Source organism: Pituophis catenifer, unplaced genomic scaffold (genome assembly GCF_029215685.1).
Source record: "Pituophis catenifer annectens isolate HBS135680 unplaced genomic scaffold, rPitCat1.0.hap2 SCAF_7, whole genome shotgun sequence".
Lineage (NCBI taxonomy): Eukaryota > Metazoa > Chordata > Lepidosauria > Squamata > Colubridae > Pituophis > Pituophis catenifer.
In genome coordinates this window covers 3053897-3193577 of record NW_027256887.1, presented here as the reverse complement: position 1 = coordinate 3193577, position 139681 = coordinate 3053897, and the positions used below count along the sequence as shown (strand labels likewise).

General features: G+C 42.4%; 1 protein-coding gene across 1 annotated transcript; it reads right to left on the bottom strand.

Moving 5' to 3' along the window:
* Window positions 1–32716: 32716 nt before the first annotated feature.
* Window positions 32717–110275, bottom strand: HGF (hepatocyte growth factor). Its single transcript, XM_070947050.1, has 18 exons — window positions 110209–110275; window positions 89630–89792; window positions 86774–86886; window positions 84896–85010; window positions 82642–82784; window positions 81270–81390; window positions 74854–74972; window positions 68829–69003; window positions 55460–55587; window positions 51611–51713; window positions 46359–46498; window positions 44518–44556; window positions 42934–43030; window positions 41137–41214; window positions 38074–38217; window positions 35395–35501; window positions 33938–34083; window positions 32717–33154 (listed from the first exon to the last, which is right to left on the bottom strand). Exons 1-18 carry the CDS (start codon window positions 110273–110275, stop codon window positions 32987–32989), a joined length of 2166 nt encoding a protein of 721 aa, XP_070803151.1. The 3' UTR covers window positions 32717–32986.
* Between the last annotated feature and the right edge of the window lie 29406 nt (window positions 110276–139681).

Below are 139681 nucleotides of genomic sequence, written 5' to 3'. Positions count from 1 at the left end.
AATCCTTTCTGCAGTTGCAGGAAGCTTCCACACCCATTTGCACTACTCAGGTGACTCGGAGGGCGCAGATAAACCTCCAAGCAGTCTCAATGACTCTCAGAAAGAGTACTAACAACCAGAGGACTGCAAAGAAATCCAGAAATCCTTCAATCCTCCGCCATTCAGTCAGAACTGAAGAAGCTTCTTGAATGAGAAGTGAAACGTCTTCAAGGAACAACAAAGGAAGTCCAGTTGCTTTTTGAAAAAGGACCTTTGGGACAACCATGTCCTGGATGACTGAGAATCTCCGTAGACAATTCAGGGATATAACGGGTCAATTTCCATGTTGGAAAGTATTTCCTTCAGTTCTGAAAATTTAACGTAGCAACGAACCTGACAATCTGTATACATTTTGTGCTTTCTTTTTTAACTTCACTAACAGGTAGAGAAACAGATTGGGATGAATTTAAAAATTCAGAGAGAAATCAACAAATGAGCCAAAACATTGACACCTTCACCCACTTCTCTGCATATATAGAATCATGACATTAAAAATCTTTTTCAATTTTGTTTTCGCATTAAAAATTACATTTTTAAAAAATATGTAATTTGGTTTGTCAGCCTTGATTTTTTTTCTTTTTTCTTTTTGTTTTGTTTTGAAAGAAAAAAGTTAACATATGTGTATAGAATAGAGCATGGTACTCCACATTTATCTATTTTGGCTTGCTTTGGGTACACAGGTTTTGTAACTACTTTCCCTGACAGAATGCATTTTTATAGACTTTAAAAGATTTTGCAAACTTTCCCCCAATGTGTTTTTTTTTTTAAAATGTCAGAGCTAAGGCACTGCAAAATTTCAAGAAAGCAAATTCTGAATATTAAACAAATTCTACGTTTTGAACTAAGCATTAGTGCAAGAGATGCAGAATTAGGTAAGAAGTCATCTCCAAGGGTAAGAGATCCTTTGCAGGAATGATAAGAAAGAAAAAAAGAAAGAGAGAGAGAGAGCAGAAGAAGGAAGGAAGAGAGAAAGAGAGAGAGAGAGAGAGAGAAAGGAAGGAAGGAAGGAAGGAAAGAGGGAGGAAAGGAAGAAAGAGAGAGAGAAAGAAAGAAAGAGAGAAAGAGAGAGAAAGAAAGAGAGAGAAAGGAAGGAAGGAAGGGAGAAAGAGAAAGAAAGAAAGAAAGAAAGAGAGAGAGAGGGAGGGAGGGAGAGAAAGAAAGGGAGAGAGAAAGAGAGAAAGGAAGGAAGAAAGAGAAAGAGTGAGAAAGAAAGAAAGAAAGAAAAGAAAGAAAGAAAGAAAGAAAGAAAGAAAGAAAGAAAGAATTTCTGATTTTTATTTCTTTTCACCAGTCAGGATAAAATTAGCAGCATTTTTAGGCATTTTACCTGTTCTGTTTGGAATCTGTACCCTGAATTTTTGTACATATCTCCAGTGCCGCTGAAGGGTAACGCTTGATATAGTAGATGAACCAAGCAGCAACCCACAAATGCTTACTTTAAAATAAATCTGTTAGATGTCGAGACTGCCAGACTTCTGAAAAATAACATGGCATTTTTGTTCCTTGTCATTCCCTGTTTCCCTTTCCTTCCTCCAGCTCTCTCTGTGCTTTATTTATGCTACTTTAATTCAGCATGAATTTATTTTTTTGTTCCTGTTGGGATTTTTTTTCTCCCAGGTATTTCTTCAATATCAAAATGATGGAAGGCAAGGCAAGAAAGAATCGGTGGAAACTAATCAAAAGAGAAAAAACAACCTGGAACCAAGGAGAATTTTCCTGAAATTGAGAAACATTAATCAGTGGAACGGTTTGCCTTCAGAAGCTGTGGGTGCTCCATCACTGATCCTTCCTTCCTTCCTTCCTTCCTTCCTTCCTTCCTTCCTTCCTTCCTTCCTTCCTTCCTTCCTTCTCCATCACTGGAGCTAGCTTGCTTGCTTGCTTCCTTCCCTCCCTCCCTCCTTTCCTTCTCCAACACTGGAGGTTTTCAAGAAGAGATTGGAGAACCATTTGTCTGAAATGGCATAGAGTCTCCTGCCCAAGCAGGAGGTTGGACTAGAAGACCTCCAAGGTCCCTTCCAACTCTATTATCCTGTTAATTGTTTTAGAATAATTCAGTGTCCATCTGCTTCATTACATTCAGCACTTGGTTCCTACCCTAAACCCACTTCACTGCAATCAGGGGACATCTCTCTCCTTAGATGGCCACAGTCCAGCACATGGGTGGGATCAGTGACGGTGAGTCACCCGTTGTGTCTGATTCTTCTTTTGGAATCTCCCAGAGGCCTCCATGAGCAACAAGGCTGACGATCCATGGCTCCTTGAGGCAGAAACCATGGGAAATGAGTAATAGTGCAAAATGCAATGTATACGATGCTCAGCCCTCACAAGGGCTTCCGAATAATATAAAAATAATAAGAGAATAACAGAATTGGAAAGCACCTTGGAGGTCTTCCAGTCCCACCTCCTTCCCACCCCACTCTGGGGCCAGCCAGAGGTGGCATTTGCCGGTTCTCCGAACTACTCAAAATTTCCGCTACGGGTTCTCCAGAACCTGTCAGAACCTGCTGGATTTTACCCCTGCTCACTCTCCATATTCAACTACATACATCTCTTTATTGAAGCAAATTTGTACAACCTTATATATAAAATCCCACCGACCAATTCGTTCTCACAGGGAGGGACTACTCAGGGTACCGTCAGTCAAATTATGTCGACTGGCGACTCCCCCAGGGGGAGGGCCTTCTCTGTGGGGGCTCCAACCCTTTGGAATGAACTGCCCCCGGAGATACGGAATATCCCTGATCTCCGTGCTTTCCGCCGTGCCCTCAAGACCCTGATGTTCCAACAGGCGGGGCTAAACATACGAACATGTGAATGATTTTTTTTTTTTTTTTTTTAAACAAACTTTATTCATATTTAAAAAAAAGACATTTAAAACAATTATAAGAAAAACTGAACAAGTTTTTCTTAATCAAACACACAAATTACAAGTACATATACTATACATATATAGTGCTCAATTTCCTCTATCAACTACTTTCTAATGTTATATATACATATATATATATACACACAGTGACTATATTTCCTTCTATATCTCTCTGACAGTGCAGTTGTTTATTTACATTGATTTCTCCTAACTTTCATCTCTAAGCATTCCCTCTCTCTGACTTATCCACTGGTACCAGCTATTCCATATTTTAAAATAATTTGAATCTTCCTTATCCTGTAATTTTAGGGTTAATTTATCCATCTCTGCGCATACATAGATTTTCTGTATTACTTCCTGATCAGTTGGCAAACGGTCAATTTTCCAGAGTTGTGCCAATGCTAATCTTGCCGCTGTTATAATATGGAGTATTAGGTATTTTATGTCCTTCCTAATATTTTTATTGATCATGCCGAGTAAAAAGACTTCAGGTGTTAATTCAATTTCGTGATTTGTTATTTCTATTATCCATGTTTTTATTTTGTTCCAATATTTTTTGATTTTTGGGCAAAGCCACCAAGCATGGTAAAAAGTTCCCTGTGCTTTTTTACATTTCCAGCAAACCGGGTTCACATTTGGATACATTTTTGCTAACCTTGCGGGTGGCAGATACCATCGGTACCACATTTTATAATGATTTTCTTTGTATGGTACCGATTTTGTCATTCTATAATTATCTTCCCAAGCTCTTTCCCAATCTTCTAATTGTATATTATGCCCTATGTTCCTCGCCCAGGCTACCATCTGCCCTTTGACCAACTCTTCTGCCAGATCGAATTCGAGTAAATATTTGTAAATTTTTGAGATTAGCTTCCCTTCTTTTGATTCTAATAGTTTGTCTAATTGATTTTGTTTTAAATCTATTCCTTCTTTCTCTTGGTCTTTTCTGTATCTTACTTTTATTTGCGAGTAGGGCCACCAGTCTATTTCCATTCCTTGTTCTTTAAGCTCTTCCCTAGTTTTCAAATTCCCCTGAACATCTACTATTTCCCTATATTTTAGAATCTTTTGTTTTGATAATATGTTGGGGTGAGTTATTGCTTCTATAGACGATAGCCAGCCAGGAATTTTCATGTAGTGTTTTTGTTTAATTTGTAGCCATGTGTTAATTAAGGATCTCCTGATTGTAAATGTGATCTAATTCTGGGTTTTATTTAATTGACCAAACTAGGTAATAATTTTAATTAGCAATTTTATAATGTTTGTGTGTCTATATTTTTCTTGACTGTACACCGCCTTGAGTCCTACGGGAGAAAGGCGGTATAGAAATATAATAAATAAATAAATAAATAAATAAATAAATAAATAAATAAATAAATAAATAAATAAAATATGAATTGTAGTTGTTATAAGGAAAACTTTGATGGAAATGTTGGAACCAGAAAAGTCGTACCATGTTCAATGTTTTTAAACTGTATATTTAATAAAAAAAACTTTTTTAATAATAATAATAATAAGAAGTTTTGGGTGCTCCATCACTGAAGATTTTCAAGAAGAGAACCCTAACCGCCATGGCCCATTCGTCGCAGCCCATTCGCTGCCAGCACAGCCCATTCGCCATGGCCATTCACCACCACCCATTTGCCACAGCCTGTTTGCCACTGCCGTGGCCCATTCATTGTTGCCTGTTTGCCGCTTCCGGAGCCCTTTGTCGCTGCCCGTTTGCCGCAGCCGATCCCCGCCACCTGGAACCGGCTGAAAATGTGACACATGGTGGCCAGAAATGTGACACGCGGAAGCCGGAAACAGCCAAAGGGTGGCAGCCAGTGGGTGGGCGGGGCTTTGGCAACATTCAGTGTATAAGACGCATCACAATTTTCACCCACTTTTAGGGGGCGAAAAGTACAGTAATGTATGTGAGCCATATATTCTTGACCAGCTGTGGCTTGCAGGTGGCCTTCAAGGACAGCCCCGTGTAGAATGAATTGTGGAGTGCAGAGTAGGTGTTATGGCCCATCAGCAGCCTGTGCAGATTGTAGCTGATTCCGACAGCGAGGAGGCTGGTGTGGTGCTGCGCCAGCAGCCTGTGCAGCTGGCACTCGAGTCGGACAGTGAGGAGGCTGGAGAAGATGTGGTGCCAGAGGCAGGGATTCAGCCAGGGCCTTCAGAACCTCCAGAAGCTCCTTTGAGTGAAGAGGACGAAGAGGAGGAGCCTCTTCTCAATGCACGGGCGTGCAGAGCTGCCAAAAGACAGGAGTGGCTCCTCAGGAGGAGGTCTCCTCGAGAATAAGGCTTAGGGCTAATTAGCCACTCCCTTAGCCTATTTAAGGAGGAATGCCGCTTGCAGCAAACTGTAGGGAACAACTTTAGTTCACTCTCCTCCGCATGTGGATTCTCTGCACAATTGTTTCTGGACTTTCTGCCAACTCTAGTAAGACTGTGATTACCTTATCTTAGAATTCTGGTAGGCTGTTAAGAAAGTTTATTAACAGCCTTTGGTTGATAAAGACTGAGTTATTTGAGTAAAATAAGCTTTGTATAGAGTTTGTGTGTGCTGCGTTCTTTGGGGTCCATAGCTGGGGCAGAATAGTAGGCATGAAATTCCAATCTCCTCCACATTCTTGGTAGTGTTCCTGAGCCATTTTGCAATATGCCATCCATTGTGACTCACGCCCTCCTCACAACAACTATGGCATTCAATCACCAAGACGTTGCCTAAAAACCTGTTTGAATGGGAAAGAGTTAAAGCATCTGAAGCCCCCCCCTTATCTATACAGTACGTTTGAATCACTATGTATGTGCCTGAATCACCCATCCTGTTCGGTGGCTATTTAATGCCTAAAAATAGAATTTCAGTTCTGGGATCATTACTGCTCATTCTGTTCGGGTCTTCCTGTTTTGAGAAGTCTAAAGTTAAAAGTTAAGCTTTCCTGAAGTGGAATTTTGAACTTTTACTCACAGTCAGGAATACCATATTATCAATGTCAATGTCAGTATTCTGATGCTGCCATAAAAAGACGAGGCTTGACTTTTCACCTACTTATTTTCTCTGTAGATAATATCCCCTAGGAGATGGGACGGGAGGGGGGAACATTCCTGTGGGGTGAGGTCAGAAGCTGGGGAGACTGACGTGGAAGATGGCCAATGAGAAGATGAGAATTGGGGAACTGAAAGGGAAGGGTTTGGGGGTCAGAGGGTTAGTATCGGCTACGACGAAGTCGGGGCCAGATCTGTCGTACTCAATAAATGGAATATTTCAGCAAAGATTAATTGTTTGGGAGTGCAATTTATTTGAGATGACATCGAAACCTGACAGACAATTTATTTTCCAAAGCACCAGAAGGTGAGACAAGAAAGAATGGATGGAAACGACTCAAGGAGAGAAGCAACCTAGAACTAAGGAGAAACTTCCTAACAGTGAGGACAATTAACCCGTGGAACAGCTTGCCACCAGAAGTTATGGGTGCTTCATCACTGGAGGTTTTTAAGAAGAGACCGGACAGCCACTTGTCTTGAATGGTATATGGTCTCCTGCTTGAGTAAGGAGTTGGACGAGAAGACCTCCAAGATTCCTTCCAGCTCTATTCTGATTGATTGAATGTTTCTTTTCATGCTTGAACAATATAGGAACAAAATACTGCAAGCAGGGAAACAAAATATCCTGAATATCCCCCCCTCCAAAAAAAATAAGATTTAAATGCTTGCAAAAGTAACATTTAAGGAGTTTATCTAAATATATTTCAGTAATCTTCAAGAGAGAGAGAGAGAATTTTTTAAAATTAATTTTTAGTAGTTCCGTCCAACAAGGTATTTATATAGATGGAGGTCATTTATTTGGAATTACTCCGTTGATAGGTAAAGTATCGAGGAAAAGCAATTTGAATAAAATGATCATTAACTAAAGGATATTTCAGGTTTCTTCGCAATTGTATAAATTTGTCATCGGTGCTATTTCCCTCACTGTAAATACCACTTACGGAAAGAAAAATATACTTTTGTTTTCCATTGTTTTACCAAATCTGGCAGATAATCATTAATAGCGAAACGATTTCTTATGTTGCACAGCTTAGGAAAATAATTATCTGCACTAGAATTATTAACTAAAGGTAAATAAATATCGTCTTCTAATTTCATTTTTTTAAAAAAATCAACCAAGCTATGTTACTTGATGGATATCAGCCCCAGAGATATTAATATGTGCCAGTTTAATTACAATCCTCCCATATAGTCTAGAAAGATTTATAAGGATGAATTTTGAAGAAAGTATATTTAGGTCTGTGAATGATTACCATAACTTTTTGATAAGTCATCAAAATGGATCGAAAGAAAATGTGTATAAAAAAGGGGAGAAAACACATCTAAAATGACTCACCAAGATAAATTTTCCTTTTTCTGATGCTTTTTTACAAGACACTGAAGACACTGCATTTGATAAAGCTGCATTTTTTAGACGTTTTTCTAATTTTCTTTATTTTAGATTTTTATTTTATTTTATTTTAATACAAACAATCCATCTTTCGTTAAACAATGTGTCCTCTGGATACAAATGTCTTGGGCAATAACAATTAAAATTTACAGCCATATTCATTGTTTAGGATCCAGTTATTTACGAGACCACCTTCTGCCTCCGATAACCTCCCACCGGCCAACACGCTCCCACAGAGAGGGTCTCCTCAGGGTGCCGTCTGTCAGGCAATGTCGGCTGGCGACCCCCCGGGGAAGAGCCTTCTCTGTGGGGGCACCCGCCCTCTGGAATGAGCTGCCCCCAGGGATACGACTAATCCCGGATCTCCGGACCTTCCGCCGGGCCCTGAAGACGTTTTTATTTCAGCAAGCCGGGCTGGGTTAAAAATTTTTAATTGGTGAATTTTATGGGTAACGGGGTTTTAAATTGGAGAAGCCTAAGATAATTTAATTCTGTTTTAATGTATTTTAATATTTGTATTGTGTGTTTTTAATTTTGGCTGTTCACCGCCCCGAGTCCTTCGGGAGAGGGGGCGGTATAAAAATTTAATAAATAAATAAATAAATAAATAAATAAAATTTATCTATTCTTAACTTAATATTAATATACATTGCATGTCTAATACTGTAACAATTCTCTTCTTAATTTATTTCTATATTTCACTAATCTACTTTTATTTCTAACTTTCATATTTATTCTCTAGCCATCGGTAAAATAATTCCCATGCATTATCATATTCAATTTGTTCCTTCTCTTTAATTGCAAGTGTTAATCTATTCATTTCTGCACATTCTAATATTTTCCTAATCACATTCTCATCTGTAGGAATCTCTTCACTTTTCCACTTTTGTGCAAATGCAATCCTAGCTGCAGTTATTACATGGATAATCAAATACATTCTCTTTACTATAAGTTTCTGGTAAAATCCCAGGACATTCTTCTAATTTTCGAGGAAGTGATTAAACATCAGGTTCTTCCAATGTAATTACAAAAACATTAATGTTCTTGAAGGGGTAAGATCTCATAAACTTTGGAAACAACGGTGCCACATGCTTCATTCAAAACCATGCACGATCTAAAGATCTGGCCACGGTTTTACTTCTATCAAGTTTTTGCCAAGTATACGTAGAGCTTCTACGTCTGATTTACTTCGGCCATGTCACATGTGCAAATTCATTGGAGAACAGCTTATGAATATCTTCATAAGCGTCTTAAGTGAAGAAATAGAAGGGGAACTTATCAAATTTGCAGATGATACTAAGCTGGCAGGAATAGCCAGCTGGATCTTAACAGACTTGAACACTGGGCCCTAGCTAACAAAATGAAATTCAGTGTAGAGAAAAGTAAAGTCTTACACTTGGGCAAGAAAAAACAAAGACATATAGATTGGGAGTAACCAAGCTTAATAGCAGTAACTGTGAGAGAGATCTTGGAGTCTTAGTGGACAACCAAATAAATATGAGCCAGCCGTGTGCAGCGGCAGCCAAAAAAGCCAATGCAATCCTAAATTGCATTAATAGAGGGATACAATCAAGATCAAGTGAGGTACTAATACCACTCTATAAAGCCTTAGTAAGGCCACACCTAGAATCCTGCATCCAGTTTTGGTCGCCACGCTATATAAAAGATGTTGAGACTCTAGAAAGAGTGCAGAGAAGAGCAACCAAGATGATTAAAGGACTGGAGGCTAAAACATATGAAGAACGGTTGCAGGAACTGGGCATGTCTAGCCTAGTGAAGAGAAGGACTAGGGGAGACATGATAGCAGTCTTCCAATATTTGAGGGGCTGCCCCAGAGAGGAGAAAGGGGTCAAGCTATTTTCCAAAGCACCCGAAGGCCAGTCAATGAATAATGGATGGAAACTGAACAAGGAGAGATTCAACTTGGAAATATGGAGAAATTTTCTGAGAGTGAGAACAATCAACTCACAGAACAGAAGTTGTGGGAGCTTCATCACTGGAAGCTTTCAAGAAGAGACCAGACTGCCATCTGTCAGAAATGGTGTAAGGTCTCGTATTAGTTGAAGTCTTTTGAATGTTGCCTCCACTGCATAGTTATTCAGCCAACATGAAATAAGGCTAAGCAAGTGAAAATCCTCCAAGGTGAACAAAATTCAAATGAAAAAAGGAATTTTGGAAGCTTAACGTGTTGGAGAACAATGGCACGACAATTCAATTCCCTTCTCATTGTTTATTTACTTGTTTTTTTATTGGTTGTACCACAGACAATACTGTATTTTTTGGAGTATAAAATGCTCCGGACTATAAAATGCACCTACGTTTTTGGGGGAGGAAAACAAGAAAAAAATATCTGCCTCTGCCTTCCAGAAATTTACCTCGTTGCAGCAAGCAGCAAACAGCCATTCATTTTCATTTTCAGCACAGTCTGATTAGCACGAGAAAAAAAAATCTGCCTCCGAGAAATTTGCCTGCTTGCAGCAAACAGCGGAGGCCCGCGCGACATTAGGCAATGAGAATCCCTGCAGCCTGAAACAGCTGAGAGTCGGGAGGCCGATCCAACCGACAATCAGCTGCTTGTGCTAATCAGGCTGTGCTGAAGCTGAAACAGGCTGTTTGCTGCTTGTTGCAAGGAGGTAAATTGCTGGGAGGGAGAGGCCAAAGGGTGGGAGCCGGCGGGTGGGTGGGGCTACGTTCAGTATATAAGACACACCCAAATTTTCACCCTCTTTTAGGGGGGAGGAAAGTACGTCTTATACTCAGAAAATTACGGTAATTTTGGATCATCCCATGTGGTCTTAAAAAGCAAAGTAAACTCCGTGATCTAGAAAGCTTGCCCAAAAATGTATTCTTTCAATATAAAAACCGATTATCGCACCAGATTGACTCAAAAACTCCCCTTTTTCTTTTTCTTTTCTCTTTCTCTTGGGCTGTCTTTCAAGGGGAAAAAAAATCTGGCTGCCTTTATGTGAAAATAAGCTAAAGCTGCATCCCAAATTGCATCAGATTGGATCCAATTTACAACTGTGGATAAAACCCTGTCATTTGAACATAACATTTTTGGGCTGAAAACCCTCGGCTGAATAATTACATTTCTATTTGCCACCGTGGAGCCCTTGAGGAATCTGTAAACAGTATTAAGTTTCTTCTTAATACAGTTATATCATCTCGTGTCATTTCCTTTTTTAAGGCTGTACATTAAATTCGATTTATATTATTTAGGTCAGTCGGTGCCATCTGCATGGGGTGATCAATGATCTTTTTTTTCCTTAAAAAAAGTGACAAACACAAGAACTAAGAAATGTAACATTGAAATTTTTCTTTTCTTTTCTTTTCTTTTCTTTTTTTGGTTTTCCATCTTCTTCTTTTTTTTATTCAACAATTTTTTAAAAAAACAAACAAAAACAGATATTTACATCTTCTTCTTTTCAACATCTTCGCATCTGTAATCCATATTTATACGTTTTCTCTTTCTTATCTTGATATATCTTTTACACATATATTTCTAGTATATCATATATATACCATTATAATATGTTCTATTGTTCTAATTATTTTATTTACATTTGACATAAACATGTACCTAATTTCCTTTCCACAATTTTTATATCTTCCCATTTATTTCTATATTTCTCCACCTAATTTAACCATTATTTAGTCTTCCTTTGTCCCCCCCTTTTTTTTCTCCTTTTCCTCCAACCATTTATACCATTTCTCCCAGACTAAGTAATATTCTGTTTCATCTTTTTCTTGTATCTCCTTCGTGAGCTTATCCATTTCTGCACACTCCATGATTTTTCTAATCACATTGTCTTCTGATGGTATGTCATTGTTTTTCCAGTTTTGGGCAAAACACTATGCTGCTGTAATTATGTGAATGATTAAGTATCTTATTTCTTTTTCATATGACCCAGTAATTATTCCCAATAGGAAAGTTTCTGGCCTCATTTCTATTTGTTGATTTATAATTTCTTCTATTTGTGTTTTAATTATTTGCCAAAATTGTTTTGCCTTATAGCAATACCACCACATGTGATAATATGTTCCTTTTTGGTGTTTACATTTCCAACATAATGGAGAGTTATTTGGAAACATCTTTTTCATTTCATACTACAGGTAGTTCTTGATGGATGTCCATTCATTTAGCAAATGTTTGAAGTTACAACGGCCCTTTAAAAAAGTGGTTTACGATCCCATGGTCACATGATCAAAATTCAGGTCCTTCAACCCTGAGCTACAAATATTCTCTTCTGCCAGTATGGTAAGGACATGATCATCAAATGCTTCAGAAATTTGTGAGAAATTTGCATCCAGGCAAACCTCATCCAAGAAGTACTGATAATATTACCTGGTTGAGTAATGAAACATTTGCAGAAAAATAATCAAGGTCAGAGAGCACCCTCAGATCCTAAAAATTAGTGTATGTGGTCTGTTGTAATACAAGTGGTGGCCACAAGATGGCATCAAAGACATACAGGAAACTCTCACTCTATCCTAACATCCAATAGTATAGGTCATTCAGGTTTTTGCAGCCGAGATTTGTAGACCTAGCTAAGAGATGGGCAGTGATAATGTCCTAGAATGGGACTGTCAAACTCCTGACCCATAGGCCGGATGTTTCACACACTAGCCACGCCCATGCCCGGTTTAGTGAAGGGGGGGAAAGTCCCGGTACGTCACATAACACCACCATGACGACGCGAGTTTGACACCCATGTTCTAGAATGAGACCGCAAAAGTTGAGTGCGGTCCTTTCCTTCCTTAAATCAGGTGGAATAGCTGGAGGGCAAAGGAAATTATGTTTTAAACAAAAAGAAACAAGAGCGACAAAAGGCACTCAAAACCAATTTAAAACATGTGGTTTTGTGGGCAATTTCTGCAGCTGCTCTTCAATTTCCAAGCAAACAACAAGAATTCAAGAGTGTGCACTGCTGCCAGCCACCACAATCGATTTTAGCTTTTCTTGATTTTATATCTTTACTTTTAAATTTGTTTGACTGAAGTCCGTTTGTGCTGATAACTGCAGTGGCTGGGAACTGTTTTGAGAAGTTTCTTCAGGAATCAACGTTGGTTGTTGGGTCCCAAAGCGCTCCCCGATCCTAGCAAGGATTTACGGGGTGCCTGCTTAGAGATGTGAGCCAGATTCTGATGTGGGAAACAACCAGAGTGAAACATTGGAATAATAATAAAGAAAAAAATAACCTAGAAGGCTAGACAGGGGGAAAAAAAATAGCTTCATCTCTTTTGATTCTAATAAAAGTTTGTAACAGTACCCTTTCCCCTTGCAGTTAATGAACGTAGCTTTTTTTCCAGTCGTAAAATATGTCTTCATAATCTCATTTTGAGTTGGCAAGAGGAACAGAGGGGGAAAAAAAAAGAGATAACATTGTTCCACCAGGACTTAGCTGTTATCCCTGCCATCATAAATAAGGAACATTATTATTAGAATTATATAACTTGTCAAATGTAAGTATGATGAATATTATTTTATTTGTATTAAAATGTGATTAGAAAGAGGCTATTGTTCAAATATAACTGTGACGTAACTAATAATTAGAAAAGGGATAAACAAGGGAAGATTATAATTTAATATAAATCTGTGTACTGCTATTAGACCTACATAAGCTCGTTAAACATAATAAATATGATTATTAATATTTTATTTGTAGCCAAAGGAGTAACACCTAGAATACGGAGAGTGGTATAAAAAAATAACATACTGAAATAGTGAATAATCAAGGAATGAAAGATTATAATTTAACAACATATATTACTGAAATTCTTTAAGATGGTCAACTGTATTAAATATGAAAAATATTGTTCTATTTGTAGTAAAATGTAAGACTCCCCGGTATCACACTGTTCACACAATGACATGTTTGTAAATAAATAAATAAATAAAAACTTTGAAAAAATAAAATAAAAAAAATAATGAAGTAACAGAGCTTCTGGTGGGCCATTAGATTTTTTTTTAACGATAAGCCTCATAGAGTTGATGGTTTAATCAATGGCGGATTTGTGAGCGCACCCAAAGCTATAAACTAGGATTTTTTTTTACATGTATGTACAATCGGTGAAAAACATTCTCAGACAGCTTTTATGTCATATCTGTTCTTTTTTTTAGGGAACGTAGCTGGTTTTGAAAGCTGCCTTAGGCCTCGTTAAATCATATTCCAGACACCACGGAGCATCTTAAACAAACTTACATTGTGGTTTCCATCCTCCAACAGCTGTTTTGGGGGTTTTAACTGTTCGTGCGGACATGGGAAGAGTGGAGGAAAAAGAGAAATTTTCACCAAATAGAACAAAGGCCATTTGCTCTGAAGGATGAGCTCAGAATAGGAAAGTTTGGATTAGATTAGATGCCAGTTTGCCTGCTTCGTAGAGAAAGATTACATCTAATAGTAAACAACTCCCCTGAGGTAATAAAAAAGCTGAATTTTACGGTATGCTTTCAAAAGCATTTTTAAAAATGTTTACAAAATTTGCTTTTATTAGGCTTGCGTGGCCAGCCTTAACAGAATGATTAGCAGCATACAGTGGATCAGATGGCTATTTAAAATCCGCTGATGAAAAGAAGAGGTATTATTTATTTAGTGTATGGCATATCAGACTAGCAATGAGAGTGGTGCGGTGGCCTAGAGGTGGAGCTTTCGCCTCACAATCAGGAGGCTGTGAGTTCAATCCTAGGCAGAGGCAGATATTCTCTCTCTGAGCACAATGAGAATAAATCTGCTGAACAAAACTCCGCATTGGCGACAGGAAGGGCATTCGGCCATTAAGCAAATTTGCTAGCTCCATTCAGTTGCCCACACTCCACCCTGCAAGGGTCATTAATAGAAAAAATGGGATGCAGTGGCTCAGTGGCTAAGATGCCGAGCTTGTCGATCGAAAGGTCGGCAGTTCAGTGGTTCGAATCCCTAGCACCACCTAATGGAGTGAGCTCCCGTTCCTTGTCCCAGCTTCTGCCAACCTAGCAGTTCGAAAGCACATAAAAATGCAAGTAGAAAAATAGGGACCACCTTTGGTGGGAAGGGAACAGCGTTCCGTGCGCCTTTGGCGTTGAGTCATGCCGGCCACATGACCACAGAGACGTCTTTGGACAGCGCTGGCTCTTCGGCTTTGAAACGGAGATGAGCACCGCCCCCTAGAGTCGGGAACGACTAGCACATATGTGCGAGGGGAATCTTTACCTTTAATAGAAAAAAATATCAGAATAGTAATGCTTGTTAAGAGTTCACCTAGATTAGGAAACCATAACAAAATATAAACGTTAAAAAGATTTATGTTCAAATACCAATGTCTAGACTAGGGGTCCCCAAACTTGGCAGCTTTAAGACTTGTGGACTTCAACTCCCAGAATTCTCCAGCCAGCTATGCTGGTTGGAGAATTTGGGAGGGTTTTTTTTTGTTTTTTTTTTTTGCTTTAATTTATATGCCGCCCTTCTCCGGAGACTCAGGGCGGCTTACAATGCGTTAAGCAATAGCCTTCATCCTTTTGTATATTTATGCAAAGTCAGCTTATTGCCCCCACAATCTGGGTCCTCATTTCACCTACCTTTGAAAGGATGGAAGGCTGAGTCAACCTTGAGCCTGGCGAGATTCGAACTTGCAGTAATTGCAAGCAGCAGATATTAATAACAGTGCTTTAGTCCACTGTACTACAGGCTCTTTAAGACTTGTGGAGTTGAAGTCCACAAATCTTAAAGCTGCCAAGTTTGAAGACCATCTAACCACTGAAGCACAGTATCATTTATATATTTTTTTAAAAACACATCAGATACTGGACCAGTATATGCCCTCAGATTATAGTCGGGCACAATGTAATAGAGGTCCCAATTTAATTCTAGAGGGTAAGGCATGTATCTCTGTATTCACCCAAGACAAGGAACTGTCCCACAACTAAACAAGGCAGATTATGAGCCCTTTCCAATTGAACCTCATTTTTGTTTTTATTTTCAAATTGAGAGCAAATCGTCTAATCCAGTTTGGCCAGACGCCTACTTCATTTTAGCTGTGATCCCTACCATTGCCAAGATGGTACTTAACTCTAATCTGATTCTATAACTCTAACTAATCCATGATTTGGTAAATCAGACAGAGAGTAAAAGAAGGCATACAGATAGCCCTTGATTTATGGCCACAAGGGTGCCTAAAACTTCTGTCGCTAAGCGGGGGGAGATGTTAAATTAAATTAAATTAAATTAATTTCCAATTTATATACCGCCCTTCTCCCTGAGGACTCAGGGCGGTGTACAGCCAAGATAAAAAACATAGAATACAAATATTAAAACATTTAAAATATATATAAATTTTGGCCCGAAGTTAAGAATCACAAACTAATTAAAAGAATTTAAAAATTTGTTCTAAGCCAACCCGGCTTGCTGAAAAAGATAGGTTTTCAGGGAACGACGGAAGGCATTGAGGTCCTGGATTCTTCTTATCTCCGGGGGGCAACTGATTCCAGAGGGTGGGAGCCCCCACAGAGAAGGCCCTCCCCCTGGGGGCCACCAGCCTACATTGTTTGGCTGATGGCACCCCGAGGAGGCCCTCTCTGTGGGAGCGCACGGGTCGATGGGAGGTCGTCGGTAGCAGCAAGCGGTCTCGGAGATAGCTAGGCCCTATGCCATGGAGCGCTTTAAAGGTGGTAACCAACACCTTGAAGCGCACCCGGAAGACCACCGGGAGCCAGTGCAGCTCGCGCAGGAGCGGTGTTACATGGGAGCGCCATGTTGCTCCCATCACTACCCGCGCTGCTGCATTCTGGACCAGCTGGAGCCTCCGGGTGCTCTTCAAGGGGAGCCCCATGTGAGTTTTGCCACCTTTCTCGCCACAATGGTTATATGAATCACTGCAGTCATTTAGCGAGGAATACACTTGTTGTGGGAATCTGGCTTCCCCATTGACCGTGTTTGTCAGTAACCCCAGAATAGTGCGATTGTCATAATTATGAACCAGTTGCCAAGTTTGTCTGAATTTTGATAATGGAATAAGAGAGTTGGAAGGGACCTTGGAGATCTTCTAGTCCAACCTCCCACTCAGGCAGGAAAGCCTATCCCATTTCAGACAAATGGCTGTCCAATCGCTTCTTAAAACCTCCAGTGATGGATGGATGGATGTTGGAAGGAAGGAAGGAAGGAAGGAAGGAAGGAAGGAAGGAAGGAAGGAAGGAAGGAAGGAAGGAAGGAGGGAGGGAGATCCTATACCATTTGAGACAAATAGCTGTCCAGTTTCTTCTTAAAAGCATTGTCCGAAGATGTCTCCGTGGTCATGTGGCTGGCATGACTAAATGCCAAAGGTGCATGGAACACTGTTACCTTCCCACCAAAGGTGGTCCCTATTTTTCTGGTATTGGAGCACCCACAACTTCCAGAGGCAAGCTGTTCCACTGGTTAATTGTCCTCATTGTCAGGAAGTTTCTCAAATATAATATAATAAGATAATAGAGTAGAGTAGAGTAGAGTAGAGTAGAGTAGAGTAGAGTAGAGTAGAGTAGAGTAGAGTAGAGTAGAGTAGAGTAGAATAGAGTAGAGTGAGAAGGAGGAGGAAGAGGAGGAGGAGGAGGAGGAGGAGGAGGAGGAGGAGGAGGAGGAGGAGAAGAAGAAGAAGAAGAAGAAGAAGAAGAAGAAGAAGAAGAAGAAGAAGAAGAAGAAGAAGAAGAAGAAGAAGAAGAAGAAGAAGAAGAAGAAGAAGAAGAAGAAGAAGAACTGGAAGGGACACCTTGGAGGTCTTCTAGTCCAACCCCCTGCTCAGGCAAGAGACCCTCTACTGTTTCAGACAAATGGTTGTCCAATCTCTTCCAGTGATGGAGCACCCGCAGCCTCTGAAGGCAAACCTTCATCACGGGGAATGATGCAACGGTTGTAAGTGTGAAAAACAGTCATAACTCGCTTTCTTCAGTGTCTCGTTGTAACTTTGAATGGCCAATAAATGAATGTAAATCGAGGACTACCTGTACAGGCAGTTACTGACCACGAATAAATAGATTAAAGCCGTTACCTACCATCGGCTCTAAAACCTTGCCATGCTCTTGAAGGCTACCTCCCTAGTCGCCAATCATCCTTTTCCAGAGCATATTTTAATCGCAAAACCTTGAAGGGAGACCACTATTTATTCCAAAACTGTCCCGAGCCAGCTTACAGAAACTTGTGTTTAACAACTGAATTAGTGCCACGAGACCCTCAGAGCAGTTTGATAAAAGACACACTGGAGTGCTAGCTGTCTTTGAACTGAAACAGAACTCGGATGATGAGTTTTAAGCCTGGGATTCTCATTACCGTAATCACACATGACCTCCCTGCAGCACAGACACACAAACACACACACACACACGGAGAGGTGTATATTATACGCACTGAAGGTTTGCTTTCTTTGTGTGAAGGCCGACAAACCGCTCCAGCTACGATTTACCGAAAAATTAAAAATTAAAAAGGAGACCATGTAGACAGACGTCGTGCATGTTATTTTCTAGGGACCGGTCTAGTGGATTCCTTAATTTTTCTACCCTGTTTCCCCCAAAATAAGACATCCCCTGATAATAAGCCCAATCGGGCTTTTGAACGCATGGCAATAAGGCCAAGCACTTATTTCAGGGTTCAAAAAAAATATAAGACAGGGTCTTATTTTTGGGGAAACTAAGGTAGATAGATAGATGATAGATAGATAGATAGATAGATAGATAGATAGATAGATAGATAGATAGATAGACAGACAGACAGACAGAAAGACAGACAGACAGACAGACAGACAGACAGACAGACAGACAGACGGAAAGACAGACAGACAGATAGACAGATACCCTGTTTCCCCCAAAATAAGACATCCCCTGATAATAAGCCCAATCGGGCTTTTGAGCGCATGGCAATAAGGCCAAGCGCTTATTTCAGGGCTCAAAAAAATATAAGACAGGGTCTTATTTTCGGGGAAACATGGTAAAACGTACTTTTTCTCAAAAGATTAAGAGCCCCAGTGGCTCAGTGGTTAGAAGGCAGTCCTGCAGACTATTTCTGCTGACTGCTGGCTGCATGCAATTTGCCAGTTCGAATCTCACCAGGCTCAAGGTTGACTCAGACTTCCATCCTTCCGAGGTCAGTAAAATGGGGACCCAGATTCATTATCATCATCCTCTTCTTATGATCCCATAATCCAGGGGTGCTATTCAGCAGGTTCTGGCAGGTGGGAACAGAGATTTTGCGATATCCTTCCCCCCAGGAGTGGGGAGGGAATGGGGATTTTGCAGTATCCTTCCCCTGGAGTGGGGTGGGAATGGAGATTTTGCAATATCCTTCCCCTGGAGTGGGGTGGGAATGGAGATTTTGCAGTATCCTTCCCCTGCCACGCCCACCAAGCCATGCCCACCAAGCCACATCCACAGAACCGTTAGTAAAAAAAAATTGAATTCCACCACTGCCATAATCGCGGGGTGGAGTCTCGGCACCTGAATGAAGCCGAGTGTTTACTGGCCATATGCCCTTCCTGTTGCCAGTACGGAGTTTTGTTCAGCAGATATATTCTCATCATGCCCAAAGAGAGAAATATCTGCTCTAGCTAGGATCGAATTCACAGCCTCCTGATTGTGACCGAGAGCTCTATCTCCAGGCCACTGCACCACTCAAAATGAGGACCCGGGTTGTTGGGGGCCATATGCTGACTTTGTAAACCACTTAGAGATGGCTGTAAAGAACTGTAAAGCAGTAGATAAGTCCAAGTGCTATTGCAGTTATGGAGCTTGATCAATCAGAATAGAAGTGGAAGGGACCTCGGAGGTCTTCTAGACCAGAGTTTCCCAATGTTTCCAGCTTTGCAGAACGGTGAGGAAGGGGAGGAGATGGTTTGACCAAGCAAATTTTTGCCTCATTTTGTGACCTTTCTTGCCACCGTTGTTCAGTGAATCACTACAGTTGATAGTAACTCGGTTGTTAAGCGAATCTGACTTCCCCATGGACTTTGCTTGTCAGAAACATTGCAAAAGAGGGATCAGGGACATAGCAACGGTCATAAGTAAGAACCCATTGCCAAGCATCTGAATTTTGATCGCATGACCGTGGAGATGCTATCAAGGTCATAAGTGTGAAAAATGGTCACAAGTCACTTTCTTTCAGTTCATTGTACCTTGTTTCCCCGTGAATAAGACCCAATCAGAAAATAAGCCCTAGCATGATTTTTCAGGATGCTCATAATATAAGCCCTACCCCCAAAAAAATAAGGCCCAGTTAAGATTGTCAGCAGACGGAGGCATTTAATACTGCATTTCCCCCCAAATAAGACCCAACTGGAAAATAAGCCCTAATGCAACTTTTGGAGCAAAAAATAATATAAGACCCGGTCTTATTTTGGGGGAAACATGTTGGTGTTCTCTACAAGAATCTGAGCTACTAACGGTCAAAGCAAATTGGCAGCAAATAAAAATCAATGGAATTAAGGGGGAAGGAGGGGAGTTGGGAGGTGAGAAGAGAAGAGAAGAGGAGCCTGGATAGCTGGATAGCTGGATAGCTCAGCAGACTAATGCATTGTAATTTAACTCCAGCTGTCTGCAATTAGTAAGTTCGAATCTTGCCAGGCTCAAGGTTGACTCAGCCTTCCATCCTTTCTAAGGTAGGTAAATTGAGGACCCAGTTTGTGGGGGCAATAAACTGACTTTGTAAAAATATACAAAAGTATGAAGGCTATTGCTTAATGCATTATAAGCCGCCCTGAGTCTCCGGAGAAGGGTGGCATATAAATCAAATTAAAAAAAAGAAAAAAAAAAGAAAAGAAGAATGGGAAAAGGAGAGGAAGAAAGAATGGGGAAAGAAGAGTAGGAGAGAGGGTAAGAAAGGGAGGAAGAAGAGAGGAGAGGGGAAAGAGAGGAAGTAGAAAAGGGAAGGAGAGGAGGAAGGAGGAAAGTAGAAAGAGAGAGAAGGGAAGAAGAAAAGGGAAGGTTGTATTAAAACAAAGGAAGGAAATGGTAAAAGAGCAGACCCGAACAACTAATTAGCAAATGGATAAAGAATAAGATGAATGAATAATGATTAATGATGGATGAAAGACTGTACATTTAAATATGTTGATGAAAAATAAAAATAAAAAAACTTTTTTCCAAAAAAAAAAAATCAATGGAATTCAAGGAGGACTTAGATCTCTTGTGGGCGCGAAGAGACTTAAAACTGATGAAACATTTGACCCCTCCCTCAGCCTGATCTTCTCCTACATCTTTATTTTAAACCTGGATTGTTTCTGCTTCTCCTTTCATTGACTTTTGGGTTCGGTATTATACCAGGCTTTTCCTACCAGAAATTTCCACATCACAGGAGGCTCCGAAGCACATGTTGTGGCTCCGTTGCCTGAGCCTGGGCTATCGACAGATGCAGACTCTGAGAGTGAGGAAGAGGAGTTGGCAAGGCCTCCCTCTCCAGGACCCTCCTGTCTGGCAATGCCTCTGGAGGACACCGAAGGCCAAAAGATAGGCTCAGAGCCAAGCATGTCCCCACAGCCACAGGTGAACAGCGACGAAGAAGATAAGTGCTGGCTGGATCCGCGACAGAGGCGCAGGGAGAAGCCTGCACAGCAGAGGGGAAGGCATGTCAGAGATTAGCTGAGTCACTGGACCACACCCCACAGGGTATAAATGTGGGTGTGGTGGCCGGTTCAGTTTGTGACGAGCAAAAACTAGAACTAATCCATGATTTCTGCGTTACTGGACTTTGCCTGCTTTATCGGACTGCATTTGGATTAATCCTTGTATTGTTGAAAACTCTGCTTGTTTTATCGGAATGCTGGCAGTCTAATCTTTGTTTTGTGTGAGTAAAGTCTGAATTGGCAGCTAGCCACTGGGTTGCTGCCAGCTTTATTTTCAAAGAATTTTGTCGTGTGGCTTATTAACTCCGGGCCGTCTGTGGGGGTGCGTGAGTGGAACGGGGACAGAACAGCACAGCTGGCTGATGCCTGAACTGCCAGCTACTATTTCTCTCTTCTAATCATCCCAAGTAATTTGCAAGAAGGATTTAGGACATTGCATACTACAATGAGATTTTCTCATCTTCCCACTCATAATTACTTTCTCCCGAAGGAGTATTGTGGATAAAAAAAGATCAGGGCTTATTAGGCCCCCCATTTATGGGTTAGGTGCAGACCGACACAATTTAAACTAGTTAGCGCGAAAGAAAGAAAAAAACATGCTAATGTTGTATATGTCAAAATAAACTTAATGAAGCTAATCCCACGTGGGCAAGGTTTTCAGATCCTCAGATTGACTTTGGAGTAAGCATCGCTTTGATTTTCCAAGAGTTTGATTTGCATGTTATTATTTTTTTTAATTGTTGTAGGTCATTATATAAAAAAATAAAAAATAAATGGAATGGAATTTCAAAACTAGTTTATTTTTCTGTGCTTTTGCTGTTCTAAGCCACCCGGAAGAATCGTAACCCAAAAACCCTAACCCTTAATCAATAAAATTAAACAATCACCAGGATTATAATAGAATAGAATAACAGAGTTGGAAGGGACCTTGGAGGTCTTCTAGTCCAACCCCTTGCCTAGGCAGGAAACCCTACACCACTTCAGACAAATGGTTATCCAACATCTTCTTAAAAACTTCCAGTGTTGGAGCATTCACAACTTCTGGAGGCAAGTTGTTCCACTGATTAATTGTTCTGACCGACAGAAATTTCTCCTTAGTTCTAGGTTGCTTCTCTCCTTGATTCGTTTCCACCCATTGCTTCTTTTCCTGCCCTCAGGGGCTTTGGAGAATCTCCCGGCGCTGGTACCTGGCCTTGCACCCCTGCAGGTCTTCCCTCTGCTTGGAAAGCTTATGGTCCTAGTCCTCAGTGAGCTGCTTCTGCTGAGCCTCCTTCTCAGTCAGATCCAATTTGAACTGAGCTGTTTTGCCAACTCTTTCTCCTGGTGGCTGCTTAGCTCCAACAACTGCTTCCTGTTGGGGCCCTAAGGAGCCCAGATGGGGAGGGGAGGGGAGGGGTGAGTAGAAGCTGATGAGGTGCCCCTCAATGCAACTGACATCGAGTTGGCCACAGCCATGGCCACCCGGTCACATGACCACCTAGCCACGCCCACCCAGCTGGTCATTAGGCAGATCATATTAGTGGTTCGCGGGATTTAAAATTATGAATTTAGTGGTCCCTGAGGTCCGAAAGGTTGGTGACCCCTGCCTTATAGCATCATCTTGAGGGAAGAAGTTGAGAAAGTTTATGTCCAGGAGGTGAGGACTCTGTAGATATTTTCACAGCGCTCTTTCTGGCCCGTGCAATATACAGGACGGAAGGCTGGTTGCAATTGTTTTTTTCTTTTTCCCCCTGCAGTCCTAAACTATCCGTTGAAGTCCGTGTCTGTCTCCTTTAGTTGCTGTGCCAAACCAGACAGTTGTAGAGGTGCAAACGGCAGACTTTTGAATCGTCTTTAAAATAAAAAAAGGAGGTGATTTAACTTTAAACAAAAGGAAAACAGGCCGGTACCAAGGCATTGAGACAAAACAGCTAGCATGCGAGATGCCAAACTCTGTTGAATTGGCAAGCGTTGGCAGAGGAGAGAGATACGTAGCCAACGAAACTTGGCTGGCAAGCAATCTCTCGACAACAAATGGCCATCGTGGAAGCCTCAAAGAGTCTACGCACAAGCTCTGGTCAAAGGCTGCACATGGATTTTATAAAATCTACCACCTGGCTCTCACATTACCATAAGTGCTTATGGAATAAACATGAGAAACCAGGCGGTGTGCCAGCCCGAGACAGGTTTCCACCATATAAAACAGGGCAGCCCTCTGGGGGGAAAAAAAAGAACAAGAAGAAGAACTTCAGCTTTTAAATGGTTTTACTGGAGATGGATAAATTTGTTCAATTTGCTTCTGCGTCATAGGACCATTGAAGGATGTGGTGGGGCAGTCTTAAGCGGCTGGCCTTTTTCCCCAGCGGCGTGAAAAACACACATTCAGCGTGAAGCAGAAAATAATTTTACGGGGAGAATCGGTGGGTAACGCCCTTAGAAAACAGGAGGCAGGCATCAAAAGTGCTTCAATGCCAGGTTTTCAAAATCCCAACGTTACAGGGTTCTGTTGTGCGGGAGATTATCACACTGTAAAAGCACGCGGCGACATGAAAGGATTGTTCCACGTTTTTTTCCCAAATGACTTGCTATCGTGTTCCCCTTCTAGCATCACGTTTCTCGTTCTCTTGTAATATTTTTACCTGTCCAATTTAAACAGCCTGGCTCTTCATACTTGATAAAAAATATTCTAGGTTGAACAGTAAAAAAAAAAAAAATTGGTGCCAGATAGATGATAGATAGATAGATAGATAGATAGATAGATAGATAGATAGATAGATGATGGATGGAGACAGGGAGGGAGGGAGAGAGGGAGAGAGAGAGAGGGAGGGAGGGAGGTATAGGGATAAGGATAGGGATAGATGATAGACAGAGAAAGAGAGACAGACAGACAGACAGATAGACAGACAGAGACAGACAAGGAGGGAGGGAGGGAGAGAGGGGGGTATAGGGATAGGGATAGATGATAGACAGAGAGAGAGAGAGAGAGAGAGACAGGGAGGGAGGGAGGGAGGGAGGTATAGGGATAAGGATAGGAATAGTAGGTAGATAGATAGATAGATAGATAGATAGATAGATAGATAGATAGATAGGTAGGTAGGTAGGTAGGTAGGTAGGTAGGTAGGCAGGCAGGCAGGCAGGCAGGCAGGCAGGCAGGCAGACAGACAGACAGATGGACAGGGAGACGGACAGGGAGACGGAGGGAGGGAGGGAGAGGGGATATAGGGATAGATAGATAGATAGATAGATAGATAGATAGATAGATAGATAATGGATGGAGACAGGGAGAGAGGGAGAGAGGGGGAGAGAGAGAGGGAGGGAGGTATAGGGATAAGGATAGGGATAGATGATAGACAGAGAGAGAGAGAGAGAGACAGAGAGGGAGAGAGAGGGGGGATATAGGGATAGGGATAGATGATAGACAGACAGACAGACAGACAGACAGAGACAGACAGACAGGGAGGGAGGGAGGTATAGGGATAAGGATAGGAATGATAGATAGATAGATAGATAGATAGATAGATAGATAGATAGATAGATAGATAGATAGATAGATAGAGATGGAATGAGATGGAGATGGAGATAGATAGATAGATAGATAGATAGATAGATAGATAGATAGATAGATAGATAGATAGATAGATAGATAGATAGATAGATAGAGATGGAATGAGATGGAGATGGAGATAGATAGATAGATAGATAGATAGATAGATAGATAGATAGATAGATAGATAGATAGATGATGGATGGACAGAGAGGGAGAGGGAAATTATTATATATATATTGAAAGAGGGATCAAAGAGGCCACCTACACTAATATTGAACAGCCCTCTCTCAACAGAGGGGGAAGGATACGACACGCCCTATCTCCTGTTTACAAGCACAGTCCTTTCAGCAGTTCCAAGAAGGCTCCACACCAGATGGCTACAAGGAACGTAAATCCTCCCATCCTCCACCATTCAGTCAGAACTGAAGAAGCTTCTTGGATGAGAAGCGAAAGGTCTTCAAGGAAGAAAAAAAAAAAAACTCCAGTTGCCACCAAAAGTTTTGGATGAACGTGGGATTAACATTCTGCTTTATCGTCCCTTCCTACTCCTTTTTATGGGTTTTTTTTCCCCTTCACATTTGTGGGAACTATATATATTTGTATATTTACTCTGTAGATGGATCTATAAATATCACCCATATGTACATACATTGTAGGAGGACATGCAGAACTTGGGAGTTAAATGAAAGATCAGCCTTGAATTCTTTCTCAACACACTGCCTTTTTGTGACAAAGTAGCTGGATACCCATGCTCCACTACGAAACTAGTCTTGGGATTAGGATTGGGCTTGAAAAATCGACACTTACAGCTTGAAAATTAATGAGTAGTTATGCTCAGCCTCTCCTTTCCCCTTCTCTCTCTCAGGCTTACCCCATAAAAGCCTCTCCTCTCCTCTTCCCCTTCAGGCTGGCCCCATCGATCCTCTTCTATCCCCTTCTTTCCCTCAGGCTTGCCCCACAGAGGCCTCTCCTATCTTATCCCCTTCTCTCCCTCAGTCTAACTCCTTAGATTCAGAGTGTTTTTCAGGTGTGGAGGGGGAGTAGAATGTCTAAACTCCTAGCCGGCAGGCTGGATGAGTCATGTGTTGACCACACCCACGCCCAAGTGGCAGTTGGAACAGAGTTCTTTTCAGGTGAGGAGAGGGAGTAGATCGTCTAACTCTTTAGTATCAGAACATATTAATAATATAAGAAATATTAATGATCTGATGGTCATTTCGAAAAATCCTTTCTTAGTGAGCACCTAGAAGGCAAGAGGAACATACGTTGACAAATTTCAAGTTTGTAGGCTTTACGGTTCTGGAGATTTCGTGATGATGCGTGAGTGGTATTTCGCTTTTATATATATAGATAAAGAATATATCCAATTTTTTTTTCATAAAATATTTTATTAATTATAATCATCGAGATACAAAAATAGCAACTTTCAGGGCTAAGGGATGCCTTTACTTACAGAATTATTATAAAGTCAGAACCGTAGTTTTATTACACTTCTAAATAACAACAATCAACAATCAGTTTCTATTGGAAAGAGACTATTATTTACAGCACTACAAAAAATGGAGTCACGGTGAATCATCATAATTTTTCAAGAATGAAGATTCTTTTCTCGGATGGGCCAACATTCACAAATTATTAGTCATCCATCTTTTTTTTCTTAATATGGCAAAATATATATGAACTGAACCTTACCTAAGCACCTACTCTAATTCCTAAGCTAACAAAAGTCCATTTTTTTTTTTTAACCTCAAATGACAGTACAAGTCTTTTAAAAATAATTTCTCTCCATCTCTGGTGTCTAAACATTACCCAAAGAGGTTAGGTAGTAGCGATTAACCGGGGTGGGAATTAAATGATTTTTCTTTCAAACAAATCAAACTTGAAAACAATTTCTGCAGGGCAGGTTCCGTCCTCAAGACACATCAAATCCATTTCACGCCAGGAATTATCACTTGGACCCTGAACAAGATGTTCTGCGCAGTCCTTCCAATAAACCCAGGTTTGCATGTTGGTTGGTACAATGGATGGCTACAGTTTTCTGTACCGGGGAATAAGCGGCGAATTGCCTTTTTGTAGGAAGATCTTCCATCCATGTATGACCCCCCAAAAAATGAGTGTTTTCAAATGTTCTCCTAGGCATCATCATCATCATCATCATCATCAACTTCATTTAACGAACCCCATGATCCCTTGCGGAGATGGAGTCTGGGCAACTGAATGGAGCTAGCAGAGTGTTTTAATGGCCGGATGCCTTTCTTGTCACCGGTGCGGAGTTTTGTTCAGCAGATATATTCCCAGTGTACTCAGAGAGAGAAATATCTGCCTCGACCTAGGATCGAACTCACAGCCTCCTGATTGTGAGGGGAGAGCTCCACTTATAGGCCACCGCACTACTCCGAATGTTCTCCTAGGCATAACGTGTTCTAATTAACAGTCCTTGCAGGAGGCAACAGAATCATGGATGCTACAGCAAACACGGACACGAATCAATGAAGTATCATCGTTTTCCTGTTTCTTTTGTTTTTCGGCATTGTCGCTTCCAAATAATAGGAGTCAGGAAGAATAAAGAGGCCTGTTTTTATGTCATCTCTTCTCACTTAGTTTGCCCAGGAGGACAAAGTAAGGGGATTGATTGTTTGATTGATTGATTGATTGATTTTATATGCCGCCTCTCTCCGAAGACTCAGGGTGGGATGCTTTAGGAATCCACCAAGAAAAGCAGAGAGGTCCAGGTTGAGAAGATGGCCTGTCTTATCGTCCCCACTGATCTTTCATGAACTCCAGGGTAACCGCTCGGCAGAAGAGAGAAGATTCCCTCCAAGAAGCCTCAAGAAGTTGCTGATGGATAGAAAGAAAGAGTAGCATGGACAGGAGACACAATGAAAGATGATGCTACTTTTGCAAGGTAGACAATGGACTGTTCGGGTTGGTTTATCTCAGTGGTGGAATGTAAAATTTGTTACTACCAGTTCTGTGGGGGTGGCTTGATGGGGGGAGGGTAATATGACTGAGTAGGTGTGGCCAACTTTTTTTTTTTTTTAACTTTAAAACCATTTTTCGGCTGAAGAGGTTGTAAAAAAAATGCTTTTAAAGCCTCTGATGATCCCAGCTGACTTGCCTGATCGGAAGAAGCTTTTTTTTTTTAAAGCCTCTGACGATCCCAGCTGACTTGCCTGATTGGCAGAGGCTTTTTTTTTCCTTTTAAAAACTTTTTTTCTATAACCTCTTCAGCCGAAGAGGTTGTAGAAAAAATGCTTTTAAAAGCTTCTGATGATCCCAGCTGAGCCGCGCGATCATCAGAGGCTTTTTTTTTTTTTTACTTTTAAAAGCATTTTTTCGGCCAAAGAGGTTGTAGAAAAAATGCTTTTAAAAATTAAAAAAAAAAAAAGCCTCAGCTGGGATCATCAGAAGCTTTTAAAAGCATTTTTTTCTGCAAACTCTTCAGCCAAAGAGGTGGTAAAAAAAATGCTTTTAAAAGCCTCTGATGATCCCAGCTGAGCCGCGCGATCATCAGAGTTTTTTTTTTTTTTTTTTTTTTTTTTTACTTTTAAAAGCATTTTTTCGGCCAAAGTGGTTGTAGAAAAAATGCTTTTAAAAATTAAAAAAAAAAAGCCTCAGCTGGGATCATCAGAAGCTTTTAAAAGCATTTTTTTTCTGCAAACTCTTCAACCAAAGAGGTGGTAAAAAAAATGCTTTTAAAAGCCTCTGATGATCCCAGCTGAGCCGCGCGATCATCAGAGGCTTTTTTTTTTTTTTTTTTACTTTTAAAAGCATTTTTTCAGCCAAAGAGGTTGTAGAAAAAATGCTTTAAAAAAAATTAAAAAAAGCCTCTGATGATTGCGCGGCTCAGCTGGGCAATGGTGGGGGGGGGCAAGGATTTTTGCAGCCTCCATCACTACCGGATCAGGCGATCCGGTCCGAACCGGGAGCATTTCACCCCTGGTTTATCTCCAGGAGCTGCTGGCTCTTCTGGCAAAGAGCTTCTGAAAGGGAGGACAGATTCAAAGTGATTTCACGACGTGACTCTGAATAACAGAGTCTTTGACTTACATCCATTCGCTTAGTGTGACCATTCACTGAAAAAAGATACTTGCTCTTACGACCGTTGCATATCTCCAGGGTCATGTCATCAAAACTGAGATGCTTGGCCACTGGCATGTACTTTTGATGGCATCAAAATCAGGAGCCTGGATAGCTCTGCAGACAAGGCACTGTAATTTAACACCAGCTGTCTGCAATTAAAGTAAGTTCGAATCTTACCAGGCTCAAGGTTGACTCAGCCTTCCATCCTTTCTAAGGTGGGTAAAATGAGGACCCAGTTTGTGGGGGCAATAAGCTGACTTTGTATAAATATACAAAAGTATGAAGGCTATTGCTTAGCGCATTGTAAGCCGCCCTGAGTCTCCGGAGAAGGGCGGCATATAAATCAAATTAAAAAAAAAAAAATTCAGACGCTTGGCCACTGGCATATACTTATGATGGGGGTCATGTGATCGTCAACTGCGACACCTCCAGCTGACTTCTTGGACAATCAGCATCGAAGCTGGATTTGCTTAACGACCACATGATTCACTTAACAACAGAAGTGTTTCTTTTAACCACCATGGCCAAAAAAAACCCAAAAAACAGAGAAGACCCAACTGCCTGCCACAAAATTTCTAATACCAACTGTGGTCATAAATTGAGGCATGCCTGTAACTGTTTAAATTAAAAAAAGGGAGAATTAAATTCAAAAAAGGGGAAAACACCGAGGGGATGCATGAATTCTATCAGTAATCTGTAATTTGCAGGAATTAAGCATCATTCTTCTTTTTCTTTCTTCTTTTTCTTTCTTTTTCTCTTCTTTTTTCTTTCTTCTTTCCTTTTTCTTTTTCTTCCTTTTTTTTTCTTTTTTCTTTCTTTTCTTTCTTCTTTCTCTTTCTTTCTTTCCCTTCTTCTTCTTCTTCCTCCTCCTCCTTTCTCTTCCTCCTTCTCTTCTTTCCTTCTTGATCTTCTTTCTTTCTTCGCCTCCTCCTCCTCCTCCTCCTCTTCCTCCATCTCTACCATGTCTCAAGAACACACCACAGATTGTGAGGTTAGTGAATTGTCTAGAACAAACTGGATTCATGTCTGCATAGGATTCCAATATGAGGTGAATGTTTTGAACATTTCTGGGCCTCGGCTGCCTTAACTGAGAAAATTCAGAACAATCTATGCATCTCAGATTAATCTTTCACCATAATTATGTCTCTTTCTTTGTGTTTGTGTGTGTGTGTTTGTGTGTGTGTGTACAAACACAATCCCTGTGATCTCAAGGACACACATTACATTTCTCCACATGACAGTATATTAGATCATCAATGAATTCCAGCAGAAATTTTACAAGTAATCAGATCTATAAATTCATTGTAAAGAGACTCAACTCATCGCAAATGTCCCAAGAAGTCTTACACAATATATAATAATACCCCTATACATATTTTATATATAAATTCATATTGTCTTCTGCCCCGCAGAAGCTTATAATATTTCAGAATATTTTTTTTTTATTACACCGAGCAGAAAGGCCTGCATACATAATACAAAATGCCTGCACATATTACGGAGAATACATAAACCTTGGGGGAAAAAAAAAAAAGCAAAACGAATTACATTTATAGTGTCATGAATATTCTTTTCATGTACATCATACAAATATATACAATTTGAAGAAGGAATAGGGAAGCTGAGAGGGAAAACGTTTGCAAAATATCTTACAGTGTGGAAAAGCGACAGTCATTTAATCCAAGCTTTAAAAAAACACCTGACCAAAGCAAAATTTAGATTTTGTATCTTGTATCGGATTATATTCTGGTTCAGAGCTGGAAAACGTTAAATTTACAACTAAGGATTTGGAAACATGACTTTCATTAATCCGTACCTCATTTTGCATTGGAGGTATTTTAATTCTCATAAAATTCTGAATATGCCACCACATCATTAATTGCAAGTCCTTTGAACAAAAGGCCAGCAGAAATACACAGAAGCCTGATAGAGCTCATTGGTTGATATTTGTTCTTCCTGTTCTGAGATTAAGAAGCTAATATAATAGCGCATCCATTTAACTAGGAAGTTAAGCGTAATAGGAACTGAACTGAAAATGATGAAACGCTTCACACATTACATTTAGACGTGCATACTTAAAACGTTATTTAAAATGTGAATGCAAGAACGACATGTTGCAAAATCCATGTATTATACAGAGAGTTGCACAAGAAGGTTAGCGATGACTCTCAATATACAACTGAGAGAACAGGAGTTTGTTTCTACACAATAAACATTTGTGTGCTTCTAAAATCTGAAAACAGTGAAATCAGTAAAATCTGAAATCAGGACAGTGATTGCAAACGGAAGTAAACACGCTGAAGAAAACACATCGCGGCTCTTTCAGACCGTAACGTGGATGGTTTTTTTTAAATTGCTTTAAAAAAAAACACACACACACAAGCTAGTATCTGACAGTTCATTAGATGAGAATCCTCACCTTTAAATCTTGAAAAAACCCGAAACGTTTAAATCTTGAAAAACTAAAGGTGGAAAGTGCAAAGGTTCGTGTAGCATACGATTACATCTTTTTGGAAAGGATTGACTGTGGATTTACCGATAAAATGTACTCTCACGTTTATAAAATCAGAATCAAAGACCAGAATCTTGGAGGTTGAAGGAATGCTAATTCTAAATAAAGAATAAATTGTAGTAGGATCCTTGCCTTAATCTGGACCCTTAAACTCAAATCAAAGAACATCAATCCAGGAGGAACTGATTTCTAAATTCTCATTTTAAAAAAAGATCACGGTATTTTATTTTTTAGTAGATTAAAATGATCTGTTCCATGATGGCTTTTGTTGGGAACATGAATATGAATTAAAGTTTTTGTTTTTTTTAAGCTTAGGACAAGCATTCACGATCTGCTGGAATTTTAAAGGAAACAGCCGATCAGGGCTATTGATGCAGTCTCCATTTCTATGAGATATTTTGAATTTCTATGCCCAATATTATGTCACGGGATGATCGGCTGTTTAGAAAACTAGAAAGCTGGCTTTTTCTCCAACCCCAAATCCTAGGTCCGTGATGGTGAACACGTGGCACGTGGAGACATATCGGTGGGCATGTGAGCTCAGCTCTGGCACACATGCGTGTGCTGGCCAGCTGATTTTTGGGCCATCTGGGCCCACCAGAAGCTGGCAGATGGGCTGTTTCTGGCCTCCAGATGGTGGGGAAGACTGTTTTAGCCCTCCCCAGGGTCCTAGAAAGACTCTGGAGCCTGGGAAGGGCAAAAAATGGGCCTACCAGGCCATTATGTGCCAAAAACGGGGAGGGGGGGAGTATGTGGAGGTGCACGCAGGGGGAGGGGCACATAGAATTAATGGTGTGGGCATACATGCACGCAACCCCCCCATGCACCCCCTGCTTTTGGCACATGATGGCAAAAAGGTTAGCCTAGGTCTATACTCAAATTTAGAACTTTGTGTGGAAGACTGTTAAAATAGGAAGGAGTGTAGGAACGAAGGAGTGAACAAACTAATAATATCTTACAGCCAAAAATGGCTAGAGAAAGTGGTGGAACCATTTAGAAAGCAAAGGTGTTTAGAAAGTTTAAGTTCTAGAGGAGAAGAAGCAGGAGCTGGATTTAAAAAGAAATGGGGTGGAGTGAAATTTGTAGGTCCGGAACAATAAGACCAATTTGGCTTAAAGGAAACACTATGATTGGTCTCCAAACAAATCCTTTAGATTTCTTTGGAGACCTCACTGGATCTCACAAGCCTCACTAGATGTTTGTCATTTTCCACCTTACTTCCTAACAGTGATTCTTCATCTCTATGTGTCATTGCAATCAGCGAAGAAGGAAATGGCCTCCAGAGTGAAAATGACCTTGGACATAGAGAGCTAGTAGAACTCATTATTGGATCGTCACCCAACCCATGTTGGTATCCATTTATGGACTCTTCCAGAAAAAAAACCTGACATTCTCTTGATTGGGATAGCTTTCGCTATCACAGTGGAATGGACTTCGTGAATGAATTGCTCAATGGGGTCGTACATCCAGAAAGCCATTGATAAAGGAATGAAAACACAATGAAACAATATAAGGGATGACATTGTCTCTGACTTATGCATGTGTTTCATGGCGTCTTAAAGATGAATTCAGAGCTGGGTGTAGAATATACTGCAAATTTCAGAGGGGTGTTTATGCCTATTAACAAAGCTCTCCTAACCAGCAGCCTAGAAGAAGAAGAAGAAAACCGGGCTATGTATAAAGAATTTGCATTTTTCCAGCCACCGAGTTAGCAGATTTGCTTTCCTATTCAAGTATATTCAGGAAATAAGTCACTGCATTTTTCCTTACCCCACACGCAACGTAGCCAGAAGCAGAACGGGACAGGAAGAGCCACAAACATCTGTCAAACTTGACTACTATCAAGTTAATCTTTGATGGACGACAATTTTTTCCCCCCAGAAAAGTCCACTTTTTCTCTATCGCAATGCAATGTCCCACTTTCCTCCAGTATCCCTAGAACTGGCTCCCCCTCCCCCACTTGGTAGGGTTCTTCGGCTATGACCTGTATGTCATTAAGATCTTGTGTATCCATTTAGAGTAGTAAGCCACCTTGACGAAAATCCCGGGTCGTTTGGGAACTGCACATCCTCGTCCGGGAATAATCACTCCCATTACTATCTTGATTCTATTCTGTTCACAGACCAGTGGGCCACCGTAATCCCGCTAGAAAGAGAAAAAACAGAAAAATCACATCAATGTGTTTATGGAAAAGAGATTAAGATGAGAAAAGCTCATTGTAAAACAAGGAAGGACTTGCCTGTTGTATGTATAACACTAGCATAAGAATGCTAGATGTCAAATTAATCTTGATAGGCACTCTACCGCTACTCTACTCTACTCTACTCTACTCTACTCTACTCTACTCTACTCTACTCTACTCTACTCTACTCTACTCTACTCCACTCCACTCCACTCCACTCCACTCCACTCCACTCCACTCCACTCTCCACTCCACTCCACATTTTCTTTATTCTCTTCTTCTCTTCTCTTCTCTTCTCTTCTCTTCTCTTCTCTTCTCTTCTCTTCTCTTCTCTTCGCTTCGCTTCGCTTCGCTTCTCTTCGCCTCGCCTCTCCTCTCCTCTCCTCTCCTCTCCTCTCCTCTCCTCTCCTCTCCTCTCCTCTCCTCTCCTCTCCTCTCTCTTCCCTTCCCTTCCCTTCCCTTCCACTCTACTTATATGTATATTCTCATAGATTCATAGGATTAGAGGTAATATGATAGTAATGTTCCAATATTTAAGGGGTTACCACAAAGAAGAGGGAGCCAACCTATTCTCCAAAGCACCAGAAAGCAGAACAAGAAGCAATGGGTGGAAACTAATCCAGGAGAGAAGCAATTTAGAACTAAGGAGAAATTTCCTAACAGTTAGAACAATTAATCAGTGGAACGGTTTGCCTTCAGAAGTTGTGAATGCTCCAACACTGGAGGCTTTTAAGAAGAAATTGTACCTCACAAGTTCCACTGCCGATGCTCTCGGCTCGCGCACACATTTCTGATTCCTTCAGGACTACGTTTCCTCCAAAATCTTGACTGCAGCGTTCGTTCCCCATAATGATCATATTCGCTTCCTGAAGTTGCCCGTCAAAATTTCTTGCTGAAATTGTGAAGAGAAATAACTGTTCTTTACTCCATCTCATTGGTTGATTGATTTGGGGTTATCAAAGTCTTAGTAACCACATAGAAAGAATTTAGCCATGATGATCTATCAACACCCCCAAAAGATAATACATTCTCTTAAGCACTCCCTACGACAGGACAGGACAGGACAGGACAGGACAGGACAGGACAGGACAGGACAGGACAGGACAGGACAAGACAAGACAAGACAAGACAAGACAAGACAAGACAAGACAAGACAAGACAAGACAAGACAAGACAAGACAAGACAAGACAAGACAAGACAAGACAAGACAAGACAAGACAAGACAAGACAAGACAAGACAAGACTTCTATTGTCATTTATTTACTGTAAGCGCACTGGCCCACATTAAAAATGAAATTCTGTTGCCTGCTCTCAAAATAAAGTATATATCTAACCATACACATACATAACACACATACAGTATATACATGCTATACATACACAGAGCCCTACACCCATACACACACACACACACACACACACACACACACACACACACACACACACATATTAACCACTGTCCATCTTGAATACATGGCAGAAACTGTTGTGGTCCACCAGCAGCCTGTGGAGCTGGCAGCAGAGTCAGACAGTGAGGAGGCTGGGGAGGAACATGGGTCAGTCCTGGAGTCTGGAGAAGGCCCGGATGAGGGCTCTGCATCGGAGGCAGAGATGGGGCCAGGGCCATCTGCGAGTTATGTGCGGACTCTGGAGCCTCCAGAGTAAGACATCAGAGAAGCAGAGGAACAGGAGGAGCCTGTTCCTAGTGCGCGCATGCGCAGAGCTGCCAGAAGGCAAGAACAGTTAAAACAAAAGGGACAACTCAGGAGTAAGGCCTGGAGATGATTGGCCTCTTCCATAAGGCTTAAAAGAGGAGCAAAGGCACCTGAGCCCTTTGTAGGAAAGCAATGTTGTTAATTCTGTTCCCAGTCGACATCTCTGTTTGATTCTGGACTCTGTATGACTTTGCCAAGTAGGTCTTTGGCAGCGTGTCAAGGGACTCAGCTGTGAATGAACATAATTCACAGCTGTTGCAATAAAAGAGGTTTTTGGGACTACTCATGTGTTTAAATGACTAGGTCACAACAGAAAGAGAAAACTTGAGTGTTTTGGAAGTGAATGCTATATGGAACCAAACTGTGGCTTGAATCTGCTTCGGATACCACGAAACCCCCCTCCCAGAAGGTAACAAGGAAAACAGGCCGTGAAAAGGATTTGGGATGTGTGTGGGGGGGTGTTCTGTTCCAAACTTGAATTACTTACTTCCTGTGTGTCCCCATCCATAAACACTGCACGTGGTCCCATCTGGAATGGTGCAACCAGAAATGGGCAGACGGATAATAGCTACAGCATTATTGCTTACCGCAGGTCTAAAAAAAGGAGAACATGGACATTTGTAAGAATAAGTAGGTAAATTGAACACATCTTTTCGAAGAAGTTAGATTCTTATGATTCATTGAATAGTCAGCCAGATGTTAAGACTGGATTTGGCATTTTCATCCACTTATCGAGTTCTTCCCAAGGACCTGGGAAATGCAGATGTGGATGTTACTGTTGTGGCCCGCCAGCGGCCTGCGCAGATTGTGGCTGATCCCAACAATGAGGAGGCTGGTGTGGTGTTGTGCCAGCAGCCTGCGCAGCCGGCACTCGCGTCAGACAGCGAGGAGGCCGAAGAGGATGTGGTGCCAGAGGCAGAGACTCAGCCAGGGCCTTCAGAACCTCCAGAGGCTCCTTCAAGTGGAGAGAGCGAAGTGGAGGAGCCTCTCCTCAGTACTTGAGCATGCAGGGCTGCCAAAAAGCAGGAGTGGCTACTCAGGAGGAGGAGATCTCCTCGAGAGTAAGGCTTGAGGATCATTGGCCACTCCCTTAGCCTATTTAAGTCACACACAGTTAGTAAGTTTCTTGCTGGAAACAACTTGTAATTATCATCCTAGCATTTTTGGAAAAGTCTTATTGTATCTTGTTTTCTGGGCTGGTTGCCAACCTTTGCCAGACTTTGGTTTATTCTTGCTACTTAATAAATTTGATAAGGACTGTTGGTGTGTGTCAATATCCTCGGAAATCCGGAGCTGGGGCAGAACAGTGACATGGTGTTAAAGGTATTATCGCAGGATGTAAGCTGTATATTTGCAATGGGTAAATATGTTTCCTTCCAGTAGTTCGGCAGCTACTGGCCCTAGTTGCTCAACCAGTAGTCCAAAGTCCTCCAGCTCATTGTTCACCAGATGTCCAGGAGGGGTCTATGACAATTCACCCCAGTCAACTTTCTACACCCAACTCGCCACAGGCATCTCACTGTGGGACGAGAGCCACACTAATATCAAACACATGGTGGAAGAGAATCATTAAAGAAAAGAGGGACGTGAAATGACAAAAAATAAAATATTTTTTTATTTATTTTAAATAATTAAATCGAATTGTTAAATTGCTCCATAGCAAGTTTTCCCACGCCTAGTTGGCCATGGAGAGTTGACAAGGGCAAGTTGGCCATGGCAAGTTGCCTGCAGTGACTTGGCCATGGCAAGTTGTTCCATTCCAGTCCAGGACTTCCAACATTGAGTGCAGTGTTTTTTGACCTGAGTGACAACCGAATGAGTAGAGGTGGCTGTAATTTACACCTCATCATATTTTTAAAGGTAGAGACACTCTTTGTTTGACTCCACCGATGAGACTGGTCGAATATGATTGGACCTCTGACACAGCTCCCATCTTCTTCAGAGCACACAATCCCCACAACCCCATCAACTTTTGCAGCAAAACTCCAAAAGGGATAATTATTAGACCCAAATGCAGGCCCATCCCTTCCAAAGACGTTATAGACGTTATGATGCCAAAGGTATCTGCGGCGGAGGAGTATTCAAAAAGTCAAAAAGGCAAGGCTTCCCTTAACAGAATATCAGTATAACAGAGTTGGAAGAGCCCTTGGAGATCTTCTAGTCCAACCCCCTGCTCAAGCATGAAACCCTATTCCATTTCAGAAAAGTGGCTGTCCAGGCTCCTCTTAAAAGCCTCCAGAGATGAAGCACCCACAACCTCTGAAGGTAAGCTGTTCCACTGGTTAATTGTTCTGTTAGGAAATTTCTCCTTATTTCTAGGTTGCTTCTCTCCTTAATTAATTCCATCCATTGCTTCTTGTCCTGCCCTTCAGGTGCTTTGGAGAATAGGTGGACCTCCCTCTTCTTTGTGGCGGCCCATCAAATATTGGAAGCTATTATATCATCCCTAGTCCGTCTTTTAATCAAACCAGACATACCCAGTCCCTGCCACCGTTCCTCATATGTTTTAGCCTCTCGTCCCCTAATTATCTTTTATTGCTCTTCTTTGCACCCTTTGTGTGATGGTGAGTGACAATTTGACTTTTTGGACACACCTGGACAACACGCCTCCATGGTTGCATGTGACTTAAAGCCTTCAGTTTCCTTCAGTACAGAGGTGGTATTGGACAGGTTCGCCTAAACTGGTAGCGGAAATCCCAGCTCTATCCCATCCTATTTAGGCATGTTTTTGAGGCTGGGCGCATGCGTAGAAGTGTGCGCGTGGTGAACCGATAGTAACATAATGTGAATCCCACCGCTGCTTCAGTAGCATGGTTTCACCCTTCCATTAAATCCAACAAAGAGCCTTGGTAGTACAGTGGTCTACGCACCCTGTTATTAACACAGCTGCCTGCAATTTACTGCTGGTTCGAATCTCTTCAAGGCTCAAGGTTGACTCAGCCTTCCATCCTTTCTAAGGTAGGTGAAATGAGGACCTAGTTTGTGGGGGCAATAAGCTGACTTTGTATAAATATACAAAAGTATGAAGGCTATTGCTTAACGCATTGTAAGCCGCCCTGAGTCTCCGGAGAAGGGCGGCATATAAATCAAATTTTAAAAAAAAAATTATATATAAAAAAACAAACAGAGAAATTGCCTATGAAATATTCGCACAACTTCAGCCCACCTGGAAAGTTTCAATAAAACTATATCAGATCCTTCAGGCCCGTAGACCAACTGGGAAATATTCAGGACTTGCTTATGCTTTTCTTCGTGAGCTCTTTCCACATTATGGATTCCAAGCCAAGCCTGATAGTCTTTGAGATTATGCCTAAAGAAAGCAAACACAATTGGATTATGGGTCAATAAAAAAAATAAAAATAAACCAGGATGGAAGTTAGATTAGATAGGCTCGCCTCCACAGACTGCTCGCTCTGCTTATTTGCGTTGCCGTGATCTATTTAGATAACCGTTGCTCGATTTAAACATAGGTAGCTAAAGCAGAGGTCAGTTCATCTCCCAAACAAAATAAATCACTGAATTCATAAGGTTGTTGCCATATTTTAGTCTCCCAAAGTGGAGGCTGGAACTGTTCCAGCGGTTCACGCTGTGAAAACGGTGCCATCTGGACTAACCTCTTGGGTTTTTACTCTGAACAGACGTTGAACTATAACATTAGTGCAAATAGTTCAAGCCCTCCCGTTATTGAATCAAAATACGTCCAGTTCCTAGGTTGTACCTCACCAAGGAAAAGGAGATTTCTCCAGATATGGGTTCATCTAGAAAAGCAGAATGTTTCTAAGAAAATTCACCAAAACGTGACCCTCACAAGACCCTCACTTGACATGTCCCACATGACCCATGATAATTGAGAGAGTATTTCCATGCTTACTTCATATAAATACCAACAACGACTTCACCGTCAGGAAAATGAATATGGGATTAGGTTAAGAAATATATAATGTGTAGAGAAGAAGAATATATATAGATATGTAAAAGAATAGAAACGAAATGTCAAATATATGATATGATCTATGTATATGAATATCTTATTATTGTTTTAATTGTTTTTATAATTGTTTGATAATTTAATAAAGTTTGTTTTAAATTTTTTAAAAAAAGAAAAGAAAATTCACCAAAACGTGACCCTCATAAGACCCTCACTTGACATGACCCACACCTGACCCATCACAAGACTCACAAGATCAATCACACGACTCTCACTTGAGGTGATCCACACCTGACCCATCACAAGACCTTCATTTGACATGACCCACACCTGATCACCACCTGACCCATCACAAGACTCACAAGATCAATCACACGACTCTCACTTGAGGTGATCCACACCTGACCCATCACAAGACCTTCATTTGACATGACCCACACCTGATCACCACCTGACCCATCACAAGACCCTCATTTGATGTGACCCACACCTGACCCATTGCAAGTGTTCTGACTTAGGCTTCCCCAGCAGCACGATGCCGAGTCCTTGTCCCGATAAACCCCTTTTATTTGATTTACAGTGAATTCCTCTCCAGCAAAGTCTTTCCTCTCCCACAGTCTTTCAAGATAGTTCACAATTACCGACCTTTATCAGGCTTGGAGAGGGGCCACACCGAGATCTTTCAGACACCGCAATACTTGGCAAGAATGCAGGAATGAACTAAATTGCCTCCTGCAAACTCCACCCCCCTTTCGCTCCTCTTTTATTCCCTCTGGGAGGGGCCCTTCATTGTCCACCTGTGGCCTTACTCCCAAGTTGACCCTTGTTCTTTAGCTGTTCCCTTCGCCTGGGAACTCTGTGCATGGGCACACTGGGAACAGGCTCCAGCTGTTCATGTGCCTCACTGATGTCTGACTCCAAAGGCAGATGATACCTATCATATGGCCCTGGCCCCCTCTCTGCCTTCGACACAGAGCCCTCATCAGAGCCTTCCCCAGACTCCAGGACTGGTCCATGTTCCTCCCCAACCTCCTCATTGTCCGAATCTGCTGCCAGCTCCGCTGGTCGCTGGTGGGCCACAACAGCAAGACTTATTACAAGACCCATCATAAGACCCACAGTTGATGTTACTCATACCTGATCCATCACAAGACCCTCACTTGACACAATCCACACCTAACCCATCACAAGACCGTCACTTGATGTGACCCACACAAGGCCCATTACTAGATTCTCACTCAGTGTGACCCTCCCATCACAAGTCCTACTGACCACACAAAGCCCTTATAAGCAGAAGAACACCAAGACTGATCTCCCTGAAATTCCGCTGAAGATGCTACTTATCCTGGTAATGAAATGTTCAGAAACCAACTCACAAGCTCGGAGAACGAACCTCCACCTTCATCCTCCACCCGAGCTACAGATATTCGCCACCATCACAAACTAAAATAACGGTTTTCTACTCAAATGCTCTGAATATTCCAGATTTGCATTGTATAAAACAGGTGTGTCAAACCTGATTTCATTGAGGGCTGCATCAGAGTTGTGTTTGATCTTGGAGGGGCCAGGTGGGCATAGCCAGGGTGGACATGGCTCAGGGATGGAACCCAGCAGGTTCTAACAGGTTCTGGAGAACTGGTAGTGGAAATGTTGAGTAGTTCAGAGAACCGGCAAATACCACCTCTGGCTGGCCCCCAGAGTGGGGTGGGAATGGAGATTTTGCAATATCCTTCCCCTGCCATGCCCACCAAGCAACGCCCACAGAACCGGTAGGGAAAAATTTGGGATTTCACCTCTGGCGTGGTTAGCTCAGTGTCACTTATTGAGTCTCCGTTTTCGGCCGCGACAGCCTCCTGCAGCCCTCTGCCAGTGAAAACAAAGCTCAGGGAGGCTGCGTGGGGCCTACCTAGGCTCTGTTTTGGGCTACAACGGTCTCCCCGGGCTCTGTTATCACTGGCAGAGGTGTGCAAGAGACCGTTGCAGCTGAAAACAGAGCCTGGGAGGGATGCGGGTGGCCTTCCTGAGCTCCGTTTTCACTGGCAGAGGCACCGCGGGCCAATCCTTCGCTGTTTCCAGGGCAACCCCATGGGCCAGATCTAAGCACCCCGCAGGCCGTATCCGGCTCACAGGCCTTGAGTTTGACACCCCTGGTATAGAAGTTGGGAATAATTTAACCTTTCTCCCTCCCTTCCCACTGCCTTTTTTGCGTCATCAGAAAAATCAACATTTCTACCCAAGGGACAACTGAAAAAGGTAGGATCCTATTGGAAGATCTTGTAAAAAAAAAAGGAAAATAGATACCGAGACAGGAAACACTGTTTGGCTGTCAGGACCCAATCTTCTTTCACCAGTGAACCACCACAGAAATGTCTGCCTCTGCTGGAGAAACCAAGGAACAAACAATTATTTGGGGGCCAATCTGCTAATATAAACTTCACATTTATATCATGCCGTAGTCCTCGATTTACGACAATGGGAGCCAAAAATTTCTGTTGCTAAGCGAGAGAGTTAAGTGAAAGTTTCCCCTCATTTTACGACCTTTCTTGCCACGGTTGTTAAGTGAATCCCTGCAGTTGCTAAGTTACTGAAATGGGTTGGCTTTCCCATTGACGTTGCTTGTCAGAAGGCCGCAAAAAGGGATCACATGACCCCGGGACACTGCAACTGTCATAAATACGAGTCTGTTTGCCAAGCATTTGAATTTTGGTCCCCAGGGGAAGCTGCAATGGTCATAAGTGTGGGGGAAAAAACAGTCATTAAGTGACTTTTTTTTCATTGTAACTTTGAATGGTCACTAAACGAACTGTTGTAAGTTGAAGACTACTTGCATTACATTTTACTTTAGCCACAGATGGAAGCAGATTTTGTTTGGACATGTCTGGAGGAACGTAAACAATATGTTGCTTATTTGACGTCAACCAAGAGGACAATTTTAACATCCAAAATTTAAGATGGCGCTGCTAATTCGGATTCCTGGACAGAACTAGACAATACGCAAGACATAAATTGAGAAAGGATTGGAATGGTCCATATGCAGATCTGAGAAACAATCCTTGAATTCTTGGCTTCCCAAAAGCATGAAGCAGACTCCTTGTCCCAACAAAATCCCCTTTTTATTCTCTACTTCCCCTTTCCTTCTCCTTCTCCTCCTCTCTTCCCCCGTCTTACCTTCTCTCCTACTCTGATTTCCCTTCCCTTCCTTCCTCCCTACTCTTCCATCCCTCTCTCTCCTTCCTCCTCCCTTCCAACTCTCTTCCCCTCCTTCATCTCTCTCTATTGCTGTATTCATTTTCAATTTAATATTTTCCACTGTGGAGTCCAGGCAGCCCTAATCCCTTGTCCTTTTAATTATTAACAGTATATTTCATCTTGTTCCCTTTTTTCCTTCAAATCTTTACTCAAACAATCTTCTAATCCTTTATCTTTTTTTATTAAGTGACTGTGAATTCCTCTCATTCACATCCAGCAAAGTCTTTCAAGGGAGAATTTACAGTCACAGACCTTATCTGGCTTGGAGAGCTGCCAGGCCGATATCTTCAAAACTTGGCAAGGAGTCTCGGAGAGTCACAAACCAATTAAGTGAACTAATTATCTCCTGCAAACTCCACTCCCCTTTCGCTCCTCTTTTATTCCCTCTGGGAGGGGCCATTCACCGTCCACCTGTGGCCTTACTCCTGAGTCGACCCTTGTTCTTTAGCTGTTCCCTTCTCCTGGCAGCTCTGTGCATGAGCACACTGGGAACAGGCTTCAGCTGTTCCTCTGCCTCACTGATGTCTGTCTCTGAAGGCAGCTGATAACTGTCAGATGGCTCTGGCCCCCTCTCTGCCTCTGATGCAGAGCCCTCATCAGAGCCTTCCCCAGACTCCAGGACTGGCCCATGTTCCTCCCCAACCTCCTCACTGTCTGAATCCGCTTCCAGCTTTTCTGGCCACTGACGGGCGACAACAGAACAATTGGCTTCTTGAAGGAAGAATGTGAAGAACTTTAGCTGCGACACAATCAATAACTGGCATTTCTAAATCTCAAAAAAATCATCTGATACACAATTTTACGACCACAGTGGGAATCAACACAGAAAAGTTAAGCCTCGGTTCTCACCTGTCTTTCAAGCTGACCATCCAACCTTTATCGGGTTGTGTAGGGATTCCATTAACAACTCTGAGATGCTTCGTCGAAGCACAAGGGATGATGGGAACTGGAATATTGATAATTGATCAGGTTACGTAGAATCCCGAAATGAAAATTCACTTTATAGAACTTACGTTCAAACTTCTAAAAACTAATAAATGACATTTGGTTATATGTTCCGCCTATAATATATACGTATATATTCTTTAAGCCTTTAACCCCTCCAGCGACTCCTGTATTAAATTTTCTAAATCAACAGTGTCCACCACCATGTACCAGTATTTCTTACTGGGATAGGAAAAAGATAACCAACCATAACATACAGTTTAGGCTTCAAATATTTTTGAGACAGTATGAGTGAAAAAAGAGTTGTTGTTGCTGCATCATAAGGAAAATAATGAGATAATCTTGTTTACAGTCTTCTCAATTACACCAGGCTCCATATTTTCTAGTTTATTGGACTAACATAAAGGCCATTTAGGATTAGATCCATAACCAAGCCCAGTCATTAAAAAAATCATCATCATCACCACATTGTAATGGAATTATTTACTTGAGTCATGATGTCAGGCACAAGTAAATAAATTTTCATCTATGAGATAGCCCAAAGGTGCTTTGTCAAAAGGCAACTGGACTTTATTTTTCCTTGAAGAGGTTTCACTTCTCATCCAAGAAGCTTCTTCAGTTTTGACTGAATGGTGGATGAAAGGATTTCTATTCCTTGAAGTCATCTGACTGTTAGTACTCTTTCTGAGAGTTGCTGGGATAGATAGATAGATAGATAGATAGATAGATAGATAGATAGATAGATAGATGGATGGACAATGATGGATGGATGGATGACTGAGAGAGAGAGAGGGAGAGAGAGAGGGAGATAGGGGAAGATAGAGAGAGAGAGGGAGGGAGATGTATATATGGATGGATAGATAGATGGATGATTGAGAGAGAGATATAGATGGATGGATGGATGGATGGATGGATGATTGAGAGAGAGAGAGAAATGGATGGATGGATAGATGGATGATTGAGAGAGAGATGGCTGGATGGATAGATGGATGAGAGAGAGAGAGAATCAAGAGAGAGAATGAAAGAGAGAGAATGGCAGGTAGGTGGAGAGAGAGAGAGAGAATAGATACGTAGATGGATGGATGGATAGACAGACAGGGATGGATGGATGGAACCTTCTTGGGACTGCTGAAAGGACTGTTTTGTAAAAGGAGATATGTGGTGTCATCTCTCTCTCCCCCACTGTTGAGAGAGACCCTTTCAATCTCAATGTAGATGGCCTCTTTCAAACCAGCAGTCCTCTCTGTCCAGAATGTGGACTTCCATTCTCCACCATCCAGTCAGAGTTGAAGAAGCTTTTTTTCATCTTCAAGGAAAAACAAAACAAAAGTCCAGTTGCCTCTTGAAAAAGCACCTTTGGGACAACCATGACTTGGATGACCGAGAACCTCCACAGACATTCATCCATGAGATAATGTCATTATTTGGGTCATCCTTCACCACCACCGCTCCCGGACAACCCCATCATGGAAGCTTTTGATTACTTACTGTCTAAACTGCTCATCATAGAAACTGGATCATTGTCACCTAAAGAGACAACACAATGCAATCACGTTGGGATAACTTTTAATAAAGACACTTCATTTAACGACAACAAAACACGTCATGCAAATGAGAGCTCTCTACTGCCTTGTTCTGTGACAAACCTTCAACAATCCCTTCTTTCATCAATACAGGGAAGTCCTCAACTTATGATAACAACTGAGCCCAATATTTCCGTTGTTAAATGAGATATTTGAGTTTTGACTCATTTTACGACCTTATAAGCCTTAGTTCTATTGCTATCTCTGTCGTGGTGGCGCAGTGGTTAGAATGCAATATTGCAGGCTAACTCTGCCCACTGCCAGCAGTTCGATCCTGACCAGCTCAAGGTTGACTCAGCCTTCCTTCCTTCCGAGGTTGGTAAAATGAAGTCCCAGATTGTTGGGAGCAATTATGCTGACTTTGTAAACTGCTTAGAGAGGGCTGGAAAGCACTGTAAAGTGGTATATAAGTCTAAATGCTATTGATATCCCTCCCTCCCTCCTTTCCTTTCCTTCCCTCCTTCCTTCCTTCCTTCCTTCCTTCCTTCCTTCCTTCCTTCCTTCCTTCCTCCCTCCCTCCCTCCCTCCCTCTCTTATTCCCTTTCTCCTTCTCCTTCCTGGTGGTGCAGGGGTTAGAATGCAGTATTGCAGGCTAATTCTGCCCACTGCCAGGAGTTCGATCCTGACCGGCTCAAGGCCAACTCAGCCTTCCATCCTTCTGAGGTCAATAAAATGAGGACCCAGATTGTTGGGGGCAATAGGCTGACTGTAAACTGCTTAGAGAGGGCTGCAAAGCACTGTGAAGTGGTATATAAGTCTAAGTGCTATTGCTAGTGCTAAATTACTAGCTGCTAAACTGTTTCTCCTCCGTGGAGAATCTCAGACTGTGAAGATTTTAAACAATGGGGGGAGTGGGGGGCTTTGTACAACAAATAGTAGGTACTTTTTCAGGAGGCAACTGGACTTCGTTTTTTCTTTGGAAGACGTTCCACTTCTCATCCAAGAAGCTTCTTCAGCTGAAAGTCCAATTGCCTCCTGAAAAGGCACCTTTGGGACAACCGTGGCCAGATGACTGAGAATGACTTAGAATTTTAACAAATAATAGTATTGTTTGTCCAGAGCAGGAGTGATATTTGCATGTGAATAATAGATACAAACTCAGCGTAAACTGCTCCAAACTCGATTGCAGAAAATACGACTTCAGCAACAGAGTGGTCAATGCCTGGAATGCACTACCTGACTCTGTGGTTTCTTCCCCAAATCCCCAAAACTTTAACCTTAAACTGTCTACTGTTGACCTCACCCCATTCCCGAGAGGTCTGTAAGGGGCATGCATAAGTGCACCAGCGTGCCTACTGTCCCTGTCCTAATATTCCTTTTTACTGACTCTTTTCATGTATTCAAATTATGTTTATACTTTTACCTGTTATCTTATATATGCTTGACAAATAAACTTATGACTTATGTGCCCGGACTCACAAATGTGCCTAAATAGGAACAACATAAAGCTGGGGTGTATGGGTAGTGCAGGCGCATTTCTGCCATTTCCGCTATCGGTTCGGGCGAACCGGTCTGAACCGGCTGAATACCACCTCTGATCCAGAGCCACTGCTAACAGCAATGATGTCAAAAGAACCACACCACGTCATGATGTCATAAAGTAAATGCATTCTTGCATATTTTCATCCTTGCCATAAGAAAGAGCTCTTACTTGAGAGGATCAACAACCACAAGGCATAATTCTTATCGTTACTATGCCTTTTAATTAGGCAATTCCACGTCTTTTGGAGTGACCCAAATACGTACATCTAGATATACGACAGTAGTCCCAAGGCATTTTAGGATTGCTGGTGTAGCACCAAGGGCCGTGAGCATCGTCATCCGGATTGCGGCAATAATTTTTCTTCACCTTGCTTATATCTAGGTCTTTATATATGGGGAGGTGCCTAGAAGGGGAAGAAAAAACACAGCCCCAAGATTATCACTTTTTCAGAAGTATATACCGTATTTTTTGGAGTATAAGACACACCGGACTATAAGATGCACCTACCTTTTTTGGTGAGGAAAAAAAGAAAAAGAACTCTATCTATCTATCTATCTATCTATCTATCTATCTATCTATCTATCTGTATGACGAAACTGCCAATGGTGGTTCTGGAAAAGAGTTAAAACATGGCTCTGTGGTCTTGCACAGAGTCCAGGGGATAAGGCAGCCATGGGACTGTTAGTCCCCTGAAAGTTCTCCCTTCAACCTTTCAAGTAATTTTTTTATTTATTTATTTTTTAAATTTGATTTATATGCTGCCCTTCTCCGGAGACTCAGGGCGGCTTACAGTGCGTTAAGCAATAGCCTTCATACTTTTGTATATTTATACAAAGTCAGCTTATTGCCCCCACAAACCGGGTCCTCAATTTACCTACCTTAGAAAGGATGGAAGGCTGAGTCAACCTTGAGCCTGGCGAGATTCGATCTTACTTTAATTGCAGACAGCTGGTGTTAAATTACAGTGCTTCTGTCTGTTGAGCTATCCAGGCAATTTTAATGTCCCACCTCCTCTTAATTTTTTAGATAGATAGATAGATAGATAGATAGATAGATAGATAGATAGATAGATAGATGATAGATAGATAGATAGATAGATAGATAGATAGATAGATGATAGATAGATAATTAGATGGATGATGGATGGATGGATGATGGATGGATGGATGGATGGATGTGATAGATTGATAGATATAGATCGATAGATGTAGATGGATATGATAGATAAATAGATAGATAGATAGATAGATAGATAGATAGATAGATAGATGTAGATATATGATAGATAGATGTAGATATATGATAGATAGATAGCTGTAGATGGATAGAAAGATAGATAAATAGATCGATAGATGTAGATGGATAGATAGATAGATAGATAGATAGATAGATAGATAGATATATGTAGATATAGAGATAGATAGATGTAGATATATGATAGATATATGTAGATGGATAGATAGATAGATAGATATATGTAGATGGATGGATAGATAGATAGATAGATAGATAGATAGATGATAGATAGATAATTAGATGGATGATGGATGGATGGATGATGGATGGATGGATGGATGGATATGATAGATTGATAGATATAGATCGATAGATGTAGATGGATATGATAGATAAATAGATAGATAGATAGATAGATAGATAGATAGATAGATAGATAGATGTAGATATATGATAGATAGATGTAGATATATGATAGATAGATAGCTGTAGATGGATAGAAAGGTAGATAAATAGATCGATAGATGTAGATGGATAGATAGATAGATAGATAGATAGATAGATAGATAGATGTAGATATAGAGATAGATAGATGTAGATATATGATAGATAGATGTAGATGGATAGATAGATAGATAGATAGATAGATAGATAGATAGATAGATAGATAGATATATGTAGATATAGAGATAGATAGATGTAGATATATGATAGATAGATGTAGATGGATAGATAGATAAATAGATAGATAGATAGATAGATATATGTAGCTATAGAGATAGATAGATGTAGATATATGATAGATAGATGTAGATGGATAGATAGATAGATAGATAGATAGATAGATAGATAGATAGATAGATAGATGATAGATAGATAATTAGATGGATGATGGATGGATGGATGATGGATGGATGGACGGACAGACAGACAAACAGGCAGATATGAGAGAGGGAGAGAGATGGTAGAATTGCCAATGATGGCTAAATAAATGGCTTTTACGAAGAAAGGTATGTCGGGGTAAAGAATCAGGGCCATTCATAGGGTTGCAGCATAGAAGATTTCTTCAAGCTTATACACAAGAATCCGTCAAGTCAAGTTCAACACTAAATTGGTGCCAGATAAGAGTCAACAGAATTCAAGATTCAAAGTTGGATTTGGAGAAAACGCATGTGGAAACGCAATGACCCTAAACCGCTGACATGCTTCACTCCACCCTCAGCTCTGCCTACTCTTCTCTTACAATTTATCTACAATTGGGAGCCTTTAGTGGACTTTTGCCAGGAAATAAGAAAAGTCAATTTATAACATATGGAGTTGATGATTGTTAAAAAAAAAAAAAAGAAAATATTTCCCCCTTTTTTGGAGGGGATGTATTGCATGTTAAACTAAGAGCTGAATGTGTTTCTTATATTCTTGGAAGAAGAAATTGGAAGTCATTCTTTTGTACATATCTTTGTTTTCCTTTCTTCTTCTTCTTTATATCTTTCTGCCCCTCTATTTCTACCTCTCCTTTTCCTCTTTCTCTCCATGCCTGATTATTAGTTTACTCTAGTTTTCATTTGTACATTTTTTAAAAAAGTTACTAGAATTATTACGGAAACAGAAGTACACAGTCACAATGGAGTTACTTAACGAACCTTGCTGGCTTTTGAGACAATGTTAAATAAAAACATGATGAAAAGCTGTTTGTAAAATCCAAGGACCGCAGAAGCCAGAGGAAAACTGGGACAGAAGGATTAGAAATTAAGGGTGACAAAACATGCCACTTGTTGTATAACCATGAACTTTAAAAATATCTATTGAAATGCAGATGTGCACACATGGTGTGCTTTTGGAGATGGAAAACAATAAACAGCAAAATCCTTCCCCACAAATAGAAGGCAGATTAAATTCAACACTTCTACCCTACCAAAGAACCCTGCAGAAGAACCAAAATTTATGAAGCCACTTCTCACATTGGAGGCCAAGATGTTATGGTTGGGGGGAAAAAATATATGCATGTGTGTTAGAAGTGAGTGCGTCTTGGTCTGAGTGTGGTGAAAGAATTGTGAGTTGTCTTTCATAAGTGTACCAGAAAAACCCACAAAAGTACACTGTGTATTCAGAAGTATATTTATATAAAAGCAGCTCAGTTGATCATTGCATCAAGGAAGGATTAGCTTTGTCCCAACCACATTCAAGAAGACGGTTGCATTTAATTCAGAGAGACCTGGATTCCAAGATAGCGAAATCTGAAATAAACCTAGATTAATTCTGGTTTGTACACAGAAGAAGGATCAAATAGGATGTAGACGTCTCGTCTGCTTTAGTTTCCTTGGAGAAATGCTGAAATGCTGCCGTAATAAGCAAGCTGGATGCGATACTCAGCCTTTGTTAAAAAAGATTCACCTAAAAAATCCTACTCAAAAGAGGAAATGCAGCACGGTGGATTCTAAAGTTCTCGCAATGTTTTAATGCTTCTTATTGTTCTCATCGTTTTACATTGCTTTTTAAGATTTTAACTGTAATATATGTTTCTGAATTGTGAGCCACTCAGAGTTGTTTGCTGAGATGGACGGCTATAGAAATCAAATATAGATAGGAGAAAGAGAGAGAGAGAGGAGGAGGGAGGGAGGGAGGGAGGAAGGGAGAGGGAGAGAGAGGCAGGCAGGCAAATTAGATTAATGATAGATCATAGATAGAGAGATGAGAGAGAGAGAGAGAGAGAGAGAGAGAGAGAGAGAGAGAGAGAGAGATATGATAGATAAATAGGTAGGTAGGTAGATAGGTAGATAGGTAGGTAGGTAGGTAGGTAGATAGGTAGATGATTGAGAGATGATAGAAAGAGAGATAATAGAGAGATGATAAAGAGAGATAGATAGAGATAGATGATAGGATAAATAGATAGAAGATAGAGAGAGAGAGAGAGAGAGATGATAGAGAGATGATAGAGAGATGATAGATAGATAAATGATAGATAGATAGGTAGGTAGAGAGATGATAGATATATAGATGAGAGAGAGAGAGAGAGAGATGAGAGAGAGAGAGATAAATGATAGATAGATAGATAGATATAGAGACAAATTGATAGACAGACAGATAGATGTGTGTGTCAGTGATGGGTTTCAAATTTTTTTACTACCAGTTCTGGGGTATGGCTTGGTGGGTGTGGCATGGCTTGGTGGGCATGGCTTGGTGGGCATGGCAGGGGAAGAATACTATAAAATCTCCATTCCCACCCCACTCCAGGGGAAGGTTACTGCAAAATCCCCATTTCCTCCCAATCAGCTGGGACTCGGGAGGCAGAGAATAGATGCGGGTGGGGCCAGTCAGAATTTTTACTGCCAGTTCTCCGCACTACTCAAAATTTCCACTACCGGTTCTCCAGAACTGGTCAGAACCTGCTGAAACCCACCTCTGGTGTGTGTGTGTGTGTGTGTGTGTGTGTGTGTGTGTGTGTGTGTGTGTGTGAGAGAGAGAGAGAGAGAGAGAGAGAGAGAGAGAGAGAGAGGCAGGCAGGCAGGCAGGCAGGCAGGCAGGCATACAAACAGCAGACAAACATAACTTCCAGAAGACCTCAAGTAGATGCTAGGTAAGGAGAAATCTCACAAGTTTTTAGATCTTTCAAGTTTTGTAAAAAGAATTCTTACAAGAGAGCCGTAGTGGCACAGTAGTCAGGATGCAGTATTGCAGGCTAACTCTGCCCACTGTCAGCAGTTCGATCCTGACTGACTCAAGGTTGACTCAGCCTTCCGTCCTTCTGAGGTGGGTAAAATGAGGACCCAGATTGTTGGAGGGCAAGAGGCTGACTCTTCAAAACCACTTAGAGAGGTCTGTAAAGCACTGTGAAGTGGTGTATAAATCTAAGTGCTAGTGCTATTGCTAATCTCCTTTGATTTCCTAGGTAATTTATTTAAAAAAAAACCAACCTTTTAAGTAATTGCCTAAGATGACACGATGGCATTCTAAAAACTGTGAAAAGCTAATTTGGGGTTGACTACAGAATTTAATTAACTCTTCCTAAATCTCTTGTCCCTTATCACATAATCAGCACATTTTTCTTAAAACAACCATCCCATCTGTAAAAAAAAAGAAGAATATATTTGAGCCGCCCTGAGTCTTCAGAGCGTACAAATTGAATTAATAAATTAATAAATAAATATTAATAAGAAAGAAAATAAATCAAAGCTAAAATCGGAGATCCTGAAACCTGCAAGACATTTATTTGTACAATATGCTACACTATTCCACCCCGTCAAGGAGGGGAAATATAACTTTTAATTAATTTTGTACCTACCTTCTTAAATCTTGGATGTTTTTATCCCACATGGAACAGGTCAAGCCAAAACGTGTCTGGGCTAAATTGCCCATATAATTTGTCCCATTTCCTCGAAAACAATCTGTGTGTTTTGGTTTAAAAGAAAAATTCAAGTTGTTAAAAAGGAACTCACGTATTATCATTGCTGCCGTTTGAGAGAAAGAAATTCTCACTGGATCTTCCTTAACTCCAGTTCGAAAATGTTTAAAATATAAGGTATATCAAATTCACATAACATAGAAATACAGATCAATGGATACTTCAATAGGGCATAGGTATGAATGTGTAAAAATCCATAAGTAGATGGGTACAAGAGAGGTCAGAATAACCAATAACAATGTTGATGTTCTGTCCCCGTACCACACACACACACCCACAGACGGCCCAGAGTTAATAAGCCATACGACAAAACTCTTTGAAGATAAAGCTGGCAGCAACCCAGTGGCTAGCTGCCAATTCAGACTTTACTCACACAAAACAAAGATTAGACTGCAAGCATTCCGACAAAACAGGCAGAGTTTCAACAATACAAGGATTAATCCAAATGCAGTCCGATAAAGCAGGCGAAGTCCAGTAATGCAGAGATCATGGATTATTTATAGTTTTTGCTCGTCACAAACTGAACTGGCCACCACACCCACATTTATACCCTGTGGGGTGTGGTCCAGTGACTCAGCTAATCTCTGGCACGCCTTCCCCTCTGCTGCACACACTTCTCCCTGCGCCTCTGCCGAGGGTCCAGCCAGCACTTATCTTCTTCGTCGCTGTCCACCTGTGGCTGCGGGGACGTGCTTGGCTCTGAGCCTATCTTTTGGCCTTCGGTGTCCTCCGGAGGCATTGCCAGAGAGGAGGGTCCTGGAGACGGAGGCCTTGCCAACTCCTCTCCCTCACTCTCAGAGTCTGCATCTGTCGATAGCCCAGGCTCAGGCAACGGAGCCACAACAGTTGGAAGGAACCTTGGAGGTCTTCTAATCCAACCTTCCACTCAGGCAGGAAAGCCTATACTGGGTGTCAGCAACCCGAGGCTCCGGAGCCTCATGCGGCTCTTTTGTCTCCCTGCTGTGGCTCCCTATCAGCTGAACCCACCACTGGCTGGCCCCACTCCTCACCCTCCCCTTCCAGGCCTAAGAGAGAGGAGAGAGACAGAGGCAGAGAAAGAGAGAGACACACAGTGATACCTGTTTCCCACAGAAAACACTGGGAGTCACAAAACCTGGGTAGGCGTGGCTGGGTGTGTGTCATGTGACTGGGTGGGAGTGAGTGACATTGAGTTGGCCACACCCACTCAGGTTTTGTGGCTCCCGGTGTTTTCTTTTCAGTGGGAAATGGATCCAAATGGCTCTTTGAGTGTTTAAGGTTGCAGACCACTGGCCTATACCATTTCAGAGAAATGGATGTCCAATCTCTTCTTAAAAATCTCCAGTGATGGAGAAAGAAGGAAGGAAGGAAGGAAGGAAGGAAGGAAGGAAGGAAGGAAGGAAGGAAGGAAGGAAGGAAGGAAGGAAGGAAGGAAGGAAGGAAGGAAAGTTGTTCCACTGATTCATTGTTCTAACTGTCAGGAAATCCCTCCTTCGTTCCATAGTCATAGTATTCCACATTTTAATGACTGAACGTGTTATGTGACTCAGCAGTAATAATAATAATAATAATAATAATAATAATAATAATAATAATAATAATAATAATAATAATTTTATTTCTATACCGCCCTTCTCCCGAAGGACTCAGGGCGGTGTACAGCCAATTTAAAAACACAAGACACAACAATAATTAAAAATTAAAATAATTAAATATATTTGGCCGGTTTAAAACCCCAAAAATTTAAAATACCCCAATTTAAAATCATTATGTTGATAGCCCAGCCTGGCGGAACAACAGGGTCTTCAATGCGCAACGAAACACCCGGAGGTCGGAGATCTTACGTATTTCCGGGGGCAGTTCATTCTACAGGGCTAAAAATAAGTAGGATACTTATTTTTACGTAGCACATAAAAACCAGCGGATGCTGACAATTCAGGCTGCATTTCTGATGACCAAGTCAATTCAAGCCTTGATTTGATGCTGCAATTTCCCAACTCCTTAAAACCTGCGTCTTTGCCCCAGTCATGCTTAAGTGCATTATTTTTATATAGAATATAGAATGCAGAATAATGGGGACCTTGGAGGTCTTCTAGTCTAACCCCCTGCTCAAGCAGGAAACCGTAAACAATTCCAGACAAATGGATGTCCAATCTCTTCTTAAAATCCTCCAGTGTTGCAGCAACCGGCAACTTCTGGAGGCAATGATTACTTGTTCTAATTGATTAATAGGTCTGGAGCTCAATAAATATTTCTCAAGATGTAAATAAATAATCCGGGAATAAGTAGGTGACTTCTTCTTGCCATCTCCTGTAGACGGACTGGAGATGTTTTAGTTTAAATGGTAATTCGTTGACTGTGACCTTGACAAGATCAGCCAATGCATTCACATATTTGAAATCTGCCAGCATATCTTCAGCACTGCAATTTAAGTCCAGATGTTTCCAACCCGCTGGAGCAGAAACGGAGGGGTCTTAAGCTTGTAGGAGTGCCGTTGCTTATTTGTTAAAACTCGGAGACCACCAGCTAGATAAAAAGAATCCCCTGAGTCAATTTTGGCTCTTGATGACTTTGTAGGCAGGCCTACAAAGCTTTCTTGGCATCACTCCAGAAGTGGCATCACTCCAGAAGTGAATTACCCATGCCTTCTTCCACAATGTTTATTTTTTTTAAAAAAAATTACTTTAGTCTGGGATTTTCGGGTTTCCCCTGAAAGTAGCTAGGTCTAACCCTGCTTAACTTTTTCAACTTTAGTCAAGATTTGGGTAGATGCTGCCATCAGCTATCACTAAAAAAGGAAAGGCTCTTTAAAGTTTCTCAAAATTGGGGACTTGAAGCATTCCTCGTGATGCTGGCTGGGAAATTTCCTTCCTTCCTTCCTTCCTTCCTTCCTTCCTTCCTTCCTTCCTTCCTTCCTTCCTTCCCTCCCTCCCTCCCTCCCTCCCTCCCTCCTTCCTTCCTCTTACTCCCTTTCTCATTCTTCTTTCGGTGGCATAGTGGTTACAATGCAGTATTGCAGGCTAACTTTGTCCACTGTTAGGAATTCGATCCTGACCAGCCTTCCATCCTTCTGAGGTCGGTAAAATGAGGACCCAGACTGTTGGGGGCAACAGGCAAGAGAGGACTGCAAAGCACTTTGAAGTGTTATATAAGTCTAAGTACTATTGCTATTCCTCCCTCCCTCCCTTCCTCTCTCCCCAGTGGTTAGAATGCAGTATTGCAGGTTAACTCTGCCCAATGCCAGCAGTTTGATCCTGACTGGCTCAAAGGTTGACTCAGCCTTCCATCCTTCTGAGGTCGGTAAAATGAGGACCCAGATTGTTGGGGGCAAGAGGCTGACTCTGCAAAACCGCTTAGAGAGGGCTGGAAAGCACTGTGAAGTGGTATATAAATCTAAGTGCTATTGCCCTTCCTTCCTTCCTTCCTTCCTTCCTTCCTTCCTTCCTTCCTTCCTTCCTTCCTTCCTTCCTTCCTTCCTTCCTTCTTTCCCTCCCTCTTATTCCCTTTCTCATTCTCCTTCCTGATGGCAGAGTGGTTAGAATGCAGCATTGCAGGCTAATTCTGCCAACTGCCAGTAGTACGATCCTGACCGACTCAAGATCGATTCAGCTTTCCATCCTTCTGAGGTCGGTAAAATGAGGACCCAGATTGTCGGGGGCTAGGTGCTGACTCTGTAAACAACTTAGAGAGGGCTGTCTAAGTGCTATTGCTATTATTTTAAATTTTTCTTCTCTACGTAGCAGGTGTTACCTTTTTCAGTGGATGCGTTACATTTTGGAATTTGGGAACAATCTCCGATCCGAATATTCGGATTGGTCGTAAAACACCAGGGTACCTCAGCTCCATCTGGGTTTCGGCAATAGTTCTCTCTCAGATCCCTGTGAAAAAAAATGAGAAGATGATAAATGTGCTAACATATGTCTGGCAAACTGCTGGGTTTCTCCCCCATAAGCAAGAAAAGTTACTTGATAACCATATCACTAACTCGATTCTGCAGAAAAAAAAAATATGAATGTGTTAAAACAACAATAGCAAGTGTGCACAGACACACATGCACACATTTTTGTAAAACAGGAAATTCCAAATGCTAGGCAGCTACTACAATTATTTCAATTTGTAGTAATAGGGGCTTTGGCAACATGGACAGAAATAGTTCCATTTCCTACGTTCGTAACCAGAAACTGTAAAACCAGCACTGCCCAAGATGCTTAAAATATCTGAGATATATCCGAGATCTGTGTCCCACCTGACTCTTAATAGATGAGGATTTTATTTATTTTTATTTACTTCATTAGTTTTTACAAACTAATGGCAAACGCATCCAATATTCTTCCTCCTCCTGTTTTCCTGGGTTGGGCGGAGAGAGAGAGGGAATGACCCAAAGTCACCCAGCTGGCTTTCATAGCTAAGGTGGGACTAGAACTCATTATCTCCTAGTGATTGGCCCAAAGTAACCCATCCAGCTTTCATTGCTGAGGAAGGATTAGAACTCACAGCCACCTGGTGATTGGCCTAAAGTCACCCAGCTGACTTTTATGACTAAGGCGGGACTAGAATTCACAGCCTCCTGATGATTGGCCCAAAATCACCCAGCTGGCTTTCACTCCTAAGGCAGGACTAGAACTCATGGACTCCGGACGTTTAGATTGGTGCCTTACCCACTAGACAAGACTGGCTTTATATATACAGTCAAGGAAACTCATTGGTAGCTTCACATTGCAATGAACAAGGACATACATCCAATTTCGCAGCTACTAAGATTGTCGGCCGAGCAGGTACAAAAATAGCCAGGGAAATAATTGAAACCTGGAAAATAGGCCCCTTGTTAGTCAACCGGAGTTCTGATTTACCACTAACTTATCAAATACTTAGGAGACGAGGGCTTGACAGCACAAGGAAATAAAAACGACAACAGACAATCGCCAGCCATCAACACACCAGTTAATCAAAAAGAAGGCACATTATCAATATGGCTCACAGAATAGCTCAAAGCACATATTCCAGTAGAAGTCATCATGCTCCTGTTATGACCTAGGCTCACTTAGTCATTACAAGACACAATTAGTCTTAAACAAACCTATTTTATTAAAACAGCTGGGAATTACTTCATTCCCAGCTTAGTCCAAATTAATTCCAAAACAAGTCCTTCAGAAAAAGCCCTGTGGGCTTATCACAAACCTTTATCTTCTTTGGCACCCTGCCAAAGGCCTTTCTTAGCAAAGCCCCACGAAGTTCAGAAACAAGAGACACCAACTGGAAACAGATTTAGCAACGTTGCTTTCCTACAAAGAGCCCAAGAGCCTTTGCTGCTCTTTTAAGCCTTATGGGAGGGGCCAATCATCTCCTGGCCTTACTCCCGAGTCATCCTTTTTGCTTTACCTTCTGGAAATTGTGTGCATGTGTGCACCAGGAACAGGCTCCACCTGTTCCTCTGCCTCTCTGCTGTCCACCTCTGGAGGCTCCGGAGTCCATGCATGACTCCCAGATGGCCCTGGTCCCATCTCTGCCTCTGATGCAGAGCCCTTGTCCGGGCCTTCTCCAGATTCCAGGACTGGCCCATTGTCCTCCCCAGCCTCCTCACTGTCTGACTCCGCTGCCAGCTCCGTGGGCTGTTGGTGGACCACAACAGCTCCAGCACGAATCCGAAAGCTCAGAAGACTAAAACTCTGGTCCCAGTGACTGACCCAGATTGGATCTTGCAACATTATCCTGGGATACATATATTTGCCTTCATTCATAATATGTCTATGTATGTTTTCCAGATAACCAGCACTAGGAATGGAGGCTAGAACCACAGCAACTTAAGAACTGGTGTTACACTAATTTTTGGCTTATTGCAAAAGCTTCCACGCAAACTTCAACCACATCTGAAATCGATTATTAATGCCAGCTGTCGGGTTTGCACTACTAAAATAAGCTCCCACCTATTGTTCTGAATGGATGTTCGTATTATAGAATCAGTCCTCGAGTTTTTAATCACTAATTGAATTAGGAAACCGGACCCTATTGTACAGAATATATGCCTTCAGAAATTTTATCCATGTGTTCCCTGAGTATCTAATCTTCGGGGAAATCTCCTTAAAACAAACTCTCTGCTTATATTAAAAAGTATCGACCTCTGGAAAAATGCAAATATGGCTGTCCATTTCCACCACCGAATTTCAGTAGAGCTTTTCGGTTTGAAAGACTGTTTGGTCATCACTCGAAGAAAAGTTGGTTGACGTGTGGGTCTGTTCCCAACATCACATTTCTCCGTCTGCATTTTTGAAGAAATTGTAGCAAAAAATCCATCGAGATTGTAAGTCATACAAACGACTCTGTCAGCTTTCAGCACTTTGATGCATTGACTATTTGAGCTTACATTTTCTTAATTTTGTTCCCAAACAAATTTTTAACATCCTAAAGGTAAAGGTAAAGGTTCCCCTCGCACATACGTGCTAGTCGTTCCTGACTCTAGGGGGTGGTGCTCATCTCCGTTTCAAAGCCGAAGAGCCAGCGCTGTATGAAGACGTCTCCGTGGTCATGTGGCCAGCATGACTCAATGCCAAAGGCGCACATAATGCTGTTCCCTTCCCACCAAAGGTGGTCTCTATTTTTCTACTTGCATTTTTTACCTGCTTTCGAACTGCTAGGTTGGCAGAAGCTGGGACAAGTCACGGGAGCTACACCCCGTTACGCGGTGCTAGGGATTCGAACTGCTGAACTGCCGACCTTTCAATCGACAAGCTCAGCATTTTAGCCACTGAGTCACGGCGTCCCCTTTTTAACACCCTAGGAAGACACAATTATCATGTAATTGAGAGCGAGAGTGTAGAGTTATACCACTATTTGTGCTAAAAATGCGGTCCAAAATAATATTTTGAAGTTTCTGAGGGAGTCCAGGAGCAGGGTGGGTGTGATTTAAATCAAGTTGATTGAAATCATGATTGAAATCACTAGTAAAAAGGCTTGATTTAAATCATAACTCGGTTTAAATCATAATTTTTAAAGAGCAGCTGTCGTCTCTGTCCCGCAGCGGCTCCTCCTCTGACCCGCTGTTGACTCACCGAGAGTCCCAATATTGCAGAATATACAGCCTCATGCTACATAACTAAGTTCCATTACATGCTGAATAAACTAAATTATTAATAGAAAACTCTTTAGATAGATTTTTTTTACTCCAAAGAAATACTCCAAATTTATTAAAAATAAATTTGATAAAAATCAAAAAAATCCAATTTAAAATTTTAAAAATTCCAATATATATACAACTGCCTAACATGCAGGAAGCCCAAGTTCGAATCCAAGTAAGGGTATGGCTAGCTGATGAAAGCTAAAAAGCTTGAAATAGATCTATACTAGTCTCTCTTTATTTCTTTATCAGCAAAAATATAAATTTTATATATAGCAAAAATCCCTGACGCCCCCACCATGCCCAGCTGAGCCGTGCGATCATCAGAGGCTTTTTTTTAATTTTTAAAAGCATTTTTTCTACAACCTCTTCTGCTGAAAAAATGCTTTTAAAAGTAAAAAAAAAAAAGCCTCTGATGATCGCGCGGCTCAGCTGGGATCGTCAAAGGCTTTTAAAAACATCTTTTCTACAACCTCAGAGGTTGTAGAAAAAAATACTTTTAAAAGCCTCTGACGATCCCAGCTGAGTTGCCCGATCGGCAGAGGCTTTTAAAAGAAAAAGAGCCTCTGTCGATCAGGCAACTCAGGTGAGATTGTCAGAGCCTTTTGAAAGCATTTTTTTACAACCTCTTCGCCGAAGAGGTTGTAGAAAAAATGGTTTTAAAAGTTTTTTTTAAAATGGCCACGCCCATACTACCCTCCCTACCAAGCCACGCCCACAGAACCGGTAGTAACAAATTTTAGATTTCACCACTGATATAGATAGATAGATAGATAGATAGATAGATAGATAGATAGATAGATAGATATAGATATAGATATAGATATAGATATAGATATAGATATAGATATAGATATAGATATAGATATAGATATACAGATATATAGATATATAGATATATAGATATAGATATATGTATGTATGTAGGTCTTTGGTTATTCTAGGAGCAATTGCTCCTAGAAGCACGAAGCCGAAAACACCAGCCTGAAGATGACGAATGAAACTTCATTGAAACGTCGCCAAGACACTTCCAATTTTACGCGGGAGAAAACCCGAATAACCAAAGACCTACGTTTCTGGGCCTTTTTTCTGCTGACAAACTGCAACTCTGTGTTGCTCTCTGGGAGACTCTCTGGAACACAGAGTTGCAGTTTGTCAGCAGAAAAAAGGCCCAGAAACTTGTGAATGAGATTACACAGAACCTAGGGCTGTAGAACAACTAAGTTTATGTAGGTAAAACCTGGCTAGAAAGAATATGCACATAAAAGCCTACGAAAAAGGAAAAAAAGATACATATATATATATGTATATATATATATAAATATATATAAATAGATTTTTATCCACCCTGTCCAGGTGACTCAACTGCCTGAGCAAAGTTAGAAGACCAAGGCCCTACTTTGTTTCTTGCATAGTTCCAAAAGGTTTCTTGGGGGGGGGGAAGGATTTATAGAGGATAGACCCATATTAATAAGTACAATTTATGAAATTTGGCTTCCTATGATGAGGAGGAGAAACACTGTCGGGTTTGTATATGCTTTTCTTGAAGGCAAAGCGTTACACATACTTGGCTGAACTCTTCAAGTTGCTCACTCCAGTCCTCCATGATTGATTGAAGCAGGACAGTCTTCAGCGTAAAAGCCCATAGGACCACAAATGAGACCTTTATATCCTCATTTGCTTTGCACATTTAATCTGAAAGTAAGGTCTACAGAAACCCATGGAATTTACTAAGCGGAACAGAAACCCGGTGAAAAGGATCAAATTTTGTGACCTGAACACAGGGCTCCAACTCCCCGTTTTATTCCTGCGTGCAAACATCATCAATCTAAAATCTGGATTTTTCACTTTTCTAAGAAGGTCTCCAGTTTATGGTGCGAATTACTCCCTCAAACCAATCTGAAGTCCTGCTGTCTTATGATGTTTTCTTGGCAACCGGTACCATCCAGCCTTCATCCAGGATTTTGCCTTTTTTTTTTTTTTAATTTCCCTATAATTCAGAAATTTTCTGATGGTGGTCCTTCATTCAAGGATTAACCAGGTCTGGCTAGGTTTCATGTTCTTAGGATCGGTCAAGGTTGACTTGAGTTTTATCGCTTGTTCTGGATAGTTTTTTAACAATTATATTTCCACAGTTTTAAGTTGTTGAAAAGTTGCACAAACTACCTTTGGAACCGATTCACAAAACCAACTGAGCTGAGTTCCAGGGTGGTAGAACAAAAGTTGATAGTAAATACAGTGGTTGCATCATTGCAGAGTTTTGTATACAGTTGTAGACATAGGTTGTATCGCTGTATCATTATGAGCATCAATTAACAAATGGTTTAAGGCTGCGAGAAGAGCAAAAACCAAAACTTTGCATCTCTCTTAACACCCAAAATGGAAAAAGAGGAGGAGGAGAAAGAGGAGGAGGAGAAGGAGAAGGAGAAGAGGAGGAGAAGGAGAAGAAAGAGGAGGATGAAGAGGAGGACGAAGAGGAGGACGAAGAGGAGGAGAAGGAGGATGGGAGGAGGAAGAGAAGGAGGAGGAGGAAGAGAAGGAGGAGGAAGAAGAAGAGGAAGAGGAAGGAGAAGAAGAAGGAGGAGGAGGAGGAGGAGGAGGAGGAGGAGGAGGAGGAGGAGGAGGAGAAGAAGAAGAAGAAGAATCACTTCTTATTGACTTGACTCCTGCTTTGTGTGGTAACTTTCTTTCTATTTTCTTTTAGTGTGGAATGAAGTAATTTTTACTATTGTTGTTGGACCTAAAGTGGTGTCTTCCTGTTCTCAGGATTTCTCAGCTGGCAGAAGTGAAGATAATTGCAAATAGACCTTCCAGCTATTTCCCCCCACCCACCCAGAGAACAGTGGCCCTACAGAGGGGCTGCAAAATCAGCGAGACGAGTTGATCTGTAACTATTTTTTTTTAAGTCTTCCAACCTAGAACAGTAGGAAACAAAGTTTGTAACACTGAGTTGAGCGTAAAATGTAAGAAGTGAGCATAATTAAATAATAATGAATATATTCAGGATGCCGAAAAAAACCCCAAACCCAAAAAAGACCCACCCCAAAAAATTGTGCATCACTGTGCCACCCATTAAAAACAAACCATCAGGACAGCTTTGACTCAAACTCTTAGTTTTCTTTGAATGAGGATATGCTGGAGACGTAAGACCATACTTGCAGCTATTTTTTTTTATTTATAAACATACAAAATTCTAGAAACAGATAGCAGATCCTCCATCAGGTTTCCCCAAGACCGATGTCAGGGTTCTGACTGGATCCTCTAATTAAATCATGAACCTCGAGCCAAGCTTCAAAAGAAATCCAGTTATTTATTAGGAGCAACATGTCGGCACATACCCCAGTGAAGCCAGCTCTGACCCCACGCAATTTATGGCCCAATTATGACTTCGTTTCTCCCCTCCTCCCAGGGTGTGTCATAAATCACATTCTCCAATGCGGACTGTAGAGATCACGCCCCTCCGGCTATTGCAGGTATCCTGGGATACAGCCTTGAGAAAGGTATGCCTGGAATGTGCTTCTGGTTCTGACTGCCGTTCTACTGTGTCAGTTTTTCCCCCCTCCTGCCTATGGCAACTCAAGAGCAGGCCAGGGGATGCTTTGCGAGTTGACAACCAATTTTTGAAAGGTTCCCATGCCAGCCGGGATTGATTCCAACTCAAGTCCTTGCCTCCAAAATTCCAATGGCACGTTGCTTCCATTTCCATCTTCACGACTTTCCTTGACGCTGTTTTTAAGCGAAACATTGCAGTTGTGAAGTTAGCAACCAGGTTGTGTAAGTGAATCTGGCTTCCCCATCGACTTTGCTTCTTAGAAGGTCGCAAAACAGGGATCACATGACACCCCCTCCGCGACACTTCCACCATCATAAATATGAATCAGTTTTCAAGCATCCGGGTGTAAATCATGTGGCGATGAGGATGCTGCAATGGTCATAAGTGTGAAAAATGGTCATAAGTTGCTCTTTAAAATGCTGTTGTAAACTTTGAACAAGTTTACAACACTAAACTAAATGAACTGTTGCAATTCAAGGACTACCTGTATTTGGATAATCATGGCTAGCTTATGTCTATCCATGATTTGTGAGTTATCGTTGGGAAAAGTAAAGACCAACTTTTGACAACTTTATGCCCTTCAAATATATTTAGACTTAAGGGCCTTTAGTTCCCATATTTCCTGAACTTTCTAAAAAAAATTATGGGAGCTAAAACCCTAAATTTCTGGAGGACACCAATTTGGAGAAGGACATTAATTTATATTTTGATTTGCTCCAACAAGATCATTCTTTTTCATGAATGAAGGCAAATATATGTGTCCCAGAACAATGTTGCAAGATCCAACACCTTCTCTCTATTGTATTCACTCCGGTGGAGAGAAGTTCCTGGAGGATGGGCTCCACCATAAGTCCAAAAGCTCAGAACAGTAGAACTCTGGTCCCGGTGACCGACCCAGGTTGGATCCTTTAACCTCCCAAATTCTGATGAGTCTTGCATTCCAAAGAACAGACAAAAATTCCCAGCTCTTGGTAACATCTCTCCCCTTGATTCAAGCGTTGTGAGATACCCAACATCCATCATATCTCCCGCATCCAGAAGAGTGGCTTTTAATTTCACAATGGTTGCTAATTCCACTGCATTCAGCCCGGTTGGAAATCGGTGATGAAGTCTGCAAATGGAGGAGTAGCTGATCAACATCTGGACATCATGTTCCATGGAAGGATGAGAAGATTCGAATGGAAGTCAGATGGTGACCATCACGTCCTAAGATCTTCATCGGGGATGTAGACTAATGGCACGATGTTAAACTTGTGCATCCTGGAAAATAGAAAACAAAAAAAAGCACAATAACTCTTGGCTAATTATATGAAATTTGAATTAAAAATACTAGAAATGGCTACCACTGATGTTCCTACCTAGTTGGGTAATAAAACGTCTGCGAGAAAACCACCAAGTTCAGAGAGCACCAAGGACCCCATAGTTGTCCTCCTCCTCCTCCTCCTCCTCCTCCTCCTCCTCCTCCTCCTCTCTCCACAAGTTCCACTCCCTTCTAGCCCTGATGTTGTTACCTAGTTGAGTAATGAAACATCTGCAAGAAAACCACCAAGCTCAGAGAGTACCAAGGACCCCACAGTTCAACCCCGAAGCCATAACAGACTCGCAGAGGGCTCGCAACTTGGGCGTCCTCCTGGACGCACGGCTGTCTTTAGAAGACCATTTGACGGCCGTGGCCAGGGGGGCTTTTTATCAGGTTCGCCTGATACGCCAGTTGCGCCCCTTTCTAGATCGGGACTCTCTACGCACAGTCACTCAGGCACTAGTCACTTCCCGCCTGGACTACTGCAACGCTCTCTACATGGGGCTCCCCCTGGGGTGCACCCGGAGGCTCCAGCTGGTCCAGAATGCGGCCGCGCGGGGGATTATGGGGGCGACGAGGTGTTCCCATGTGACACCTCTCCTGCGCGAGCTGCACTGGCTCCCGGTGGTCTTCCGGGTGCGCTTCAAGGTGTTGGTGACCACCTTTAAAGCGCTCCATGGCTTAGGGCCGGGGTACTTACGAGACCGCCTACTGCCACCAATAGCCTCCCACCAGCCAGTACGCTTGCACAGAGTGGGCCTCCTCAGGGTGCCGTCCGCCAGACAATGTCGGCTGGCGACCCCCAGGGGGAGAGCCTTCTCTGTGACGGCGCCCACCCTCTGGAATAACCTTCCCCCGGAGTTACGTATAATAACAGACCTCCGGATTTTTCGTCGGGCCCTGAAAACTTATTTATTTCAACTAGCTGGGCTGGCTTGAGCTAAATTTTAAATTGGTTTTAAATTGGGTTGTTTTAATTTACGGCCAGAATATCTAATTATTTTAATACTGTTTTTTAAATTTTGTATGCTTTGTTTTTACTTAGGCTGTGCACCGCCCTGAGTCCTATTTGGAGAAGGGCGGTATAGAAATTTAAACAAATAAATAAATAAATAAATAAATAAATATTCTCTTCTATTGACGCTAGAACTTCTCCATCGTTTTGTCCCAAAAGCGCTTTTTCAAAAGGCAACTGGACTTTGTGGTTCCATGAAGACGTTTCGCTCGTGAACTGAAGAAGCTTCTTGGATGAGAAGAAGATCTTGAAGGAAAAACCAAGGAAGTCCAGTTGTCTTTTGAAAAAGGACCTTTGAGACAACTATGACCTGGATGACCGAGAATCTCCATAGATATTCTCCATCATTTCCATTCTGGAGCTCCGGCGGTGTTATATTATTAATTCTGGCTCACAATGGATGATGGGATAAGTGCCTTCACTCAACACACTTGTGTTTTGGTGGGCATTCACTTCTCAATTTCCACCCTTTCCATCCAGAGCCAGATTCTCAGAATTGAATTGAAATTTAAATGGGACAACCACAGATAAAGCTGAGAAAAGAATTCATACCTAACAGGCCCTGTAGTTAGTCCACACCTTTCCATGATTTGCGTAAAACTCAAAAATAAAATGGAGAATCCTATGGTGGAGCTTTTGATAAGACTAAAACACTCGTTAATGAAATGAACAAATTAACGTTAGAATTAAATGAGAAAGAAGACTCAGAATATTATACTGAGGTGTGGGATGATTGGTACAGGTGGATTGATAATAGAATAAAGAATAGATAAAAGTTAATATAAATCTTAAGATGCATATGTAAATTACATTATATTACGATGAAAAGTAAAAGAAGAATCAATCTAACCTGTGTAGAAAAATAACAATGTCTGACTGATTGTACTGTATTGTATTATAATAAATTTCAATAATTTTTTTTTAAAAAAAAGACAAAAGCACTCATAACAAAAAATAAAAAAGTGGGATCCTCAATGCCCTATGAGCTTGGTTGTTTTCTTTTTTTTCTTTTCTTTTCTTTTCTTTTCTTTTCTTTTCTTTTCTTTTCTTTTCTTTTCGAACATAGAAACGTTTTAATTCTTATAAAATAAGGGAATGGTTGAAAAATATAGCTAAAATGGATTCTTGCTTTCAATTAATAAATGCCAGAATAGGATTTCATCCAACCTGAAGAGCTTTATCAATGAGCTCTAATAAGGTAGAAATATACACAAATAGAACTTTATTAGCGATACATTATTAACATTAACTCAAGTTCGGCAGAGAAACATTTCGAAAATTACATAAGCAACTTGTCAGAGGAAGTGGATATAATGGACAAAAACCATCCATGTCTAAGACTTTGGACAGAGAGCATGATAAAATACGTTAGATGGTTTATGAAATAGAACATTATTTCATAAACAGGTAGTCATCCATTATCTTTGATAGAAGTTCAGAAGAAAGAGGTGGAGAATGAATGCACATTTCTTTCTCTCTTCTAAGCAATGTGTTAGCTCTGTGTATGCTAGGTACTAATACATGGATCGTTTTATGAGCCCTTGTACATGAGACTAAATATTTAACAGAAATATCCATGGAGGAAAAAATCATTTTAATCTGTGAGCTTGGTTGTTTTCTTGAAGACATCGTATTACCCAACTGAGTAACATCTTCATCAGTTGGATAATGAAATGTCTGTAGGACAACAACCAAGCTCAGAGCTACTATATATATAAACAGGGAGCAAGTTACATTCACTAGCACTGATGTTATTACCTACTTGGGAAATGAAATTTCTGCAAGTCAACCACCAAACTCACAGAGAACCAAGGACCCCCTCATTTTAACCTTGAGCTACTTCAATCTTGAGATGCTGTCTTCTACTGCTTAAAAATAACACTGCCTGCCCACTTTGTCAAAGAACCACACTTCCACAAAGTCATAACACATTAAGCCTCACTTACCGTCAAACAAGACTCTGGCCGCTGTGATGTCCCGCTGAAGATTGAAGATATGTGAGAATGAATCCTTTAACAAGAACCAGCCAATCAATTTAAGTCATGAAGAATGAAGAGTTGCAGAAGATCCTGGTTCCATACAACAAGAGCTTCTAGACTAGCAATCCTAATTAGGAGGGGAAGAATTGATGGTGGAGCTTGCACTGTTTCACCTGACTTGTGAACAGGTGTGACAGAATGAAGGTTCCTTCAGGTCCACTAAGAAGCCAGTGATGAAGGGGAAGGCAAAGCTGCAGCTTCTCCCAAGATACGGAAAGATGGAGAAGAAGTGTCCAAGATCAGAAAAAAGAACACATTTCTTCACGTAGCTCTTGTGTAACAGCTCTCCCAGCTGGAGTCAACTGTGGGAACGTTGGTCCAAATATCTGCACATACATACAGTCACCATATTGCCACTTAGAAGGCAGAGTGGCATGGTGGCCTAGTGGTGAAGACGCTTGCCTCCCACTTGGAAGGTTGAGAGTTCAATCCTAGGTAGCGACAGACATTTCTCTCCCAGGGCGCAAAGAAAAAAAATATCTGCTGTGAACTCTGCATAGGTGTCAGGAAGGGCATCCAGCCAGCAAATGCTCATCTCCATCCGGTCACCCCGACTCTAACCCCAAATTAATTACAGGGTCATAAAAAGGGAGTTTTATTGCCATTTACAAGACATACTACAAGAAGTCATTGTTCTGACTAAGGCTCCCTTAACAAGCAGGAATCAGGAATTGGTCCCAGCAAAACCTCTTTTATTTACACGACTGTGAATTACGTTCATTCACAAGGTTTGTCCAAACAGTTTTTCAAAGGAATATTTCTCAACACACCTTATCTCGTTTGGCAAGCTGCCACGTAACTTGTTTCCAACTGCAGTACAAGGCAAAACTTGGAACAGTCTCTCAGAGTCACGGAATGAACGAATTGCTTCCTGAAAAAGCTCACTCCCTGTTCGCTCCTCTTTTTATTTTTATTTTTTTAATTTGATTTATATGCCGCCCTTCTCCGGAGACTCAGGGCGGCTAACAATGCGCTAAGCAATAGCCTTCATTCTTTTGTATATTTATACAAAGTCAGCTTATTGCCCCCACAAACTGGGTCCTCATTTCACCTACCTTAGAAAGGATGGAGGGCTGAGTCAACCTTGAGCCTGGTGAGATTTGAACTTGCAGTAATTGCAGGCAGCTGTTCTTAATAATAGGGTGCTTTAGACCACTGTACTACCAAGGCTCTTTTGTTTCCTAGGGGAGGGGCCAATCACCTCCAAAGTGTGGCTTTACTCCCGAGTCGACCCTGCTTTCTGAGTTGTTCTTGTCTTCTGGCAGCTCTGTGCATGCACACACTGGGAATGGGCTCCAGTTGTTCCTCTGCCTCACTGCTGTCTAACTCCCTCTCTGCCTCCAACGCAGAGCCCTCGTCCGAGCTTTCCCCAGCCCCCAGGACTGGCCCAAGTTCCTCCCCAACCTCCTCACTGTCCTACTCTGTTGCCATCTCCACTGGCAGGCCACAACAGTCATCTGCTCAAGGAACTTGTCAGACATGGATTCAGAGAATACAACATATTTCTGCCGATATTATTGCCCTACACCAAATAACCCACAAAGATTGCAAATTGGATCAATCAACAAATCCATAATGTTAAAACACTACACAAGAAACAACTGGAGGTCAGCCTCCCAACAGATACAACACCTGGAGAGAATTTGTCTCCTACAGCACAAATGACGTATCAATTTGGGTTTTTATTCCCGTGTCACTCAACAACCGCAGTGATTCACTTAACCAATGTGGCAAAAGGATTTGTCAGTGATGTCACTGTTACCCGGAGGGTGCCCAGTTGGGGGGTTCCTTTCACATCCCCATGAAGTTACCCATTGAAGTAGTGCCCATAAATCTGCTCGCGGCCACCCACTTTTGAACTGGAGGTTAGCAGGAGCTGGAGCTTGTGACAGGAACTCGCAACACAACGGGTTTCGAACGCGAGCCATGCATTCTAACCTTGTAAGCCACCACCCTCCATTGGTCAACTTGTTAAAGAAGTGTGTTGACAAGAGAGTTCCGAAAGACATAACGGCACTAATTTTTGCCCTTGGGGTTGGAAACCTTAACGATTGTTCTCCATATTGAGGTCAATCGCTCTTATCAAAGTTGTGTTACTCACTTGCACTTAAAGTTCTCCCGCGTGAAGTTATGTTGGTGAGGCACCTGAGAGTCCCAGCGTTGGCATTCAATCCCACTCCAGATGGTGTTCACGGTACCCCTGTAGCCTTCGCCTTGTCCTTGTATGCACTCGGTTGTTTCAATAACCGCCGAGGAGCTACGCACCACATTCTGAGCTAGAAAAAGAAAAAGGACAACGATTGTTTCTTTCTGATGAGTGGTGTGGTGGCCTAGAACCTATGAAGCAAGGAAGAAGCAATGAGTCCATGAAGCAAGGAAGAAGGCAAGGAGTCCTGCAAATGTCAGATGTCAGCAACGGCACACAAAACTCCACAAATTCAGTATTTGTTCCCGACAAACGCCCCTCCCCACAGCATCTCTTTAAGTCTCAGTCCCCAGGTGTGCCTTGTGAAAAGGGGCAGGGCACTCTCCTCCCGAGTTGTCGGGTCAACCTGCATTGTTCCCACCTCCTCTCCACTCTCCGTGCTCAGGGATCAGGAGGGGGCAGTCCTTGCTCATCGCCTGAATTCCATCACTCCTCATTTCTACTGCCTGCCCTCCCTCGGTCATCCTGCCCCCATTTCTCCCTGCTAACAAGCTGTCCCAATCCTGAGGGGCCCTGGGCTGACTCATCCTGCTCCTCCCCGCATTCCTCCGAAGCAAATGAGACCACCCCCTCGACCTCCATTAGCCCCAGTTCCTACTAGTCCTCCTCCATGGATTCAGGCTCCGATGGGGACAGGACACTTTCTATGAGGGCTCTGTTTGTGTTTTGGGGGATTAAGGACTCCCACTTCAAAATGTAGGAAATTAACGGAATTATGTGCCTGCTTGAGAATAATCAATCCCAAATGTTTAACTGGCCACACTGATCAGCATTTACACATGAAGCTGGTGCAAAGGAATCTGTTGTGGCCCGCCAGTGGCCAGTGGAGCTGGCAGCAGAGTCGGACAGTGAGGAGGTTGGGGAGGAACTTGGGCCAGTCTGTGGGCTGTGGAAAACTCAGAAGAGAGCTCTGCATTGGAGGCAGAGAGGGGGCCAAGGCCATCTGATAGTTATGTGCAGCCTCCGGAGTCTGACCATAGCGAGACAGAAGAACAGTGGGAGCCTGTTCCCAGTGTGCGCATGCGTAGAACTGCCAGACAACAAGAACAATTAAGAAAACAGGGTCAACTTGAGAGTAAGGCTTGGAGATGATTCGCCCCTCCCATAAAATATAAAAAAGAGCAAATGGGACGTGAGCTTTTGCAGGAAGCAATTAGTTCATCTGGCTGATTCAAGATGTGAAAATTCTGTTTGTGACTCCGTGCCAAGTTTGGCCTTGCCCTGCATCTGGAAATTAGCTCTCTGGCAGCGTTCCATGTGAGATAGGTGGGTGTTGATAAACTTCCTCTGAAAGACTGTTTATCAAGCCTTGCGGACTGTAAATGAAAGTAATTTGCAGTCGAATAAATAAAAGAGGTTTTCCGGGACTAAGATTGTGCTTTATACTTTCTAAGGAAGCCTAGGTCAGAACAGGAATCCTTCAGGAGTAACATTTGCGACCATAACCTCAATCCTACACAAAGCAAACATATTAAACATATCTCTCTCCCTTGAGTTCAAAGAAATAGACTGTGCAAAATTTTAAAGTCCTGAATTCCTCTTTGGGTAACTTTGCAAAACTTGGATCTCTGTCGTACGGAAGTAACTCATCAAAGAACTCCTTGAAATTAATATTCTGAAAGAGTGATTAAGCTAATGTTTATGCACGTGGAAGAACAGCCCAGCTTCTGCAAGATCTGATATATAAAAAATTCTCCACGGAGCAGTATCTTTGGAAGAAACAGCCCATTTGCTGGGAGTAAAGATCTTTTTGGAGCATTCTGCAGTCTTAAGAGAAGGTTTATCATGGGATCCTTGAAAATGAGAGTTAGAAAGAGACACGTTCGTCAGATAGGTCTTTGCTGAAGTTTCTCACAACATCGCTGATCATTTAAAATATTGATAGAACCCAAGGCTCTGCATATATAAATATCAGAGCAAGCCTTAATAATATATAATAAGAACGCAGTAGTTGTAAGTAAGGAAAGAGCAGAAAATCTGCTACAGTTTCTTGTCCTGCCTTCAAGTGCTTTGGCGAATAGGTTGACCCCCTCTTCTTTGGGGCAGCCCCTCAAATACTGGAAGATTGCTATCATCTCCCCACTAGTCCTTTTTTCCATTAAACTAGACTAGGGGTCGGCAATCTTAAACACTCAAAGAGCCACAAAGGTCCTAACCGGAAGCCCCCCATTCAATTCTGGAGCCAACCAGAAGTCCGGTTCCCCCACCATAGAGTCTCCTCCTAGCGTGGCATCCTTTTTCCTCTGCCGACCGGAAGTCCGATTCCCCCACCATAGAGTCTCCTCCTAGCGTGGCATCGTTTTTCCTCTGCCGACCGGAAGTCCGATTCCCCCACCATAGAGTCTCCTCCTAGCATGGCATCCTTTTTCCTCTGCCGACCAGAAGTCCGATTCCCCCACCATAGAGTCTCTTCCTAGCACGGCATCCTTTTTCCTCTTATCTGTCCTAACCGAAAGTCCTATCAATTGTGGAGCCGACCGGCAACAGGGAGCCGCAGCAGAGGGATGAAAGAGCCACATGCGGCTCCAGAGCCACGGGTTGCTGACCCCTGAACTAAATATACCTAAATCCTGCAATTCTTCTTCATTTGATTTAGCCTCCAGTCCCCTAATCATTCTTGTTGCTCTTCTCTTCACACTTTCCAAAGTCTCAACATCTTTTTTTTATATTGTGGTGACCAGAATATACTTTACACTGGTGGTACACTAGTGTTTATGCAATGATATAGAAGGAGTAAGACGCAGCCATCAATGGGGGGAAAACGATCAATAAAAACCAAATCCTGCTACAGAGAAGGATGACGTACTCCTGTTGCTATTTTAAGGAAGTGCACCCGCTCCCTTCACGTGTATCAAGACCCTTTGCAGCATATCGATGCTTTCCTCTGAGGCTCAGTTTTATCTTTCCCCAAATGCATATAAATGCTTTATCACGGTGGTTTTGCATAATTTCCTGCCAAGATTGTTCAGCCTCATTTCCTAAGGAGAGTTAATGGTAAAGAATGATCGGTGTGTTTAAAAGCTTCTGAATTCCCAACTCAGTCTGCAACAGGAAGAATTAAAAAATAATAATAATAATAATTCCACCTTGATTCTCAAGAGTTTACAAGATCAACACACTTTTAGGTGAGATCTGTTTTTCTGGAGTTTTAAATGTTTCTCTTTCTCCTCTTCCTCCTCCTTCTCCCTCTCCCTCTCAGGCAGGAGACGAAGAGAACAATGGCTCCTTCACATATTTCCAGAAAAACCCACAGAAAGACATTCCACAAGGAAATCTCAAGTTGACCAAATATGGCACTGGGAGCAGTGGTAGGATTCAGCCGGTTTGGGAAAACTGGTAGTTAAATTGCTGGCTGGCCCCTCCCCTGCCCGCCCCTTCCAGGAGTCCCCATGCACCCCATTTTGGCTCCCAGGTAAGTGCAGGGAGGCCTACTAGGCCCAAAATGGGGCTTGTGTGTGGGGGGGGGGTGTGACGCCCCGCTGCTGCACAGTTTTGCTCCCAGGAGGCTGTAGGGAGGTCTACTAGGCCCAAAATGGGGGGGGGCACTGCGTCCCTCCCCACACGGCCCGTTTTTGCTCCCAAGGGGTGCAGGAGGCCGAGTGCTACCTGTCACACACCCCTGGCCACGCCCACCATGGCCACACCCATCCACACCGACATTAGGGCAGAGAACCAGTTGTTAACTAAGAACTGGTTGGAAAAATTTCCATAACTACCTTATGAATTAACAATTGTACTGTTTTAAAAGCCCATTGGGTTGGTTGAGGCCTCCCGAGTTGACCTGAAGAGTTTTGATATATGCAGTTCGGCAGTTCTCTTGATCCCTTCCACTCCCTTCCCTCCCCATAGTCCAATTTAAATCCTACCTCGGCCTAGCAACTCTACGCATCTGACAGGGTGAACTGAGGCTTATGAAAGATTCTGCCTTTTAATAAGGCTTGTTAGACGGGAAAGGAGCTACCTGAATCCTGATATTATTATTATTATTATTATTATTATTATTATTATTATTATTATTATTATTACTATTATTACTATTACTATTATTACTATTATTGGCAACCATAGAGTCAAACGGCATTTCTCCTGCAATGAACAGAAACTCCGGGGGTAATTGGACAGGAACTGGACAATTCCAATCATGTGAATTTGATTGTTCTATTCTGGATATGACTCACAGAAGGGAAAAAAATGCAATAAGAATTGTCATCCCATATTGTGTAATGGAATACAACATTGTAAACGCAGGTTTGGCTCCAACGTCAGATTTTTGTCTGCTTGTCTGCTTAATTCATGAATGAGCTCTCACTGCAATGCGTCTGTCTGTCTGTCTGTCTGTCTGTCTGTCTGTCTGTCTGTCTGTCTGTCTGTCTGTCTATCTATCTATCTATCTATCTATCTATCTCTATCTATCTATCTATCATCTCTATTTTTCCCACCCTCTCATCTATCTATATCTGTCATTTATCTATGTCTATCAATCATCTATCCAGATATACATCACAGACTGATTAATTCATGAATGAGCTCTCATTGCAGTGGCATCTATCTATCTATCTATCTATCTATCTATCTATCTATCTATCATCTATCATCTATCTATCTATCTATCCATCCATCCATCTTCTCTATCTCTATTTCTCTCACTCACTCACTATCATCTACCCTCCACCCTCTCTCTAATTTATTTCTCCCTCCCTCCCTCCCTCTCTTTCATCTATCTATACCTATCTGTCATTTATCTTTCTATCAATCATCTATCCATCCATATCCTGTCTGTTGTCTTCTTTCTTCCTCCTTCTTCTTCTTCTTCTTCTTCTTCTTCTTCTTCTTCTTCTTCTTCTTCTTCTTCTTCTTCCTCTTCCTCTTCCTCTTCCTCTTCCTCTTCTACTTCTTCTGGGTGTGGGCACATGCATGCACAACCCCCCCCATGTTCCCCCCACTTTTGGCATGTGATGGCAAAAAGGTTAGCCATCACTGTTTTAGAAGTTAAAACACTGAGGTACATCGTATCCAGACATCTTATAAAGGCAGCAGATGTTCGTGTTCCCAAGAGAAGTCTTCCAACTTCGGTTTTACATGTTAACAGCTAGCATAAAAGTAACACCTGTTAGACAAGGCGTGTAACAATTGCTTCTCAGATTTTTTTTTTTTTTTTTGCTACTTCCATAACTTGTTGATAGACGGCATGGGAAAATTCAGCATTTGCTGGACAGATGCAAAGCTGAATCAGGGATCCGGCATACTGGTTTGTTCTATTTTAACCGAATAACAGAGTTGGAAGGGACCTTGGAGGTCATCTAGTCCAACCCCCTGCTCAAGCAGGAGACCCTATGCCATTGCAGACAAGTGGTTTTCCAGTTTTCTTCTTAAAAGCCTCCAGCGTTAAAAGTAAAAAAAATGGACATTGCTCAATGTCTCTGGTTTCTAACATTTACGTCTAAGTCAAGTTAATAAGTAATCTGTTCCTTGATCTATATACTTTTAAAACTAATAAAATATTTAAAATTAAAAAATAAATAAATAAAAGCCTCCAGTGATGGAGCATCCACAACTTCTGGAGAAAAGCTGTTTCACTGATTAATTGTTCTCACTGTTAGGAAGTTTCTCCTTAATTCCAGGTTGTTTCTCTCCTTGATGGATTTCCCTCCATTGTTTCCTGTCCTGCCCTCTGGTGCTTTGGAAAATAAGTTGATCTCCTCCTCTTTGTGGCAGCCCCCCAAATACTGGAAGACTTCTGTCATGTCACCCTTAGTGTCAACACAAGGTAAACATCCCAGAAGACAAGACTTTACAAAATTAAACCTGAGTCAGCATGCAATTCAGCATCGTCCTTATCCCAAGGACATTCTTGACATCTGGACTTTGGAAAAGAAAAGAAACGAAATCTTTCAAGAAAGCAGGCTGATGTTCAACTCACCGCATGTTTTAATTGAGCAAAACTCCCAGGGGGTGTTTGGGTCAAGGGTGTAACACCACGGCCTCGGTTTACCATCCGGATTTCGGCAATAGTTATCATCAAAGCCTTTGTCGGGGTATCTGTAAACCACACCAACGAGCATGTTAACTGAGACAGCTGCCAGGAGAAGACAAGCAGATACAAGATACATTTCCCCCCCCAATGACCCCCAACCCATAGAAGAATACAATCCCAATGACCCCCAACCCATAGAAGAATACAATCCCAATGACCCTCAACTCGTAGAAGAATAGATACAATCCCCCCAATGACCCCCAGCTCATAGAAGAATAGATACAATCCCAATGACCCCCAACCCACAGAATAGATACATTCCCACCCAATGACCCCAACTCAGAGAAGAATAGCTACAATCCCCCCAATGACTCCCAACTTAGAGAAGAATACATTCCCCCCATGACCCCCAACCCACAAAATAGATACATTCCCACCCAATGACCCCAACTCAGAGAAGAATAGCTACAATCCCCCCAATGACTCCCAACTTAGAGAAGAATACATTCCCCCCATGACCCCCAACCCACAAAATAGATACATTCCCACCCAATGACCCCAACTCAGAGAAGAATAGCTACAATCCCCCCAATGACTCCCAACTTAGAGAAGAATACATTCCCCCCAATGACCCCCAACCCAAAGAGGAATAGATACATTCCCCAATGACCCCCCCCAACCCAGACATGAATAGATACAATGCCCCAAATAACCCAACTCAGAATAGATACATTCCCCCAATGACCCCAACCCAGAGAAGAATAGATACAATTTCCCCCCAATGACCCCCCAACTCATAGAAGAATACATTCCTCCAAAGACCCCCAACCCAGAACCCAGAGAAGAATAGATACAATCTCCCCAACAACTCCCAACTCACAGAAGAATAGATATAATCCCCTCCAATGACCCCCAACCCAAAGAGGAATAGATACATTCCCCAATGACCCCCAACCCAAAGAGGAATAGATACATTCCCCAATGACCCCCCCAACCCAAAGAGGAATAGATACATTCCCCAATGACCCCCCTAACCCAGACATGAATAGATACAATGCCTCAAATAACCCCCCAACTCAGAGTAGATACATTCCCCCCAATGACCCCCAACCCAGAGAAGAATAGATTCAATTTCCCCCCAATGACCCCCAACTCATAGAAGAATACATTCCCCCAAAGACCCCCAACCCAGAACCCAGAGAAGAATAGATACAATCTCCCCAACAACTCCCAACTCACAGAAGAATAGATATAATCCCCTCCAATGACCCCCAACCCAAAGAGGAATAGATACATTCCCCAATGACCCCCCCAACCCAAAGAGGAATAGATACATTCCCCAATGACCCCCAACCCAAAGAGGAATAGATACATTCCCCAATGACCCCCCAACCCAAAGTGGAATAGATACATTCCCCAATGACCCCCCTAACCCAGACATGAATAGATACAATGCCTCAAATAACCCCCCAACTCAGAGTAGATACATTCCCCCCAATGACCCCCAACCCAGAGAAGAATAGATTCAATTTCCCCCCAATGACCCCCAACTCATAGAAGAATACATTCCCCCAAAGACCCCCAACCCAGAACCCAGAGAAGAATAGATACAATCTCCCCAACAACTCCCAACTCACAGAAGAATAGATATAATCCCCTCCAATGACCCCCAACCCAGAGGAATAGATACATTCCCCAATGACCCCCAACCCAAAGAGGAATAGATACATTCCCCAATGACCCCCCCAACCCAAAGAGGAATAGATACATTCCCCAATGACCCCCAACCCAAAGAGGAATAGATACATTCCCCAATGACCCCCCAACCCAAAGAGGAATAGATACATTCCCCAATGACCCCCCTAACCCAGACATGAATAGATACAATGCCTCAAATAACCCCCCAACTCAGAGTAGATACATTCCCCCCAATGACCCCCAACCCAGAGAAGAATAGATTCAATTTCCCCCCAATGACCCCCAACTCATAGAAGAATACATTCCCCCAAAGACCCCCAACCCAGAACCCAGAGAAGAATAGATACAATCTCCCCAACAACTCCCAACTCACAGAAGAATAGATATAATCCCCTCCAATGACCCCCAACCCAGAGGAATAGATACATTCCCCAATGACCCCCAACCCAAAGAGGAATAGATACATTCCCCAATGACCCCCAACCCAAAGAGGAATAGATACATTCCCCAATGACCCCCCTAACCCAGACATGAATAGATACAATCCCCCCAATAACCCCCAACTCAGAGTAGATACATTCCCCGCAATGACTCTCAACTCACAGAAGAATAGATACAATCCCCCCCATGACCCCCAACCGAGAGAAGAGTCCAAACATGTGAGCTACTGAATGACAGGAGGTTTATGGTCACGAAGAGATCCCTCAGCAGAAATCCTATCTTGACTAAAGGACCTCTTTCGATAGGCTGTAGACCATCCGGGGCGAGGTCAATCTGCTAATTGGGTCATTTCTCCCCATTAGGGTCCATTCCGTGACACACTAGCCTTAATTGGCATCCTTCCGATGGCCCAATTAAGTGCGAGCAACGTAAACATTTTCACGGGATGGCAGGCTCCTTAAACAAAAGGGATTCTTTAGTTCAACGGCCCTGGGTTCAAAGCTATGTTCAACAAACCCAAGTTCTATTTTTAGGAGCCAGCGTATTTCGAGGTCATGCCCTCATTTCCAGTCACTGTAGGGAACAAGTCAAGAAGAAATTAAATTTCCCTTTGCCCTCCTGTATCTTGTTAGGGTCATTTTTTTTCCCCGCTCCCTGCTTCTAATTAATCTCCATACCCTTTCCTTAATTATTTGTGAAGGAAATCAAGAGGTGGTGGACTTACAAGCTTCTTGGATGAATAGCTTTCCATTATTCATTTAGAACTCCTTGTTTGTTGGTTTTAAGTTTATTATTTCTAGTCTCCTGGCAGGGGAAGGTTAGATTAAATTTAAAGGAAGACACAATGCAACTATCTTTGAGTGGAGGCCTTTTAAGAATTTCTATCGATGTGGTCCTTACCGGAAGATTAAAACCCCTAATTTACAATTAGCCTACTGGAGAAAGTTCTTTTTCTCCTCAAAAAAATATCTCTTCCTCAAACTTATTTGATCACTGCAGAATTCTGTTCCCTTTAAGAGACGAAGCTCAACGTGATTATGATGTCCTTGCAACCAAACCTCTTCCTCCTCTTCCTCCTATCTCCTCCTCTTCCTCTTGTCCTATCTCCTCCCTCTCCTCCTCCTCTCCACAAACCTCACTCCCTTCTAGAACTGATGATGTTACCTAGATGGATCATGAAATATCTGCAAGAAAACAACCAACCTCAGAGAGCACCAAGGATCCCACAGTTGTCCTCCTCCCCTTCCTCCTCCTGCCTCTCCTCCTCCTCCTCCTCTCCACAAACCCCACTCCCCTTCTAGAATTGATGATGTTACCTAGATGGGTCATGAAACATCTGCAAGAAAACATCCAAGCTCAGAGAGCATCAAGGATACCACAGTTGTCGTCCTCTTCCCCCTTCCTCTTCCTCTTCCTCCTCCTTCTTTTCCTCCTCCTCCCCTCCTCCTTCTATCTCCACCTCCTCCTCTCCACAAACCCCACTCCCTTCTAGAACAGATGATGTTCCCTAGATGGGTCAGGAAACATCTGCAAGAAAATATTCAAGCTCAGAGAGCACCAAGGACACCACAGTTGTCTTGCTGCTCCTCTTCCTCTTCCTCCTCCTCCTCTTCCCCCTCCGCTTCCTCTTCCTCCTATCTCCTCCTCAACCTCTTGTCCTATCTCCTCCTCCTCCTCCTCCTCTCCACAAACCTCACTCCCTTCTAGAACTGATGATGTTACCTAGATGGATCATGAAATATCTGCAAGAATACATCCAAGCTCAGAGAGCAACAAGGAGCCCTAACTTCTAGTCTTCCTACACTATCGCTGGATCTCACTTTGGCCTTCAGGCAAATAGAAGACGGAGAATTTAGTCATTCTTGAAAACCTGTTCTGCTTTTAAAGTTGATAGGGAAGAAGTAAATAAAAAATTAAATACAGATTATCCCATTTGGCCGGAACTTCTTGTAACTTTCATAAGCAGAGAACCCAACATTTGACAAGATGAAAGTTGAAGTATTTCTACAGAGATTTATATAGAAAGTTAAGATCATTAATAATGAGAGTTATTTCGGTATCTCTGATAAAGTGGCTTCTTTCAAGTTAATTTTAAGCTCTCCTTCCTGAACCTTTCTGCGAATGCCCTCTTTCCCTTTATTTTATTAAAATCCCAGCTATCTGAATAATAATTTGCCTCCCTTGCCTTTAATGAGGCTCTTCGTGGGTGCCAGCTTAAAAGAGATTTCTTTCTGGTGGTATAATTAATATTAACTGAAAATCTTTTTTTAAGGTGGAGGTGCCCGTCTCAAATTCTCTTCAGAGAAAATGGCATCAGATAAAATTCAGCACGGGGTGGAGTTCCTAGACTTTATGAGATGAGATGAATCAATTAATAAAATAACTATAAGGGATGATCATTAGCTTGGGCTCATCTTTGACAGATGGAAATGTATGTAGAGATTGCAACAGCCTTTTCGGAGAACTTTACCAAACAAGGGGTCCTTGGTACTCTCTGAGCTTAGTTGGTTTCTTGCAGATGTTTCATGACCCAACTAGTTAACATCATCAGTGTGTTGTGACTCCGTCCTCCGAGCCTATCTTATCAGAGGAAGAAGGCTCCGAACATGAAGGAGAGGAGACGGCCAGGCCTCCCTCTTCAGGACCCTCCTCTCTGGCAATGCCTCAGGTGTCTCCCGAAGGAGAAGAGATTGGCCAGGAGCCAGGTGTTTTGGATAGTGATGAAGAAACATTGTGGTTGGACCCATGCCAGCGTCGGAGAGACAAGCGTGAGCAGCAGAAAAGGAGGCGTGCCAGAGATTAAGCTAAGTCACTGGACCACACCCCACAGGCTATAAAAGGGAGAGTGGTGGCCATTCGGACTCTGTGACGGACAAAGCTAATCTCTGGTGAGGCGCTTGCACCTTCGGACACAACATCTATTTGCCGTGGATTTAATTACAAACTGGACTATTCAAACTGTGTGTATTTTTGTCTGTGTTATCGGAGTAAAAGCTCTTGGCAGGCAGCCACAGAGTTGCTGCCAAGTTCCTTATCACTGACGTTGAGTGTTTGAAGAGTTTATTTAACCCTCGGCTGGCTGGTTGGGTGTGTGCTTGGTACGGGGACAGAACACAGTGCTAGAAGGGAGAGGGATGTGCAGAGAGGAGGAGGAGGAGTAGGAAGAGGAAGAGGAGAACTCTGGGATCCTCTGAGCTTGGTTGGTTTCTTGCAGACGTTTCATTACCCAATTAGGTAACATCATCAGTGCTAGTCACTAGTCATATTAGTACTGATGATATTACCCAGTTTGGGTAATGAAACATCTGTGAAAAAAAACACCAAGCTCAGAGAGCACCAAGGACCCTGCATTTCAAACCTGAGCTACAAATATTCTCCTTTATTGGAGAATATTTACAAAAATAAGTGGCACCTGTACAAAAGTAATAAATAAGCTTTACAAAATAATATTTCTGGTCTAATTCCTCCTCCTATTTGTTCTCCTGGCAAAAGTCCATTTCTTAGGGTGGTTTCAAGCTTGACTTGGGACCTGTATTTTCGTCTAGTCCAAGCGCTGTTCTTAGAGGTCCATCGTTAAACATTCAACTGCTGGTGGCTCAGCAGACTGATAGCATTGTGATTAACACCAGCTGTCTGCAATTACTGTAAGTTCGAATCTCACCAGGCTCAAGGTTGACTCAGCCTTCCATCCTTTCTAAGGTAGGTAAATTGAGGACCCAGTTTGTGGGGGCAATAAGCTGACTTTGTATAAATATACAAAAGGATGAAGGCTATTGCTTAACGCACTGTAAGCCACCCTGAGTCTCCGGAGAAGGGCGGCATATAAATCAATTTTTTTTAAAAAAACGAACTCAAATAACATTTCTATTGGTTCCAGTTACTGGATCAATTTATCGATCAGTCTCATAGTTTCCTAATGGGGGATTTTCCACAAAGCTTCATTGTTGCTTCCTAAGCATCCTTCTTAGATTCTTTTGAAGCTAATTAATGTTTGCCATATGTATATTATTTCCTTTTTTTTTTTCATTCTTCACTGGGAGGAATTCACTTGGGGAATGGTACCAGTCTGTGGAGCTATATTTAGCTAAAGAAATAATAAAGATGGAGCTTGTGCTCTTTGGTACGCCATTGCTTTAATTTCCTAAAAATGCCTAGGTGCAGAAATTGAACGTCATTCTGTTTTACACATGTATCAAAATGGGGAAAGAATTAGCATTTTTTACTTCTCTGGACGAAAAGGATGTCTATGTGGTCTCTGAAGGTCCCAACGTTGGCATTCTTTGCCAGTTTCGGTATGATCCATTGGACCTCTGTAGCCTTCTCCATTGCATGTCATGCACTCAACTGAAAAGCAGAAAATCAACAATCTCACTAAGATGATTGGGAAGGGAAGGCAATGGAGGGAAGGGATGGAGAAGGGGAAGAGGAAGAAGAAGAGGAAGGGAGGAAGGAGAAAGAGAGAGAAGGAAGGGAAGGGAAGGGAAGATGGAGGAAGGGAGGGAGGGAGGACGGGAAAGGAGACATAAGGAAGAAAAGACAAGGAAGGAGAGAGGGAAGGAAGGAAGGGAAGGAAAGAAAGAGGGAAGGAAAGAGAGTGGGAAGGAAGGGAAAGGAAGACACAAGGAGGGAGGGAGGAAGGAAAGAAGGGGAAGGGGACACAAGGAAGAAAAGACAAGGAAGGAGAGAGGGAAGGAAGGAAGGGAAGGAAAGAGAGAGGGAAGGAAAGAGAGGGATGGAAGGAAGGAAGGGAAAGGAAGGTGGAGGAAGGGAGAGAGGGAGGGAGGGGAAGAAGAGACAGGGAAGGTGAAGGAAAGAGAGAGAGAGGGAAGGAAGGGAAGGTGGAGGGAAGGGAAGGTGGAGGAAGGAAGGAAGGGGAAGAAGAGACAAGGAAGGAACGGAAGGAAGGAGAGAGAGAGGGAAGGAAGGGAAGGGAAGGTGGAGAGAGGGAAGGGAAGGTGGAGGAAGGAAGGAAGGAAGGAAGGGGAAGGAGACACAAGGAAGAAAAGACAAGGAAGGAGAGAGGGAAGGAAGGAAGGGAAGGAAAGAGAGGGAAGGAAAGAGAGAGGGAAGGAAGGGAAGGGAAGGTGGAGGGAGGGAGGGAGGGAGGAAGGGAGAGAGGAAGGAAGGAAGGAAGAAAAGACGAGGAAGGAGAGAGGGACGGAAGGGAAGGTAGTTTTATATATATATTAGAAAAGAGCTCCCAATTTTGAATATCAGTCACACTGCTCCAAAATACCAGTGCTTTATTATCAACCTATTTTCTGTGAGTTCTCACTCCTCTTTTGCTTCCAGAAGAGATGGGAGAAGCAAAAGAAACTGAACACCAGGTCTGTTCCTTATTAGTGTTATAAACCTACTATTCAATTCTGCAATGTAATTTTTTAAAACACACACACACACACACACACACACACACACACACACACGAAATGATTACGGGGGTTGTAGTGATGCAGGAAAGAAAACCTCAAAGCGCAATGGGAGGAGTAACCGCTGACCTAATGTTCGTGACACTCAGCATGTTTCCCCCCCACCCCCCGATGCCAACCGTCATCCCGATCTGAAGTTAGGCGATCCCAACCACCTGAGCCTTACCTTCCGAGCAGAGAGGGATCTTGCAGGCTTCGTGGCGTGTTTTGGGATCGCTTGTAAAACACCAAGGGCCCCCTTCCTCTCCTCGTGGATTCCGGCAGTAGTTTCTCTGAAGATCTTTACCTCGATAGCTCGAAGGTAAAAAGCTAGTTTTAAAATGATAATCATTACGGTATAAGGGCATGCACATTTGGCTCTCAAGCTCCCCAACTTCACGAATTAAACGGTCTGACTGAGGGCTTCCTTGACCCATATTAGTTAGATAGATAACTTTTACTGTCCAATTTTTTATTGTGAGCGCACTGGCCCACATTAAAAATGAAAATCCATTGTCTGCTCTCAAGAGAAAGTATATATCTACCCAAACACATATATAATTATGGGATATTTTAAAATTTAGCCAAATTGTTTAATCCGTTTTAATCTATTTTAAATTTTGTATCTCTGTGTTTTATTTCTTGGCTGTTCACCGCCCTGAGTCCTTCAGGAGAAGGGCAGTATAGAAATTTAATAAAATAAATAAAATAAAATAAATAACACACATATACCCATGCTTTATACATACATAAATATATACCTTCACCCATATCTATCTCTATCTCATCTTCTTTTAACAATCCCATAATCCCTTGCGGGGTAAAGCCTGGGCAACTCAATGGAGCTGAGTGTTTTACTGGCCAGATGCCCTTCCTGTCACCAATGCGGAGTTTTCTTCATCTGATATATTCTCATTGTGCCCAGAGAGAGAAATATCTGCCTCTACCTAGGATCGAACTCACGGCCTCCTGATTGTGAGGTGAGAACTCCATCTCTAAGCCACCGCACCACTCTGTTGTTCTAACTTCAATGAATGGTTTAAGTCAAGGACTTCCTGTACATTCCTGTTCTCATACCAGGGGTGGGTTCTAAATTTTTTTACTACCGGTTCTGTGGCCGTGGCTTATTTTGTGGGCGTGGTTTGATGGTCATGTGACAATTATTTAGGATTTAGCAGAGGTACTGGTCTACCAGGCTTTCAACTGCTTGCAGAGCTGTACCGGTCTACTCATTTGTTTTTGGAGGCATCGGTCTACTCATTTGTTTTTGGAGGCACCGGTCTACTCATTTGTTTTTGGAGGCACCGGTCTACTCATTTGTTTTTGGAGGCACCGGTCTACTCATTTGTTTTTGGAGGCACCGGTCTACCCATTTGTTTTTGGAGGCCCCGGTCTACTCATTTGTTTTTGGAGGCACCAGTCTACCCATTTGTCTACTCATTTGTTTTTGGAGGCACCGGTCTACTCATTTGTTTTTGGAGGCACCGGTCTACCCATTTGTTTTTGGAGGCCCCGGTCTACCCATTTGTTTTTGGAGGCACCAGTCTACCCATTTGTCTACTCATTTGTTTTTGGAGGCACCGGTCTACTCATTTGTTTTTGGAGGCACCGGTCTACCCATTTGTTTTTGGAGGCACCGGTCTACCCATTTGTCTACTCATTTGTTTTTGGAGGCACCGGTCTACCCATTTGTCTACTCATTTGTTTTTGGAGGCACCGGTCTACTCATTTGTTTTTGGAGGCACCGGTCTACCCATTTGTTTTTGGAGGCACCGGTCTACCCATTTGTCTACTCATTTGTTTTTGGAGGCACCGGTCTACTCATTTGTTTTTGGAGGCACCGGTCTACCCATTTGTTTTTGGAGGCACCGGTCTACCCATTTGTCTACTCATTTGTTTTTGGAGGCACCGGTCTACTCATTTGTTTTTGGAGGCACCGGTCTACCCATTTGTTTTTGGAGGCACCCTGGTCTACCACCAAGCTGCCTTTTACCACTGATCAGCTGTAGGGCGGCCCTTTGAAGCCCCGCGGCAAGAGTTTAAACAGTTTTTTTCCCTTATAGCCGATCAGCTGGGACTCAGGAGGCAGCAATAGATTGGGGGTGGGGCCAAATAAAAGGTAAGAATAACACGGGGGGGGCAGAACCAGTTTGGTGATGTCATATCGTCACCGCTACCGGCTCGGCGGAACCGGGAGGAATCCACCATCTCATACCATGAAACACGTTTTGGTCAGCTCCTCAAAACTCCTCTATGACACTTCAACACCCCCCACAGAGGAATGGAAAAAGGAAGAAGATGGCAGCCATCAAGGGATGACTCTCTTGATTTTTTTACAGACATCCTCCCTGCAGAGACCTAGGCTCATATGCCATGGATTTGGCTATTCGGAGAACCACCGTTGTTGGAAAAGGCAAAAGGGCTGATCCCACCAATCTTACCTGTGTTCGTGAGGGATGGTCGAATTCCAGGCTTGGCATTCGATCCCGCTTCTTGTGACCGATACGTTTCCCTTGTACGTCGCTCCTTTCCCAATGATGCAATTTCGAACGTAGTCTGTGAGAATCAACGAAACGAAGGCCAAAAGGAAGTGAACGTTTTCTGAAGAGCAGGCCTACAAACGGAGCAGGTGATCGAGGCCTTGGAAGGTCTGTTTCAATCAATTTCTGATGAAATGTTTGCAACAAAAGAACCAAGAGAACACCAAGGACACCACAGTCGTCGTCCTCTCTCCTCTTTCTTTCTTCCTCCCTCCTCTTCTCTCTCCTCCCCCCTCCTCTTCCTCCTCTCTCCTCTTTCTTCCTCCTTTTCCTCCCTCCCTCTTCTCTTCTCTCTCCTTCTCCTCCCCTCCTCTTCCTCTCCTCTTTCTTCCTCCTTTTCTTCCCTCCCTCTTCTCTCTTCTCTCCTCTCTCCTTCTCCTCCCCTCTTCTTCCTCTCTCCTCTTTCTTTCTCTTACTCTTCCTCCTCTTCCTCCCTCCATCTTCTCTCCTCCTCCTCCTCGTCTTCCTCCTCTCTCCTCTTTCTTTCTCTTTCTCTTCCTCTTACTCCTCTTCCTCCCTCTGTCTTCTCTCCTCCCCTCCTCCTCCCGTTCCTCCTCTCCCCCTCTCCTCTTTCTTCCTCCTCCTCTCCCCTCTCTCTTCTTTCTTCCTCCTCCTCTCTCCTCCTCTTCCTCCCTCCCTCTTCTCTCCTCTCTCCTCCGCTCCTCCTCTTCCTCCTCTCTCCTCTTTCTTCCTCCCTCCTCTTCTCTCTCCTCCCCCCTCCTCTTGCTCCTCTCTCCTCTTTCTTCCTCCTTTTCCTCCCTCCCTCTTTTCTTCTCTCTCCTTCTCCTCCCCTCCTCTTCCTTTCCTTTCTTCCTCCTTTTCTTCCCTTCCTCTTCTCTCCTCTCTCCTTCTCCTCCCTTCTTCTTCCTCTCTCCTCTTTCTTTCTCTTACTCTTCCTCCTCTTCCTCCCTCCGTCTTCTCTCCTCCTCCTCCTCGTCTTCCTCCTCTCTCCTCTTTCTTTCTCTTCCTCTTCCTCCTCTTCCTCCCTCCGTCTTCTCTCCTCCCCCTCCTCTTTCCCTCCTCTCTCCTCTTTCTTTCTCTTTCTCTTCCTCCTCTTCCTCCCTCCATCTTCTCTCCTCCTGTTCCTCCTCTCCCCTCTCTCCTCTTTCTTCCTCCTCCTCTCTCCTCCTCTTCCTCCCTCCCTCTTCTCTTCTCTCCTCTCTCCTCCGTTCCTCCTCTTCCTCCTCTCTCCTATTTCCTTCTCCTCTCTCCTCCTCCTCTTCCTCTTCCCACTGAAGATGTTACCAAGGTGGAGAAGGAAACATCTGCAAGAAAACTACCAAGAGTAGGTCTAAAGCACCCTGTTATTAACACAGCGGCCTGCAATTACTGCAGGTTCGAATCTCGCCAGGCTCAAGGTTGACTCAGCCTTCCATCCTTTCTAAGGTAGGTAAAATGAGGACCCAGTTGTGGGAGCAATAAGCTGACTTTGTATAAAATATACAAAAGTATGAAGGCTATTGCTTAGCACATTGTAAGCCACCCTGAGTCTCCGGAGAAGGGTGGCATATAAATCAAATTAAAAAAAAAAAAACCAAGCTTAGAGAAGCACCAAGGACCCCACACAGTTCAACCCTGAGCAACCAATATTCTCTTCTAATGGTGGAATGAAATAAGCATCAGTGAGAACAAGGAATAGCCTCATCCCTCTTCCACTTTATCCATAACCCACAGTCCCACCTGCTTTGCATAATCACATGAAACTCTTCTCCAACAACAACAACAAAAAAATGGTCTTAGCTCTGTAGCCTGGCTCATCCAAGTTAGCCACTTACGTACCTTTCTTTTCATAGAGAAGGAACGCAGTGTCATGTTTCTTCCTGGCTCCATTTTCTAGGCTAGTAAAAGATAACCAATGGCAACGTTTGGCTGTTTTGTCAAATGCGAAAGCCCTGGATAGAAAATAAAACAAATTGCAGAGTTAACTTCTACGAGGATATATGGCTTTCATTATTACTATAACTAGAAGGCCGAAAATCTCAGTCTAGATAAAAGTAATTTAACTTCACGTAAATTTAAATTCTTCTTCTTCTTCTTCTTCTTCTTCTTCTTCTTCTTCTTCTTCTTCTTCTTCTTCTTCTTCTTCTTCTTCTTCTTCTTCTTCTTCTTCTTCTTCTTCTTCCTCCTCCTCCTCCTCCTCCTCCTCCTCCTCCTCCTCCTCCTCCTCCTCCTCTTCCTCTTCTTCCTCCTCTTCCGCTCTTCTCACCCTTCTCCTTCTCTGCTTTCCCCTTCTTCCTCCTCTCTTCTCTTCTCTCCTTCTCCTTTCTCCATTCTCCCCTTCTTCCGTTTCTCTCGTTTTAATTAAATTAATTAAATTTAATTAATTATTCCACTTTTCTTCTCCTCCTCCTCCTCCTTCTTCCTGTTCTTCCGAAATTATGTAATAATTTTAATTATTTTTTAACTGATGTTTGTCTTTGTGTTTTTAATAGGCTGTACACCATCCTGAGTCCTTCGGGAGAAGGGCGGTATAGAAATAAAATTATGTATTTATTTATTTTATTTATTTATTCCTCTTCCTTTTCTCGTCAACTTCTCTTCTTTTCTCCTCTTCTCTCCTTCTTCTCCTCCTCCTCCTTTCTCCCTTTTCCTCCTTCTCCCTCTTCCTCCTCTTCCTCTTGCGTCAAGAAGATTAGCATTTTCATTGAGAGTCAAGTTTGGCGCAGACAAATGTAGGATCTTACCAGACCAATAAGATCTTGCTATGTTCAAAATATCTGGAAAGGTTACGGTAGGCCAAGAAGTTTCAGATCCATCATCTCTTTGCTCAGCTGATGATAGCGGCCTAAAGCCTTCTTTCTTTTGAATAAAAGATGTTGCACCTAATAGACTGAGAAAACACAACTTGGAGAATGTAAACAAGCATTTTCTTTGGGCTTCACTCCAGCTGGACCCAGTAGGAAAGACTGTGCTGATGAGAATATAATTTATGAGCAGGGGAGGCCGTAGTGATTTATCATCAGGAGTTTTGACTCTGATTTCAAAAAATGATTACATGGAAAGGAAATAGGTTTTTTTTTTAAACAAAAAATTAAATTCTGCACAAGAGTAAGCTGTGTGGGAGTAGAAAATGTTACGATAACTGGTAAGAGTCTTATTATCCTTCACTTCTTCTGAGTCTCAACCAATTAAGTATCAATTACATCACAAACAACTTCTAGATGGAGCCCAGAATCTGTCACACTCAAGAAAGTTGGAGAATCTCAAGCTTTTCAGACACCCCCTCACGAAGTCAATACTATAAGCAGAGAATATTTGTTACTTCCACTAGAATATATATATTTTTTAGGACAAAGCTATAGGCTTTGTTTTCATTTTTAACCAAGAAACGCTTGAAAATCCAACCTTTCCAACATTCCATGCAAGGGAACAAATGTTGCTCTAAGACAGAGGCCTTCAAACTTCAAGCTTTAAGACTTGTGGACTTCAACTTCCAGAATTCTGGCTGGAAAATTCTGGGAGTTGAAGTCCACAAGTCTTAAAGCTGTCAAGTTTGAAGACCCCTGCTCTAAGATCTTGAAAACCCAAGAGTTGTCCCACTCCGCGGGGGGAAAAAAGATAGCTTTGAGGGTGGAAGTTCATTCTCTGACCTTGTGGGTTGGTTTCCAAACATTTTGTTACCAGGCTAGGTAACATCTTCAGGGGAGGTCAGTGTCGGTATTCTTCTGCTTATAAGGACTTCGTGTGGCCAGTAGGTCTTGTGATGGGGGGGGGGGGGCGTCATATCAAGTGAGAATTTAGTGATGGGTCTCGTGTGGGTCACGTCAAGTGACGGTTGTGTGATGGGTCTTGCAATGGGTTAGATGAAGGTCACATTAAGTGAGAATCTAGTGATGGGCCTTGTGTGGCTCACGTCAAGTGACAGTTGTGTGATGGGTCTTGCAATGGGTTAGATGAAGGTCACATTAAGTGAGAATCTAGTGATGGGCCTTGTGTGGGTCACGTCAAGTGACAGTTGTGTGATGGGTCTTGCAATGGGTTAGATGAAGGTCACATTAAGTGAGAATCTAGTGATGGACCTTATGTGGGTTACGTCAAGAGACGGTTGTGTGATGGGTCTTGCAATGGGTTAGATGAAGGTCACATTAAGTGAGAATCTAGTGATGGACCTTGTGTGGGTCACGTCAAGAGACAGTTGTGTGATAGGTCTTGTAATGGGTCAGGTGTGGGTCACATCAAGTGAAGGTCAAGTGATGGGTCTTGCAATGGGTTAGATGAAGGTCACATTAAGTGAGAATCTAGTGATGGGCCTTGTGTGGGTCACATCAAGAGATGGTTGTGTGATGGGTCTTGCGAGAGGTCAATTGTGGCTCACATCGAGTGAGGGTCTTGCGATGGGTTAGATGAAGGTCACATCAAGTGAGAACCTAGTTAAAACCAGGAAGTAATGACATCCAGGTGACGATCGCTACCGGATCGCCGAACCACAGGGAAAAATCGCTACCGGATTGGGCGATCCGGTCCGATCCGGGAGCATTTCACCCCTGCTTCCTACCATCTTTAACCAGAAGGGACTTCAAAAGAAAATCCAGGTCATATAAACCTCCAGTATTGATTCCCTCCGGCTGCTTCTACCAAAATGCTCTCCTAAAAAGCAGAACCGTTAGACGCCAAAAGAAATGCAATATTCCTTACCTGCAAATGAATGAAAGTCCTTTACTTCGGCTGCATCTCTTAGCACACTGTTCTGTCGTATTTAGCAGCTTCGTTTTCACTTTCAGTGCCTTGTCTATCCTTATTAATGAGGTATCAGCGGTTTTCCGATAGTCATGGAGTGGGTTTCTTTTCCCTTTGTTTTCTGCAGGAGGAAGCGACAAACACACTAATCCGTTGCATCATTCCAAGAAAGTCAACCTGATCAGGACAACTGTATACAGGGTGTTAGGATATGGTTTGAGCCTAACAAGTTGTCCAGGCAATATATGTGTACTGTAACTTTAATCTGAAAATGTATTATGTTACTTTAAAGGTTTTCTTGCTGATTCATTGTAATGCTGAGTCATGCTGTAATTAGGTAATCACTGGTTGTGAGAGTATTTAAGCAAGGTATTGTAACGTGTTCAGTTGATGATATGCTACCATTGTGTGTGGAGCTGATGTGATATGCTACCAGAGTATGATATGCTGCCATAGTGAGGAGTTGCTATCATTCTGTTAATCATCGTTTGATGGATCTGCTACCATCGTGGTTTGTGAACCAGAGTGAGTTTGTTATTCTAACCAACTACTGTTTGTTTGATAAGAAGATATCTGTAACTACTGGACTGATTTGACAAGGAGTCCTCGAGTTACGACCACCACCGAGCCCAAAGTTCATGCTGCTAAGTGAGACATTTGTTAAGGGAGTTTCGCCCCACTTTACGATTTTCCTTGCCACCGTGATTAAGCAAATCATTGCAATTGTTAAGTGGGTCACCTGCTTGTTAAGTGAATCCAGCTTCCCCATTGACTTTGCTTGTCAGGAGGTCGCAAAAGGGGATTGCATGACTCCCCCTCGGGACACTGCGACCGTCATAAGTATGAACCATTTGCCAAGCATTTGAATTTGGATCATGTGACCATGAGGATGCTGGAAAGGTCGTAAGTGTGAAAACTGATCCTAAGTCACTTTTTTCAGTGCCGTCGTAACTTCGAACAGTCACTAAATGAACTGCTATAAATCGAGGACTACCTGTATATATTACAATGGTGTTTCTGATCTCCATTGTGTTCATACGTTGTAACATTAATAACATAATAATATTACAAGAAGTGTTTTGCTCTCACTAGCACCTGGGAACAGGTAATTTGTATTTTAGGCTGCCGTTTGTAGGTTTTATGGGGAGGGGGGGAAATCTTATGAATGTCAAGCACAGGAGAAATCAGGAAATTCAGGCAGTTCAATGGAGTATAATGATTTATTGCAAGGTTAAGCTCTCTACAAGAATCTGGCCAACTAACAGTCAAGGGAAATGAGCGGGAGATAAGAAAGGCATTCAAGGTAGGCCAGATTTAGATCTCTTGCCTCCAGAAATTGTGAATGCTCCAACATTGGAAGTTTTGAAGAAGAGATTGGCAACCATTTGTCTGAAATGGTAGAGGGCTTCCTGCCTGAACAGGAGGTTGGAATAGAAGACCTCCAAGGTCCCTTCAAACTCAGCTATTCTGTTCTGTTGTTCTGTTCTGTTCTGTTCTGTTCTGTTCTGTTCTGTTCTGTTCTATTCTATTCTATTCTATTCTATTCTATTCTATTCTATTCTATTCTACTCTACTCTACTCTACTCTACTCTACTCTACTCTATATTCTATATTCTATATTCTATATTCTATATTCTATTCTAATTCTATATTCCATTCTACATTCTATTCATCTCTTGAAGACATGCAGGACTCCTGACTGATGACCCATTTGACTCCTCCTTCCAGCTCAGCCCGGTCATCATCTTCTACAATGAAAAGCCCAAGAGTTTTCCCTTGAATCATTGTATTTAAATTGCAAAACCAAAAACCAAATTAAGTCACTCGTTAAAGGCTGGAACACTGTGTGGGAGGCATGAGAGACACAAAGGAAGTGGATGTACCAGGCGAAGGAAAAGTAGAGACAATTGGTTCAGTTTTTTATATTACTGCCCTTTATAATAGTAAAGTTTGTTTAGCACATAATTCAAAGCTTCTGTAGTCTCTAACCTGTTCCAGGTGCGTGTATGTATAGGAAGACCCCTACAGTCTCTTGCTTCCAAATGTTAAATTAGGATAAAGATGAATCTGACATCTTAATGGAAAAGATTTTTAGTTGGGACCATGTATGAATGTTTAACTTCCTTCCTTCCATGATACCCATCAGAAATCTGAGAGAAACCTTGACTGTTCCCTAAAAAAACCACAGAATTTTAACTCAACATCTATGGAGATTCTCACTCATCCAGATCATGGTGGCTCCCAAAGGAGCCTTAGTAAAACCACACCTAGAGTATTGCATCCAGTTTTGGTCACCACACTATAAAAAAGATATTGAGACTTTAGAAAGAGTGCAGAGAAGAGCAACCAAGATGATGAGGGGATGGTTGGAGGCTGAAACATACGATGAACAGTTGCAGGAACTGGGCCTGGCTGGTCTAGTGAAGAGAAGGACCAGGGGAGACATGATAGCAGTCTTCCAATATTTGAGGGGCTGCCACAGAGAGGAGGAAGGAGGTCAAGCTATTTTCCAAAACACCCGAAGGCCAGACAAGGAATAATGGATGGAAACTGACCAAGGAGAGATTCAACCTAGAAATAAGGAGAAATTTCCTGAGAGTGAGAGCAATCAACCCATGGAACAGAAGTTGCCTTCGGAAGTTGTGGGAGCTTCATCCCTGGAGGCTTTCAAGAAGAGACTGGACTGCCATGTGTCAGAAATGGTGTAAGGTCTCCTGCTTGGGCGGAGGGTTGGACTAGATGACCTTCAAGGTCCCTTCCCACTCTGTTTATCTGTATCTAAGCACCTCATTATCCTCTTAACATAGCATCTCAGATAAAAAAGTAGAAAACCGGGAGCTTTCTTGTTGTTTCTTGTTTTTGAAAAATATATGTTTAAGTTAGCATGAAATCCTTCAACAGAGGATCTACGTCCACAAATATTTGTTAGACAATTTGGAGATCACTGTGTTGTTGTTGTTGTTTTTTTCCTTAAAAGGGCTACAGAGAAACAATCCTACAAAGTATTGAAGATATTGAGTTGAGGTTTGGCACCACTGATGTCCTCTAAAGGATTCTTACGACTTTCATCTACCTCTGCCAACAAAAAAACAATGAAGGAACTACAGTTTTGATGTTCTCTCTTTATAGCCTAAGGACCAATTTTTTCCCCCTCCAACTGAATCCCAAGGCAGATCAGATCAAATCAGATCCGATTACCTTTGGATCTCAAACAGCCAAAACTCAAAATCAAAGCGTGTTCTTCTTTCAATCTGAGAAGCCCAGCTGAAATCAAATTAGTGCTGACTCATGTTTTCTTAGCATCTGATGGGTGGGAATTTCTTTTTCAACAAGACCACAGTCGAAGAAAAAGGGCAATTCTTTTCCCCATATGCTGCTGTTCCCAACTTCCCAACTCCCCCCCTGAAAAAAACCTTCTCTAAATTCAAATTATTTATTTGAAAAATCCAGGAAGTGGTGGGGGGGAGAACCCTCCAGATATAAGAATTATTTGACTTTCCCTCTGAAATGGACAACTGCTATTTCTAGAGTGAAAATAATTTTGGGCAAAGATATAAGGAAAATGGATCTGGGCACATGAGAGTATTTTGTATGATTTTGGAAGAAGCACTGATTTTAAAACCATACTTGCATACTCTGCCGTCTCCCCGGGAGATTAACTTCAACTTGTCCTTCGCTAAAATAAAGGCATAAGCCATGGGGAACCTATGGAGCCATGCTACCTGGCACGTGCGGCATCGCCCATTCCTCTTATGGGTTTCTGGCCCGCGTGCACACACGATGATCACGTGTGCAGTGCTGGAAACCGGAAGAGCTGGTCTTCCATTTTCCGGCGTGAGCATGCGCGCCGGCCAGCTGATTGGTGTGTAACTGGAAGACTTGCTGGCGCATGCATGCACTAGAAACCAGAAGTACCTTATCTGGCGTGCACAAGCCCCCTGGGCAGCTCTTATTCCTGGTCGCGGCCCTGAAGAGCGCGTGCATAAGCCAGTGGTGGGATTCAAATTTTTTTACTACTGGTTCTGTGGGCGTGGCTTGGTGGGTGTGGCATGGCTTGGTGGGTGTGGCTTGGTGGGCATGGCAGGGGAAAGATACTATAAAATCTCCATTCCCACCCCACTCCAGGGGAAGGATACTGCAAAATCCCCATTTCCTCCCAATCAGCTGGGACTCGGGAGGCAGAGAATAGATGGGGGCAGGGCCAGTTAGAGGTAGTATTTACCGGTTCTCCGAACTACTCAAAATTTCCACTACCGGTTCTCCAGAACTGGTCAGAACCTGCTGAAACCCACCTCTGGAATAAGCCCTCAGGAAGGTTTGACCTTACGATAATAAACGCAACCAAGAACGACCGGCAATTTCCAAATGGGAAAAATATTGAGCACCCCGAAGGGAGCTGTTCCTTAATGGTCTCCCTTGATTTGCAACGAGGATCTTGGCGAGATCAAATTGATTGCATTTTTGCAAAGAAGCTACATAAGATGTTAAATCTCGACGCAACTTCAAAAGCGCCCAAAATATGTCATTTTGCTTCTCGTAAAACACACCCTCTTTTCTCTCTCTCTCTCTCTCTCTTTTGTTTTGCAATCGTTCCTTACTTCCTCTAAAGAAGCTGCACCAGTAAGAAGCCAAGCGTGTGTCAGAAGTAATCAGATTTCAACACAAGTTTCCTAGAAGGTTTTTTTTTTCAAAAACAACAACAACGAAGGAACAAAGCCCTGAATTGCTTGTATTATTGCTCTATGATTATGTCTGACTTGAACCAAGGCAGTATTATATCCTCAGAAGCCGGAAAGCTAACACTGAATCACAACTCAGCACCACGACGTACCTTGCGTGTTACGTCAGACACGGTAGTCCTGGATGTATGACCACAACTGAGCCCGACATTTCTCTCGTTAAGTGAGACATTTATTACATGAGTTTTACGTGAGCAGTTACAGTATAAGGAAGAAAACTGAAACACGTAAAAAAAATGAGATATACAAAAAGGATCACCATAGAAAAAATGAGATATACAAAAATGATCACCATAGAAAAAACGAGATATACAAAAATGATCACCATGTCAGTTACCGTAATACTTCGTTGGGTAACCTTTAGCATAAATTACGGCCTTACAACGTCTTCCCACGGAGTGAACCAAGTCTTTTAGTTCTGCAGCTGTTATAATGTGAAACCAAGATTGAAGGATTGTTTTAATTAACTGGGGTTTATTGCTGGGTTTCTTCTCACTAACAAGTTTCTTTAGTCAGCGCCATACATTTTCAATTGGGTTTTAAAGTCTGGGCTATTCCCAGGCCATTCCAGCAGTGGAATAGGATTCTCTTGAAACTCCAAAAAAAAAGTGGTGTTATTAGCCATCAAACCTCAAAAATACACTTTTCCCAAGAGGTTTCCACAATTTTGGCCACTACTGTATCTTTTTGCCTCTGGACCCCTAAATCATCCTTGTTGCTCTTCTCTGCACTCTTTCTAGAGTCTCAAAATCTTTTTTTTTACAGCATGGTAACCAAAAGTGAATGTTGACCTTAGCTGATCTCAAAAACAGCTAAGGAGGCCAACACTTGGCTTGTATTTGTAGGGAAAATTCAAAATAATAGACTAGCCTGAGAAGTAAAACATATCGTAGAAGAAAGCAGTGTCAAGACCTTTTCCAGATCATTACCCCCAGACCTAATGAATATATCCATGAATTTAACAGGAGCTGAGCCGAGGGACAATTAATCTTACATGCATTGATGATGTATTTAACAGGAATGCTCTCTGCCTTACGGATTTACTTATTTTCTTTTCTTTTTTTTCTCGTGTTGAAAAATGACCACCTATTGCTTTCAGAGTTCTGGGAGGCTCTAAACATCCATATGCACCCTGACTATATATTGTCGTGTTTCGGGAAATTAATATTTGTATCACTAAATGCACGATCTTAAATCAACGAGGCTGAATTACATCAGGGCCCCACGTCTGAATAAATATGCAGAGGATTATGACGTCATCCAGTCCTTCTCATGCTTCCTGGACATACATACATACATACATACATACATACATACATACATACATATATATTTCTCTTTAGCCAGGTTCATCCTACGTAAACCAAGATTTTTACGCAGCCCTACGTAAATCTTGGTTTACGTAGGATGAACCTGGCTAAAGAGAAATACACATAAAGCCTACGAAAAGGAAAGAAAACATATATATATATTTCCAAATGTTTCCTTTCGGCATCGGATTTTTTTTAAAACGTTTTGTTTCAGAAGAGCTTTTGACAACTCCCCTGTCAGCTCAACAAGGTAAACTAGACTAGGAAACCAATGTTAGATTGGTTAGGGTTTGTTGTTAGTTGCGAAGTCGTGTCCGACCCATCGCGACCCCATGGACAACGTTCCTCCAGGCCTTCCTGTCCTCTACCATCCTCTGGAGTCCATTTAAGGTCACGCCGACCGCTTCAGTGACTCCATCCAGCCACCTCGTTCTCTGCCGTCCCCTTCTTCTTTTGCCCTCCAGTTGCCTCCTAAAAAACCACCTTTGGGACTTGCGTTCAGGTCTTAGGGCATAAATTGGTGTGATGTGGTACAGCCAGGAGATCACTAGAATTATTAGGGCGAATTGGCTGTGTTATCTTCAAGGCTTTAGATTTTGGCCTTGAAGTAGCAATAATAATAGCATTTAGACATACAGTAGTGGCCAAAATTGCAGAAACCTTTTGGGAAAAGTGTATTTTTGAAGTTTGATGGCTAATAACCCCACTTTTTGTTTTTGGAGTTTCAAGAGAATCCTATTCCACTGCTGGAATGGCCTGGGAATAGCCCAGACCTTCACACAATTGAAAATCTAGGGAGCTGACTAAAGAAACTTGTTAGTCAGAAGCGACCCAGCAATAAAACCCAGTTAATAGAAGCCATCATTCAATCTCGGTTTCACATGAGAACAGCTGCAGAACTAAAAGACTTGGTTTAATCCATGGGAAGATGTTATAAGGCCGTCATTCATGCTAAAGGTTACCCAACAAAGTATTCACTGATATGGGGATCATTTTTGTATATCTCGTTTTTTTCTACGTGTTTCACTTTTCTTCTTTCTACTGTAACTGCTATTCTGATAGCAAATCCTTCCTAAAAGTGATTGCATGACATTCTTGATTCAATGATCTTTCCATCGATATATAATTTTATGGTACTACTCCCCCAAAAAAGTGGTGTTTTTAGCTAGTTTTAGAAAATACACTTTTCTCAAAAGGTTTCTCACAATTTTGGCCACTACTGTATACAGTTAGTCCTCGACTTACAACAGTTCATTTAGTGACCATTCAAAGTTACAACAGCAGTGAATAAGTGACATGTCCGTTTTTCACACTTACAACCGTTAAGGCATTCCTCTAGTCACGTGATCGAAATTCAGATACTTGGTAACTGGTTCATATCTATGATGGTTGCAGGATGCCTGACAGCTGGCTCACATTTATGACGACGGCAGTGTCCCAGAGTCACGTGATCCCTTTTGGAGACATTCCAATGAGCCAAATCAATGGGGAAGCCAGATTCACTTAACCACCATGTGACTAATTTAATAAGGGCAGTGATTCGTTTAACAACGGTGGCAAGAAAAGGCATAAAATGGGGCAAAACTCCCTTAACAAAAAGTCTCACTCAGCAACAGAAATGTTGGGCTCCATTGGGGTCGTAAGTCGAGGATGACCCATACAAAAAGTGCTAATTCTATGCAGCTTCCTGATTTTTTCTTGAAATGATCTAAAATCTCAAAGCGTACCAGAGCTACAGATTGAATCTTTCATACAGATATTTATCTACAGGGAGAGCAGCTGCCTAGCCAGTAGCCATCGGTTAATGAACCTTAATCAAAAGGACTTTCTATTTTTAATTAAGAATGTCAGTTGATGCTTTGGCTAGTTCTTCTATCAAACACGAAAGCCGATCCGTTTTAACCAAGCCGATTTCTTTTTTTTGCAACAGATGGATAATTCAGAATCCAGTGTGTTGAAGCGAAATGAATCATTCAAATCCCCGCAGCATAGATCTTTACAATATACATCGAAATGCAACCTCAGAGCGAACGAAGACGAATCTCGTCTACGTTCGTTCATTTTCCGGGAAAAACACTCGCGAAAACACCAGGGACAAAATACAGAAGATGCATGAAATCTGTCAAAAGAGTTTGCATTTTTAAAAAATAAAAAAAAAAACACTGTTTTTTACACCTCCAGGAAAAAATATAGATGCTGCCTGGAATTTGTAGGTTGCAACTGGCATCCAAATCTGATTTTGTCTGTTTATTGGATAGACTTTTTTTTTTTAAAAAAAAAAAAAATACTATTTCCCCGAAAATAAGACATCCCCTGATAATAACCCCAATCGGGCATTTGAGCGCATGCATTAAAATAAGCCTACCACCCCAAAAATAAGCTCTCTCTGAAAATATTTAAATGCAGAGCTGGAAATTGGGTAAGATGGCAAGAGGAGCCCCGTCTCACTCCATGCACCCTAAAATAAGACCTCCCCAAAAATAAGGCCAAGCACTTATTTCGAGGTTCAAAAAAATATAAGACAGGGTCTTATTTTCAGGGAAACAGGGTATATAACTTTATGGAATTGTGCTGCTATTTTGGGGTTGATGCATCTCTGACTGGTTTTACACTACGAGAGACAACCTGCAAATAGGTTCATTTCATCTCAAAACTGCCTTTTCACCCAGCTAATCCTGGTTTTTACTATTTTCTCCCAAAAGATTAGCATCGTACAAGGCAGAGAGGCATAATATTGAGTTCTGCAGTTCGGTGTATCTGCATTCAAAGCTCTTTTGAAGGAGTTATTGTGCAGGGAGATAAATCAGATCTTGGCTGGGGGAAAAAAAGTTTGCAGTGATTGTATTATTTTGTAAACTTCCAGATAAAACATGCCAGGCTTATATTGTTCCAGACTCATGAAATTAATACAATTGCTAAAAAAAAAATTGTTTTGACTTGCCAAAGCATGAATAAGTATCCAAGCTTTGATGTGCTTTGATCTATTTCCTATGTTTTCTAATGGTGAAAGGGAGAACAGATAATCCTTGGTTTACAGCAGTTCATTTAGTGACTTGTAGATGAAGTGCGAATAGTCCAGGCGATGGTTTTCCCAGTTGCAATGGACGGCTGTGAAAGTTGGACCATAAGGAAGGCTGAGTGCCAAAGAATGGAGGCCTTTGAACAATGGTGCTGGAGAAGACTCCTGCGAGTCCCTTGGACTGCAAGGCCATCCAACCGGTCGGTCTTAGAGGAGATCAACCCTGACTACTCTTTAGAAGGCCAGATCCTGAAGAGGAAACTCAAATACTTTGGCCACCTAATGAGAAGGAGGGACTCCCTGGAGAAGAGCCTAATGCTGGGAACGATCGAGGGCAAAAGAAGAAGGGGACGACAGAGAACGAGGTGGCTGGATGGAGTCACTGAAGCAGGCAGCGTGAGCTTAAATGGACTCCAGAGGATGGTAGAGGACAGGAAGGCCTGGAGGAACATTGTCCATGGGGTCGCGATGGGTCGGACACAACTTTGCAACTAACAACAAAAATAAATTGCACTCAAGCGATCAGCCAAAATTATCCAGGGTTAATTCAATCCTTCGGGATCTGAACGTAGGAATTCTTCCCAGATGCATTTTTCAAAAAGATTTTCTACTCCTGTTTCCATCTTTGCCAAGTGAATTTTTTTTTTGTTTCTTTTCTTTTTGCTTGTAAAAAAATGAAGGCTGGCAAAGTTAACCATAGAAAGGGGGTGGATGGGAATTTGAATAGACACGATGAGTTGCGTTTTCTATTACCAACACAGAAGGACTTAATAAAGATGCTAGCTCACCGAAACAGTTTCATTATTCAAACAATACACAGCCACAATCATGCATACCCGATTAAGCCTCCGAGGAGAGGAGGGAAGAGGAAGGGAATGAATAACCAAGTATATTTTCTATCTTTCCTAAAATGTGACTTTAGATGGGAGCAAGTTTTGCGATCATATATTAAATATGTGTTTCAGAATGTTTCACAGTCCTTCCACAACAGAAAACCCAACTGGTTCTGAAATTGGTGGAAATTTGTGAGATGCCTGCAAAATGTTCCCAGATTGCCATAAAGTTTGCATTCCCCTGCTTTAAAAATCTGTCCTCAGCAAACATGATTGGATTCAGACCAGGAGTGAAATCCAGCAGGTTCTGACAGGTTCTGGAGAACCGGCAGCGGAAATTTTGAGCAGTTTGGAGAACCGGCAAATACCACCTCTGGCTGGTCCCAGAGTGGGGTGGAAATGGAGATTTTGCAGTATCCTTCCCCTGGAGTGGGATGGGAATGGAGATTTTGCAGTATCCTTCCCTTGGAGTGGGATGGGAATGGAGATTTTGCAGTATCCTTTCCCTGGAGTGGGGAGGGAATGGAGATCTTGCAGTATCCTTCCCCTGGAGTGGGATGGGAATGGAGACTTTGCAATATCCTTCCCCTGGAGTGGGGTGGGAATGGAGATTTTGCAGTATCCTTCCCCTGGAGTGGGATGGGAATGGAGATTTTGCAATATCCTTCTCCCAGGAGTGGGGTGGGAATGGAGATTTTGCAATATCCTTCTCCCAGGAGTGAGGTGGGAATAGAGATTTTGCAGTATCCTCCCCTGCCATACCCACCAAGCCATGCCACGCCCACCAAGCCACGCCCACTGATTTCACCACTGATTCAGACATGATTCTGGCATCAAGCTATGGAGAATGAATGAAGGTCCTTTCTATCTAACTTCTAAATCTCACTTCTGGAAAACCGGGGGGGGGGCGCGGGGGGGAAAATACAATACAAAAAAGAGAGAAAAGAATACAAATCGTTTGCCAGTTTCACATTAAACATATACAAGTAGTTCTTGACTTATAACAGTTCATTTAGTCACCGTTTGAAGTTACAATGGCACTGGAAAAAGTGACTTATTTGGTCATTTTTCACACTTATGACCGTTGCAGTATCCCCATAGTCACCTGATTAAAAGTTTCAGGCGCTTGGCAACCGACTCATATTTATGACGGTGTCCTGAGGTCATGGGATCAATTTTTGTGACCTTCTTCAGCCGAAGAGGTTGCAGGAAAAAAAAATGCCTTTAAAAGCCTCTGGCGATCCCAGCTGAGTTGCCTGATCGTCAGAGGCTTCTAAAAGCATTTTTTTTCTGCAACCTCTTAAGGTTGTAGAAAAAAATGCTTTTAAAAGTTAAAAAAAAAAAGTTGGCCACGTCCACCCAGTCACATTACCCCACCACCACCAAGCCACGCTCACAGAATTGGTAGTAACAAATTTTACATTTCACTACTGCTGCAGACCCTGGCCAGATCCAGCCAACTTTTGAACTCAACCTTTCTATTACCACTTTCTCCCCTGACTCCCATATTTTGGCTCGATGCTTTTCAGCGTTTGGAGAATAATTAAGCTGGTGAGAGCAGGAGAAGGTCGCAAGTCCCTTTCCATAGTTTATGTCCGATATTCCGTTGGGTTTGGAAAGAATAACAAGGAAACGTCACAAAAAAAGGGGGATTTGATCTCAGCGTGTTGCAGGAAACTCAGGTGCGCCCGTTAAGAGTGGTTTCCTGTGTCCTTTTGAGAGCCATCAACTTTGTCATATTTATGGAGGAAAGGACCAAATGACAATTGTTTTCCCATGTCCTCCCACTGGGTCTTACACCTTTCCTTTTCCCACTTCCCACTGTGCAATTTATTAAGGAGAATCAAGGTACGCAGTGCAAGGTATTTACGTCAACATCAAGTTGACGTAAATAACTTCAAATTCAACACTTCAAGCAGAAGTATTGAATTGGGAAGTGGGTAGGTTTAGTCTAGTGAAAAGAAGGACTAAGGGGGTGGCATGATAGCAGTCTTCCAATATTTGAGGGGCTGCCCCAAAGAAGAGGGAGTCAACCTATTCTCCAAAGCACCTGAAGGCAGGACAAGAAGCAACGGATGGAAACTAATCGAGGAGAGAAGCAACCTGGAAGTAAGGAAAAACTTCCTAACTGTGAGGATTAATTAATCAGTGGAACAGCTTGCCTCCAGAAGTTGTGGGTGCTTCATCACTGGAGGTTTTCAAGAAGAGGCTGGACAACCACTTGTCTGAAAAGATATAGGATCTTCTGCTTGGATTAGACGACCTCCAAGGTCCCTTCCAACTCTATTCTGATTAGGCTAACAAATTCCCTCTTTCTATGTTCAGACAGGGTCCCAAGGAAACACCGAGCTGCTTAAAACTATGGAGTTGGTTCTTCAGTCAGAATACAGGTAATCCTCGATTTACGTCCACAATTGAGCCCAACATTTCTGTTGCTAAGTGAGACATTCGTTCAGTCAGTTTTTCCCCCATTTTACAACTGTTCGTGTCACAGTTGTTAAGCGAATCTGATCTTCTCCCTTGACTTTGCTTGTCTGAAGTTCGCAAAAAGGGATCACACATTTAACAAATGTCTCACTTAACAACTGAAATTTTTGGGTCAATTATTTGGTTGCAAGTTCAGGGCTATCTGTTATTATGAAGTATAATTCCATAAAGAATTAACTCCCCTAGTAGACTTAGGATCAGGGTTTTAGACTGCGATGGTTAAAGTTAAAGGTAAAAGGTTCCCCTCGCATGTATGTGCTGGTCGTTCCTGACTCTAGGGGGCGGTGCTCATCCCTGTTTCAAAGCCGAAGAACCAGCACTGTCCAAAGACGTCTCTGTGGTCATGTGGCCGGCATGACTCAACGCCAAAGGCGCATGGAACGCTGTTACCTTCCCACCAAAGGTGGTCCCTATTTTTCTACTTGCATTTTTTACCTGCTTTCGAACTGCTAGGTTGGCAGAAGCTGGGACAAGTCACGGGAGCTCACCCTGTTACACAGCACTAGGGATTCGAAACGCTGAACTGCCGACCTTTCGATCGACAAGCTCAGTGTCTTAGCCACTGAGCCACCGAATCCCACACTGCGATGGTTAAATTGGTTGCTCTGCCCCAGCTCCGGATTTCTGAGGATATTGACACACACCAACGCTCCTTATCAAATTTATTAAGTAGCAAGAATAAACAAGACCGGCAAAGGTTGGCAACCAGCCCAGAAAACAAGATATGATAAACCAAAATACTCTGATAATAAATACAAGTTGTTTCCAGCAAGAACGCACTAGCTGTGTGCGACTTAAATAGGCTAAGGGAGTGGCCAATGATCCTCAAGCCCTACTCTCGAGTAGACCTCCTCCTCCTGAGTAGCCACTCCTGCCTTTTGGCAGCCCTGCGTGCTCGAGCATTGAGGAGAGGCTCCTCCACTTCGCTCTCTCCACTTGAAGGAGCCTCTGGAGGTTCTGAAGGCCCTGGCTGAGTCTCTGCCTCTGGCACCACATCCTCTTCAGCCTCCTCGCTCTCCGACACGAGCGCCGGCTGCGCAGGCTGCTGGCACGACCCCACACCAGCCTCCTCGTCATCGGGATCAGCCATGATCCACGCAGGCCACTGGTGGGCCACAACGCTGGTATAAAATTTTATTTTTCAGTGCTGCCTTATGCTCTCAGGAAGGAAATGCTTCCAAGTTCAAAAAGATGTATTCCCAGATAAACGTGTGCAACGATTGTTGTCCCCACAATCTCACAACCTTGATGTCCTGTGCAGAAATAAACTGCTATCAACATTTGCAAAAGTCAGAATTTTTAAGGCAAGTGTGTTAAGTGTGTGTTTTTTTTTGCACCTGCTGGAAGTTTTAACAACCCACGATAAAAATGTAGCACGTTTTATCCATTTTATACTAACGAATGTTTTTTAGGTTCAAATGCCTGCTCTGACATTTAATTCCAAGATAGCCTCGACTAAATTGTTTTGCAACCCTAATCTACCTCGGAAAGTTCAAATGAGGCCAGTGTTAATCCAGGATAATAGAAGGGAAGGGAGTTTGACCGGTTTTGACCCTTATTTATTTAACTGATCGGAGACACTTAGAAAGAGGAAAGCGTTCAAATAGATATTCACAAAACTCGCCTCTTAGGTGGATTATAACCAGGGCTGGGTTTCACCTACTGCAGATACCAATTCGCCCAGCACTGGAAATGTGTGCACCCACCATCCGCGCATGATGAGGTGTCACAGAACACAGCAATTCGCTCATGTATGCTGTCCACAAATGCGTGCAATGTCAAATAACACAGCAATTCGCTCGCGCACACCATCCGCACTGTCAAACAATGTCAAACACACAGCGATATAGGACGGGATTGCACCCAGGAAGGTGGACGGGCCCACCCGCAGGTCGCCACTACCGTTTTGCTCAAATTGGTCCGAACCGGATGAATCCCACCTCTGTTTATAACCTGCAGAGTTTTGTCATATGGAAAAATAGAGAGCGAAGAGACTGCAGAAGAAAAAAAGTAAATATATATATATATTCTATGTTTTTCTATTGAGGCACCTGGTCTACCCCAACATGTGGGAGGGAGTGTACTGCTTCCCTTTCACCTTTCAGCTCCAATCCAGGACCCCTCAAGCAGTCGCATTCATGACAAACCATTTTTATACCAAATTTATATTTCGCTGATAAAGAAATTAAGGGAGGCTACTATAGATCTATTTCAAGCTATTTAGCTCTCATCAGCTAGTCATACCCTTACTCGGATTCGAACTTGGGCTGCCTGCATATTAGGCAGTTGTATTAACCTCTGAGCCACAAGTTCTCTTCCCTTCATCACCTTGAGCCAGGGGAGAGATTAAGTGTTTTTCTATCGAAGCACCTGGTCTACCCCAATATGTGGGAGGGAGCGTACTGCTTCCCTTTCACCTTTCAGCTCCAATCCAGGAGCCCTCAAGCAATCACATTCACGACAACCCATTTTTATACCAAATTTATATTTCGCTGATGAAGAAATAAAGGGACACTAGTATAGATCTATTTCAAGCTATTTAGCTCTCATCAGCTAGCCATACCCTGACTCGGAGTTCAAATCCGAGTCAGGTTATGGCTAGCTGATAAGAGCTAAATAGCTTGAAATAGATCTATACTAGTCTCCCTTTATTTCTTTATCAGCGAAATACAAATTTTAGATAGATAGATAGATAGATAGATAGATAGATAGATAGATAGATAGATATTCCAATTTGCACACATATTTCTAACAATTTAAGGATTTTTGGGTTGCAAAAATCCAGATGGCCACATGAGGTCAAAGAAGAGAGATTAAAAAAAAACCTGCCTGCTGTCACTCTGGACTCGTTCAAGGTTTTGCAACCCAGATCCGATGGCTTGACGTCATTTAATTGACTATATTAAAAGGAGTTTAATTCAAAGTGAAGAGAAATTGTGAACATGCATTTGTGGGGTTTTTTTCCTCCTCTGCGCTGGAGCTAAATGCAAATCTCGCTGTCTGCTGTAGCAAATTCCAACCTCTTTGGAAAGATGAAATGATAGCTTTTTTACAAAGCCTGTCGCAAATAGAATCACCCACCCCGCCGCAGAAAACTTCTAAATGGAATATGATTTATACGTTTATTTAATTAACGTCTGTAGCCACCCACCTCAAGAAAGAGACTCTGATTCGGGTGTAATTGAGATGAAAAATGAATTTTTTTTTGGGGGGGGAATACATCTCTACTTAAATCAGGGGTGAAATGCTACCGTTTTTTTACTCTCTGTACATGCACAGAAGGATTTGCACATGCACAGAGGGTCCAAGCACGCACGTGATGTGATGCGAGCGTAACACATGAGCAGTTCTGAACAGGTAGGGAAGGTAAGTAGATTTCACCCCTGAGTTAAATGCTATAATTATCTCCTCCAAAAGGAGGAACTAAGACTGAAATAACATCCAAGTAATCCAAAAGAAAATATTGTGCTTCAGATAACGTTAATGAGGGAATTGCTTAGATGGTGAAGTTATTTGGAAGAGGACAGGAGGAAAAAGGAGGAAACTCCAGCATCAACCTCATCATCGATAGAACATCCGTGCCACAAGAGTTGAAGGCTGCAAAGACAAGCCTGCTCAAATATTTCAAATGGACAGAGATTAGGACTGGGAAGATGGTTGAAAATCGCAACAAGATTACCAGCTACAGTTTGGATGGATGGATGGATGGATGGATGGATGGATGGATGGATGGATATGTCCGTAGGTCAATAAATTGCTAGATCAAGAGAAAGATCAAGAGATTAACCGATCGATACATAGGGAGGGAGGGAGGGAGAGAGAGAGAGAGAGAGAGAGAGAGAGAGGGAGAGGGAGAGGGAGAGGGAGAGGGAGAGGGAGAGGGAGAGGGGGAAAGAGAGGTAGGTCAATAAATCGATAGATCAATAGATTGACAGATAGATAAATCAAGAGACTGACAGATCAATAGATAGATCAATAGACGAGAGAAAGAGAGAAAGAGAGACAGATAGACAGACACAAATATGAGTGAGTAGATGATGGATGGATATATCAGTAGGTCAACAAGCTAATAGATCAATAGATAGATAGATCAATAGATTGACCGATAGGTCGAGAGATAGAGAAATAGATAGGTCGAGAGAGAGAGAGAGAGAGTGGTAGGTTAATAACTTGATAAATCAATAGATCGACAGACAGACAGACAGACAGACAGACAGATAGATAGATAGATCAATAGATAAGGGAGTGAGTGAGAGAGAGAGAAATAGAGAGGTACAGAGAGAGGTAGGTCAATAGGTCCATAGATCAATAGAAGCTTTATCTTGCCTTCTTGGATTTGTTTCAGCTTCCCAATCAAGATCCCAAGCCTGTAATGTGATGATGTAATGTGATGTTCTATTCTAATTCTGTTCTGTTCTGTTCTGTTCTGTTCTGTTCTGTTCTGTTCTGTTCTGTTCTCTACTCTACTCTACTCTACTCTACTCTACTCTACTCTACTCTACTCTACTCTTCTCTACTCTCTATTCTACTCTACTCTTCATTCCAATATCTGTTCTAGTCTATTCCTATTCCAGACAGTGAAGGGGGGAAAAGAGAGAGAGACAAAGAATCAAATGCTTTTTTAAAAAAAATAAAAAAATAAAAAAGATGGGAGAGCTGCAATTCCCATCCAAGATCCTCAGAAAAAAAATCTCTCCATCGAGCGTTGCACATTTACACATCGCTTCTGGCTTGTTTATTTCTTCTTTGCCACTTGTCTGAAGTTGGGATCGGACAGAGATGGAAAAATTAAACCAACTGGCTCCAAAAATAGACAACCCTGGCCACGCACAAGCGCTGGAAGCTGCACCGGTAGAGTTTAGAGAAGTCGCCTGTCCTAAACTCGGCTGGACATGGAACAATTCACCCTGCCCCAGTGCACAGATTCCCAAGGACCGGACGGGCGAGGGAGGGAGGAGGGGGATCCTTTGCTTCCTTCTCAAACGGCTGAATCCCTCCCACCCAACTGTGTCCGGAATTTAAAGCAGAGATTTATACCAAGCTGGCACAGCTGAGTTGTCCAACAGCTGAGCGGTTTTGCACGTGTACTGGCGTACCAGCCGTGCGGGCTGCTCACACGTACAAGAGATAGATAGATAGATAGATAGATAGATAGATAGATAGATAGATAGATAGATAGATAGATAGACGGATGGACGAAAGAGAGGGGAGAGAGAGAATAGATCATAAATCACAGATAGATGCTAGAAGAGAGAAGATATAGAAGAGAGAAAAGAGATGATTATGATAGATAGATGATGACAGATAGACAGATATAGACAGACAGACAGATGAGAGGGGGGAGAGAGAATAGATCATAATTCATAGATGCTAGAAGAGAGAAGATATAGGAGAAAAGAGAGAGATGATGATGATGATGATGATAGATAGATAGATAGATAGATAGATAGATAGATAGATAGATGATGGTAGATAGACAGATATAGACAGACAGACATAGATAGACAGATGAGAGGGGAGAGAGAGAATAGATCATAAATCATAGATAGATGCTAGAAGAGAGAAGATATAGGAGAAAAGAGAGAGATGATGATGATGATGATGATAGATAGATAGATGATGGTAGATAGACAGATATAGACAGACAGACATAGACAGATAGACAGATGAGAGGGGAGAGAGAGAATAGATCATAAATCATAGATAGATGCTAGAAGAGAGGATATAGAAGAAAGGAAACAGGAGAGAGAGATGATGATGATAGATAGATAGATACAGACAATGATAGACAGACAGACAGACAGACAGACAGACAGACAATGATAGATAGGTAGATTGACAGACAGACATAGGCAGACAGATGAAAAAGAGAGAATAGATCATAAATCATAGATAGATGATAGAAGAGAGAAGAGAGAGAAGAGAAAGAGAAATGATGATGATGATAGATAGGTAGGTAGGTAGGTAGGTAGGTAGGTAGGTAGATGATGATAGACAGACAGATGATAGATAGATAAATAGATAATGAAATAGAGGAGAGGATAGATCATAGATGATAGATAGGTAAATACATAGATCATAGATCATAAATAGATGATAGATGAGAAAGGAGAAGATATAGAAGAGAGAAAGAGATTATGATAGACAGACAAACAGACAGACAGACAGACAGATGAAAGAAAGGAAAGAGAGAGAATAGATACATAGATCATAAATATATAGGTAATAGATGATAAAAAAAGAGAAGAGAGAGAAGGTTAGATAGATAGATAGATGATAGATAGATAGATAGATAGATAGATAGATAGATAGATAATGAAATAGAGGAGAGGATAGATCATAGATGATAGATAGGTAAATACATAGGCCATAAATCATAACTAGATGATAGATGAGAAGAGAGAAGATATAGAAGAGAGGATATAGAAAGAAAAGAGAAGATATAGAAGAAAGAGATTATGATAGACAGACAAACAGACAGACAGATGAAAGAAAGGAAAGAGAGAGAATAGATACATAGATCATAAATATAGATAGGTGATAGATGATAAAAGAGAGAACAGAGAAGGTAGGTAGGTAGGTAGGTAGGTAGGTAAATAGATAGATAGATAAATAAATAGATGATAGATAGATAGATAGATAGATAGATAGATAGATAGATAGATAGATAGATAGACAGACAGACAGACAGACAGACAGACAGACAGACAGATAATGAAATAGAGGAGAGGATAGATCATAGATGATAAATAGGTAAATACATAGACCATACATCATAAATAGATGATAGATGAGAAGAGAGAAGAGAGAGAAGAGAGAGAAGAGAAAGAAGAGAGAGAAAGTAAAAAGATAGATAGATCTAAACACATACACACAGGCTTTGGAGAACGCGCGAGCGCCTACTTTCTGTTTGTATACACTAGCCAGCACACACGGGGGAGTAACTCTCGGAGCTTAGTAAGTTTACTCGCAGGCGTTTCGTGACCCAAACTAGGGAACGCCACCGATGCTGGTCACCGGCGTTGATCTTAGCTAGTTCGGGTTTTTACGAAACGGCGGAAAACCCCCAACCTCAGAGAGCACCAAGAACCCCAAGTTTCAACTCTCGAGCTACAAATATTCTCCTTTATCGGTACTAACAGACGCACGAAGTCTGCAGGAGGAGACCGGAGGCGCTTCTGCCAAGACCAAGCCAGCTGTTCGAGGACGCGGGGGAAGGTCTGCTTCAGAACCTGTCCGGGGAAGAGGCGTCCCCACCCCAAACTTAACCCCTGCGCGGCCGGATTTTCTTTTTTTATTTTCTTCTCCCGCTTCTCCTCTTGTCCCGACTACAGCACCTCGCTTGGTCCCCTCCCCAAAACTGGGCGGGCAAGCAGATGTCCAAGAGCACGCTTCTTGGATCCCGAGCTCGCCCGGGGACGAACCCTTTTAAAGAGCCGCGCGCGGCGCGCAAACTCCGGCGTACACGTGTCTGCGCGTCTCCACGACCGCAACGAAACACAACATCTCCCCACCACCCAACAACGATTGCAATATCCTCAAAGCCCCTCGAGGCGTTTTCCTCTAAACTCCCGGAGCGTCCAGATCTCCCCTTCCTCCTCCTCCTCTTCCTCCGTTTCCTCCCGCATACACGCGTGTCTGCGTCTCCACGACCCCACAACATCCACCCCAACGATTCATTGCATTCTGCCCAACGCCCCTCGCAGCGTTTTCCTCTCGGAGCGCCCAGACCTCCCCTCTCTCCCACTTCCTCCCATGTACACGCGTGTCTGCTTCTCCACGACCACAACGACCCCACAACATCCCCCCCCACGACGATTGTATTCCGCCCAACGACCCCTCGTGGCATTCACCTCCAAAAGCCCGGAGCTCCCAAACCTCCCGCACTTCCTCCTCCTCCTCCTCCCGCGTACACGCGTGTCTGCGTCTCCACGACCCCGCAACATCCACCCCAACGATTGCATTCCGCCCAAAGCCCCTCGCGGCGTTTGCCTCCAAGCGTCCGGAGCGGTCAAACCTCTCCCCTCCTCATCCTTATTCCGCGTACACGCGTGTGCGCGTCTCCACGACCTCCCCCCCCCCTTCCCGGGCAGCCTTTATCTCGACCCCCCGAAAGCGGCGCTTGGCCAACTAAAAGAAGCGGACTAACCTGCCGGCGGGACGGCCAGGACGGAGTGGAGGAAGAGTCCGAGTGGCAACAGCTGGTGGGTCCACATGGATGGGGAGGAGGAGGGGGGGCTGGCTACCTGGGGCCGGTGTGGAGGGGAAGGGGGGCTCTTCCCCCTTTCCAGGGGTCCCCAAAAGAGGCAGAGGCGGCAACAGAGGAGCCCGAGAGCGAGGAGCTGCTATATATTGCAAGGAGCCCGGGTTTGGGTGAGTGAGTAACAGGAAAACTCTGGGTCCCAACTCCCTCTTACGGTAAGAAAGCGCGTTCACAGCAGCGCCTCCGCGCTCTCTCCGCCTTCCTTCTCCGCCAGCCCAGCCCGGGGATGTGGAAAGTGGGGGGGGGGGGACCGAGGGGCACAGAGACCACCGCAGCGCAGCGCCGACGGCCAGAGCCCACCTTTCCGAAGAGGGGGGTAGCTCCCCTCCAAGGAGATGGGGAGAAGCCGCTCTGGAGAAGATCAGCGGTAGCTCCGCTTTGGAGCAGGAGAGTTGTTCTTACTTAAAAAGAACTCCCTGCTTGCAGAAAGCTAGCCTAGAAGGGTTAGAGCCCCGAAGGGGTTGGTTGGTTGCTTGGAGTTCTTTTCCATCTCGGTTGAGAAAAGTTGGTGGATGGGGATGGAGTGGGGATTGGGGGGGGCGTGGGGTGAGGCTTATTTGGTGGTGCTGCACCCACTTTGGATCAAAAGGCCAGGAGTGCTGCAAGGAGATGCTTTTGTGTGTTACCTGGGTTGATTCTGATCAAGGTGATGGGGGCAGGGGAGAGGGAGAGGGGAAAAGGTGAGAGAGAAGAAAGGGAGGGAGGAAGAGAGAGAAAGGGAGAAAGAGAGTGGAAAGGAGAGACAGGGAGGGAGGGAGGGAGAAGGGGGAAGGGGAGAGAGAAGAAAGGAAGGAGGGAGGAAGAGAGAGAAAGGGAAAAAGAGTGGGAAGGAGAGAGAGGGAGAGAGAGACGGAGGGAAGGAGAGTAAGCAAGGGAGGGAGAAAGAGGAAGGGAGAAAGGGAAGGAGAGTAAGTGGGAGTGAGAGAGAGGGAAGGAAGGAGAGTAAGAAGGAGAGAGCAGGAGAGGGTGGGGAAGGAGAAAGAGAATAAGAGAGAGATGGAAGGAAGGAGAGTAAGCAAGGGAGGGAGAAAGAGGAAGGGAGAAAGGGAAGGAGAGTAAGTGGGAGTGAGAGAGGGGGAAGGAAGGAGAGTAAGCAAGGGAGGGAGAAAGGGAAGGAGAGTAAGTGGGAGTGAGAGAGAGGGAAGGAAGGAGAGTAAGAAGGAGAGAGCAGGAGAGGGTGGGGAAGGAGAAAGAGAATAAGAGAGAGATGGAGGGAAGGAGAGTAAGCAAGGGAGGGAGAAAGAGGAAGGGAGAAAGGGAAGGAGAGTAAGTGGGAGTGAGAGAGAGGGAAGGGAAGAGAGTAAGAGGGAGAGAGCAGGAGAGGGTGGGGAAGGAGAAAGAATAAGAGAGAGACGGAGGGAAGGAGAGTAAGCAAGGGAGGGAGAAAGAGGAAGGGAGATAGGGAAGGAGAGTAAGTGGGAGTGAGAGAGAGGGAAGGAAGGAGAGTAAGAGGGAGAGAGCAGGAGAGGGAGGGAAAGGGAATAAGAGAGGGAGGGAAGGAGAGTAAGCAAGGAAGGGAGAAAGGAAGGGAAGGAGTCCATGGGAGTGAGAGAGTGGGAAGGAAGGAGAGTAAGAGGGAGAGAGCAGGAGAGGGTGGGGAAGAAAATAAGAGAGAGGGAAGGAAGGAGAGTAAGAGGGAAAGAACAGGAGAAGGTGGGGAAGGAGAGGGAGGGAAAGAGAATAAGAGAGGGAGGGAGGGAGAGAGAGGGAGGAAAGGACAGTAAGTGACAGGAAGGAAGGGAACAAAAGAGAGAGAGAGAGAGAGAGAGAGACGCTTGTTGTGCTGGTTTGTCCAAACTTCTGCAGCCTCAAGTAGGCTCCGTATCAGCCAAAGGAATAGCAACCATTCACAAAACTGGATCAACCTGGGTACCTGAATTCTCACAACTTACACAAAGCCACCCAAAGAAACCCTAAAACCAAACTCGGCCTATTATTCAAACAGAGGCAGCTGGTGAAATTCAATTTTTTTTACTACCGGTTCTGTGGGCGTGGCTTGGTGGGCGTGGTGTGGCTTGGTGGGCGTGGCAGGGGAAGGATATTGCAAAATCCCCATTCCCACTCCACTCTGGGGCCAGCCAGAGGCAGTATTTGCCAGTTCTCCGAACTACTCAAAATTTCCGCTACCGGTTTTCCAGAACCTGCTGAATTTCACCCCTGCCACTAGGAGTTTTATCGTCTTAGCAGTTTTATTATCTCCGGTCTTTGTACAAGCATTAGGATTGGATCTGACAATGGGGAAGCCAGTTTCGCTTAACAACCGTGTTACTAACTTAAGAACCACGGTGATTCACTTAACAACGGTGGGAAGAAACGTCATGCAATGGGGAGGAACTCACTTAACAAATGTCTTACTTAGCAACAGGGATTTGGGGCTCAGTTTTGGTGGTAAATCAAGGACTTCCTGTATCGTCTTCTCGGATTTTCTTTTTTCATCTTCCCAGGTTTATCCTATAAACTTGGATTTCCTTCAAATTCCCCATCCAATTATTAACCAAATCCAATCCTTTTTTGCTGTCTGCAACCTAATAATAATAATAATATGAGCTGGAGCTGCCAGTCAATAATTTGATTTTGTAGCACTAATTCCACCTACCTTGTTTGCTGTTTTTTTTTTCCCTAATTTTATTTTTAATGTTTTGTTATTTATTCATCATAAATTATTAATACATTAATTGTTTATTTTTAATGTATTCTTCTTTCCTGCGATGTCCTAAAAAGTATCTGAAATGTATGTGCAATTTTTTCCCCCCCGTTTTTAAAAAACGTTTCGTCTTTTCTACACATCGAAGAAGGAGGCGTGTGAGTTTCCCTCCGGCACAAATTTTACAATATATATTATTATTATTTTTTGACAATCCAAGAATCTTCTTTTCAATTTGAAATTTTCTTCCCCTGTTTAGGCAACACTCTTTCGAAGGTTGTTTGCTTCCTTCTCTCGTTTTCATTCGTTACTGTTTAACTTTGTTTATTTTTAATTTTTTTTGTTTATAGTTCGTTTTTTGTACCGTGGAGGGGTGTTTTTTTGTTGTTGTTGTTGTTTTATTTATTTGAGTCCAGGCATGAAAAAAAAAAAACCAACAACCAAATTACAAAAAAGTTTATTTATTTTTTCAAATGTTTGTTTGTTTGTTTTCTTCTAATTTCGTCACTGATAGGGCAAGCGAGGACATCATAAATATTGTCTTTGATTGGTTGGAACACTCCAGAGACAGAAAAACTTGACGTGAAATTTACAAAATCTACCTCCAGGATCTATGAAAGGCACGGACTGAAAAACAGAAAAAAAAAATATAAAAAAACCTTCCTTAAAAAACATTTGTGATAAATCTGTTCAACATTTGTGATGTTGAACAGATTTTTTTTTTTTAGACAGGCCTCTCTGTTTCTCAAGATGAAAAATTTTGAAGATTATATCACAACATCCATCTGAAAAGTTTCCCTCCGCTCCAAGGACTAAAAAAAAACCCTCTCAATTTGCTCTATGATTTGTCCTCGACTTAGGACCACAACGGAGCCCAAAATATTATGTTGCTGAGTGAGATATTTGTTAAGTTGAGCTTTGCCTCATTTTATGACCTCTCTTGCCATGGTTGTTAAGCGAATCTGGCTTCCGCGTTGACTTTGCTGGTCAGAAGGTCATGTGACAACCCCCCTCCCCCCCCCCAGGGATACTGCAACTGTCATAAATGTGAGTCGGTGGCCAAGCATCTGAATTTTGATCACGTGACTGTGGGGGATGCTGCAATGGTCGTAAGTGTGAAAAACGGTCACAAGTCACTTTTTTCAGTGCCGTCACTTTCAACGGTCACTAAATGAACTGTTGTAAATCGAGGACTACCTTTAAGAAGCTGCCAAGATGCAGATTGTGAAGATTTCGTACTACAAACATCTATCTGAAAATTTTCCTTCCTTCCTTCCTTTCCCTTCCTTCCTTCCTTCCTTCCTTCCTTCCTTCTTTCCTTTCCTTTCCTTTCCTTCCTTCCTTCCTTTCCCTTCCTTCCTTTCCTTTCCTTTCCTTCCTTCCTTTCCATTCCTTCCTTCCTTCCTTTCCCTTCCTTTCTTCCTCTTCCTTCCTTCCTTTCCTTTCCTTCCTTCCCCTTCCTTCCTTTCCCTTCCTTCCCTTCCTTCCTTCCCTTCTTTTTCCTTCCCTCTTCATTCTCCTTTCTCCTTCCTTCCTTCCTTCCTTCCTTCCTTCCTTCCTTCCCTTCTTTTTCCTTCCCTCTTCCTTCTCCTTTCTTCTTCCTTCCCCTCTTTCCTTCTTTTTCCTTCCTTGCTCTCTTTCTGTCTTTCCTTATTTTTCTTTGTCCTTCCTGTTTCCCTTTCTCCTTTCCTGTCCCTTTTTGCGTGCTCAAATGCAAAAGGGGAAACGTTTCTCCTTTTGTTTTCAGTTTGCTTTGCTAGCTGTCCCTGCCAGAGACCATCCAGAATCGTTGGGATGAGATCATTGGGGTGCGATGACTGTACACATTGTTGAAATGGGGCAAGGTGAATTCTTCCGCCAAATTTATCCTAGTTCCAATTTTAAGACAGGCAGGAAGAAGGAAACGCTCTGAAATCTTCCTTATGAAACTATTCTTCTAGTTTTGCCCCAATGGGGCGATTGTCTTCTTAAACCCATAAAACATCTTGACTTCTCAGCAAATAATTGGAGTCAGTTTGCTCCTTTGAACTGATTTTTATTAAAGCCGTTTTTCACAAAAATACAAGTTAAAAGAAGAAAAGAAAAGAAAAAGGGAAAAGATGCAAAAAGGAAAGAAAGAGAAAAAGAAGGAAGGAGAGGGAGGAATGAAGGGAGAGAGGGAGGAAAGATAAGGGGAGGGAGGGAGGAAGGAAGAGGAAGGAAGGAAGGAAAGGAAAGGAGAGGGAAGGAAGGAAGCGAGGGAGGGAGGAAGGAAGAGAAGATAAGGAGGAAGGGAAAAGGAAAGAAGGGGAAGGGAGGAAAGGAGGGAGAAAGAGGAAAAGAAGGGAGGGGGAAGGAAAGATAAGGGGAGGGAGGGCAAAAGGGAGAAAGGGAAAAGGAGGAAGGAAAAGGAGGGGGAAGGAATGAAGGGAGGGAGGAAAGGAGGGAGGAAAAGAAGGGGAGGGAAGAAGGAAGGGAAGATAAGGGGAGGGAGGGCAAAAGGGAGAAAGGGAAAAGAAATGAAGGAAGGAAAAGAAGGGAGGGGAAGGAATGGAGGGAGGAAGGAAAGGAGGAAGGAAGGGAGGAAAAGAGGGAGAGGAGGGAGGAAGGGAAGATAAGGGGAGGGAGGGCAAAAGAGAGAAAGGGAAAAAAAAGAAATGAAGGAAGGAAAAGAGGGGAGGGAGGGAAAAGAAGGGAGGGGAAGGAATGAAGAAAGGAAAGGGAAGGAAGGAATGGAGAGAGGGAGGGAGGGAAGGGAAAAAGGAAGGAAGGAAAAGAGAAGGATTTCCAATCTTCCTGACAACAGTTACGGATACATTTATATTTTACCCTCTCTCTCTAAGGTTACATTATAATTTCATTCTTTCCATACTTCATACTTTCTAACCATCAAAACCATTATAAATTCATTTTTTTCTGTTTTCAGCAAAAAGAATTTCCAGTCCCTCTCAATACCTTTCCCCTGGTCAAACGAGTCAGTGTTGCCATCTGAACAAGTCCCATCATCTTCACCTACCAGAGTGACCATTTCAGACACTCTCCATCTTTGCGTGTATAATTTGCTGCAATGATCAGGTACAAAAACAATTGTCTATAAATCTTTTCTGCTTGTCTGTTAATGAGTCCCAGCCAAGAACAATTCTGGCTTTCCCATTTCCAACATAGATTTTAAAATACCTTTATACCTTCTAGAAAGTTTTTTCCGGTGTCCTACACCAACCGTACATAACTCCCTTTTTTATGACCTCGTAATCCCTTAATTTGGGTAGAGCCAAGGCAGTTGGATGGAGCTGAGCATTTACTGGCCGGATGCCCTTCCTGATGCCTATGAGGAGTTCATAGCAAATGTGAACTTTTCTCTTTGCGCTCTAGCAGAAAGAAACATCTGCTGCTCTCTAGGATTGAATGCTCAACTTTCCAAGTGGAAAGCAACCATCTTCACCAGTGGTCCACCACCACGCTGTACATCATTTTGTAAAAATGCCTCTCTTAAATGATAACATTCGTGTGAAATTTTTGCATCTGCTCTTAACCGCTTTCCTTCAGAGTTTCTGGCTCAATTTACCTGTGACCTTTTTTCTTAATCTCCCCCTCCTTTTCATACCCATTCACCCCCCCTGAGATCGGTAGAGATGAGAGCAGGGGTGAAATCCAGCAGGTTCTGACAGGTTCTGGAGAACCGGTAGCGGAAATTTTGAGTAGTTCGGAGAACTGGCAAATGCCACCTCTGGCTGGCCGCAGAGTGGGGCAGGAATGGAGATTTTGCAATATCCTTCCCCTGGAGTGGGGAGGGAATGGGGAATTTTGCAGTATCCTTCCCCTGGAGTGGGGTGGGAATGGAGATTTTGCAGTATCCTTCCCCTGCCACGCCCACAAGCCACGCCCACCAAGCCACACCATGCCCACCAAGCCATACCCACAGAACCGGTAGTAAAAATATCTGAATTTCACCACTAGATGAGAGGATATCAAAGTGTAGGAAGTTAGCACCCAACCCTCTCCTAGGAAAATGAGATATTTTAGGAAATATTAAAAGGGCAGAATATTTTCCCTAAAAGGGAGGCAGAAACTCACGGCTCCCCCCACCTTTGTCAATGGGCCATTAAGACCTGGGCCAGTCTCTTCTACATAACAACTTAACTTACTACTACTTACTACTTACTACTTAACTCCTTCAAGCAGAGCCATAGTAAGAATTGCCCAAAGACTCTTTCATTACATCATCACCAGGGGTGAAATGCTACCGGTTCTGACCAGTTCGGGCAAACCGATAGTAAAAAATGCTACCAGTTCGGGCAAACCGGTATTTCCGATGATCAGCTGGATGACGATCAGCTGTGACGGGCAATTTATATTAGCTAGAATCATCAGATTTCCTGCTTTCTAGCTAATCGAAATCATGTGGCACAGCGGATTTCCACCCCCCCTCGCTGTTCTACCTACCTTTGCAGACTCGGAATATCTCAAAATGTTCCTTTTTTAGCACTGCATGGGCGTGCCTTAGGTACATATCTGCGCGAAGCACACACTCGGTAGCAGACTCACAGAACTGGTAGCAGACCTCAGAGGATTTCATCGCTGATCATCACCCAGCAAGAGTCAACCAATCCTGGGACTCAAAAGACAACCTACAAAGTTACCCCTGCATGGCCCCATGGGAGTCTGACAACCAATCAGAACACAAGCTCAAATTCAAAGCCCAACAGAGGGTATAAATCTATCAATCTCTCACCCAGGTGCTTTTTTGCCCAGGACCTCAAAAACCATGTGGTCCTGTCCACCATTAAACCATCTTTTCAAGCAAGTCTCCATGTTTCCAGTGTCTTTCTCCCCACTTGGAACTGAATCAGGGGTGGGTTCTACTTACCTTTAGTACCAGTTCGCAACGAGAGAGTGCGCATGCGCAGATCATCGATGATGATGTCGATGGTGGGTGGGCGGAGCCTCCTGCCGGTTTTACAGAACCGGACCGAACCGGGGGGCAATCCACCACCAGACTGAATCCAGATGGACATTTCTTCCAACACAAGCCTGCATTTTTCCTCCAAGAAGTCATGTCTTCATGACCGGTCTTCAACAATGTTGCAAGCAGTCTCGGAGGAGAACATCTGATCCTCCGGACGTACAAAAAAACCTGAGCCAAAAAAAAGGGAAATTTAAATGGAAGTGAAACTCATACCATAATACTAGAGTTGGCTGAGAGACGGTTTTAATTTCAAGCACTTTCAGTTCTGTCCCTAGTTCCAGCCCACATTGTAGCTGGAAGGAAATATTAATTAAAAATTAAATCGATTAATGAAATAATTAGAAGGGAGCCAAAAAACCAGGGAAAGACGGAGATGGATGCTTTGATGTGGCTTCGCTTATATCTTTTATCACCAGTCTTTCAGTTATTAGACTGTTGGGTGGAGAGAATGTAAAAAGTAACGCACTCCGTCAACAGAAATATCAGCAGCAAAGGGACTTATGACCATTTTTCGCACTTACGACCGCTGCGATGTTAAGAGAAGAGAAGAGAAGAGAAGAGAAGAGAAGAGAAGAGAAGAGAAGAGAAGAGAAGAGAAGAGAAGAGAAAATATGGAATGGAACGGAATGGAATGGAACGGAACAGAATAGAATAGAATTTTTTATTGGCCAAGTGTGATTGGACACACAAGGAATTTGTCCTTGGTGCATACGCTCTCAGTGTACATAAGGAGAATAAAATACATTCCTCAAGAATAAAAAGATACCACACTTAGTGATAGTCATAGGGTACAAATAAGCAATTAGGCAAACAATATAAATTGTAAGGATACAAGGAACAAAATTACAGTCATACAGTCATAAGTGGGAGGAGATGGATGGTGGGAACGATGAGAAGATTAATAGTAGTGCAGACTTAGTCAATAGTTTGACAGTGTTGTGGGAATTGTTTGTTTAGCAGAGTGATGGCATTCAGGGAAAAAAAACTGTTCTTGTGTCTAGTTGTTCTGGTGTGCAGTGCTCTATAGCATCTTTCTGTAGGGTAGAAGTTGAAACAATTTATGTCCAGGATGCGAGGGGTCTGGAAATATTTTCACAGCCCTCTTTTTGACTCGTGCAGTAGACAGGTCCTCCATGGAAGGCAGGTTGGTAGTAATTATTTTTTCTGAAGTTCTAATGATCCTCTGAAGTCTGTGTCTGTCTTGTTGGATTGCAGAGCCAAACCAGACAGTTATGGAGGTGCAGATGACAGACTCAACAATTCCTCTGTAGAACTGGATCAGCAGCTCCTTGGGCAGTTTGAGCTTTCTGAGTTGGCGCAGAAAGAACATTCTTTGTTGAGCTTTCTTGATGACGTTTTTGATGTTGGGTGTCCATTTTAGGTCGGGAGATATGGTAGACCCTAGAAATTCGAAGGTCTCTACTGTTGATACTGTGTTGTCTAGTATTGTAAGAGGTGGTAGTATAGGAGGATTTCTCCTAAAGTCCACCACCATTTCTACGGTTTTGAGTGTGTTCAATTCCAGATTGTTCCAGTCACACCACGAGGCTAGTTGTTCAACCTCCCGTCTGTATGCGGATTCATCGTTGTCTCGAATGAGATCGATCACTTGTGTCATCTGTGAACTTCAGTAGTTTAACAGATGGATCGTTCAATCCGTTAATAGGGAAGCCAGAATCACTTAAGCGCCAGGTTACTCACTTAATAACAGCAGTGATTCACTTAACAACTCTGGTGGGAAAGGTCATAAAGTGGAACAAAATTCAATTAATAACTGTCTCACTTAGCAACAGAAATCTGGGATTCAGTTGTGGTTTTAAGTCGAGGTCCACATAGACAGTCAGAAGACTTTCAGTGTTATTAGGATTAAACTGGCTAACTTAAACCCTGCGGTGATTCACTTAACAACGGTGGCCAGAAAAGTCATAAAATGGAACAAAACTCACTTAGCCATCTTGCTTAGCAACGGAAACATTGGACTCAAATTACGGTCGTAAGTCACGGACCTCAGGTAATGGCATTCCAAAAAAGATCAACATCAGAAGTGGTTGCCTCATGTACAGGTAGTCCTCAACTTACAACGCTTCATTTAGTGACTATTCACAGTTACAACTGGCCTGAAAAAAGTGACTTATGACCAGTTTTTCACAGCGATAACCTTTGCAGCATCCCTGTAGTCACGTGATCAAAATTCGATTGGTAGGCAATTGACTCGTACTTATGACCGTTGCAGTGTCCCAAGGTCACGTGATCCCCTTTTGCGACCTTCTAATACGCAAAGGCCATGGGGGAAGCTAGATTCGCTTAGCAACTGAGTTACTAACTTATCCGCTGCGGTGATTCATTTAACGCCTGTGGCAAGGAAGGTCGTAAAAATGGGGCAAAATTCACTTAACAACTGTCTCATTGAACAACAGGAATTTTGGGCTTACAATTGTGGTCGTAAGTTGAGGAGTAATTCTATCAACCTTACTTTCGTTTTATTGTATTTTTTTCCTTCTTTCTGAGGAAACTCAAAAAGCTATAAATTCCAACCTATTTCCTAAGGGACCCAATTACATGCGTTCCTCCACCGAACCATTTATTCCTGCTTTTGCTTCCTCTTCTGCGCATAATTGGCACGTGGTAGAGCATTTCCTTTGACACATTTCCTATGACCGGTTTAGCTTTCTTAGAAAACTTTGATCGGGAGCCGCTTCAAATTTCTCTCGGAAGCTCAGCCACCGGATTCTTTACTTGCACATTTTTATGCATTTATGGATCATGTGACTAGCCACCCCGATCTCCAAGGATCGATGCTTTCAAAGCTGTTTTAGAATTTCGGCTTTGAAATTATATATATATATGTGTGTGTGTGTGTGTGTGTATCAAATTTATAGTGAATGCGACTGCTTGAGGGCTCCTGGATTGGAGCTGAAAGACGAAAGGGAAGCAGTATGCTCTCTCCCATATTGGGGTAGACCAGGTGCTTCAATAGAAAAACACTTTATATATATATGTATGTATGTATATAAATCTTGGCATATTCGGGTCTTTTCCCGTGTAAGATTGAGAGTATCTTGGCGACATTTCGCCAAGGCTGGTGTCTTCTTCTTTTTTTTTTTATTGAAAAGTTTTATGAAAAATACAAACATTTTCACCCCCCACCCTTTCCCCCTCAATCCCACCCTCCCCTTCCCACCCTCCCTTCCCCTCCCTCCCCCCGCCCCCCTCCCTAGATTCCCAGAACGAGCACAGGGTATAGCATTCACAAACCAAAAACTAAAATGTGCTAACAAATTATTACATTTCATATTCTCCCTAGGTCCTTAACTCCTTATAACTCAGAAAAAACAAACATAAACTACTTAATATTATTTCATTCATAAGCTATATGAATCTTCTTATTCGGATACTTCTTCTGTATGTAATCAATCCATTTTCTCCATTCCGATATATATCTCTCATTTGAATGGTTTTTAAGGTATGATGAAATTTTTGCCATTTCTGCCAAATGCACAAGGCTGGTGTCTTCGAGTGACGAGTGGGACCTCGTCTAAGCGTCGCCAAGATACTCTCATTCTGAAGAGCCTGTAGTACAGTGAACTAAAGCACTGTTATTAACATTCAGCTGCTTGCAATTACTGCAAGTTCAAATCTCACCAGGCTCAAGGTTGACTCAGCCTTCCATCCTTTCAAAGGTAGGTGAAATGAGGACCCAGATTGTGGGGGCAATAAGCTGACTTTGTATAAATATATAAAAGGATAAAGGCTATTGCTTAATGCATTGTAAGCCGCCCTGAGTCTCCGGAGAAGGGCGGCATATAAATTAAAGGAAAAAAAAAATCTTACACGGGAAAAGACCCAAATACGCCAAGATTTGCATACCTGTACCCATGAAAATCTACGAAAACATATATGTATATATGTATATATGTGTTTTTCTATCAAGGCACCTGGTCTATCCCAGCATGTGGGAGGGAGCATCCTGCTTCCCTTTCGCCTTTCAGCTCCAATCCAGGAGCCCTCAAGCAGTCGCATTCACGACAAACCATTTTATACCAAATTTATATTTCGCTGATAAAGAAATAAAGGGAGACTAGTATAGATCTATTTCAAGCTATTTAGCTCTCATCAGCGAGCCATACCCTTACTCGGATTCGAACTTGGGCTGCCTGCATGTTAGGCAGTTGTATTAACCTCTGAGCCACAAGTTCTCCTTCCTTCATCAGCTTGAGCCAGGGGAGAGATTAAGTGTTTTTCTATCGAGGCACCTGGTCTATCCCAGCATGTGGGAGGGAGCATATTTTATTTATTTATTTATTTATTAGATTTTTATACCGCCCCCTCTCCCGAAGGACTCGGGGCGGTGCACAGCCAAAGTTAAAAAACATACAATATAAACAATTAAAATACGTTTAAAACAGAATTAAATCTAAAATGGCTTATTTGCTTCCCTTTCGCCTTTCAGCTCCAATCCAGGAGCCCTCAAGCAATCGCATTCACGACAAACCATTTTATGCCAAATTTATATTTTGCTGATAAATTAAGGGAGACTAGTATAGTCATCATAGGTGATCTGTGCATGAGCAAAGTTTCTGCACATACGCAGAAGAGAGTGCGTGAGCGAGCATGATGCGAACCAGTAGTAAAGGTAAGTAGGACCCATCCCCGTTCACATGTTAGCATTCCTCCCCCATCCTTGGATGCCTCTCTCTCTCACACACACACACACCAAGTAGGTTCCTGCTAGGATGAATTTGAATAGCATTTTATGGCTGGGCTTAGTGTGATTAACAATATGCTCCTCGAAGTCTCGTTTTTGTGCAACTGGGTATTCCCCCTTTTTTTTTTTAATGTTTTTGTTGTCTTGATTGAAACAAGGCTTCCATTTTCTGAAGGAAAAGAGCTTTGGGTCTAATCGTTTCTTTGACAGCATCATTAATCAAGTTGGTGACCTCTTCGGCTCTTAAATGCTCCTCACCTGAACTCGGCTAACGATGGTTTTGTGTGTAATTTTTAGACATTTTTTGGGAAAACTTGGAGGCCCTTGGGATTTCTGTTCAATACTACGTTGGCAAACCTTATCCAAGGAGAACACCCTTCAGGGAAGGGAGTTGGACTCTGGTTAAATGTGTGAACGATGGAGGACTTTTAGCACATGAGGACATTTTTGCGATGTCCCAGGCTTCATCGTTTCAATTTGCTCATTTACCACTGAGTGTGTAAGGCCATGATGATATAGGATGAGGTAGTTTTGATGACCGTTTCTATATGTTAGTAATTGTGATTTTAGAGGTGAGAAATTGTTTGTCTGTGACTTGGTCATTATTGAACCAGGGACTTTCTTTCTTTCTTTCTTTCTTTCTTTCTTTCTTTCTTTCTTTCTTTCTTTCTTTCTTTTTTTCTTCCTTCCTTCCTTCCTTCCTCCCTCCCTCCCTCCCTCCCTCCTTCCTTCCTCCTTTCTCTCTCTCTCTCTCTCTCTCTCTCTCTCTCTCTCTCTCTCTCTTTCTTTCTTTCTTTCTTTCTTTCTTTCTTTCTCTCTCTCTCTCTCCCTATCTTTATTTATTTATTTTATTTATTTTATTTTATTAAATTTCTATACCGCCCTTCTCCCGAAGAACTCAGGGCGGTGAATAGTCAGAAGATAAAACACAGAAATACAAAAATTTAAAATAGATTAAAAACGGATTAAATAATTTGGCTGAATTTAAAATACCCCATAATTTAAACAGATTAAAATTTGTATTTGTATTTGTATTAATAGTCTTTCTTTCTTTTTCTTTCTTTCTCTTTTCTTTTCCATATTTCTATATTGCCTATCTCACTTAAATAGAGGCTCTGAGTGGTACACAATATAATAACCAATAAGTAAAAAATGTAGAATAATTAAAATTAAAATTAAAAAAATCAATTAGGGTTAAAATGTTAAAATTATCAAATAATTATTATTATTCAACAACATCAAAAGCAGGGGGGAAAAAATCTGAACTGTTGCCTTTTGGAACAACCAGACTTGGATGATTGAGAATCTCCATAGACGTCCTAGTATCTTGTTATATGCAACTGATGTAGATCAACCTTTAACCAAGGCTTTCGGCCCTGATCATGGACAATTTGAGCTTTTCTGATTTAGAAGGAGAGTGAGAATATGGACAGGAGGAGGAGGAGAAAGAGGAGAGCAAGGAGAATATTGCTTAACGCATTGTAAGCCGCCCTGAGTCTCCGGAGAAGGGCGGCACATAAAAATAAATAAAAATAAAATAAAATAAAATAAAATAAAATAAAATAAAATAAAATAAAATAAAATAAAATAAAATAAAATAAAATAAAATAAAATAAAATAATAAAATAAAATAAAATAAAATAAAATAATAAAATAAAATAATAAAATAAAATAAAATAAAATAAAATAAAATAAAATAAAATAAAATAAAAAATATAGACAGCAGGAGGAGCGGGGAGGAGGAGAGGAGGAGGAGGAGAAGACGAGAAGGAGGAGGAGAAAGAGGAGAGCAAGGAGAATATAGGAGGAGGGGGAGGAGGAGAGGGGGAGAAGGAGAAGAAGAGGAGGAGAAAGAGGAGAGCAAGGAGAATATAGACAGCAGGAGGAGGAGGAGGAGGAGAAGAACAAGAGCAGGAGGAGGAGAAGAGGAGGAGGAGGAAGAGAAGGAGAAGAAGAGGAGGATATAGGGAGGAAAAGGAGGAAGGAGGAGGAGAAGAAAGAAGGAGAATATAGACAGGAGAAGGAGACTATAGATGAGGAGGAGGATATAGACAGGAGAACGAAAAGGATAATATAGACAGAAAAAGGAGGAGGGAGGAGAAAGAGGAGAATATAGAGGAGGAGGAGGACAACATCTTAAAGCATTTTGCCTTACCATGTTCTGTTGCTTTATTTACCTCTATGCATGTTAAATAACATGGGGAACTAATGATGCCCTCTGGCTTCAAAAACATTTCAGTTTATTATGGTTGGCAAGCTTTGGTGAACAACGGGTCACTAATTTGACAGAAGGATCCGTTCACTGAATGACACTGATGGATCCAAATAGTTTTCTGATGGGTCTTGCTGAAATTTCCTATTGCATACCGAATGAAATGTTAATCAGCCTCTGCAATGAGAAAATAACTCACGTAGTTAATTTGAGAGGAGTTTGTGTGTGGACATGTTCTTCTTCTCGGAGCCGAAAGTATACATAATTTATTTCGAAATTCTGCCTGGTGGGAAGATGGCTAGAGCCGGCCACAGGGAAAAGTCTTGGGTCAAATTTGATTGAAGACAGATTGTGTTTGTACAGTCAGTGCGGATCTCCTACGATTTCCAATTTCTATTTATTTTTAAAAAGAGTTTCCCCTGCTCTTTAGCTAAGAAAGTCCAGAATGGCTAACACAGTGACAGTGAAACAGAAACAGTTCCTAACTTCAATGGCACACATAAAAAAAAGGAATTTCTTCTTTCCTATCTTTCTTCTAAGGCATAGCAATTAAAGTGTTGAAGCGGGCAAGAGATGATGGATGGATGATTTCTCTTTTTTGTTGTTGTTCTGAGTTGCTTTTCCTTTTCTCTCTCTTTTCCTTCCCCCCACCTTCTTTTTGTAGGTAGGTGACATGATTAGATAGGAAAGAAAGAAAAAGTTTCTTAATAAAGGGTGATACGATTAAAAGCTAGAAAAAGTGATAGAAATAAGAGAAGGGGGAAGATCAGTGTATACATTTTTAGATCATAAAATGAAAGTAATAACAAGAGAAAATGTGGAATGATTGAACAATGATAGACTATAACTTAAAACAAGTGTGTTTTATTATTAGAAATATATAAGCGGATGGAATGTAATGATTATGATTAACCTGATTAGTTTTGTTCGTATTAGAATGTATGACACCCAGGGGCCACACTGTTCTTGCATTGATTTGATATCTTTATAAAAAAATAAAAAACTTGGGGAAAATTAAGGAATTAATAGAAATAAGGGGATTTTTCTCTTGCATGCCACTTTTGCATTGTTGTTGTTATTTGCGAAGTCGTGTCCGACCCATCGTGACCTCATGGACAACGTTCCTCCAGGCCTTCCTGTCCTCTACCATCCTCTGGAGTCCATTGAAGCTCACGCCGACTGCTTCAGTGACTCCATCCAGCCACCTCGTTCTCTGCCGTCCTCTTCTTCTTTTGCCCTCAATCGTTCCCAGCATTAGGCTCTTCTCCAGGGAGTCCTTCCTTCTCATTAGGTGGCCAAAGTATTTGAGTTTCCTCTTCAGGATCTGGCCTTCTAAAGAGCAGTCAGGGTTGATTTCCTCTAGGACCGACCGGTTGGATGGCCTTGCAGTCCAAGGGATTCGCAGGAGTCTTCTCCAGCACCAGAGTTCAAAGGCCTCCATTCTTTGGCGCTCAGCCTTCCTTATGGTCCAACTTTCACAGCCATCCATTCCAACTGGGAAAACCATCACCTTGACTATACGCACTTTTGTTGGCAGGGTGATGTCTCTGCTTTTTAATATGCTGTCTAGATTTGCCACTTTTGCATTATTATCCGCCGTGCCCTCAAAACATTCCTGTTTCAGCAGGCCGGCCTGGCCTAACTTTCCCTTTATATTGCTTTTTGATTTTATTTTAAACTGGGATGTCTTGAATTATCTAGGACCAGAGTGTTTAGTATATTTTAATTGGTTTTTTATTAACGTTTGTATTACATGTATTTTTATCGTTCGCTGTTCACCGCCCTGAGTCCCTTAGGAATAGGGCGGTATATAAATTTAATAAATAATAAATAATAATAATAATAATTCAACCATTATCTTAGCTCACTATCGGTGGAAACATATGCTCCAAAACAGATTTGGTAGAGTAGCAATGAAAGCCTCGGAAAAGGTATTCAGATGACTTGATGTGTGTGTACCTACAAAGACCAGGCAGTAGGTTTCCCTGTGACATTCTATGGAAGCCAAAATTGGATTTTAAAAAAGCAGGATAAAAAAAAAAAAGAAGTATCGAATTGGGAATTGGGTATGTCTAGTTTAGTGAAAAGAAGGACCAGGGGAGACATAATAGCAGTCTTCCAGTATTGGAGGGGCTGCCACAAAGAAGAGGAAGTCAAACTATTCTCCAAAGCATCTGAAGGCAGGAGAAGAAGCAACAGGTGGAAACTAATCAAGGAGAGAAGCAACCTGGAACTAAGGAGAAATTTCCTGACAGTGAGAATAATCAATCAGTGGAATAGTTTTCCTTCAGAAGTTGTGGGGGATCCATCACTGGAGGTTTTTAAGAAGAGACTGGACAGCCATTGCTCTGAAATGGCATAGGGTCCCCTGCTTGAGCAGGGGGTTGGACTAGATGACCTCCAAGCTCCCTTCCAACTCTGTTACTCTTAGCTCATAATATAGTGGAAAATCCACTGGGCAACAATGTGCAGTTCAATGTTGCTATCAAAGCAGTTGTACTGGATGATTTTTGCCTAAAATTTTATATATCCTTTATAAATAGACTATAGGGTATATATGTGTATCATCTTTTCTATATCTGTCTGTCTGTCTGTCTCTATCTTATCTATCTATCTATCTATCTATCTATCTATCTATCTATCTATCTATCTACCTACCTACCTACCTACCTACCTACCCACCCATCTGTATCTATCATCTACCTACCTACTCATCCACCCATCTGTATCTGTCTGTCTGTCTGTCTGTTTTTCTGTCTGTCTGTCTACCTACCTACCTACCTACCTACCCACCCACCCACCTACCCACCCGTCTGTCTGTCTGTCTGTCTCTCTGTCTATCTATCTATCTATCTATCTATCTATCTATCTATCTATCTATCTACCCACCCACCCATCTGTATCTATCTATCTACCTACCTACCTAACCTACTCACCCACCCATCTGTATCTATCTGTCTGTCTACCTACTTACCTGCCTACCTACCCACCCACCCACCAATCTGTATCTATCTATATCTATCTATCTATCTATCTATCTATCTATCTATCTATCTATCTATCTATCCATCCACCCATCCCCTCATCTGTATTTATCATCTATCATCCATCCATCCATCCATCCATCCATCCATCCATCTATCTATCTATCTATCCACCCATCTGTATCTATCTATCATCTATCATCTATCATCCATCCATCCATCCATCCATCCATCCATCTATATCTATCTATCTATCTTTAAGAGGTCATAAATCTTTTCATCGTCCTATCTGCTACCAATCACTAATGGGAAAGAATATTTGCCCTCGAGTTTTCAGTCCATACATTAGAGCTTTTCCCATACAATGCCCTCCTCGTTTTATTAGGATGAATAAAACAAAAATTTCCCCAGATGGCCGTGCATGCAATATATTTAATGCACTTGTAATTAAATAAACATTAAGCACGATGCAATTGTCTCACTTAAGTGCATTTGTCAATTAAATAAATAGAAGTGGACAAAGTCCTTAATGAGGGACACAAGACTTGGCTTGGAAACAACAACCAAAAAAGGATCAGATGGCTACATGATGCTTTTATTTGAGAATCTTACGGTAATCGTTTCCCCAGCCAAATGTACCTATCAGAATTATGTTGAGTGTTAACCGGCGGGGGCTTTCCGAGAGATCCTTGAATGAATGGAAGGAAAAGATCATAAACACGGACAGATGAATTACACATTAAAATTCAAGGAGCTGCCAGTCAAGCCAATGCCATTGTCGGTGATGGAAAACAGTTTGGGTTGGGTTTGTTCCATTTCTCTTTCTCTCGTTTTAGCCGGCAGTTGAATTCTTTGTGGTTTTTTTCTTACAAAATGTCATCATGCAAAGTGTGTTTCTGGGTGTTCTCCCCCATAGCTATATGTGTCCACGTTTTCTGGCACACTGGGGGTTTTTTTTATGGAATTTTTCCTAATGCAGTGCAGTTTTTAATATACCAGTTATAGAATAGCACCTTTCCTTCTCTCTCTCTCTTTCTCCCTCCTTCCCTCCCTCCTTCTCTCCTTCTCTCTCTCTCTCTCTCTCCCTCCTTTTCTCTCTCTTCCTCCCTCCTTCTCTCACCCTCCCTCTATTCCTCCCTCGTCCTTCTCTCTTTCTCTCTCCCCCTCCCTCTCCTTTTCTCTCTCCCCCTCCCTCCTCTCTCTCCCCTCCCTCCCTCCTCCTTCTCTTTCTCTCTCCCTATCTCTCCTTTTCTCTCTCTCCCTCCCTCCTCCTTCTCTCTCTCCCTCCCTCCTTCTTTCTTTCTTTCTCTCTCTCCCCCTCCCTCCTTCTCTCTCTCTCCTCCCTCCCTCCTCCTTCTCCTTCTCTCCCTCCCTCTCCTTTTCTCTCTCCCCCTCCCTCCTTCTCTTTCTCCTCCCTCCCTCTCTCCCTCCCTCCTCCTTCTCTTTCTCTCTCTCCCTACCTCTCCTTTTCTCTCTCTCCCTCCCTCCTTCTTCTCTCTCTCCATCCCTCCTTCTCTTTCCCTCCTCCTTCTCTCTCTCTCCCTCCTCTCTCCCTCCTTTTCTCTCTCTTCCTCCGTGCTTCTCTCTCTTCTTCTCTCTTCCTCCCTCCTTCTCTCTTTCTCTCCCCTCCCTCCCTTCCTCTCTCTCCTAATTTTCAGCAAATTGTTTGTTTATTCATTAATTTATTTAGCTAGCAAAATCTTCAGGAAGACATCTGATAAGGAGCCCTACGCTTCTCCAATCTCTCTTTAGCTTATTATTTCCCCACCTGTTCCACCAAATCCAAATACCTCTTCTTCTCTCTAGAATTCAACCCATGCTTAAAAGTTGAGCCCGCTCAAAAGCTTTACCTCCCCACAAACACATCTGGCTTCTGATCCTCAGGATTAATACGGAATTGGGGAGGCGACCCGCAATTAAGCTCCAATGTTTTTCCAAAAGACGACAAAGGATCTGTCTCCCCAGAGGAAACAAGAGTGCCGAAAAGCGACTCCAGACTGGGCTCTATGTATAAGCTGATAATCGCTAACAGAAGCAGGCCGGAGATTAATATTGTAAAATTAATGGGGAGTTTTTTATAGGATGCACATGGATGGTGTTTGTGGAAAAGGCATTGAACTCGCAGCAATAGGAAAACGAATTGGCGGCTTTTGCATGCTTAAAAGTAGTTTGGGAAAAACTTGATGTGCAAACAGCCATTCTGATTTTTATTTTTAGACCAAGAAGAACACTCCATCAACTTTTTTAAAAAAAAAATATTTTATTTTAGTACAAATAATCCATCTTCCATTAAACAGGGTATTGTCTGGGTACAAATATTTGTGCAATAACAGTTAAAGTTTACAATCATATTCATTATTTAATCTATTCTTAGCTTAATACCAAATCATTAAATATCTAATACTGTACATCCCCATCTTAATTTGCCTAACTCTGTTTTTTCTATATTTTCTATATTTTACTCATCTACTTTTATTTCTAATTTTTATATTTTTCCTCTAACTATTGATAAAATGTTTCCCATATCACATAATAACCAGTTTGTTCTTTCTCTTTAATTGCCAGTGTTAATCTATTCATTTCTGCACATTCTAATATTTTCCTTATCATATTCTCCTCTGTAGGGGAATCTTCACTTTTCCAGTTTTGTGCAAATGCAATTCTAGCTGCGGTTATTATTCCATGAATAATCAAATATATATTTTCTTTACTGGTAAGTTTCTGGTAAGATTCCCCAACAGAAATATTTCAGGTTTCAAGTCAATATGTTGTTGTATCATCTGTTCCAACCATGTACATATTTTTATCCAATATTTTTTAGCTTCTACAATGTCCACCACATATGTTAATGTGAGCCAGGGGCAGGGGTGAAATGTTACCGGTTCGCACCGGTTCAAGTGAATCGGTACCGGCAGCAGTGGGTGATTCGGTGAACTGGTAGCGGCGGCAGCAGGTGGTTCGACGAACTGGTAGCAGCAGCAGCAGGTGGTTCAGCGAACTGGTAGCGGCAGCAGCAGGTGGTTCAGCGAACTGGTAGCGGCAGCATCAGGTGGTTCGACAAACTGGTAGCAGCAGCAGCAGGTGGTTCAGCGAACTGGTAGCGGCAGCATCAGGTGGTTCAGCGAACTGGTAGCGGCAGCATCAGGTGGTTCGACAAACTGGTAGCGGCAGCAGCAGGTGGTTCAGCGAACTGGTAGCGGCAGCATCAGGTGGTTCGACAAACTGGTAGCGGCAGCAGCAGGTGGTTCAGCGAACTGGTAGCAGCAGCAGCAGGTGGTTCAGCGAACTGGTAGCGGCAGCATCAGGTGGTTCGACAAACTGGTAGCGGCAGCAGCAGGCAGTTTGGCGAACTGGTAGCTGCAGCAGCAGATGGTTCGACGAACTGGTAGCGGCGGTAGTGCGAGGCTCCACCCACCCACCCTGATGTTTTTGACCTTCTGCGCATGCACAGAAGGCTTTGCTCATGCACAGAGGGTCTAAAATTGCATGTGACATGCACGGTAGGGAAGGGAAGTGGCCAGGGGCTTGAAGACATTTCCAACATAAGAACACTCCATCAACTTGGACAGGGTGCAAAGGAATCTTGCTGGCATGCATTTAATGGCGTAATAGGAGTGGGTTCATGTGTCAGGCAAACAGGAAAATGGAATTGACCCAGATAATTATGCCTGCAGAGATTAATCGGAGACCCAAACAGGCTTAGTATTTTGGGGAGGCTAAAATAACTCCACCTGTTCGCTGGGTTGTGTGAACTGCGATCTGGGAGGGTTGACCACCAGTTCAAGACTACTTTTAAAATCTAAACAATGTTTTGCAGGGGTCTTGTTATAATGGGTGACCTGTAATAGCATCCGTTCTAATGTTGGTTTTGCAGCCATGTGATTCACTGCAGTTATTAAGTTAGTTACAGGGCTGTTAGGTGAATCTGCCTTCCCTGTAACTTTGCTCGTCAGAAGGTCGCAAAAGACACAGACTTCACAGGATAATTAGAACTGCAGAAAAAACAACGGCAACCAACCTGCCTTCCATGGAGGACTTCTATACTGCACGAGTCAAAAAGAGGGCTGTGAAAATATCTACAGACCCCTCGCATCCTGGACATAAACTGTTTCAACTCCCACCCTCAAAACAACGCTACAGAGCACTGCACACCAGAACAACTAGACACAAGGACAGTTTTTTCCCCCAAACGCCATCACTCTGCTAAACAAATAATTCCCTCAACACTCTCAAACTAGTCACTAAGTCTGCATTACTATTAATCTTCTCATTGTTCCCACCACCCATCTCCTTCCACTTATGACTGTATAACTGTAGCTTTGTTGCTTGGATCCTTATGATTTATATTGATATTGTTTCCTGATTGCTTATTTGTACCCTATGACTATCATTAAGTGTTGTACCTTATGATTCTTGACGAACGTATCTTTTCTTTTATGTACACCGAGAGCGTATGCACCAAAGACAAATTCCTTGTGTGTCCAATCACACTTGGCCAATAAAGAATTCTATTCTATTCTATTCTGTTCTGTTCTGTTCTATTCTATTCTATTCTATTCTATTCTATTCTATTCTATTCTATTCTATTCTATTCTATTCTATTCTATTCTATTCTATTCTATTCCATTCTATTCCCTTCCCTTCCCTTCCCTTCCCTTCTCTTCCCTTCTATTCTAATTTTTCATTCCGTTATTCTATTCTATTCTAGTCTAGTCTAGTCTAGTCTAGTCTAGTCTAGTCTAGTCTAGTCTAGTCTAGTCTAGTCTAGTCTAGTCTAGTCTAGTCTAGTCTAGTCTAGTCTAGTCTAGTCTATCCTATCCTATCCTATCCTTTCCTATCCTATCCTATCCTATCCTATCCTATCCTATCCTATCCTATCCTATCCTATCCTATCCCATCCCATCCCATCCCATCCCATCCCATCCCAAACGGGATCATGTGACTTCCGGGACACTGCAACCGTTCATAAGTACATGCCAGTTGCCAAGGATTGCCAATTTTGATCACGTGACCACAGGGATGGCTGCAACTGTTGTTGAAGAAACAATCCCAAGTCACTCTTTTTGGTGCAGTTGTCACTTCGAACCGTCACTAAATGAACGGTTGTAAGTCGAGGGCTACCTGTAACAGATATCAGAGTTTTGGAAGGGACCTTAGAGGTCTTCTAATTCAACCCCCTGCTTAAGCAGGCACCTATCCTTTACAAAATCTTTATTAGAGCTTGTTCACTTGAATGATGTTGGTGCTCATTGTCTAATTTAATATTTTTTGCACGCTGGAGAAAATAGATAAAAATTCTTTCCTGAGAGTCTGTTGTGTTAAAATATAACACAGTCCACCTTTGGAGGTACATTAAATTGCTTGAAGTTGCCATTATCCCTTCAGCTTTCGTGGAACACGACTGCAGCTTCAGATAATGGCCTGAATTCCTGGAAGAGAGATTTTTATAAGGTCAGGAGGGTGGAGGGAGAGAGAGAAAAAAAAATGAGAAGAAAAAAATGGAGGAGAGAAGTAAGAAAAGGCAGGGTTGTTTTTGTGAGGTGGGAGACTCCGAGAAACAAAATTGTTTAGATTGTGGGTCATAAATAACGGGGGGAAAAATCTGTCTTTATTAGTGTTCTGCAGCCCGATCAGCGGAGAATCTTAGGGCCTTTCAAAGACCCAGACATTCCCTTATCACTTGAGTTTTATTGCCCTGAGAGAAGTTTATATATTTATGTCACTGCTGTAATTCAGGGGAAAGATTAAAAGGGGGAAAAAAGGAAGGGGAAAAATTGCAAAACGATGAGGTGAAATGCAGAGTTTGAAAGAGAATGGAAGCTTGTAGATGACTCTCACTCTGTCAAGGACCTTGGGGTACTCATATCTAATGATCGAAGTGCCAAAGCCCATTGTAACGATATCGCCAAAAAAGCATTAAGAGTTGTAAATCTAATCTTGCGTAGCTTCTTCTCCGGTAATATTGAACTGCAAACTAGGGCATACAAAACATTTGCCAGACCAATTCTTGAATACAGCTCATCTGTCTGGAACCCGCACTGCATATCAGACATTAATACAATCGAACGTGTCCAGAAATATTTCACAAGAAGAGTCCTCCACTCCTCTGCTCGCAACAAAATACCTTATGCCACCAGACTTGAAATTCTGGGCCTACAAAACTCAGAACTACGCCGCCTTCGGTATGACCTAAGCGTAGCTCATAAAATCATCTGCTACAATGTCCTACCTGTCAGTGACTACTTTAGCTTCAACCACAACAATACACAAGCACACAATAGATACAAACTTAAAGTGAACCGCTCCAAACTCAATTGCAGAAAATATGACTTCAGCAACAGAGTGGTCAATGCCTGGAATGCACTACTTGACTCTGTGGTTTCATCCCCAAACCCCCAAAATTTGAACCCAAGACTGGCTACTGTTGACCTCACCCCATTCGTAAGAGGTCTTAAGGGGCGTGCATAAGAGCACCAGCGTACCTACCGTTCCTGTCCTAATGTTCCTTTTAATTGTATTCATTTTATGTATTTAATTCATGCTTATACTTATATAAATTACCTAATACGTTCTTGACAAATAAATAAATAAATCTATAACGTCATATGAAAACGATTTGAAACGTTGATGGAGTTGGCTGAAAAGGCAAAATCGCTTAAAGAAAAGAATACAAGTACTTTTATTTCCACATGGAAACCCCTTCTGAACTTCATGCTTGGTGTAGAAAAGAATGACACTTTGATTCGGGGTTTGGCAGAGCAGATTGATAGTTCTTTATAGAAATGACTGGTTCAGTAGAACCTCTGGTCACGACCATAATTGGTTCCATAACTTTGGTCGCAAACCGATTTGGTTGGGACCCAAACCTAATTTTGGAAATTTGGCACTTATCAAAAAAAAAAAAAAAAGGCACAGAAGGAGAAATCAGCCGCGGGAACAAAATTGTGAATTTTTTGACTTATGGAAAAGCAAGAAGTTGTGATTTCATGTTAATGCCTTCTTCTACTGTAACAGATCAAACCGGTCAGTCCTAGAGGAGATCAACCCTGACTGCTCTTTAGAAGGCCAGATCCTGAAGAGGAAACTCAAATCCTTTGGCCACCTAATGAGAAGGAAGGACTCCTTGGAGAAGAGCCTAATGCTGGGAACGATGGAGGGCAAAAGAAGAAGGGGACGGCAGAGAACGAGGTGGCTGGATGGAGTCACTGAAGCAGTCGGCGTGAGCTTCAATGGACTCCAGAGGATGGTAGAGGACAGGAAGGCCTGGAGGAACATTGTCCATGGGGTTGCGATGGGTCGGACACAACTTCGCAACTAACAACAACACTGTAACAGAGAGACTTGGAACTCAATGTTTCTTTTTCTTTCCCTGTCCTTCCTCCCTTTTTTCCCCCTTTTCCCTTCCCTCTCAAGATGTCCTCTTATTTGCTTTTATATTTTGTATTTTATAATACCTTATAACTTAATCAAAAAATGTACGGGTAAAAAAAAAAACAATAGAAACATTTAAATCTCCTTGGAGCCCAGCTCAACTCCTGGTGACTTCGTGGATATATTAAACATTTCTTGGCAGTCTTTTGCTATTGCTTTCTTGTGGGATAGGTGTATTTTTAAATTTGAATAGGTGTAATTTTAAGTTAAGGCCTTGGGATTTCCTCTTGAAATAATAACCTGTTAAGCAACTTTACTTTTGAGCTCAGACCAGGATGTCCTCTAAAACTATAAGGTGACCTAATTGTCTATATCAACTCTGAACTGATGGTAGATCAGGTTGGGTGAAGAAACGTCTTTAATTGCGTTCTTGGATGACCCATGTCAAAAAGTCATGTAGAACGATCAAATCTAGGCAGAGGTGGGCTTCACATAATTTAGCGATCGGGGAGACATGATAGCAGTGTTTCAATAAATGAGGGGCTGCCCCAAAGAAGAGGGAGTCAAGCTATCATCCAAAGCACCTGAGGGCAGGACAAGAAGCAATGGGTGGAAACTAATCAAGGAGAGAAGAAACCTGGAATTAAGGGGAAACTTCCTAACAGTAAGGACAATTAATCAGTGGAACAACTTGCCTCCAGATGTTGTGAATGTTCCAACACTGGAAGTTTTTAAAAAATGTTGGATAACCATTTGTCTGAAGTGGTGTAGGGTTTCCTGCCTAAGCAGGGGGTTGGACTAGAAGACCTCCAAGGTCCCTTCCAACTCTTCTCTTCTCTTCTCTTCTCTTCTCTTCTCTTCTCTTCTCTTCTCTTCTCTTCTCTTCTCTTCTCTTCTCTTCTCTTCTATTCTATTCTATTCTATTCTATTCTATTCTATTCTATTCTATTCTATTCTATTCTATAACATATGAAATCAGCCTATCTGGGTCATACTTTCTCATAGAAACTTGGAATATATGTTAAACTGTAAAATCCCAAAGGTTTTTTTTTTCTTTTCAAAAGGAAACTGGACTTGGGGTTTTTTTGTTTTTTTGTTTTGTTTTTGTTTCCTTTTACACATTTCGCTTCTCATCCAAGAAGCTTCTTTGGTTCTGTCAATTGGAACAGTCAGAACTGAAGAAGCTTCTTAGATGAGAAGCAAAACGTCTAAAAGGGGAGAAAAAATTCCATTTGCCTTTTGAAAAAGAAAAAAAAAAGCCCTGTTGGAAGAAATGTCCATCCGGTTCAGTTCCAAGTGGGGGGAAAAGACCCTGGATTCATGGAAGTTGCTTGGAAAATAGGTTTATTGATGAATGGGACTTCATGGCTTGAGATTCTGGGCAGAAAAAGGGGCAGAGATGCTGAGAGTGCCTGGGTTTTATACCCTCTGTTCGGCTCTGAATTTGAGCTTGTGTTCTGATTGGTTGTCACACTCCCATGGGGGTCATGCAGGGGTAACTTTGTAGGTTGTCTGTGTCCCAGGCTTGGTTGACTCTTGCTGGGTGATGATGTAATGAAAGGGCTTTGGGCAATTCCTCCTATGGGTCTGCCTGAAGGAAGTAGACCTTCGTTATGTAGAATAGACTGGCTCAGGCCTTAATGGCCCATTGACAAAGGTGAGGGACAGGGGTGGGTTCTACATTTTTTTACTACCGGTTGTGTGGGCGTGGCTTATTTTCTGGGTGTGGCTTGGAGGTCATGTGACTAGGTGGGCGTGGCTAGCTGGTCAGAGTCATTTCTGGAAGGTCCTCGCACTTACGACCAGTCCTCGCACTTACGACCCAACTCATTTGCTTGCTTTTAACACTGATCAGCTGTAGGACGGCCCTTTGAAGCCCCCCGGCAAGAGTTTAAACAATTTTTTCCCCTCTAGTCATCAGCTGGGACTCAGGAGGCAGCAATAGATTGGGGGTGGGACCAAATAAAAGGTAAGAATAACGTAGGTGGGGGGGTGGGAGGGCGGGGGGGGGGGAGAACCGGTTCAGTGACATCATATCACCGCTACCGGCTCGGCCGAACCGGACCGAACCGGGAGGAACCCATCACTGGTGAGGGGGGAGCTGAGTTTCTGCCTCCCTTTTAGGGGAAATATTCTGCCCTTTTAATATTTCCTAAAATATCTCATTTTCCTAGGAAAGGGGTAGGTGCTAACTTCCTACAGCACTTTTGGGAACAACTGTGACCTGGATGAGTGAGATTCTCCCTAGACGTTAAACTCTAAAGGTGACTTGCAATCCTCAAGTTGTATCTTTCATGGACTATCTTCTCCATTTCAGAAAAAGGCCAAGGTTGTTTCTGGATTGCGTCCTCGCTTTTTTCTGAATTTAAAGAACTTATAATAGCCAGACAAGTCCAGACTTGTTTTTATAGACGTAATCAGGAAACCAGTCCCAATCCAAGTTATGCCCTAGAATCAGTCCTCCAGCCAAGCTTCTTGTAAATATATACAGTCAAATCTTTAGTTAAGAGTCATCAATCTGGAAGATTTTTGGACTCCCCTCTTCTGCCAGGAAAGCAATTTCTGACTCAAAGGGTTAGTTGCCTGTTGCTGTGGACCTCGTCCAACATCTGCTTGGCGTTCCATCATGAATTGGAATCCACAGGAGAATAGTCCACTTCTCTTCAGTCCCCAGCAAGAAGCATACCGGTAGTTGCTTCTGTGTAGGGAGACACACACACCCCCTTCCCAATTCAATGGTGGAGACATTTCAGCAGATTAAAAAAAGGGTGTAGAATCACCGATCACTTCAGATGATTTTTTTTTCCCCGTGGCCATTTGGACAGCAAATCATCCTTCAAAATTATTAAGTGTGGCTTGGAAAAGAATGAAGTGAAATTATGATGTGTGGAATTATGATGTATTGTTGAGCTATTGGGGGCGGGGTGTTCGAATAGTTAACAATGGAAGGTAGCTAAGATCTGTGGTTCTCCTTTCTGATGCTGCTCTGTGTTGTTTTATAAAGAGGAGAGGAGAAGAGAGAGGAAGATAGAAAGAAATATAAAATAAGAAAAGAGGAGGAGAGCAGAGGAGAGAAGAGAAAAGAGGGAGGAAGGTAGAAGGAAATATAAAAGAAGAAGGGAAGAGATTAGAAGAGAAGGAAAGGGAAGAAGGAGGGAAGAGAAGGAGGAAGAAAGAAGGAAATATAAAATAAGAAGAGAGGAGGAGAGGAGAGGAGAGAAGAGAAGAAGGAGGAAGATAGGAAATATAAAATAAGAAGAGAGGAGGAGAGGAGAGAAGAGAAGAGAAGAGAAGAAGGAGGAAGATAGAAGGAAATATAAAAGAAGAAGAGATTAGAAGGGAAGGGAAGGAGGAGGGAAGAGAAGGAGGAAGGAAGAAGGAAATATAAAATAAGAGAGAAGGAGAGGAGAGAGGGGAGGGGAGGGAGAGGAGAGGAGAGGAGAAGAGAAGAGAAGAGAAGAGAAGAGGAAGAGAAGAGAAGAGAAGAGAAGAGAGAAGAAAGAGAAGAGAAGAGAAGAGAAGAGAAGAGAAGAGAAGAGAAGAGAAGAGAAGAGAAGAGAAGAGAAGAGAAGAGAAGAGAAGATGAGAAGATTTGTAGCTCAGATTTGAACCGTGGAGTCCTTGGGGCTCTCTGAGCTTGGAGGTTTTCTTGCAGATGTTTCATGACCCAACTAACTAAACATCATCGGTGCTAGAAGGAAGTGGGGTTTGCGGAGAGGAGGAGAAGGACTTTGGTATCCTTGTTGGTCTCTGAGCTTGGAGGTTTTCTTGCAGATGTTTCATGACCCAACTAGGTGACCTCATCAGTGCTAGAAGGAGTGTGGAGTTTGTGAGGAGGAGGAGATAGAAGGGGAAGGGGAAGGGGGAGGAGAAGGAAGAAGAGGACTGTGGGGTCCTTGGTGCTCTCTGGACTTGGCTGTTTTCTTGCAGATGTTTCATGACCCATCCAGGTAACATCATCACTGCTAGAAGGGAGTGGGGTTTCTGAAGAGGAGGAGTAGGAAGAGAAGGAGAAGAAAGGGGAGGAGATAGAAGGAAAACAAGCCTATCTCTAACCTAACACCTGAACAGCAGTGGTAAAGCAATGTCATAAAATGAAGCAACACTCACTTCACAAGTGTCTCATTTAACGAGATATTTGGGACTCAGTTGTGGTCATAAGTCACAAGACTCCCTGTATTTGCATCCAGAAGCAACACCTTAATCATCCCATGCTAAAGGAAGATGGAAGGACATGAACGATGGAAGTAAAAGTTTCTACGCCTAAGAGCTCTCAACAGTTTTTACATGTTGCTTTCACGAAGCCGAATGAGGCTTTGCCAGTGCGTTTAAATCAAATGGGTGTGAGGGAGCCAATTTTTTGTATTTAATCCATATGGTAAACAGCTGTTCTTCCCTTGGACTGGTTTCTAAAGTTTTCTTTTTTAAAAAAAAACTGAGAAGGAACGGGGAGGGAAAAAAACGACCGTATTTTCAGTAAGTTCATCAGCTTTCATGA

What these genes read in the sequence shown, in the direction of transcription:
- HGF (XM_070947050.1), bottom strand. Translation starts at nt 110,275, where the DNA reads ATGTGGACCCACCAGCTGTTGCCACTCGGACTCTTCCTCCACTCCGTC. An exon ending in ACCATCCCTCACGAACACAG is followed by an intron (nt 82,785 to 84,895) that starts GTAAGATTGGTG and finishes TTTTAAAACTAG; the next exon opens with CTTTTTACCTTCGAGCTATC. An exon ending in TCGGCAGTGGAACTTGTGAG is followed by an intron (nt 33,155 to 33,937) that starts GTACAATTTCTT and finishes TTCTCTTTCTAG; the next exon opens with CGGGATTACGGTGGCCCACT.